Below are 100,930 nucleotides of genomic sequence, written 5' to 3'. Positions count from 1 at the left end.
GATTGTGGGCGAGCACAACGCACAAATGTTTCCAACCACCGCATACATAAATTTTGTAAAAAATAATGTGCGATACCAAAGCTTTCGTTTTTTTTTTTTAAATAAAATAAGCAATGCCCAATTTTTTATTACAGCCAACAAAGTTTGTATAATATTCTTCATATAAGTATTTCTCACAGGACCATCTTCGTCACGTTGTTAGTTTGAAGATACTCGTATATAAATATACACTTTCCCTGTTTGTCGCAACCAGTGAGAGAAACAATTAGTGTTGCCATATTTTCTTAGCGCACAAGTCACTGAAAATATAGTATTTTGTAAACTTGAGTGTTTCCTGTAAAAAAAAATATAAAAATAAATTAACGTAAGTTAGAATCTAGATTATCTGTTTATAATGTTATTGTGTAATAAATATTTTATGAATGTATTTATAATAAAATTTGTTAATTTTAAATTTTCCTTTACTTTAAGTTACATAGTTTTTTAATGCTTAATAGTAATCACAAGTTATTTTAGCAAACTAATAATAGATTCTCGAAACGCGTTACGTACTTATATACTTAGTTGCTATGTATAATAATATGTTAAATGTTGCAATAAGTTAACAAATGAGTACCTATAATATTATTTTTTCTAATGTAAAATAATGAGCCAGTTGCATTTTATGACAAACTTGTGCCTTAATATGCCTGAATGTATAATAAAATATGCTTTGAAAATATTTCATTTTGTTTCTTTTAAAAAAGTTTTCTGTCAAATCCACCCTCAAATTCCCTCCACCACCATCCACGTCTCCTGATGCTTTCAGGAATATACCTTTCCATAAGACCATGGATATGAATGGTGCCCAGTTTGATTCTTAATTGGATTTATATTGTTACTACTTGGGTTGAGTATAAATAAGAAAGGACTTCCTCTAAAATTAAAGTGTTTGTATTAAATTTGTCTGTCCGTTTGGTGGATTATAGATTTTCAACATAAAATTGTCTTAAGTAATGCACTTGCACTAATAATAAGAGTAGAAAGCGCGGATAAAATAAGTGCTCGTTAATGTAAGAGAATTTCAAAAATTACGAATAGAGGAACGTGACATGAAAGGGTGGATGTTGGGCATAACGTCTAAAGATCACGAAATAAAACAATGAATAGGGAAGCAGGCAAGAGAGTCGCGATGTTATAGGGGTCGCTAAATAGATTAAATGGATACGGGTTGGACATATTGTCGCTCGGCGAGTGGACAATCGGTGGGCAAATCCCGTCATACAGTGGTACCCTAAAACCCACTAGATAGACAAACTCATAAAGTTCGGTCGATGTACCTACGTGGCAGTAAAACGCTAGGGACCGTGAAGAGTGGAGCCAGCAGTAGATGGACCCCGGATGATCGTGATGATATTTTAATACTTCTGTTCAATTGATTCGGTTCAAATCCAATTTATTGAGAATATATTTTAATGGATTTCTGTTCATAAAATTGTATCATATTTTAGCATTCCGTTTTACTCATGAAAATGCATTCTCAGTTATAACAAAGCTCTTTTCGATATTTTTAAAACACTATTGATATACCATCTTGAATCAGGCCTTCGCAAAACTGCATAATTCGAATTATTTACGCATTTCCAAGGTTACCACATGAAAAACATATTCGTTCGAAACGAATTGAAAATTGAACAAACATTCTCATATCCGGCATGGATTAATTATTTTACAATTCATTTCACGAACATCTAACCTCTAGCGTGTTGTTTTTAAACTACATTATCTTCATTTTATAAAACATGGATCACGAAAATAATGTTTTTTTCTACTTACTACGATTACGTACATACTTAATCGTAAATATTATTGAGATTCATGCTTTCTAACGCAAACACATAATTACCTAATGAAATTTACAGAAAACTGTCTAAATCTTTTGACCCTCTTTGGAAAACACTTTAGTACCTACAGCGGCGTCGACTAAAATATGACATACTACGTTTGGTCCACGCAGAAACTCTTCTGGCACGTGAAAGAATAATAATTCTAGAACCTCAACCGGAATTACGAACAACATCCAAGAATATTAAAGGCATAGAGGTATTAGATAAGAAGAGGGGCAAGGAATCGGCTTTCTCATACAACTGAATAAAGCAGGCCAACAATAACTGACAACTTACGAGAAATAGCGACGCGATAAAAAAAAATGCAGAGCATCACGGAGGATTTACTTTGGTCATTATAACGTACCCGTATAATATAGTTAACGTGGAAATTTCGCCGCAAATTGATTACCAGCCTGCCTTAGCATTCTTGCCTACTTCACCATACTGTCATATAACCTGCCGCCCCTAGATTAAAGGGAACTGACGATACATAACACCTGACAAATGTGGAAAATCCACGTCGACTCATGGATGTATGGTATTGTAAATAGGTAAAGTATAATAGGTACCTAATTGATTTTAACATTTTTTCCCCAATAAGTACTTTCACAATTAATCAAACTCTTAATTAATTTGATGATAACACTACTTGGTATATTGTTAACAACTATTTAGCCTTATACCAATAAACTGCCTGGAATCATGCATACTATTTTTAAAACCAATGATCGTCTCCATTTTTATTTGTCACAAGCCACGAAGGAAAGATAACAATATGGAAAAAATCAAGAGTGCCACGGGATTCAACTATCTACTACCTATCTACCACTAAAACATACAAAATTAAATTTATATATATTTTTTCGCTAAGAGTGGGAATTTTTTTGACGTTGGTAATTTAATGGTTCCTTACATGTCATTTTTGCGATACATTAATTTGCTGTGTCTTGAGGAATTACGACGCACGTGTTAATAAGTCAGACTGTAATTATTCTCAAATCTGCACGTGTTATTGGTGGTTACCGAGGACGTCGAAGGAAGTATACTAGACATCGCGAACTCGACAAAAAACTACAGTCCTGTTATACATCTTATGTTAATTAATACTTTTTGTTTTCGTTATTACTAGTTTAGGTAGGTATTTATATATATGTTACGCCGAATGTGCGAAATTGACTATTACATGAAATGGGCTAAATTTTGCCTAAATCATGAAAAATGCAAGCCCGTTGCCTTATTCATGAATTAGACAAAATATCTGGTGAGTGCATGAATTCCGCAGTAATTTTTCTGCCTTGTTCATGCATTGGACAAATTAGATAGTAGCGCTACGGTGGTATTTTTTGCAACTAAACTGTAGTGACAACTGTGTGAAATGCTCGTGGATTGGTCAAAATATACGTATATTATCTATCAAAGTCTATCTGTCAAAATAGGTGGTCGCGCTCCAGTGGTATTTTTTGCAACTAATCAAACTAACCAAATGAAATGTGTCAGATGTCATTGATTATAATATACAAATATACCAATCAATAACTAAAATGACGTTCATATCCATTTACTATGCGCAAAAAAACTAGAACTATAATATGATAACGGATGAATTTTATTAAAAGGTATTTTCGCGATTTGATTCGTGCTTGGGTATCGTACATGCAATGGTCGATTGTACGTTTTTGATAGTTTGTTGACACTTGTTAGCTAACCTCAAAATGGACATTCAGTTGAATAATTCAGAATTTCAAAACCTAACCTAACCTAACCTAACCCAACCCAACCTAACCTAATAATATTATATTATGTCCAATTATAACTAATAAAATCATCCGTATTAAATTTACTTTTTCTGCTGTCATGTTGACAGTTTAAGAATTCCATGCCCTGGCGACTTCATGTACTCGGCAGAAAATTTACCTTATTCATGAATAAGGCAACAGGCTTGACTATTACATGAATTAGCCAAAATTTAGCCCATTTCATGTAATAGTCAATTTCGCACATTTGGCGTAACATATATACCAAATGATTCTCCTAGATTTGCCACCCTTCGAGTAACTGCCGCCCACAAGCGACGCTTAATCTGCCCACCCCCACGGGACGTCACTGGCTCTTGGTGTCGCTGGATACCAAGAAGGGTAGTAGAGGCGGCTGCTGCTCGACGGCTTAATCATCCGGGTCATGATTCTCAGGCATAAGGTCCCGACGAAGAAGAACAATGACGCTAAGAAATAATAAATGTATTCTTAATATCATACATAATTTTGAAAAACGCTTTCTGAGAGAGTAATATTATAACCAATAGATAAAATCTTTTTTGAAAAAAGTAAGCCACCCCAATGGGGAATCGAACCTTGTATCTCCCGGGTTTACGCCCCATCCGTCGCATTTACCAATATGCTACGCAGTGACATACTAATTGCGACAAACTTTAACTATTGGTCAATTTTTAATACCTACTCATCAGCGCTCTTCCAAATCAAGCTACTTCTCTACTATTCTTAATATACATCAGAACTCTACTCTAAGTACGAGTACGTAGCACATAACATTATATATACAAAATTAAAGTATGCACGCTGTGCCGTTTGAATACCAAGTTATAGACTTGTGGATTTATTCTATACACAATGCTTATCAATGGCTAAAGTGATACATATTATTACATTATCATATTTATGTATTGAGGCGTTAATTGCTACAATAAGTTAACAATCTAAACTGTCTATCGTGCTCTAATAGTTAATACAGCCAAGAGAAGGGCTGTTAAAACAAGACACTTATTGACAATTTAGACGGTTAACTTATTGTAACAATCAACCGCTTCGTTACACAAATATGATAAACTACCGTCGATAGCCACCTTGCGTATAGTGTATAGAATAGATCGATGGTATCATTATCATAAAATAAACTATGTCTATGATATTATGCAAACAAATCCGAACCACACGCGCCGTATCCATAACATACCACGTTATCGAGGTGACAATTGGATGCCGATGCCATGACCACTTCCGACCCTGGTACCATGACTTTGTATATACTATCGTCTAAGGAAGACGAATCAAACGAATCACATACTACGTCTCTCATATTATGTAGTACTCTTTCTATATGGCTATATGTGTACAGGAAAAGATGGCCCGATCTAGCAGAAATACGCGATCGCCATTTTCTTAACCTACAGATAGATAATAATATTATAATTGTCACCATGCAATATGATGCGTATGACTGACAAAGTTTCGTGTGCACTATTTAAGGCGGATCCTAACAGCCTACCTCCACCCTTCCCAATGAAAGGCATATATACAATATTGTAATATAATGAAATAGTTGTCGCAATATTATAATACCTACAGCATCGCTGTTTCATATATTTAGCACATGATAATATATATATATATATAATATATTATACTAATGCGTTCGGAGGCTGTAACAACCAGTACCTACGTAAAGTTATAATATTGAGGTATAGATTATCGTGACATCCACCAGAAAATTATCAAAACAGATCGGCAAAATTCACTAGAGTTGAAGGCTTTTCATTATCAGCGTTCAAGGCAGATAATTAAAAATGAGATAATTTCATAAAAAGTTTTTCTACACGGTTAAATCACACATCAGATTTTAGCGACAAAAAATAACCTGCGAAAAAATACATACTAATCTTATATTATGTTTTCATACGGCTACTAACTCGGCATTAAAATAATCATTAACACAAAACTGTCAAACTATTTTTTATGAATAAATAATTCGTGTTTGCAGAAGCAAGTAAAATTTGAATGATAATGTAAAACATTTCCTTTGAAATAGTTTTATTCACAAGAAGTGAGTTACGATAATAATTCAAAATATAACTGTAACTCATCTACTTATTTAGATCTATCCGCTATCCTCTCCCAATCTGGCATGTATATAATATATGTCTTGCCCATTCTGGGTTACACCATCCAACCATAGTAATTTGGGTCTCTGTATCTGAACACGTTTTTGACCAAACCGTTTCGCATCGATTTTTTTTTTGGGCAAGACCAACCTATCTTGGTCGAAAATTATTGATACTTTGGACTATGCAGAGTTTACCAAATTCTTTGTAGACTTCGTAGTTATGTGCTATATGCATGTCCCCCACATCTTGTAGCGGGCCCCAAGGCTATAATCTTCGGCGGGTCCCCTTACCTATCGCTAAGGTTAAAGTCAGTGTGACGACCTACAGTTGTGTAATATTAACAAATAGTGTTCAGGTAAAATTAAGGATATTTTATAGCGATTGTTTGTATTATTAATACACCCACTTCAATTGTGGTGTTGTCGAATATCGACAAACAATAATTGAAAATTGCATCACACAAGTACATATTTTGAAATGTTAGTAAGGTTGAAATGAAATAGCGCCGCAGGCGACATTTTTTATTATTAGTGCAATTTTGTGATGTGTATTTATCTCATTTGGCTGGTTAATCCGCTACGCCGGGCCCCCCTTAAGCCCGGGCCCCCAGGCTAGAGCCCTGTCAGTACCCGCCATGTGGGGGCTATGGTTATATGCAATAGTTTATTTCCATTTTCAGTTGAAAGCACTTTAGAACCATTGTTTGATAATTTCCTTTCTGATCAATTTCTAAGGAATGGCGTCAGTAGTATTTTTTATAGCTGGATTTTCGATTTTCATGATAAATTTTTTAACTTCAAATGCTTATGTATTCCTAAAAAAAATACTTGTTGGCTATAAATATTACATATATGTCTTTTGGTGTATCTGTTACGCCGAATGTGCGAAATTGACTATTACATTAAATGGGAAAATTTTGCCTAATTCATGTAATAGTCAAGCCCGTTGCCTTATTCATGAATTGGGTAATTACAAGGGTGGGTCAATAAGTCCTTAGAAAAGCCGACAGGTGGCGCGACTAGTACTGTAAGCGGTTTGTTTTCATGCAGCGGCACTACCGATTCAGTATGCTGCGAAGTTTCAATCAGATTGGTCGGGTTGTTGTTTTTTATTTTCGTACATTTAAAAAAAAATTTGCTTGTTTACAAAAATGGAGAAAATTGAGTTTAGAGCTGTTATTAAACATTTTAATATAAAAGGGTTAACAGCAAAGGAAATAAAAAATGAGTTGGATTTAGTTCACGGCATATCTGCTCCTTCACTTGCAACTATTTATAACTGGTTAAATGAATTTAAACGTGGTCGTACATCAACAAAGGATGAACCACGCTCAGGACGTCCTGTAGAGGTGACTACACCAGAAATGATCAATAAAATCCACGATATGGTGTTAAGTGACCGAAGATTAAAGTTGAGTGAGATAATTGAGGTTACAGGGATCTCAAAAAGTAGCGTCATTTCTATTTTACATGACAAATTGGGCATGAAAAATATTTCTGCAAGATGGGTGCCGCGTTTGCTCACAGTCGACAATAAACGCAATAGGGTGGTGGCCTCTAAAGCCCTGTTGTCGCTCATGCAACGCAATCCGGATGAATTTTTTCGTCGCTTTGTGACTGTAGATGAAACATGGATACACCACTATACTCCCGAGACGAAAGAACAGTCAAAGCAGTGGATTGCGAAGACAAACCATGTCCAAAGAAGGCGAAAACCGTAAAATCAGCTGGTAAGGTTATGGCTACTGTATTTTGGGATGCACGTGAAATTATTTTCGTTGACTATTTGGAAAAAGGAAAAACAATAACAGGGGATTATTATGCATCTTTATTGGACCAGCTAAAAAACGAAATTGAAGAAAAACGGCCTCATTTAAACAGGAAAAAAATCCTCTTTCATCAGGACAATGCCCGTGTTCACACATGTTTACGATCAATGGCTAAAATTGAAGAATTGAAGTTCGAATTGGTCGACCACCCACCGTATTCGCCAGATTTAGCCCCCAGTGACTTTTTCCTTTTCCCAAACTTAAAAAAATGGCTAAGTGGACAACGTTTTTTTTCAAATGAAGAAGTCATCGATCGGACAAATGCTTATTTTGAGGGCCTTCCGAAAACTTATTTTTCTGACGGTTTAAAAAAAATTGAGAAACGTCTAACCAAGTGTATTGAGCTCCAAGGAGATTATGTTGAGAAATAAAAAAAAAATACAAAAATAAAAACTGTTTTAATGCTTTTTTCTAAGGAATTATTGACCCACCCTCGTAATTATCTGCCGAGTGCGTGAATTAGCCAGGCTATGGAATTCTTAAACTGTCAACATGACAGTAGACAAAGTAAATTTAATACGGATATTTTATTAGTTATAATTGGACATAATATAATATTATTATTACTATTAGGTTAGGTTAGGTTAGGTTTTGTAATTCTGAATTCAATTGAATGTCCATTTTGAGGTTAGCTAACAAGTGTCAACAAACTATCAAATCATACTATCACAAACAAACAATCGACCATTGCACGATTGATACCCAAGCACGAATCAAATCGCGAAAATACCTTTTAATAAAATTCTTCCGTTATCATATTATTATAGTTCTAGATTTTTTGGGCATAATAAATGGATATTAACGTCATTGTAGTTATTGATTGGTATCTTTTATATAATCAATGACATTTGACACAGTTGGTTAGTTTGATTAGTTGCAAAAAACACCACCGGAGCACGACCATCTTTTTTGACCAATTCATGAGCATTTGACACATTTGGTTTAGTTGCAAAAAACACCACCGTAGCGCTATTATCTAATTTGTCCAATGCATGAACTAGGTAGAAAAATTGCTGCCGAATTCACGCATTTGGCAGATATTTTGCCTAATTTATGAATAAGGCAACGGGCTTGCATTTTTCATGATTTAGACAAAATTTTGCCCATTTCATGTAATAGTCAATTTCGCATATCCGGCGTAACATATCCATTCATTACAGAAAATTAAGCATTTCAAATGCGCTAGAATATATGACGGCAATACGGATAAACTCATGTTATTTTTGTTAAACCGAGAACTTACCTAAATCCTGGTTGTGAATGGCGCACGACGATGAATATTCTAATGCTATTTCGATTAAATCTTAATGATAAGAGACATTCTCTTTTGCCGTTTGATGTTGAAAATGTAATGTAATTGATCGTCATGAAAACTACGTTACAATAGCCGATCAGCAAACTTTGCTGAAGGTCAGGGAGACTTGAGGTACTCTTTCCTTCCAACCAACAAATGGAGACATCCTAGATGATGTGATTGACATCCTGCGATTCTTCAGATATGCTTGTGTGCGGGGGAGCACAATGAAGTCTTAATAGTTAGAATATTTTGATGAAAAATTACATACAATTATTATAAATGTCACACTGTAAGCAATACCCTGTTTACACATGCATCTATTTACTGCTAACAGTACGTATTATTGTGGCCATAACAAGAAAATGCACATGTAAACACGTATTATCGTGCAAGTTGCAAGATTATAATATACCAGTCAGCGCTCGAAATGGAAATTTTTACGAACCGGAGCGCTCGATAATTTTAAGACAATATTAACATTGTCTACATATCTAGCTCAGACTGTCAAATTAATATTTCCACAAGACGGAGCGATAATTTTGGAGATTTTATGAAACGGAACGGCGCTCCGGTGCGTTTCGGTCCATTTCGAACCCTGATATACCTAGATCGTGATATAGTAAATAGTAAATGAGTGAGATGATGCAAACATGACGGAAAAAAATATGAACTAGGTACAACTCAAAGCACATTTTCAGTTTCATTTACCATTTTTCAGAACTTATCAAATAGCACCATACAATGACAACAACGCGTTTCGTTTACACTTGAAGAATACACTTAGAAGTTTACACACTATTGGAACCAGTAAATCCACGCACGTGTACAGGCCAACGCAATAAGCAGTAACAAATAATGCTGCCGCAACACAGATAATATTGTGTTGTAAAGTTAGGTACTTAACAATGTAATCAGTAATCACACTATAAACATTCTGGTGTCACAAGATATAAACTTATTAGTTATAAAATCAAAACTTTCATAATATAATGCTCTCGATTATAATAAATAGTTCAACCCTTCTGGTTTAATAAATATCGCAAAATGTCTTCTGCAGTGAAGTGCACTACGACAATGGATTGCATGCGCGCCTTGGTAATTTTTATTTACCAGTTCTGCAGCGATTTTGAAGCACTGCTCGCCTGTCAGTTGAGAGTCGATGGGCAAATGAAATATTACCTCTGCAAAGCGTGGACCGAACCTGCCGGCATTATAATAATATATTATTTTCAATTTATTGCGTACAAATCGGTCGACAAAGTCAGACGTATTTGCTCACAACTAACGCGCTTTGCTAAATTAAAATCATATTAACTATAAACCGATTAAAACACAAAACTACAATACAATTAATAGTCATTGCCCATTATTTAATAACATTTCAAATTGTTAATTATAACTGTTTAAAAATATCATCTATAAAAATAAAGCTTTATTTTTAAGTATGTGTAAAATTACTAATAACCTAAGTATATAATATTATACGTTTGTGCAAGTGTAAAAAGTAAAGTGAGAAATAAAATATCTTTAATAATTGAAGACCTGTTTTGGGTTACTGTATGTGTTAATAGTAAGATTTTTTGTTTGTATATTGTATTATTACATCAAGAAATTTAAGATATACCAATTACCTACTAATAAATAGGCATATGAGGTAAAGTTAGTCTTTTTTACACAATAATATTGATTGTCATACATGCAAATAAGACTATTGGGAATATTAAAATACACGAGTATGGCTTCTTTATTATATATTACAATTACAAGGTAGAATTGCTAATTGCTATACATATATAATATTATGTAGTGATATTAGGTTGAAACCTGAAACCAATCAGAATTATATACTAGTTTGTTGATATTTATTTAATTTTTTATAGTAACAATCAAATCTCAATTAAGTACATCAATATGGCATTGTGTCAGTAATAAAATTACTCCAAAATTAAATAACATTTTAAATTATTACCGTATATAACAAAATTAATTAACCTAAAACGCTAATTGATCCAAAAAAAACTCCACAATGAACTATTTTGAAAAAATCAATACAAATGTCCTTTTTCAGTTGTTACGTTTTGTCCTAAATGACAATTTACTAAGTAAGTATGTAATTATTACATAATAAAACGATTAGTAGATATTTTTGGCATGTTATAAACAGTTTTATTAGTTTCCCAAAGTACCTGATAAACGAGCTTGATCATTAATTCAATATTTCAGTTGCTGAGGATTAAATGATTACAATTGATAAATTAGTATATAAAAAAAAGAAGTAAGGATCAGTTAGGTATCATATTACTATAGACCAGAGGTTGCGATCGAGAAAATCGTCTCTAGAATTCTCGAGATGTAATCAGAAAAGGCCGATCAATTAATTTTTTGAAATTTTGAGAATCCTCATTTCTCGAGAAATCATATGTGAGATTCTCGTGAAATGCTAAGCTGCTTATAAAAATTTGATTTCTCGGTTAAAAAAAAGTTCTCGATTGAATTTCTTAAATTTCCCGATGAAAAAAGAAATGATCGGAAGAGCTTTAAAAAATTCTCGACTTTCAATCCGAATGGAATTTCTTAAAAAAATGGCCGAATAATCTAAAAACTATCAAAAAATCGTAATAATGATGATTTCTGAAGAAATTAAATATTTTAGATTATTACTGTTTTTTAATTATAAAGATTATGATTTATTTTTGCGTGGAAGAGGATTCAAACATATAATTTAACTTTGTATGAATAAATAAACATTTTATTCCTAAAATTGACACATGAGTATGAAATGTTGTTATTATTTTTATCGAAATGTATTTAATTGAAAAGTTAATGCCTTATGTGTACACTTTTAAACACTAAAAAGTCTAATAATTATAATAATATTACAACTTTTCATGGTATTGTTATAACTAATAATAAATCATTTAAAAACAAAGCCTCATTAAATCAGCTATTATTTAACTTTGAAAACGATTTTTACACAATTTAGTTGACTAAACATAGATCAATTTAATCCTCAATAATTCTTCAATTATTGTTTTAAATAGATAATTAAGTTTCTGTTTTTTTAAATTATATTATTATTGAGAATGTGTATAATGTAACGACTTCATTATAATCATTAATAACTATTTAATAAAATTGTTTGAATACTTATTGATTTTTTTAATCTGCATGCAGTTATTGATGTGCTCGTAAATGATTGATTTAGTTAAATTATTGCTGCATGATTGGTCGAAAACAATAACCATAAAAATAACATATGTTTCTTAATAATGAAAATAATAACATAATTAATATTATCATATTCGATAAAAAAAATGGCGCATTAAACCAACAACGGTCGTGATAAGTAAATTCTTATCGGAGACAATATAATAATATAATTATTATGAATTCAGAACTTTTATTTTACGATTAAGAGACACTTACCATATGAACAAGTATTTGTGACAATAATAACAGTGTTTATCTCGCTTTTTTACGTTCCGAATTGAGCATTTTTTGACATATAATTTATAACAATTTCAATGTTTTCGCAAGTTAACTTTTATTATAGTGTATTTTTTTGGCATTTCATAAATCAAAGTGAAAGGCGCGAGTAAAGGGTAGTAATGTCATTGCTTGTATTAAATAACAACACTGTGGTTTTTTTATTATTATAATTTAGGTATGTAACTTGTAGGATCATAACACCTAAACATCGGAATTCCAGTAATAATTAGGAATATCAAACCCTACAAATTCAATTCAATTCAATTCAATTCATTTATTTTTTAACATATTGTGGACATTACAAATTATAAGTTTAAGACGTTCACAACATGACATTTAGAAACAAAGATATATAAATATAACAGTATTACATAAAAAAAGAGATATATCAGTAGATGAATTAGATAGGTACAAGGAAGTACACCGGATGAGCTAAGCAGACCCTATTTTAAGATTTTATAAAACAACATCCACCTAAACTCATTCTCACGTAGGTGGAATATATCAACACCCGAAGCAATTTCGTTGAACATAGTTATCACTCTCCCAATTGGCATTACCAGTGGCAGGTTGGTTCTGCACCTTGGGAGAATAAACAACTGGTGGTCTCTATTTCTAAGATAGTTATCAGGGACACACAGGTCAATACTGCCCAGAATGGCAGAGTTCTCATTTATACCTTGTATAAGTCGAAAAAAATACGTAGCTAAATAAAGATTTCTTCTAAATTGCAGACTGCAGTATGTAAGCATGCCTAAGAGAAAGTCAGTTGGATAAAGCCACGGATAGTATCCATACAACCTCAAGTAAAGGAGTCTCAAGAATTTCTTCTGTACCCTCTCCACCATAAGGCCATACTTCAACTGGTGCGGTGCCCAAACAATAGACCCACTCTCAAGTCTGCTTCGAACTAAAGAATTAAATAAAAGTTTTAATACCGTAACATCTGAAAAGACCCGGGAAGTACGCATGACGAAGCCCAACATTTTAAGCGCTTTGTTACAAATGGTAACTATATGGCTAATAAATGTCAGTTTACTCTCAAACGTAATGCCAAGATCCCTTACAGATGATATTCGTGATAGAACTCTGCCATGCATCGAGTATTGGAAAAACAACACTTTTGAGGCTCTGGTAAACGATAAATGAAATGAAATGAACGCCTTTACGCTACGTTTCTTTGTACGAAAGAAATTTGGTCGAAGGCATCAGACCGAATTGAATTTTCACGATCATCTCTTTGCCGAAGTCTTTGATTTATCGAAAATAATATTTCCATTTGATTTTAAGAAATTAGAAATAACTATTTAATCTTACGTATATGTATTTTGTCAGTGTAGTTAATTATGTATTCACAGCTAAGTATCCTAAAGAGACAATTGCAAGACAAGTTTTTAAACTTCTAAAATGCATTGACGGTTAGGGTAGGGTTACTTCATCAGCGCTGCGGGCGAAAATATTATTCCAAAAATCATTCTTTCAAGGGTTGTACCTCTTTGCTTACTTTATTTTCCGTCCTTTATAATCTGTCTACACCGTTTAGCTTTAGATCTAGAGTTTATGAACGAATCTCGTAAGCATTCGACGGCTGGGCCACTCCCGGAAGAGATGGGTTGATAACGTCATGATGGACGCAGAGAGGCTGAGTGTGATGAACTAGAGAGAGAGAGAGAGAGAGAGATAGACTTGGTGATAAACCTGAATGCCATATAATTCCAGCGTAACATACTGTTTAACTTTGCAAATTACAAAATAGTTTCTACTAATAAAAGTCAAGGTTTTTTATTTTAGAGAAAAAAAATTATTTACCCTAGCCCTCTAATTTAAATAGTTTCAATCCATAGGTCTCAATTTTATTTTATATTGGTTTACATGTTTTGAAAATTTCAAATCGGCAATTTCAAAGTCGATAATTGTTTTAATATTTTAGCATTTTCTATTACATCTAAGGCATGTATGTAATTTAAAATAATGCAAGCATAGTGCACGACCTTGCTGGTGCCCGGCATGGTGCCATAAAAAATCATATAGTTTTAACAATATAATTACTTAATAAATTTGAAAATATTTTACTGGAAATCTTTTATTTATATTCTAAATTGATAATAAAAAATAAATGAATACACTTGACTACCTTTGGGATGGTATGAAATTTAAAATATCATTAAATTTCTTGTTTTACACCGCACCTTTATTACAAATACAAACTGTTTTACTACTGTATTTTTCTTTGATAATAAGTATATTATTAAATATTATTACATTGACATTATTAAATAGTTATTAATTAAAATAAATAAATTTATTATAAGATGACATAGTATTTACTTGTGATTAATTATTTTTATATTATTTTACAATTATTTAATGTGCCGCTAATATGACAGACTGGCTAGACAAGCTGCATACAAAGTCTAGACTCTAGAATCTAGATCCTCGATAATATGTAATGTCAGAGTCAACTTATCCACCAACCATTCCGTGTTATAAATTTTTAATAAACCATTTCTTTTATTCAACTAATAATTCACAAGATTTTAAAATGTAATATGTCATATAATATTGAACATACATTACTTGAAAACACCTCAGCTATATACCCACTAGAAAAAATCACATTTGCAAAAAGTTGGTTAAAGCATATTGGCGCGATACAAGTGAATATACAGGTTCGAATCCCGTCGAGCATCGTATTTTTTTCAAATGTGATTTTTTTCTAGTATCTGAGGTGTTTTCAAGTTATGTATGTTTATTATAAATTTGATGAAAATAATATCCACATAAAATATTTTTACGTATTTAAAAAAAACTACAAAGTGAAGTATGTACCCATGTCCTATAATTGAGGCTATTAATTTCAAAGTCGTTAACCACCACATTTGGGACATCAAATAGAATATTTTCTTTCTGCAAACAATTATTAACAATTGGGAAAAAATAATAACTATATAAAATGTCCTTAACGTCGTTAAAATTAATAAAGATGTACCTATGTTTAAAGTGAGTCGTAAAATATAAAAGATGGCGGATGATGAATGATGAACCTGAACGACTTTGCAATCAACCTCCGGTTTAATAATTCTATTTAACATAATATATAATTTGAAAACATATCAGTATATACCCACTAGAAAAAATCTTCAATGAATAATTACAATCTTAGCGAGACTCAAACTCACATCTACTGGATTCACGTCAATGTGCTTTACCAATTGGGCTATGTGCACCCCATCTAATTGCAAGGAAATTAACTAGTAGTATTTACACATTGAAGCGCTTAACAAATTACATTCATTTTTAGCCATCAGCGTTTGTGAATTCAACCAAAGTATCAATTAATTACATTACATTACCGATGTTTGGATTTATCCAAATGTTAGTTATAAAGTACATACACTTGCTAATAATTTAATAATTTTTTGTAACGAATTTAACATACTTGAAAAACCCCCAGTAGGACTCAAACCCGCAACCGCTGTATTCGCACAAATGTGATTTACCAAATTGAGCCGCATCGTATTTTTTCAGAGATTTTTCTAGTTGTTAGATGTAGGTAAGTACATATAACATTCTCTAATTTTATTAATTATTTATTGAATAAAAAATAGTTTATTTATTTTTGATTAAAATTTAAATAAACGGAGATGCATTTGATATTTTATTACAAAACTTTTGAAATTACAACAGTTCATAAATTGAATTACCGCGTGGAAATAGTTATACAGTTAAACCTGAAAATTGTCAACTGTATAATGCAAATACGTATTGAGGGTCGTGGTCATTTGTTTTTTCTATGACGATGGAAAAGTATTTACAAAAACATAATAAAGATAAATATGGCTCGTCAATACCACGCGGACAAATCCGCCTCGACAAAACCGCCCGCAAAAAATACAAAAATATATAAAACAAGTGCTTTTTTGGTTTTTCAAATTCTGAATCGATAAAAATTTACACACTTGCGATAATCAGCGTAATTTGAAATTTAATCCGTTGCAGCTGTTAGTATAGTAATAACTTAAAATCATCAGCTTTTAACACAGTTCTTAATGCCTTTGTATGGTAGTATTTTTAATTTAGAATATTTAAGAAGGTTAGCACATAATATTTAAATTTAATGTTAAATAGTTTAGGTATATTTTTTTTATTTGTGTATCTAAACTATAATATTATGTAAAAATAAAAATTGTCTTAGTTCTAAATTGTTTTAGCGGCAATGTCTGTCCGGGTGGTTTTGGTTCGGGTGGTTTTGTCGGGACTCCATTAAAAACGTGTAAATGGAGTTTGAGACTAATAGCTTCAATTTTCTACAATTTCATCACAATTCCTTAAAATACTGTATTTTAATATATTATTTAGGATAATATTAAATGTGTGGTGAAGTATCAAAACGATTATTAACGATAATAATTAATAGTGCTATGATGCTTTGTGCCTAATATAGTTCACAGTGATAAACAGTGATATCGCCAAATTGAAGTGATAGCGACGAAATGTAACAGAAAAGCATCTCTAGTCTCTATATAGGCAAATATGCAAACAATGTCTGATATGGGAAGATGCTGAAGCGGTGGGGATGTTATATAACGCTTACCCGAGTGGTGATAAGTGATAATACATCGCGGAGTGTTGTGTGAAACGGTGCCAAGATGCGAAGCCTCAGGACCTGGTGGTCTATTCTGCTCCTGCTGGCGACTTCCTTGTGTGCTGCTCAGAATACTCTCCCCAATACCAAGTAAGTGGTGACTGCACAGTTTACAAGATAATATGCAGGACATTTTTTAATAATGTCCTGAAAACTAGTTTTATTCTCACTTTGTTCATTAAGCTCCAAATTAACATTATAGTATATATTATATTTATATAGAAAAGCTTCAAATTATCAGATCACTACAACTTTTCATACTTATGTCCAATAAACATTACCAAGATCTTGTCGATATGGAATTTAATTCTATATCTATATTTGCTGGGAGAATGTTTAATTATTATGCTTCACAATAATAATATTCAGTGGCGTAACAAGTGTTTTCACGATATCCAACTGCTTTAAAGTAGACTCCAAAGACCCATTTTTTTTTAAAAATAATTTGTACAGTTATATACTTATTTCGTTGCCAACAAATTTTCGATTATTCTTGTTAAATTAATTATTAATTATTTTTGATGTTTTATGAATCGCGTGTGTTGACGAACGTAGGTCCTTTTAAACGATCGTAGTTACATCTCTCGATCGATCGTTGCATTACATTTCGCCATCCACATAGCTGAAGGTATTGCGAGATGAAAGTAGGGTAACCCAATGAAGGCCGTTACTAGTGTCTCAATAATTATTATAATATGTATATACGAGGGTGGGTCAATAATTCCTTAGAAAAAAGCATTAAAACAGTTTTTATTTTTGTATTTTTTTTTTATTTCTCAACATAATCTCCTTGGAGCTCAATACACTTGGTTAGACGTTTCTCAATTTTTTTTAAACCGTCAGAAAAATAAGTTTTCGGAAGGCCCTCAAAATAAGCATTTGTCCGATCGATGACTTCTTCATTTGAAAAAAAACGTTGTCCACTTAGCCATTTTTTTAAGTTTGGGAAAAGGAAAAAGTCACTGGGGGCTAAATCTGGCGAATACGGTGGGTGGTCGACCAATTCGAACTTCAATTCTTCAATTTTAGCCATTGATCGTAAACATGTGTGAACACGGGCATTGTCCTGATGAAAGAGGATTTTTTTCCTGTTTAAATGAGGCCGTTTTTCTTCAATTTTGTTTTTTAGCTGGTCCAATAAAGATGCATAATAATCCCCTGTTATTGTTTTTCCTTTTTCCAAATAGTCAACGAAAATAATTCCAGGTGCATCCCAAAATACAGTAGCCATAACCTTACCAGCTGATTTTACGGTTTTCGCCTTCTTTGGACATGGTTCGCCTTTCGCAATCCACTGCTTTGACTGTTCTTTCGTCTCGGGAGTATAGTGGTGTATCCATGTTTCATCTACAGTCACAAAGTGACGAAAAAATTCATCCGGATTGCGTTGCATGAGCGACAACAGGGCTTTAGAGGCCACCACCCTATTGCGTTTATTGTCGACTGTGAGCAAACGCGGCACCCATCTTGCAGAAATTTTTTTCATGCCCAATTTGTCATGTAAAATAGAAATGACGCTACCTTTTGAGATCCCTGTAACCTCAATTATCTCACTCAACTTTAATCTTCGGTCACTTAACACCATATTGTGGATTTTATTGATCATTTCTGGTGTAGTCACCTCTACAGGACGTCCTGAGCGTGGTTCATCCTTTTTTGATGTACGACCACGTTTAAATTCATTTAACCAGTTATAAATAGTTGCAAGTGAAGGAGCAGATATGCCGTGAACTAAATCCAACTCATTTTTTATTTCCTTTGCTGTTAACCCTTTTATATTAAAATGTTTAATAACAGCTCTAAACTCAATTTTCTCCATTTTCCATTTTTCCATTTTCCACAAGCAAAATTTTTTTTTAAATGTACGAGAAACACACAACAACCCGACCAATCTGATTGAAACTTCGCAGCATACTGAATCGGTAGTGCCGCTGCATGAAAACAAACCGCTTACATTACTAGTCGCGCCACCTGTCGGCTTTTCTAAGGACTTATTGACCCACCCTCGTATTATATAATTATATGCTATACATCAACTTTGGATCATGAAAAATTACCGGTAAGAGGATAGGTAACGATAAACCACCACAATTCTGGTCTAGCTCAGTTTCGGTTTTTTTTTTTTAAGGTGGGTATCATTAATTGTTCTGTTGTAATTAGCAGCTGTCACTTTTATTTTATTTTCCGGTTTTTCGTCTGGGCTTTTGGAACTGGAGGTGAACAAATAATACACCGGAATTGTTTTGGAAGCGGCAAGGTATATTTAAGTTAATATTATATAATAGTTACATTTTTAATAATTTATTTTACGGAGGAGAGAAATTCGCGCGTTTACTGTTTGGCTGTTTCAACATTCTGCCCGCCATCTTGTGTTTTGCTTTCAACGAAAGCCGTTGTCGAAAAAAAAAGCGACGTTGCAATATCTTCAACGGCCATAATTTACGGCATTGCCGGCTCGGCTCTATTATCATTATTTTTATTTCGGAATCAGCGCTTTAAATTGTATACATTTATTTAGTTCTATGATATTTACTTTGTACGGCGCACTTACGCGTTATTACAACGTAGTGTCCATACTGCGGAATTTTTTTATACATCTTAATTTTACATATTTTACGATCTAGTTATGAAGTAACACTCTTTTTCTTCTCCTAGCACTATCTAACATTCCTCTCTCTCATTCACAATGCAAGTTATTACAATTTATTGGCGTTTTGTCTACACATTCTACTGACATGTTTTACTCATTTGTTTGTGTATGTTTAAGTGGCAAAAGCCCAATACCATTCGTCGTCTCGCATACCTTCTGATGTGTTTACCCTGGTCTTCCACGGACCATGTCCTCAGCCTCAAGGATATGGTTCGTGGGACTTATTCCTGAAAGGGAAGCGTCCCTCTGGGTGATCAAGGTTGCGGCTAGGTGCTGTTTTATTTGACTACAGGGCCAAGGGTGTGCTCAGGCCACTCTACACTCCCAAAAGGTACTCCAGGTATATGACCTGAAGTCCGAAGACGTAACAGTAAATACCGGTTTACGACAATTACCGGTAAATTATATATTTACGAATTTAGGGTCACTATTATTGCATTGAGGTTATAAGTTGACTTCACGAAATCAGCGTACACTAATGAAAGATTCAATGCAAATTGTAATACCTATTGATAAAATGGGCAATTATGGAAAATCTGTTAGTCATTACTCATTACTCATAGGGAAAAGAGCAGTTGAGAACAAGGTTGACTATTAACTTATGATAGTATAGCATGTAATCTTACCTATCCCTTAACATCAAAATAGGTTATAAGAAATCTTTTTATAAAATTTTAGTTGCATAATAAAAGTAAATAATTACATTAAACAGTAAAAATTACGTTTTTTATTAATTTTGTGAAATACCAATAATACAAAATTGACCGGTAGTTCGGTAATAAAATTTATCGATATTGACCGATAAACTGGTTTTCTGAAAACTGGTAATGCATACTTACTCCAATCGTCTTGTATTTACTATTTCCGTCAACAAAATAATTATGAATCAGTTACATTATACAATTCCCGGTAAATGAATGAAAATACTCCAGGTAATTCAGTTGCCAATTTTACAATAAGGAAAGGTGAGATAATGAGGATTATGTCTTTTTTTATCACTTTGATTAAATTTAATTTTGCGGTTTTAGAGAGGCCACGGAATTACTCAATTTTATGCCTCACTTTTACCTCATGGTTTTTAATTTTTTTAACATACCTACTAAATTATCATGTATTGTCCTTTCCGTTTAACTATCTCTCAAATTATTAACTATGAATTGAATTTATTCACTTCGTTCGTATATTGAAACATATGGCTACATAAGGTGAAGAGGATGGAATCCGAAACTTAAAATAAATTAACTAAACACACGCACTGATGTTAAAATACTTTGAAATATACTACGCATGTGCATATTCAACTTTTCTGTACATATTATCTACTATATCACAATATAATCACTGAAGAGATAAGAAATTTTGACAATCACTCTTATCTTTCTTAACTGTCAATTCATGGCATTGTATTAATTGAAATAAATCAGAATCCTTTGTATTTAGTATACGTAATACAACTTAATATGTTCATGACTAGGGAATCCAATCCCGGGATCCCGAGCTATTTTCGATACCTATGAATCCCGGGATTGATAAACATAATCCCGGGATTTCGGGATTGATTTTTTTATCACTTTTTATGGGAAATATAACAGAAAAAATACTTTTAATACAAAATAACTACATTAGAAATAAACTGAGTTTGAATGAAGTTTGATGTGTAGGTTGCCGATTCATTTTATTTTTTCACATAGATTATTAAAAATGAGAAAGATTGGTAAAAAAACAATGCTTCGCACTTTTAACAAAGTAATTCCACCATGATATCATACGTTTTACGGCAGTTTCATATTTGGCTGACTAATTAGATTTATGAAGCGGAAAGGCCATAAGTACGCCATGATTATTTGCTTTACTATTTTAAATCTCGCTGATCTATTCATTATGTTTTTACTATCAGAAATAGCAATCTCATATTAAATTCACATTATTATTTATATTACAATATTATTTACTCCATTAAACTTGTGTATTTCCAAGATTTAACGTACACAATATTAACAATAAATGTCTTAAATAGTATAAATTATACTAGATTTATTTTTGACCGATTTCATCAATGTTATTTGTAAATATAAAAATTTTATATTAACAATGGAAAAAAAATCCCAATCCCGGGATTGTCAAATTGTAATCCCGAAATCCCGGGATCAGAATTTTGGCTCGGGATTGGATTCCCTATTCATGACCGGTTTCAATACAACGCGGTATGGATATATACTATGTTGGGATTATACAGAGTTAGGGGTAGCTACACTCTTGGATGATTTTTTCTTTTTAAATTTACATTACATTACATTACATTACATTACATTACATAACTATTTTCAATCCTATAAAGATCATATAGACCTCTACAGCGTAGAGGACGTATTAACAGATTTTTGTTTTTCCTGGAAATGAATTTCAGCCTCTTGATCAACCCATTCGGTCCATACTCTGGATCCAAAGATACATTGTAAAACAACATGCGAATTAGCTAGACCTGTGATTCAAACCTGGGATACACGACATTATATGCTTACTCGTTACCGCTCGGTCATCGTCAGCGTGGCACTAATCTCAGCTAGAACCAATGACATTAACGTCATTGGCTAGAACATTATCATCCCAACATAATAATGTAAATAAAGTGTGAGAATTTTCCATTTTCGTTCAAAACAATGAATTACCGTGCTAAACAAGAAGAAGTATCGCATCATAATTAACTCAGTGATTCTCGACCCACTGCTGAATGAAGGCGGGTGCCGGACGAAATCCCGAAGGCCGAAATCCCGATTTCGGCATTCGGGATTTCGGCATTCGGGATTTCGGCCTTCGGGATTTCGACCCAAACCCAATGAAGGCTACTCCTTACTCTTTACACTATTTTAAGTCAATAGTCTATCTCATCTATATAGACTTGCTCTTTTCTATTTTTGGCACCACTGTATAGTGCTATTTATTCAATGATGGTATATCATTCGAGCAATGTAGCCTATCCCTTTCCACTAGGAGTTTGGCGTTATTATTATATCCGACATAACCTGCGAAGTTAATGAAGTGCCCTTGAAGATATCACATTCCACTGAATACTTCGGTTGCACTCTGGATAATAACTGGGACCATACTATTGAGCAAGAGTGCTTTTACTCGACTGAGGAAAATAATATGTAGCCACGACCTGATGTATCTATAGTCTAAGCACGACCCAAACCTGAGACTCAGAATGAGAACGACTAGATGCTGTGTCTTTTCAGTCACATTATTTTATTTATTTATTTTTAAAAAAGACACACTGAGCACATAACAAATTATTAATTCAAGACGTTCACAACGTGATATTTAGATTAAAAAGTACAGGTAAATTAAACAACAAAATATAATTTTAAAAACAAAATACATAATGTGCATTGTGCATTGACCAACCGCACAGCCCTCGCTATTGGTGCCTGGTGAGCCTGACATGAGGAAACAGCTTTCACCCAGTCATGGCTGCGACCACACATGTAATTGACGGGTGTATAAAAATTAAAATTTTCCAAAAAACGGTATTGGAAACTATACCACGTGAGAGCAGGGAAAAATGCTTTAAGAGCATGGAATATCGACATAGACACGCACAGAAACACCACTTAAAGCTTTTTAAATATGGGTGTACAGATGCATGTTCCATCTAAGCTGGAGAGACAAAATAAATGCCGAGGATAAAAAGGCCAAAGAACGATGTAAAATTATGCATCTTATCATTGAAATGAAAAAGAATACCCTGGCTCAAGAATCTTAACTAGTTTCAGCTCAACACTCCACCCCTATTTAGAGCAGGGATGGATATGGAGAAAATGACCGAACTCATCGCCGATGTTCGATTAGCATCAAATAAACACTTTAAACTTCAAATTAATTGGGTATTTATTATAAAAATAAAATAATCTTTCTTTCCAATACCTAAGATATCCACTTTTTTGACTCGTCGAAAAATAAGAAGCCATATATGATAAATTTGAAGCGACATTATCGCTGAAGTTAGCAACTGAATATTTTTAATATACCTTCATGCGAGACACAGGCTAAAATTTTGTAGAGCACTTTATATATTTATCACAAAAAAATAATTCACGGGCTGTTGAACTCTCCTTTGTCTGTAGGCAGTCATTATTTCATGATGACTGATATGTGAAGTAAAGTAAACAACCTGACACAGCGACAAGAAACAAACGTGTTATACGAACATAATATTACTTCACTAATTTTCATATATACATAATTTGAAAACACCACTGGAAAAAATCTTTTTTGAAAAAAAATACGACGCCCAGCAAAACTCGAACCCACATCCACTAGATTCCCGCCAATGTGCTGTACCTATTGAGCCATGTGTGTCATATATAATTAGTGTCCGGAAATTTGTGCGTAAACAATTGATTATTATCAAATCAAATCAAATTTATTTATTTTACATATAATGAACATAACAAATTTTAAATTCAAAGCGTTCACGTCATGACATAAAATAAGTGTTAATAATTTTTAAAAATAAAAATACAGAGAATAAGTAATAAAATAATAAAATAAATAAAATAAGTAACACAATAAAACTGGATGGAAGCACACAGAGTGAACTTTGATAGACCCTATCTTAAAAACCTATAAAACAACATCCACATAAATTCACCCTCACGTAAGTGGAATATGTCAATATCCGAAGCGATTTCATTAAACATGTTTACTGCCCTCCCAGTTGTAATTACTAATGGCAGGTTAGTTCTGCACCGTGGTAGAACAAACAACGGATGCCCCCGATTCCTAAGGTAATTATCAGAGACACACAAGCCAACACCACCAAGAATGGCAGAGTTCACATTTACGCCGCGTATAATATCATCATCATCAGCCGGGGTCGATCCACTGCTGTATGAAGGACTCCCCTAGCTTCCTCCACTCTTCTAGGTCCCTAGTTCTGTTGCTACCACATACATCCACCGAACATTATGAGTTCGGTTATCCAGGTGATTTTAGGGTATCCATGTAGACGTTTTGGCTGTATAATAATTATGCATGAAATGTTGTACTTATCAGAAATAGAAGACCGTATAGCATTGACATCAAACTATCTAAATATATATATCTAAATAAAACTTACATAATACGTAATAAAACCCACCGGAATACAATCATCTTGTATAAATTATATAAAATTCTAGAAGTTGCTTGTAATTATGAAGTCGTGCGTTAAAATATGTAATAATAGCGTTATTATCAGTTATTTTTGATATCAAGCAATAGAAAATTAATATTATTATCGAGTCTAATAACATTGAATATTAAATAGGTACCTACTGACTGCATAACTCCACGAATAATGCGTTTTTTATATCAATGCTATACGGCTATCTCTTTCTGCTCACGTTGGATAATGTAGCACGTACAATTCTGCACGTATTTTCTGGCAATCATACAGCAGTTGAATAAAAATATTGTTTTCTAAAACAGCAATAATAATTTGACTTGTTTGTTTATTTCCGATAATTAACAGTGGCTGGCAGATTACTTCTGATTTCAATGTTTTGATGATATAGATAAATACATAACATTTCAAAGTTGAACGATGTATTTAAGATAATATGTATGGTAATTATAAGACAGAGAGAGGATAGTGTCAGGATATATTAAGTGGCCATTTTCTCAGTAGAACATCAAGCATTCGAAATAAATTCAAATATAGAATTTCAGACATTGATTCGAAATAATAATAACAAAAAACCCATTTCGGTTGATTATAAGGATAAGCTAAGAGAATAATTATTAGCATACGTTTTAATGTAATAAATAAACCGACTGAGTGTTTCTATATAATAGAAAAAAAAATTACCATGGAAATATTTTGTATTCTGCATGGGTACCGACTTTCTCACATGTGGTTTTCCCAGAATATTGTGACTACGCATAAAAAAATTACATTACACTAAAAAGTATTGTTATTACTTGTATCGTAAACCGGTATTCAATCAAAACTTTTAAGTACTGCACGGAATCAAATTAAATTTATTTTATTACTACACTCTCACATAATATTAATTTGTTTACTATATTATGCATTCAAAGGCAGTTAAAATTTATAAACTTTATCCGAAAAGGACGAAAGATAAACAGGTACGATTTTCTTCGGAAAAGTCATTAACTTAAGTTGCTTATTTTAGATTGTACACTCGTCGTCCGCACGAAGCACGGAAAAAAAGTAATCAGATGGTATTACAACAAGAAAAGGCGCTCCAAGTGTTTGAAAACAGAATCCTTCGGAGAATACTTGGACCCATCAATGAGAACCACCGGTGGCGCATCCGCACAAATGCTGAGCTCTTCGACGCTTAACTTAAAGTCATGTAAATTCAGTTAAAACACATTAGAGTGCATTGCGACCTCTGTCTTAGGTAACTTCTCCTGGGAATTTAACAGTCATAAAAATATGGTGCTTCACATCTAACTGTAGTGTTCCGTGATACCCATGATTAAGACCGGGTCTGGTGCGTGGCGGATTTGTGGTGGACCATTAACTTTAATAATAAGAAATAGATACCTTAAATTATCTACATAATATATACCTATGTAGGTATTTACTTATTTTAATATTAACGGTTCCTATTGAGTTATGGGATATCTGCTATATATAAAAAAAAACAATCTATCAGATTCATTAAAAATTAATAATAAAAAACATTGTAATTCAAGTTATCTAGTTGTAGTATTTACGTATTGAGGTGATGACTGTGATCTGATGAGTTACCCATTCTATTGTTATAAGAATAATAAAAACATCAGATCACTGAAGTTCTTGCTATGTGTTGCCAGTTGTAAGTTGTTTTTTTTACAACCGAAATTGATTCACTCGACAACGTCTACTATTTATTGGACCATGCAATCAATTTAATGGTGTTTTTTCTCGTCTTCCACTAGTCAACTTGTACCGATCATATTGTTGTTCTCACCCAAGCTGGTTTCTGAAAAATAAGACTTTACTGCTGTCAATAATAATTGTAAGTGTGTTTTTTATACTCTCTGTAGATAAATTTCACGTCGCCCATTAATAATTTATGATATTTGTATATATCAAAATATTATATTAAATTATTTAAATTTTTATGTACTTATGTATTTCGTTTACATAGTAAAAATTATCATCAGCATTGTTTTAAAATCCCAAGGCAGGTATTTTCTTCATCTCTCCCTATCATAGGCTAGTGTCCTTCAGGTATCTGCATCGACTGGTATAACATCCTTGTTGAAAACATCCAATCATCAATGTTTTAATCTACCATTCTATCTCTGATCATCTGATCTACTATCCAAGATGCCTCTCAGCTGCCCTACCCAACGGTATCTTACTAATCCATAATTCGTCGCCATGTCGCCTTAAAAGGTATCCAATGTCTGTACTATTTACCCAGTGCCGATTTTCTATGACGCAGATGATAAATCAATTCATCAAAAAAATTAAAAGAAGCCCTCAAAATAGTTCAAATCAGTGAAACAATTATTAAATTACAGCAACATCTTTAAAAAGATGCGGGTTTATCACAAATTGAGTATAAAATATTATTTATTTATTTAGAAAAAGAGTATTACGGCATTACAGCGATTGGCCAATGCGCCATAATACATAATAAATATAAAAATATCTTAATAACAAATAACAACTAATATAAAAAGAACGTAGATAAGACAGCATGTGTTTATGTACATATTAAAGAAACATGATAATATATACAATTATAAATTTAACATATTTAACAGGTCCACAAACATTATATAGTCAATAAAATATAAATCAACCTTTATGGTGCCATCAAATAAGTTAATCGCACGATACACAGCATCATGAAATATAACATCTGTCCTGCGACGAGGTATCTTGAAGACCGTAGAGTTACGAGTGATATTGGTGGGAACATGAAAATTAATATTTGCCAGTATATACGGATTGTAAATGAACCCACGAAGAAGTAAAAAGAAATGCTTTAAAAGAGCAATCACTATTCGGGTGGCAAGGGATTGCATTGATAGCATACCCAGAAGAAAACGAGTCGGGAAATTCATTTTATTATCATTGTCATAAGGAAAGAACCCGTATGTTCTTAAGTAGAGAAATCTAAGAAATCTATTGTGGACTCGATCCAACTTAATTGTGTGGATGGACCTATTAGGACTTCAAATAATGCTAGCATATTCAAGAATACTCAACACAAATGATACGTATAATGTACGTAGCACTCGGACGTTTTCGAATGATTTTGAAACCCTCATAACAAAACCAAGCATTTTGCTAGATCTAGTACGGATGTTAAGAATATGCTGATTGAAAGTGAACTTTGCATCATACAATACACCTAAATCTTTTATCTTCGTTACCCTACTCAATATTATACCAGACAATGTGTATGTGAACAATAAAGTGTGCCTTGAACGACTGAATGAAATAATATTACATTTGGAGGTAGCGAATTCAAGTTTATTCAAGATAGACCATTGCGAGATAGCATCTAGATCAGACTGCATTATGGCACAACATAATATAAATAAATAAATTATCCAAAGCTTAACTAACATCGATGAGGCCTATAACATAATCACTCATAGATTCAGATACGTACTTGTCCACAAAAAATAAACCACAAATATTATTATGTCTCATCAGTGTGATCTTCAATAGTAATTATTTATAGTCATAGAATATCATTCCAGGAAAATAATACATTGATATTTTTACTAGGTACGCTGGCAGTCAGAATCTATGGTTTTTAGTATATTTTTCATCGTGGGAGGCTCAATATCAGTCACTGACTCCGAGACCCTAAACCCTCCAATAGATTAACCTTACTAGAAAAGTACTAAATCTTCAGTATATTATCTAACCACCCTGGAATATTCCTGAATCGCTGATGGTCTATTTTCTCATTTTTGACATATCTAGTTTGGAAGACCCTTCTGGTAGTAAGACTACCGCCAGCATAGTTCTTGAGGCACTGTAATGTACAAGCCTCATCACAGTGACAACTACGGGAGATCAAGACAACTCTGGGTAACATAATATATTATAGTTGATTTTATATTGATATAAAATTTATGATGATTTTATATTGATATTTATATTTATCTAAAACCAAGCCATGTTATAGTATGTTGACTAAACCAGTTTCCTTTCGAATACCGAAGTTAGCTAACATTGCTTATTGGTAGGGATTGTATGAATGAAAATTCACGATATACTGCGTAGGTTCTGACGACTCTGTATGAATGAAAGAATTTTTAATAGGTACTATAAGATATTTCTAGACTGGATTGTAACAATGGTCGTAACAACGACAAAGTCCACGGAAGTAAAAAAAACTACCAAAATCAGCGAATGTATATGAATCGTAGATACTATCTCTGAATGCCTTTTATGTGAAAATATTAAGGCCTGTACACGTGCATGGACTTACTTTCGGCAATAGTGCTTATTTTAAAATATCGTGACAATAAATGTTTACACGTAAAAGTGCTGCCTGTCTCTCTAATCTCATTCTTCAAGAGTAAGCTAGGCGCGATGCTGTCATTTTTGGTATTTGACAGGACGTAGTGAAAATCGGTTAATGCGCAAGTAAGATCTGCGCCTGCGCAATAGAACGATAATGGCAAACCTGCCGGTAAAAAAAGAACTACTAATTTTGAGCTTAACCGATTTTCAAAACATCCTGTCAAATATTAGTATAAAACAGTATATAGTATATTAGTCTATGGCATAAAATGACAACATCGACTTGACTCGACGACTTCAGCACTTTTACGTGTAAACAGTTGTTGTCATGATAGTTTAAAATAAGCACTATTACCGACAGTAATTCCATGCACGTGTACAGGCGCTATTAAGCTTTTTCACTGTCGCAAAGGTCTCATTTCAACAAGAACGCATAACGCAATCACAATAAGTGTTTTTTTTTTTGGTATTTAGTTATTAGTTAAATTATTTCTCATATTATTTCATTCAAATTATACATATAAAACTTTAAAATAAACGTTCTAATGCTCAATGTATTTATATGTGATTGTATATAATAGTAATTGCAGTAATTCATTTCATTCGCATGTTCGTTGCGATCGGACTTGTATAATATTATGGTTGTTGATTTTGGTTGCTATGGTTTTCTACTCTTTATATTTTCCGCCTGTCGCCGGTGTTGCCGTCATGCTGCCAAAAAACTATAACTAATCTAATTTTTTTTTTCTTTTATTCAACGAATAATTCACATGATTAAAAATGTAAAATTATTTTATTGAATATACGTAATTTTAAAACACTTCTGAGAAATATGATATAACCAATAATATAATTTATTTTAAATCAATACTTTGATTTAAAATAGAAAAGCGCTTCAGAGAGAACACATTAGTTAATTTTATCACAATTAGATAGGATACGTATAGAATAGTGGTCAATGCACATGGTCGCGAATCCCGAGGGGCGCGGGTTCGAATCCTGCTGGGTGAAGATTTTTTCTAGTGGTTATATATTTCTCAGAAGTGTTAAAACTAATCTGTTGCGTAAAAGAATTTTAGTCCAATACAAAAACAGTTGTAACTGTTTTTGTGTACATGGAAAAGTTATATAAGATAATTTAATTTTTAAAAAGATATACATAAAAGACTGCGATTTAGTAGGTATTTACAAATAAGTTGACTAATACCCATGATTTTTTTTAAATCAGTTTGGAAAGTATGTGTTATCTACAAGACAACAAAAAACCACTTAGATCGCTTTAAATTACACGAGTAAAGAATATGAAATGCACTAAGCGGTATTAAACGCAGATACGAACTTGAGTCATAACGTCGACAGTATTTATTATTTTGTCGCAAAAAATGAATTCGTCCTTAAAATGTTGGCCTTATAAATGTCACTGGTATCAGCAATACTGGTCAATTTTATTGCTCTTCCGATTGTAATAATATGAGCAGTAAAATTGACGTCAAATTACTACCAGAAATGCTTAAGATGACCTCCGCAGTCATATTTAATATAGTATTTCTCTATTTATATAGATTTGATATTATAGTTGATTTGTACCTACCTGGTGAAAAAATCTAAATCTCCAACTTCCGTTGATACAGTAATCGTATTCACTTAAATGTTATTTACTCATTTTCAATTAATCGTAAATCGTTTAAAAATGGCCGTAATCATAGCAATGCGGATATGTGGTGTCATATTCCTCAAACTGCATGGGTAGGTACCCATTACAATATATTTTAATTTTCTTCATCTTTGTATCAGGTTTTCTCACTGTGCTCGAAATAGAACATATTACGATTATATTGAAATGTGTTCGATTTATTTGTTATACAATATATACCTACCTTCAATGATCAAATTCAATATCGGTCTGTAACCCTTAAATGCATGGTGTTGCCTTTCAGCATCAAACTGTATTATTCTTTATATTTTTTGTATGATTAAAATTTTATTTAAGAATTTGGAGTTTTCTGCAGTGGAGAAAGTGTGCTAACAAAATAATTATAGTTTTTATTAACAGGTGCAACTGTTATATTAATTATAATAACATTAAACATGAAGTGTATCGATTAGAAAAAAAAAAATTAAAGGGTTGCCTTCACACATTAAATTTAAGGGTTAAACTTCTGACATGTACAATTTATATCTACTGAAGATTATAGTAGGTAAATTATGACAGCACCGCAATTGAAAAAATCTAATTTAAATTAAATATACTGTCAATATATATATTCCTCTTACTTAATGTACCTACCCCCAAGGGATGTCACTGCTTTGTACATATAAATAATGTATTATTTACGTTCATTCAATTGGTCAATTTAGTGATAACATAAAATATATCCACAGACCACTAAGCGAAACCCGGGACATTAAACCGAAATCCTATGAAATAATACTAAATTATCAATAATTAGAAGCTCCTTCATTTTTTTTAAATTATTGTTCTTCAGTGCTAAAGACGCGCTAGGCGCGTAACGATTAGGTGGCCATTCGATATAATTAGCATATTATTTAAATATGGTAATTAATTAGTAATTATCTAGCCAGCAGTCAATGTGTTAACACTTACCATGTCCTTGATTTTTCGTATAAGATGGTTGTTAGTAATTTTGAACAATCACAAACACCCAAGCCTTGAGAAAATAACATAAATATATTGTGTCCTCACCGGAATCGAGCCTGGAGCTCCCGGATGGAAGGTCAAGTTCATTCTATTATTATTTATAACAAATAATTTGAATTTGTATTCATCAATTATTAATGACTATTACTGAGGTAGATAACGCTTTCGTTAGTAAACCTCAGGATTTCATATATTCTAAATTAAATAACTATCACGGTGTATTACTGAAACCCAAATATCCCAAAATTATATTTAATTTTTGCCCCATTTCAGACGGGATACCGGTGTCGCGCTCGTATATAACATAGGAGGCCTTTGTATTCGAATAAAGGAGCCTTCGTATTATGTTTATGAACTAATGAGTCAACGCATAATTTCGCGTTATAAATTAAACATAAAACTGGCTGCGGTATTAAAAACAAGTGTATCGGCGGCTTGAGAATGTAGCGGCCGACGGAAAAGTGTACTGGACACGCGTTGACTCATTATCTCTGGGGCGTTCATAAACATAATACAAAAGCCCCTTTATTCGAATACAAAAGCCTCCTTATTATATACGAGCGCGACACCGGTGTCCCGTCTGAAACGGCCCTTAATCAACTCATTATTTTTTTCATCGCATTTGTCGGGGTAAGAATTTTTCTTATTCCTTATATTGTTTAAGACAGTACCTACTGCAGTGAAACGGCAAATAATTTTCAACTATAGGTGCGACGAAATTTTGGACTGGCTGGCAATCGGAAAGCGAAATTAGAGCTGTGAACACGTCAATTTGTTTTGTGATGGTGACGGGAGAATTAATTCTTAAATCGTGTAAAGGTGACTAAAAAACTTTCCCATTTACTTGAAAAAGAAAACATGTCAATAAACATATTATTATTATTAGTAATAGAACAATAAACATAACATTAAATGGACGCATGTTGACTTTTATGACAAATTATGTTTTGTTCTGCACGCGTCATTTGCACAATCTTCGCGTCGCATAGTGACGATCGTTTTAGATCGTGCCCCAGCTGAAGTATAGCCTTAAACATAAAATTGGCTGCTGTAATAAAAACAAGTGTATCGGCGGCTTGATAATGTAGCGGCTGACGGTAAAGTGTACTGGACACGCGTTGACTCATTATCTCTGGGGCGTTCATAAACATAATACAAAAGCCCCTTTATTCGAATACAGAGGCCTCCTTATTATATACGAGTGCGACACCGGTATCCCGTCTGAAACGGCCCTTAATCAACTCATTATTTTTTTCATCGCTTTTGTCGGGGTAAAAAAATTTCTTATTCTTTAAATTGTTTAAAGCTTGCTACTACTAGCTACTAGTACTACAACTGCTAATAGTAATGTTGAATTGTCAAATGAAAATAATACATTACCTACCAAAAAGTATTTCGCCAAAAAATTGATCGAAGTATTTTAAGACGCAATACTTAATCTCATTTTGATTTATTTGGTTTCTGCTGTACATAAATGGCTTCTTTCGAAGTTCAGTTTAATCTGATAAGTAACCTTTGGTGTCGCTTAATACCTTAAACGACAAATGATCTACTACGTATGAATATAATATTATATGAATTATAATTATAATTATCGACTTTACAATTATAACTAGCGATATAATTCGATATACCTATTCTAAGTCAATTTCTGAGGGAGTTGTATCATTCAAATCATCACTATGTATGTAAATAATTGCTTATCTCATGTATTTCTTTCTATATCTAGTTATAATAATACCCCGTTTACACGTGCATGGATTTACTGATGATAGTACGTATTATTGCGGCCATAACAAGAAAATGCACGTGAAAACACATATTATCATGCAAGTTGCAAGATTGCATGCATGAATCTAATTAAAACCATGGATTCAGGGAAATTGAACATTAAATACATTTTCATTTTCACCCATATTTATTGATGGAAGTAACAAAAAACTTATGTGAAAGTTTATATATATAATAAATTATTATATATAATAATTATCAATATTTTAAGAGCAATTTGTCATTATTACATGGAATTATAAATTATTACGGTGTTTTAGGATCACGGGGCCTAACTCCAAAAATTGGTTTTTTTTAGTTAAGCTTTCGTATATTTTCAGTATTTTATTTATAGATGAATTTGATCTCAATACTATACGGCCGTCTATTTTCGATAAAATAGCTCACGCTGAACTGTCATACGGCCAACTGCATATGTACAAATGTATTTATGGACACTTTATAAAGTAAGTGAATGTACGCAAGTATAGTTGTAAAAAATATCGCACACAAATGTTACCAACACCCGCACACAGGATTTTTTAGATGACATAAAGAGATTAAACATTGAAGTACTTACTTTTTATTACACCACAAAAACAATTGCACGTACTTCACAGATTCATTTCTCATAGGAGGAATGTCATCAGACTATTTTATTTTAGTCTTTACAATAATCACTTGTTACGAAAGATACTTTTTTTCTTTGCAAAATACGGGATAAACTTAAACACGTATCAAAAATACGCCATAGGTCGAATACTGACAACTGTTTTCGCTATATGCAATGACGATCATTTAATATTGGTGTATTTATGGTTGCAACACACAATATTGCACGTCTATAATGCGTGGTTCATTTTCGTAGGACACTCACACATTCAAAATCCTGCGTCAAATTGTACTGTATTGGGATATAGCCTATCGAAATTAGATGTATTAATCTGTTCTATGGGTACATGGTACACATATTTTGTTTTATACAATTTACTGCTCAGATTAGTCATTTGATCAAAAAACACTAACACACATTTACACACTATGTAATGGTATAATTATATAAAACCCGCCAATAAGAAAACTTAGCAAATTAAATAAACCGATCATGTGTAATTATATAAATAAAATAGGAAACAAAAGAGAAAAACGTTAAGGCGTGACGTGCGCCGCGTAGGTCAAAATGGAGCTTTTATGCTATTTTCAAAGCATCATCCTGGACATTCCTTAAACGTTGTAGGTAATCTATTTACATATTTTTGAAGCCTCATTATCCTTTATATTTATTTTAAACATTTGATGACTGCATAAAGTATTTTTATTATATAAAATAGTATTCTTTTAAACCTCTCGCTCCAATATTTTAGAATATAGTCATATTTCAGTACGTCCATGTGTTAAGATTTTTTATATTTAATATTTTTAAAAGCATTCATAAAACCATTCGTAAAATTTATGTCAACATTATTATAGTGAAATATTTACAATAAAAAATTATATTGATAATCTCTGTGATCCCAAATTTGACAAGAATTAGGCATTTTAATATTCAAAAAATGGGCAAGATTTACACATTTATAGATAATTTTAAAGATACTCATTAAAAGCTATGTTTTTGACTATTAAAATGTGATAAACATTCTACGAATAATGTTTGCTTTATAATAATTATTGGCCAAAGAATAAGGAAGTATTTTTTTGAAATACGCCATTTCTATTGGCATTTCACAGTGGCTAAGCTACAACAACATACGGCCGTAGCCATAAATTAACAAACGATAAATGAAGTGGGGAGTAAGATCATGTTAACGCGCGGGTTTGAACATGAAATGTTTAAAATAATATAAAGGATAATAAGGCTTCAAAATTGTGTAAATAGATTATCTACAACGTTTAAGGAATGTCCAGGATCATGCTTTGAAAATAGCATAAACGCTCCATTTTGACATACGCTGAGCATGTGGGCCATTAATTAGGCTTGACACACAAAAACTTCGTATTATTATATATTCTTATTTGTGGAACTGGATTTATGATTTCTGAGAGTAAGCGTATCAAATAAGATACAGAGATTCTATCACAAAGATTAGTCTAGTAATTCTAGAATTAAAATTGCCAATCTCAAAAGCAAAAAATTCATTACAAATACAACATATCATTTAACGATCTCTGAGACATTGCAAAATATTTCTAGTCCAATTTTCCGTAATGATCATTCTAAATTAGTTTGATTAATATTCTACATGTAAGGTTACTCGTTGAAATATACTGTAAGTAATGATTATATGATGGCAATTAACCCACATAAGACATATTAAAAACATAGAAGGTGTCACTCTATGACAACCTATGCATTAATAATTAGATATAATATGTAAATAATATATTTTTACATATTTTTACTTTACTGTGGTCTGCTATCAACCTGAATCAAATAAATTGGTTCGGTATTAGCAATACTTAATTGCAGGTTTGGTGTTTCATGTTGACAGCCACGTTTTAAATTGTGACTGAGTGGAACATTATTGCAAATATTGGTTTACATCAAAAATCAATATTGATTTATAAAAACAATTATTGAGATATTAGTCTCAAATAACACCATTTTTAACATTCAATGACGTTTTAATGTGCGTCATTATTAAATATTTGTCATTGAATAATAAATAATAATATTATTAGCAGTCTGTTATTTAAAAATCTTTACAACACATTTGATTTAACCTACTAGCATTGAATTATGGGTACAGCTCTATTTACTGGAAACCAGGCGGGAACAGCGGCAATTTTCATTGCCGATTTCGGCAAAGTTCATGAATTCAAGAATGATAACCTAATCCAGTGGTCGGCAAACTCGTTAGTCAACAGAGCCAAATATCAACAGTACAACTATTGAGATTCCTTTTGAGAGCTAAATGTCTTAAACTAAACTTAAATATTATGTAGGTACATACACTGTTTATTAACTTAATAAACTTTAGTTAAAGTTTTATGTCTTCATTAAACTATAGGTACACTGAATATAACTTGATATCATACGTAATAATGATCTTATTTATTGATAAAAATTTAATTTAAATCATGACAATGACTGACAAACACTCAATGTGAATAATGGCTTTGCATCTCCTTGGAAAGTTTGTGGAAGTGAGGTTTGTATGTTGTTGATTTTAATTTTAAGCACGATTCCAGGTTTTCTTCAATAAGACGACGTCTCAATTTACCCTTGATATCCTCTCTTATAAATCTCTTTACTAACCACAAAACTTTCAATATTAACATTGTTGGAAGGTCGTATTCAGTAATTAAATACAGAACTTGATTTTTCTTGACTATTCTAAAGTTCCTTAACTGCTTTCTTCTTACATCACCGACAGGATGTTTAGTGCTAAATGACGCGATAGGGCATGTTAAGTTGTAAAGTATCTCTCCAAATTTGACTTCTTGTTATACGCCAATTTTTCCCGACAAATAATACAGGTCGGTAGGCCATTCAAGTTTTGAAAAAATGCGAAAGTCTCGGTCCATTCAACTTTAAATTCACGGTTTTCGTCTTCCGTTTTTCTTTACTTCTTCTTTGTAGCCATGTCAAATAGAGCAGAGGGCATTTGTGGCAGAGCCGCACACAAGGGGCCAAAGAGCCACACGTGGCTCGCGAGCCGCTGTTTGCCGACCACTGACCTAATCTAACCTAATTATGTTTCATTATCTTCTTTCTACATTATATATATACATGATTAAGACGCAATACTATCTACTAGAAGCTAATTTATTAAACTATTTTTTTTATTCAATGAAAAATTCACAAGATTTCAGAATGTAACTTCTTTTATTTATTTAAGAAAACAACATAACAAACATAACAAATCTAAATTCAAGACGTGCACAACATGAGATTTAAATTATAACAAACATTACCCTCACAAGAGAGATGAAGAGAATATATAAAATATAATAAATTAAAAAAAAACAAACCTACTCAACTACAATTTTATACAGAAAAATAAAATTTCGAATACAAAGAAACATAGAACGTCACCGAAAATGTCTACGTCTTTGAGGAGCTCATTGACTTGTCGTGCACCCCTCGCTAATGGTGCCTGATAGGCTTGACACGAGGAAACGGTTCCGGTCCAGAATAAATCATGGCTGCGATCACGTAGGGGGTTTTGTTTATTGTATTATACATATTACGAAAGCGAAGTTCAGATTAACTAAGATGAATGATTAATTGAACTGAACATAATTTAGTGTTATATAGTATTATTTGTACCTAATTTTAGATATTAGGTACTTTGAGATTTATTTTCCTGGGCTGCATTGAGATAAAAATATATTACATCGGTATTGCGTCACGCCTAAAAAAGTTTTATGTAAATTTTATTCATCACAATCAGTAATTACCAGTTTTTTTTTTAAATTTAGTACCTATTATTTTATATTTTATTATGATAATAATTAACCAAATATTGTAGGTTGAATTCCTGCCTGTTAAAAACGTTAAAGTTATCGACAGGAACTCAAATATAACATATTTTAAATAGATCCATTATTGCATGTCTACAAACAATATATTATATTCAATGAAAAAAAATGTTATTGAATTTTAATTATTTATCTGCGATATTGTAGATTTCTTTGAATTTATCAACCGTGTGCTAGATCTAAACTCAATATGACATTCAAACAGGGGTCGGACAACGATGTTTATACAATGCCATAATCAACGCTAGGCTGGGTTGACTATGGATTAAATTTATCTCAGGGTTGAACCCGTAAAATATGTTTATAAATATATAATTAAAATTTTGAATCACATCGTTAGATATACTAGATGATTTGTAATTTCCACATTCGGCACCAAAAGTTGTCTGTTATGCAGACGCCAAAACGTCATTTGAATTTGGGTTCAGGCTCTCACGATTCTATGTCTGTTGAACTGTTTTTGTTAATTACTAAAAATCGAATCGTTAAAGCCTACCTTCACAAAAGTTATATATTAAATACATGTATTGATATTGATACTGCAAAAACAGATTAATGAAAAGGAAAGAATGTAATACCTATTCTGCTGTCTGCGATGTATTGTGCAGTTTCTTGGACACACTGTTTATCAAGAACCAGAAATTTTTGAATGCGTTATGTTGTGGAGCAGTGGCGAAGACTCCATACTAGGCGATTATTTAAAGCCTACCTACTTAAGAAAAAATATAAGTATTTATAATTGTCGTGTTAACGAATTTAAATAAAAACTTAAATTATTTTATATTTTATAAAAATAATATAATTTTCCAACGACATCTGTCTGTAAGTAGGTATGTATTATAAATTGTAGGTATATGCCACTAATACGTAACCAGCTATGGCCTAATAGATTTCTCGTATACAAGATATACATACGATTACACACATATTATAAAAAATACACACACAATGTCATAACTAGTGTCACACTTTTACGTGACCTGAGGATGTATATATGTAAGCCTTACGGAACATTCGGTACTTACAGTGACGTATTTTTTTATAAATATATACATTTATGCATGCTGGACTCAATGCCAAATAGTCTTTTAGTCAAAACGGCAAACTATCCAACTAAAATATGATATTTGTTGTTTAGTAAAGTACTGAAAATGGACAGAATTCAAATTCAAGTACTGTAGATATGGCTGCCCTAGGATTTTCCTCTGGTTATCTACCACAGCTTACCTACTTTCCACATGCACCCATCGCCACTGTTAGGGGAGTATTTTATTGAGAGAGGTAGAACACAATATATTCTGTCAAAGATAATGATCAAATATCTAGGTTTTAAAAAAATACTGAATATGTACAGTAGGTATTCAGACCGCGGATTCGGTAAAAGATAGACCAAAATGTAGACATATGTTCAAAAGATTCTCAGAATTCCAGAAGCAGTAAAAAGACGATGTAGAAGTAAAAATGGGTTGATAATAGTTGGTATATAGATAGAGTTATCTAAATATACCCAGATTTTTCAAACACCAACCAACTAAATCAACAAACTATTTGACGTCATGTATTTCCGTTTACTTAATATATCATTATCTGCCTTCATTGTTTTATTAAGATTTAGAAATTAATAGTAATGAATTACTTACTAACTTCCATTACTCATCTAGATCATGAAGCTATTTATAACACCATCGTTTCTTTATGTAAATACATGTAATAATAATATAATGTTTTTAAGTTTGAATTATCTATTTATATATGTAATAATCCCTGAATAAATATTATGCGCTTTCAGTGTTTCTTCGCATATTTATTTTATCTAAATTCTATGTAAACTAAATGAAGTGTACGGAAACATAATATTTTATAATTATTTATAATAATATACTCATTGTCTACTAAGTATTTTTAATCTATAATCTACATTCTTATGAAAATCGAAATTATTAAAATGATCAATACTTTTCTGTTCTCATGTTAGCATTACCACAGTTGTCAACATTGCGCTATTTGCTAGATATAATATATGACGTTTTAAGGGGTGCATAATGCTGCATACTACCATGGTCTAGCGACAGAATTCAAAGCGTGCAATCTGTTACAATGCTGAGATAATTTAAATTATAAAGTCTTTCAATTAATCAAAACATATCGACAAAACAAAAAAAAATGTTTTAAAAAACTAAAATCATAATGTATCGTTATTTTTTTCATTAAAATGTGGTGTAATAGGTTATTTAATAATTAACATTAAAATTTCTGAATAATTTATAGCTGTAATGTTGTTCTATAATTATAATATTCACAATGTATCAATCCTTTACTAAACATACATAATTTGAAAATACCTCAGGAGATGTTTTCTAGTAACTATATCTGTGCATCTGTTCTATACACAAGACTGCTATTCTCCGCTATCGGCGGCTATCGAGGGTAGTTTATCATATTTTTATTTATTATATTATATTAGTTTATCAACTTTCTATTTCGCTCTAAAAGTTAGCACAGCCAAAAGAGGTGCTGTTAAAACATAGCACTTATTGTAACAATTACAACTAACTTATTGTAAAAATTATAATACGAGGGTGGGTCAATAAGTCCTTAGAAAAGCCGACAGGTGGCGCGACTAGTACTGTAAGCGGTTTGTTTTCATGCAGCGGCACTACCGATTCAGTATGCTGCGAAGTTTCAATCAGATTGGTCGGGTTGTTGTGTGTTTCTCGTACATTTAAAAAAAAATTTTGCTTGTGGAAAATGGAAAAATGGAAAATGGAGAAAATTGAGTTTAGAGCTGTTATTAAACATTTTAATATAAAAGGGTTAACAGCAAAGGAAATAAAAAATGAGTTGGATTTAGTTCACGGCATATCTGCTCCTTCACTTGCAACTATTTATAACTGGTTAAATGAATTTAAACGTGGTCGTACATCAACAAAGGATGAACCACGCTCAGGACGTCCTGTAGAGGTGACTACACCAGAAATGATCAATAAAATCCACGATATGGTGTTAAGTGACCGAAGATTAAAGTTGAGTGAGATAATTGAGGTTACAGGGATCTCAAAAGGTAGCGTCATTTCTATTTTACATGACAAATTGGGCATGAAAAATATTTCCGCAAGATGGGTGCCGCGTTTGCTCACAGTCGACAATAAACGCAATAGGGTGGTGGCCTCTAAAGCCCTGTTGTCGCTCATGCAACGCAATCCGGATAAATTTTTTCGTCGCTTTGTGACTGTAGTTGAAACATGGATACACCACTATACTCCCGAGACGAAAGAACAGTCAAAGCAGTGGATTGCGAAGGCAAACCATGTCCAAAGAAGGCGAAAACCGTAAAATCAGCTGGTAAGGTTATGGTTACTGTATTTTGGGATGCACGTGAAATTATTTTCGTTGACTATTTGGAAAAAGGAAAAACAATAACAGGGGATTATTATGCATCTTTATTGGACCAGCTAAAAAACAAAATTGAAGAAAAACGGCCTCATTTAAACAGGAAAAAAATCCTCTTTCATCAGGACAATGCCCGTGTTCACACATGTTAACGATCAATGGCTAAAATTGAAGAATTGAAGTTCGAATTGGTCGACCACCCACCGTATTCGCCAGATTTAGCCCTCAGTGACTTTTTCCTTTTCCCAAACTTAAAAAAATGGCTAAGTGGACAACGTTTTTTTCAAATGAAGAAGTCATCGATCGGACAAATGCTTATTTTGAGGACCTTCCGAAAACTTATTTTTCTGACGGTTTAAAAAAAATTGAGAAACGTCTAACCAAGTGTATTGAGCTCCAAGGAGATTATGTTGAGAAATAAAAAAAAAATACAAAAATAAAAACTGTTTTAATGCTTTTTTCTAAGGAATTATTGACCCACCCTCGTACCTCAATACAAAAATATGAAAAACTAGCCTAGATAGCCGCCGATAGCAGTCTTGTGTATAGAATAGATGAGCTGATATGTTTTTAAATCACGTATATTATCGTTGCATTATTAAATCTTGTGAATTATTCGTTGAATAAAAAAATAGATTATTAAATAATCATAACAAGTTCATTATAACCAAAATTTGGAGTGATTTTGACACCGGTTAGTAATTTATTAATGTAGTAAAATTGAAACCTTGATTTAAGTCACAAAAACCAATTATGAAAGATTAATTGAATTTGTTGAGCATTACAAGAAGTAAAAAATACTAGTAAATTCCGTTATAATTGGATAAGACGTACATGGCTAAATTGGTAAAGTAATATTTTTTAAAAGATGTTTAATATTATGTATAGCTGAGGTGTTTTCAAATTATGTATATTATTATGCTTTATATTTCATTTGAAAACGAGATTTTTGATTAATGTGCATAACTTGAAATCTTTTTTTATTTTTATCGATTCGATCATCAGTATTATGAACAGTTGTCTCTTTCTTACACTGTTTGACTCTTTTTATTCCGTCTTATCATGAAAAATATTACTTAAACTCGGCCATACATTTCTGGTACATGTATACTCATACTTGGTAAAGTTTACAATGTAAACATTGTAAATGATTACAATGAAGAAATATCATTTTGATCGCAGCCAATTTTCCACGCATAAAAATATTCGTTAATTATAAAAAACGTCATTTCCTACGTTCATCCGACCTTGAAAATGATTCTGTAGTAAACTGCTGAATCTGTCAACGAAACGCTCGCAAAAATTATATCACAATTCATATACAAAATACAAGTACAGGTGCGTACATAGCAAGGCCCACTACTGTCAGGCCGTGACAAGAAATTATAAATTTATTAACATGCTATCACATATCCCAATACAGTACATTTTGACGAAGGGTTTTGAATGTGTGAGTGTTCTACGAAAATGAATCGCGAATTATAGACGTGCAATGGTGTGTGTTGCAACCTTCAATACACCAATATTAAATGAGCGTGCATAAACCGAGAGCAATTATCGGTATTCGACGTATGACGTTTCTTGACACGTGTTTATCCTGTATTATTCCACACTCGAGTTCGGTTTCCTGCTTTTCCACACCCGTTAAGTATTTCAGTTCCCATTATTCCTGAGTTCCCTGCTTACTACATAAGCGTGAAGTTCGATATTTTTTACAGAAAATATGACGTAGTTAGAGCGACGCTGAGCGAGATAAAACGATACAATAGGCTTCACGTAAGGGTTGTCAGAAATAATAAGGGTAGTAATAATTAAAGTTACCCTATGTAATTTGTACACAGTAAAAGAGATCGCAATTTCAAGGTTTAGCTGTTCCACTGTTACTACTTACTTCCTATACTTCAAGTGTAATATGGTAAACTGTTTGTATAAAATGAGTATTATTGCATATTGAAATAAATGGTAATTATTTGAACGAATCTTCATTTATTATATTCAGGATACCGCACTGCATTCGAAGATAATCAATAACTAGCACTACTATCGTTATTCGCCATTCAGTGCCACAACCTGAATATGATATTCGGCCTTTGTACATAGGTTAAATAATTAAAGATAAAAAGAACTTTTTATGTAGAGCATTTTTAAATTTTCTGTTGAATTATTATGCTCAATATGCTCAAACTTGTACTTGATAATATTATGAAGTAAATAAAAAACAAACAAAATAATATAGAATACTGAAATGTCATTTTGACATTTCATTTTGATTTCCATAGTAACGCATATTAATAATTTAGTTGCTAGGACCACCCCCTTAGCAACCAATAATAGTCTTTTACTTTTTACTGATTTTTCTTAAATAACTTTCCATACAAAACAGAAATAACTGAAAATGAATGAATTCTGCTTAAAGATGGCTAAAAGTATTAAAAGAATGCATTGGCATTGTGTTCTGATACATTCTAAAAGTTTCAAATGTCTAGCTAGTCGGGAAGTTAGTTAAAAATCGATTGAAAGATTTTTACTGGAGAAACAACCACCGGACAAACAATAATACGAGCTAATAAAAACTTTGTAAAAATCGGGTGTGAGATAAAGCCTCCAGATCAAAAATATTGACATTTCGTGGAAATAGTTTCAAAGTTAAAAACACATAATTTTCAAAAAACCCAAAAACATAGATATTAGTGCTCACGGTACCTCTATAATTCGTGTAAATTAATCCTTACAAAATATACGTTAACCGATTTTCAAATTCGGCTAGCTTTGTAATTAATTAAAATGATTATGTTAGCAAGATGATTACAGGTGGCGTCAATTAATGACCTAACATTTAAGAATTACTATAATTAAATTATAATTATTTTATTCAATATTGACTACTTATACAAAAAAATTAAAGAATATTTGATTATTATTAACGAAAACACTCACCACAGCTACCAATTAAGTAGAATTATTGTATATAACAAAAATTTCAGAAATTACTTAGAAATTAACATAAAATTTTTCGATAGTGGGTAACGAGCATTCAACAATTCACGAAGTGTAGGTAAATTGATATATATGAAGGTGCCCCTCGAAAAGGGGTCTATATGCAAAAACTAAATTTTACAGGAGAAAGGAAAAGAAAATAAACAATAATTTCAGTGATTTATAGTACCTACCATGATTTTTTAAGGCAATGAATGTCAATGATTAAAAATATAACCATACATCACCGAAATTCTTGTTGTTTATTTATTTAAGTGTATTTCCTCTCTCCTATACCTACAATTTTGGTTATTTCATTTGGACCCCTTTTCGAGGAGCACCTTCATATATTAAAAATATATTTAATACTACAACATGCCATGTGGCCCAATGACAGTAATGCAGTAGTAGAAGCGGAACGATCACATACATACGTATGTATGTATGTGTGTGCAAGCTTTGAGAAAACCACATACCCGGAGCCCTCTGGTGAGAGCCCGGTGCCTTACAAGGTGTGGTGAGATACGGATAGAGAGACATGCGCTTACATCCAACCATTGTCAACCTCGCTGGTTCACTTGGACAGGATATTCATGAAAAAATAGGATATTATATTCAGGTGAATAAATTACATTCAAATTTAATCATAATAATATGCTGAATAGGTGTTTTTTCGGTATTTTTCACGAATGAAGTCGTGGATGATCACTAATCTTCAAAGTATTTCCCAATCAGTACGTTTGAACCCGATTGAGTCATAATACACACAATTTTTATATGACCCTCGATACTTATGTATGAAAGTATTTTTTCACATTTAATTGATTAATTACCTGATCATTTAAGTATCAACAGGTGTAATAATGATTGATCAATGATTGATGTGGTATTTAAAATACTACTGCTGACTTTTATAAAAAAAAATCAGTCTTGTGACTATCATGACGCTGCTCTATACTTTTTTAGAGTATGAGTAATCAACATAATATTTCGACGGAACCAAATCATTAACACAAAATATAACTACTTCCGATTATCTCAATTTGTAAAAGGAGATGAATAAATTAAATAATATATACATTTATCTTTATCTTTATATTGTATATATTATGCAGAATCGATTTGCCCTTGTAAAATTAAGAAACAACTAGATCCATCATACTAGATAAATAGAAAGAAAATATTTTAGTATTTTTTTTTTAAGAATAAGTTCTTTCGCTATTCTACCACTTATAAGATCACAGGGGCCTATCTACATTAACACAGTTTTGAGATAAACGCAAATAAAGATTTTTCTACCATGAAATTTAATAAATATAGCACACTTTAGTCAACTATATCTTGTAAACGGATATATGTACGACATAGAGCTTTGTGTCACCAATAAACAGTGGCGGCTCGACGACTTTATACGTGGTGGGGTTTAGCCATTAATTAATAAATATACATACCTACCTACATTATTAATTGTAAAAAGCTACTTATAATAATATGAAATTATTGATGAGGAAATGAGTAATTTTTCAGAATAAATAATATTATTATCTGAGTCGTTACTTAATCACATCTAAAAAGCGTGCTTAAAAATATTAACAATTAATAATACCTACTTATTATTATAGACGTACCATTATCAGTTTTGAACAACGACATACAGCGAGCGTTTTTACTGGCCATTGGGTTATTTGATTCACTCCCCAGTATGCGTATACTAACGCTAATGCATTCACATACTTTGTAGAACGAGATTTGTACCGAGGCGATGGGATGGGACTTGAGTGTCTCCGTTATGTTATTTATGTTTTTACATAATTTACAATCATTGCTTTATTTATTTGTATAAGTAATAATAATAAATATCTCTATAAAATTGCGACGGGTTTATTTGGATACAACAAATTAAATACATAGTTCATTCAATCATATCATTGAGTAGTATTGACGTATATTTTTGACATGATAACGATGTGGGGATGGTCCCTACGAACCTCTAAGGTAGAGCCGCCACTGCCAATAAATATGATTACGGCGTTATCGAAACTGGGGTTAACTCAAAACATGCATTTTTGTAATTAGACCCTTGTGATCCTAAAATACCGCTAGTTGTAATAATTATTATTGTTACGATACAAACCTTGTAAACCGATTCATTATTATAAATAGAATAACTTGACATAAATATCTCATTTGATTTTTGTAAAATTTAAAATACACGCCATTCTCATTACAGATTGAAAATTATGCAATGTAGATAAAGATAATATACCTACCTATATGGCGGGCAGTATTCAGTCAAAACACGTTTATATTACCTATTGCAATCCATTAATTGTGTATCAAAAATGAACAATGTATTAACTACATTTCATGACACAATTTCGATCAATAACCGTCAGTAATTTAGATGTATTAATAAAAACATTATATATTATATTTTATTTTATAATATATTAAAATTAGATTTCAATGTGAGTTATCGATCACATTTCTCGGCTAAGATAATATACGCGAACGTCTGTTCAACAGCACCTATTTTTACGATACCTAATATACTTAAATAATCTATTCATATTCATTCACCTGTACTAGTTTTTTTTAATAGAATTGCATCAGCTGACTTCCATATTATCCAATGGCGTACCAAATAAACTTTTTTCTATTATCTTAATGTTTGATTTTTAATTTTAATTAGGTATAATAAATTTATCCAAATTGTAGATTATGTATTTATTATATTTAACTCAGAAAGCTAGTCTTAATTATAAACAGAAACCTACTTTAATTAAATGTATACTTTATTGTAAGTCTGTCTTATAATAGAATCTATCATTACTTGAAGTCAATAAATTGTATTAAAAAATATAGAAATAACAAACATTAATGAAAGTAGTTAATTGCATACATCGTATGCTTTGCTACATCTTTCCACTATATTTTTTTTTACTAGATTTTCATCATTACGACATCGTTAAGAGCATACTTCAGTGAAACGGCAAATAATTTTCAACTATAGGTGTGACGAAATTTTGGACTCGCTGGCAATCGGAGAGCGAAAGTGGAGCTGTGAACACGTCAATTTATTTCGTGATGGCGACGGGGGTATTAATTCCTAAATCGTGTAAGGATGAATATATTATTATTGTTACTTATAGAACAATAAACAAAATATTAAACGGACGCATGTTTAATTTTTATGACAAATAATACTTCGTTTGGCACGCGTCAATTACACAATCCGCGCATCGCCTAGTCACGATCTTTTTGGCCATGCCCCAGCTGAGGTATAGCCTTAAACGGACAACATTACAAGATGCAACGAAATGTTTGTACAATTTAGTTTGCCTTTACAGATCTATATAATAATTCTGTAAATTTGTAAGTAAGTCGTCGAGTCGCATAATCCGCCCTGGAAATTTTTGTAAAACCTGATCTGAATATTTTTAAAACATTTTTTTATATATGACATGTCACTTCCTTACGAATTAGAGTATTTTAAAATTATATCTTTTGATTTATTAAGTATGAAGTAAAAACTATTTTCTCAAAACAAATTCTTCAGAGTGGGTTTTGTGAGTTGACTAAATTAAAATAATCATTATCCTTCTTTGCTAAATCCTTATTTAGTAAATATCACCAACCATCGTTACGATATCTATCTTAGAGCATGTTACCAACATTCACTTCGGGTTAAGTACCTATAGTGTTTGAGGCATGAGACCCTCAATAACATATACTTATCGTTTCATGTGATATATTCAAATTAATAAAGTATTTTTACGTGATCATTTCGATTCCATTAGATATAATATAGAAACACGTTATTTCAAATAATGTTTCCACGAACCACCACTGGTTCACGTAAGTATCTTTTTACTCTGAATAGAGAGGTAATATATCTATATCTACATAGGCGCCAATTGCCTTTAGCCACAGGTGATCATGAAATAATTACACCATGAAGTCCATATAATAGAATATGCTGGTATTAAAGGAGTCTGTTACGTCACTTTTCTCAGAGAGTTCTTTCGAGGTCCAAAATCACGAGACGATGACTTCATGTGTTCATTGTCGTTCATATTATAAATTTGCTGTTCTTAATGATTGCTCTATGGACACCTGGTTTTTAGTTACATTTCCGGAGTGAATTTAGATAATTATTTTATAGCTTTGATACAGGTACATAATAATAATACTGACGTACATATTTTATTTGTACATAAAGAAAAGGAAGGAGAAATCATATTATTCCCGCGGAGGTAGGCAGATCATAGAAGATATGTCATAAGAGCGGCTAATTGTGGGGGAAAATGTTGAGAATCATCTTTTTTTAGATCAAGTTTTGGGGGAAATAAAAATGGTTTTTCGCCTACTGTTCTCAAAAATATCTTAAATAATTACAAGATAAAAAGAACGAATGTACAACGTTTTTAAATTGTCTGTTCAATTATTATGCTCAATATGCTCATACTTATACTTGTATATGAAGTAAATAAAAAACAAACAAAAACTATAGAATACTGAAATGTAATTTTTATTTCCATAGTAACGCACGTATATATTAATAATTTAATTGCTAGGACCCCAGACCCCTAGCAACCAATAAAAGTGGATTGGATTACGGATTCCTTCAGAAATAACTTTTCATACAAAACAGAATTAACTGAAAATGAATTCAATTCTACTTAAAGATGGCTAAAAGAATGCATTGGCATCGTGTTCTGATATATTCTAAAAGTTTCAAATGTCTATCTAGTCGGCAAGTTAGTTAAAAATCGATTGCAAGATTTGTTTCGGACGGAAGAATACGAGCTAATAAAAACGTTATAAAATATAAGGACAGTGGGTGTATTAATAATTTTTTAATGCACACTATTGTTTTACTCGTTAATAAATAATAAAAAATTTCACGATATCTTTGGAATCTAAGGAATTTGCATAACATAGTATATAAGATTAATATCAGCAAGGAGCGGTACTCTGCTTAGGGATGTTGCTGTGTGTGCAAGACACGCAAATAAAGAAATTGTTTATTTTAATCGGGTCGTGAAAGAAAATAAATGATAGTTTAATACTAATAATATTTTGACAGTTGCTTACTGTGCATTACTAGCATATCGAGCATATTATATAAAGTATTATACGACATTTTAATTATTTTGTTACAGATTGACGGATATGTATAAAAAATGTATTGCGTCGGATAGATAACACAGTTTTTAAAATGATATATATTTCAGAAAATGTCAATTTCGATAAGAATAATATGTTCGATTAAAATTGAAGTGGATAGAAAATCTCGGTAGTGAATAAATAGAAATGATGTTAAAAATCAACAAAACGACGTTTAAATAATAAATTATTAGTATGTTATCCAATACCTATACGATCAACCAAAAACTAGAAACACTACTTCGCCACTTGTCAAATTAAGTGCAGCAAGTTCAGCAATGGAGTGCTCAGCAAAGCTTTTAATCAAAATTATTTATGTTGCAGAACTAAGCCACATCCAATGACTTGTTAATTTCTTCTTATTGTCAAATAATATTCAAAAATAAGAAACAGAAGATTTAATACAGGAGATATGATAAAATAAACAAAACAATAACGGTTGCAGTTCACAAAATGTACAAAATGTTAATACGCTGGTGTAACAATGTATGGTAATTTAATAGATTCAGTATACGGTAAAATGATTAGGAAACAATAAAGCTTTTACGAAAGTTAAACCATTAAAGTTTATTCAACGAAAATGCAAGTAGGTACATATACAGTGGACAAGATAATAGGTATACGCGTTGCAAAGAATTAAAATGAGGCCGCGAGAAGCGTGGCCCTTTTTATTATATATTTTGGTGATATCATATTAATTGGTTTATTGACTTCTTGCATATGATTTCTCTATATATATTCTCTGAAAAACTATCGTGTATTTGTATGTAAATTCTCCGTCTGTTTATTTAACAATTTAACTGAATCTGTGATAGCACTGAAAGAAGAAGAAAATTTCGATATAAATTAATTTTTAATATTCAAAATAACGATAAATATACTGATACATATTGAGGAATAAACATTTTTTTTTTATATTTCACACACTTATTTTGTATAAAACTATTGTTCTTAAATCAGTAGGATACACTGCCGTTGCTTATATAAAATATTTATTATGGTCAAATTATACTTTATAACGGTTATAAACCATGAAATTTAATTTCAAAATAAAAAACAACATTTTATTACAGAGCAGAACTAGGTTTTACACCGATTAGCAAATAAGTAAATACTTTCAATAAAATAAAATAAATAAATTAACCAAGCCTTAAAATATTAAAAATATTCTTACTTATTACTCTAAGCGTCACTCAAACTGTCCATTTTACAGTTTTAAAACACAGCGAAAATTTTAGAGGTGCCCCGACCAATTGATTAACAGTGACTAGTTTGTTATACTATGAATAAATGATATATTTATTTTATTTTTATCGTCTGACCCGATCGCCACAAATGACTACTTTGACGCTTTATAAAAAAACTTATATATCTTAAAGTATGTAAATTAATTAGAAATATTTATTTTTGTTAATAATTCTCCATACTCCGCACTCTCGTGGGCACTTTTATTAAAAAGTCTTTGTAAACTCAGTCAAAGCACACTTGACTCTGTGGCGACCTCAGTCTTGGACATCTGCTCCTGAGACATTCCCAGGCGTAAACAATTGCTGATGCTTCACAACCAAACGTAGGGCCTCGTAGTACGCTCAATTAAGACCGAGTGTGGTGCGGGGCAGATTGGTTTGGAGGGAACTATTAGGTAGTTTTTATAAAACGTTCATTTTTGTTGACGTACATAAATGTATCTTGATCTGGACTAGCTACTAGCGGCCTTCGTAGTCCAGTGCTTAAGGCACTTACCTTTCTTCTGGGGGCTCCGGGTTTGATCCCGGTGAGGTCACAATATATTTACGTGATTTTAGCACGAAGGGTGTTTGTGACTGTTTCACTTATGTTACTGATTACCTACACTACTGTTTTACTAAACTACTGTTACTAAGCCTCATGGCCTGTTATAGTGCTAAAAAGAATCTATTTATATACCTTTATATATTATTTACTTATACAAGTACGAGATTAATTAATATATGTTAATGATTTTTTATATAATAATTAATTAATTAATTAATATAGTTTAGTCAAGTCTGGTTTTAAAAATATTTTTAGAGGTTAGTTTTAAATAATTATTTTGTATTGAATATTCATCACCGTATTAATCATATAACTATGTTGAAGTTACTTAAGGGGGGACATGCTCAGCGTAGGTCAAAATGGAGCTTTTATTGCATTTTCAAAGAATGATCCTGGACATTCCTTAAACGTTGTAGATAATCTATTTATATAATTTTGAAGCCTTATTATCATTTATATTTATTTTAAACATTTGATGACTGCATAAAGTATTTTTATTACATAAAATAGTATTATTTTAAACCTCTCGCTCTAGTGTTTTAGAATATAGTCATATTTCAGTACATGCATGTGCAGTAGTGTTAAGATTTTTTACATTTATTATTTTTTAAACGCATTTATAAAACCATTAGTATAATTTATGTCGACATTATTATAGTGAAATATTTACGATAAAAAATTATATTGATAATCTCTGTGATTCCAAATTTGACAAGAATTAAGCATTTTATTATTCAAAAAATGGGCAAGATTAACACATTTGAAGACAATTCTAAAGATACTAATTATAAGCTATGTAAATATAAAAGATAATAAGGCTTCAAATAAGATTATCTACAACGTTTAAGGAATGTCCAGGATCATGCTTTGAAAATACAATAAAAGCTCCATTTTGACCTACGCTGAGCATGTCCGCCCTTGATAATATATGCAACTTCGCACACAACTACACGACTTCACTTAATAATCACCAGATTATTATGTCGGTCGTAGTTACAGTGTTCTTGCACTTAAAGCAGTTTAATGAATAAAAAGTTTGAGAGCCGCTGCTATAGTTTATTGTTTTATCGTGAGCTGCTCACCCTGTTGATTCAAATCCGAGCAACGATCATGATGCTAAGCAAAATAAGTAGCCGATTACTATTTGCTATTCGCTGACATTGACCGACATTTTGTTTTTTTGCGCCCGTTTATTTTATTTATCCACATCGTGTTTGTTGATGGAGTGTAGAGCAAAAACAGAGCCGCATTTTGCACAAATTATAGCTAACTATACAATTAACTATAATTGCATGGCAACACACAAAATACTAACAATGCACAATAGTAGGTACTTAAAACAAAAACAATTAAGACTAGATACACACATACGAGTAATCATAATTGGATGAATTTATGCATTTCAATTCAAAAGACATATTAATAATATATAAAAAGGAGTTATAAATAACAATGCTGAAGAAAACCTTATTCAATATAGGTAGATTGAGTCAAAGTATATATTATATGAAAATGATGATTTTGCATTGCAGTTTCATTTATCCCAAACATCACATTTCTGTAATCTAAAATATATGTTCCAGGACTCCACTGAGATAAAAATACATTGTTATAATCGTTAACAAGTTTTTGTGCCGTAAACTATCATTATGTACTTACACTATTTATATGAATAACCACAAATTGCACACATGCGTGGATTTATTTGCAGCAATAGTGAGTATTTTAAGCTATCGTGACAATAACTGTTCACATGTAAAAGTGCCGACTGTCTCTCCAAACTCATTCTTCAAGAGTAAGCGAGACGCGATGTTGTCATTTTATGGTACTATTTGAAAGGTTGTAAAAATCGATTAAACCTCAAAATGAGTCTCTACGCAGTGTAGCTCGTTTTTTTTTGCGGGTGCGGCCGATCGCAACCGCGACGAGGTATATCGACGCGCCGGACGAAGGGTCGATCGTAGGTAGAAAAAATCTCAACTGTCGCATGAAAATTCATAAGCTTCCGAACTTTTTTGATTCATGCATGCAATCTTGCAACTTGCATGACAATAAGTGTCTACACGCGCATTTTCTTGTTTTGGCCGCGATAATACGTACTGTCAGCAGTAAATCCGTGCACGTGTAAACGCGGTATTATAAATAGGTATATATGTAAAACAAGCCACATTTATAAAATGTATTACGTGGTCTAATTCTTAAGCAATTAATATATCAACTTATATATCTGTACCTCAGAGGCAGACGGATGCAAATCCAAATACCCAATTGTTCAGGAGGGCCAAAAAAACAATTTTTATTTTAAACGAATACTCATAACTTCTAAGAAAATATACATAGAATGATCATTATTTTTTTTATTCTAATTCAATTAAAGTACTTCTGGAATATGTAAGAAAGGAATAAATATAATACAATTTTATATCTAAAAAAAAAAAATGAAAAACGTAGTGTGGATTTGCATCCTTCTGCCTCTAAAGATATTTTTATCTGTATGATATTTGTATCTTATTTACCTAGCCAAAATAAAACAATTTGTAAGTTAAAAAAATTTATAGGTATAAATGTAACAAAGCAAAACACATTTTTTTTTTAATTTTATTATGTCATCATCATCATCACCAGTCTGAATCTATTCACTGCTGGATGAAGGCCTCGCTAATCTCCAAGCTGATTCTACTTCTCTCGTTCCTGTGCGTTGCGTTGCCAAGTTTTTCCGCAGAACTTTATCATTTCATCGATCCAGCGGCCTCTTGGTCTACCTTGCGGATGTTTTTTACCTCTTGGATACCACTGGATGTCTAAATTTGTCCAACGATTGTCCTTTCACTCATTCCTTTTTTTGTCCTTTTGCGTTATGCCCAGCATGCACCTTTCCATACCACGTAGTGCTACTCTAAGTTTCTGGATCTCTCTTTTACTTAAGCTTAATATTTCACACGCATGTGGTTACGGGAACTACACACTGGTTGAATACTTTGCACTTTAGGCATTTTTGAAGAAATTATTCAGGCGGGCAAAAGCACTCCAGCCAAACTTTACCCTGCGAACAATTTCATCAAATATACATCCATCTATAGACACTTATTGTGCCAGATAGATGTAGTTTTTCACCTGTTCGAGCTGAATGCCATTGATGAGGATCTCTTTTTGGCCCCCAAAGCAGTTGAACATGACTTTATTCTTTGATACATTTATATTTAAGCCTACTTTGTTGCTTACTCCAGCGAGTTACTGCATTCTGCTTTGGAGGCTTTCTCAGTCTTGCAAACTACTATTTATTGTTATCGGAAAAGTGTAGATGACTCACGTATTCTCCATTTATGGGGACCCGTGTCATTCCAGTCAAGTTCTCTGAATAAGTCTTCAAATGTAGTTGTAAATAGTTTAGGTGAGATTGTATCACCTTGTCGGACTCCTTTGCTGATAGGAAATGCGCGATGATTTATGGAGATGTTGTTGCGCTACTGTATATATTATTGAAAATATTTATATACCTAGCGCCCGGGGATTCCTTGATTTCTGAGTGCATCGAGTATTAAAAATTTCTTTATGGAATCGAACGCTTTCTCATAGTCTATAAAACCCATGGATAGCGGCAGCTTGTATTTCTGTTACCGCTCTGATTTCTCTGATGACTTGGATAATATGGTCCATAGTGCTGTATCTTCCTTTAAAGCTCGTTTTCCTGGCTGGTTCTCGTCTAGTACGTATTGCAGATGGTTTGAGAGAATTTTATCTTAGTGGATTATTGGATTTGCATCCTTCTGCTTCTAAGGTAGGTATGGCATTTGCATCTTTATGCTATGCATATCTTGGACTAGGACTTTCATCTCTCTGCCACTAATAGATAAAGCCTTTAGCATGACGATTATTAAAAAAACTCATTTTCCCCAAAAACGGACTTGCATCCGTCTGCCTCTGAGGTACAGATATTATTATCTACATCAGTAATAAACTACCTTTCATGTTATGACTGCCAAACCGCGTGGTGTCCATATGTTCCAACTGGGGTGGATATGGCCGAAGAAGAATTAAATACCAATAACTCTTCGGAGACTGTATTTACATACACAATAGTATATTTTCGAATTCTCGAGACCAGAATCTTTCAATATTTCAAAAAAATCTATCACGTCTTTGAACAAGCCTTACTGTCAACACGACTATCGACACGGACTACAATTTGATGACAGTTTGACTATCCGACTATGTCAAGCAACAAATAAAATGTAGTCAAATCTTCTCGGCACATTTTGGTTTTTTACACAATAAATTACTTAATCGCTCCTGCCCAAACATATTATATTAATCGTAATATTTCATTCAACCTGCACAACCTGCACAAACGCCTAATCTTTCCGAAACATATTAAATTCAAATGTCATTTTTTTTAATACTTAGTTTAAATATTGAATAAATTATAAGTTATACAACATTATTCATGGTCTATGAATGAATCAACAACCTTATAGAATTTATTCAATTAGTAATTACCGTAAAACAGTAACTCACCTCATTCATATCTTATTGTCGGCACAGTCATTCTCGATTAAATACTGGATATAGACCTCTTCTTGGTGTATTCACTCTTCCCGGTCTTAAATTTTCCGTTGCCCCTTATTTGACTCATCCCTGGATATCAAGATTTTCCCAGCGATGATCGGTTTTTTGAGTAATGCAACCTGTCCATCTCCACTTCAAAGTATTTGACATAATCGTAGTTACATAATAATAACGTCACCAAAAATAGTGCTTGGGGACTTTCTCTACCAGATACCATAAGAGCTTTTAGAATATCTGCCGCCCTCTTATGAATATAACATGCACTGTGTATTTTTTATACTAGTGATGAAATTATTTAAAACATTCTCACTTTATTAATTGTGTTCTAATTATAATATATAAATAATTATTGTGTATAATATTTTTCGTAAAACGTATTCAGAATATTTTGTATAGATTATACAAGTGCCTAATGGAAAAAATCGTTTCTTTTTATCGTCTTGAAAGTCGAAATTGACTCAAAAACAATTATGTGCTAGTAGAATGAGCATAGTTCATTATAATTATTAAATTATCATAATATTTACGTTTACCCCACCTCTAATTGTTTCTTAAACTAATCAACACTGACTTGTAAAATAATATATACTTTCAATTTCAATAAAATACAATATATAAATGCATGTATAAGATGAATTAGTCACTAAACCACGAAGTCAATTCCTTATGAATACCAATTGAAATACAGTGATAATTATTGTTAAACTGAGAGATTTCATGGATAATTATGCGAATTAACATAAATTCAATTCGCTTCGTGTAAATGTGTTGGATAATGGAATTAATATTAACACGACTTTGTCAGAGATAAATATATAAACAGGCGCACTGCAAAAATAAGATAAATTCAATTTTTACTCTGTTCATGCAGTGTTGTTAACTTCGTGGTTTTCTTACCAGTTCCAGTGTTTTTTAATAACTTAGTGCATATAACGTAAAATCTACCCTTCTTAGACACTTTCAATAACTTACATATTCTCATTAAAAGCTAGAATATTTACACCAGAATTTTCTTTATATCTTGAATTCTCTGAAGCAATATTATTGGTATCTAAACAATAAATACCTAAAATCCTCTTCAATGTTCATAATAATGACTTATTTTTTGGGAATAATAATTTCAAGACATTTTTTTTCAATTTTAAGAAAACTTTTCTTACAACTTTACTATAATCTCATTTTGTTTTTAATCTATTTGACATGCTTTTGTCAAACGCAGTTACTAGCACAGAAGAGAACGCAAGACGATTGGTAACTTTTAATTAACAATATGCTGCTAATGCCGATTTCCTCAGGTTCTTTGTATTCTTCTACAAATCATAGATCGAAAAAATCAATCATCCATATAACTCTAAATAAAGGAACGGTCAGGGAACTCAGAAATAATAGGAACTGAAATACACAACGGGTAAGACGATAGCAGGTAACCGACTCGAGTAAGGAAGAATCCGGCTTAAACTTTCACACGTGGTAAGAATACGTTTTACGTTGAATATTAAAAATTGCTCTCGGTTTATGCATTTACGCTCATTTAATGTTGGCGTATTACACACACTATTGCACGTGCATAATGCGTGCTTCATTTTCGTAGGACACTCACACATTCAAAAGCCTGCTTCACCATGCGGCGTATTGAATATTGCCTATCGGTATTCTATTTATTATCTGTTCTGTGGGAACGGTTATCCACAATAGGTGTGTTTCAACACATTTTGTGAGACTAATGGTTTTGGGAGACCTTCAGGGAGGGCAAAGGATCAGCACACTAGAGCAACCAAGTGAAAGTGCTCCTAACTGGTAGCAACCTTCACTATGTCTTGAGTGAGACAGAGGATTGAAAGAGGTCTTTTTCGCTCAGAAGATGACTGTATTCCAAAACATTACCAATCCTAAATATTATCAATAAAGTTTACTAAATGGATTTAGACAGTTTTTATCAGCACTCTTACAATTATCGTAAATATTCTTTCGTGCAATCTTCAAACTAATTGGCGTATCTGAGATTTATAAAAACTGTATCTATTGTATTGTATATATTGTCTATTGTTTGCCACGTGACTCAGGGCACGTGTTTTCTAAAAAAATGCTAATTGTATTATCGTACAGGTAGATATTTTATATGTAATGAGCCTCTTCACAATACTTTTATATTACCTTACCTACTTATTACGTATAATTGTGGGCAACACAATAAAATAAAACAACTTTTAACATCACCGATGATTGGCTTCATATTATACTTGGGTGAAACTTGAGTGAAACACAAAAACTCAGGATTTCGAGAGAACAAAAATAACATTTTGATAAAATAAATTACTAATTATGTTTCTTTTGAAACATATAGGTACATGAATAGTGAATATGTTTTTTTTTTCGAATATTTCTTATTTATCAAATCTTTAGAGGTTTTTGTATAAATAAGCCAACAAAAAATTAAAAGTTTGTGTAGAAATATATAAATAATCATCCGTTTTTTTAAATTCTTACTAGGTACATCGTTATAATATTTAACTCTTGATACAGCTATTTTACCACGCTTTTCTTAGCTCGTATTCTTGTTTGTCCGGTGGTTGTTTATCCAGTACAAATCTTGCAATCGATTTTTAACTAACTTCCCGACTGGCTAGACATTTGAAACTTTTAGAATATATCAGAACGCGATGCCAATGCATTTTTTAATACTTTTAGCCATCTTTAAAAAGAATTGAATTAATTTTCAGTTAATTCAGTTTTTATGGAAAATTATTTCGATAGTTATTCGATTATTTCGAATTATTAATATATACGTGCGTTACTATGGAAATCAAAATGACATTTCAGTATTCTATATTTGTTTGTTTGTTGCAAAATAGGAAAAAAATGATTTGTTGACAATAATTGCCTTATTTGTCCAAAATGATTAATACATAGAATTGTCAAGTTTATGTGATTCAACAGAAAATTTAAAAACGTGGTATATAAAAAGTTCTTTTTATCTTGTAATTATTGTTTTTTGGTTCACATCAAAATTCGACACAAAAATTGTTAATAATTCACTTTGATCCAAATAACCAAATACAAATATACTCCACGGTGAAATGTTCAACGAAGAACTCGTCATTTGATTAAATGTTACACGAACTCATGTTTCACGTAGTGTCCTGCGGTGAACTGTCTACGTACAAATTTCCGAATACGAATGCCTCTGTGAGTGAATTCAGAAACTTCAATTTAATACGATTTATCGACCAATCTTATTTTAATAATAAATACGTATTACAGACTTTTTTTTTTTTTAAATAAAATCTTTAAAAATCATATAATAATGTGCTTTTCCCATCGTCTTTTTTTTCAATTTCTTTAAAAATTGAAAAACTATTTTTGAAAAGTTCACAGTTTTAACGTACATATCTCATGTTTTTAATTTAAAAACGTATTTTTTTTCTAAAAAATATCTATACATTATTATGACTTGAAATCCTTTATACTTTTAACAGTTCGAGCTTTTATATTGTAACCGCACTAAAGCTCGATTAAATAAAATAAATTATACACATTTTTATTTTTTATAAACATTATTTTTTTTAATTTAAAAAAATACGCTTAAACTGTGAAATGTTCAAAAATATTTTTTTGTCACATTTTAAAAAACTACATTTTGTAAGTGTTTTATAAAATACGATTTTAATAATCGAATATCCAAAAAACACACACTTTAAATAGTTTTTTTTAACTTATATATTGATAATTTAAAATGAAAGTCATCAGTAAAATGTATTAAATTGAAAGTTTTGCTAAAACCGTTAAAATGTTACAGAATTTATTGTATTCGCGTTGGGCCTAACAATTCGTAATTTTCTCCGTGATCATTGTATTTATTTATCTGCTGCATATCGTGGACGTTGTGTATTTTTTATTACCACGTTTTTCTTAGCTCGTATTCTGTTTGTCCGGTGGTTGTTTGTCCAGTACAAATCTTGCAATCGATTTTTAACTAACATTCCGACTAGCTAGACATTTGAAAGTTTTAGAATATATCTGAACACGATGCCAATGCATTCTTTTAATACTTTTAACCATCTGCAGAATTGAATTCATTTTCAGTTATTTCTATTTTGTATGAAAAGTTATTTTGGAAGAAATCCGTAATCCAATCCAACATTATTGGTTGCTAAGGGGGTGGTCCTAGCAACTAAATTATTAATATATACGTGCGTTACTATGGAAATCAAAATGACATTTCAGTATTCTATATTTGTTTGTTTGTTTCAAAATAGCAAAAAAATGATTTGTTAACAATTGCCTTATTTGTCCTAAATTATTAAGACAAGTTTATATGATTCAACAGAAAATTTAAAAACGTGGTATATAAAAAGTTCTTTTTATCTTGCAATTATTTTATTATTATGACAATGTGTCATGATTTTATTATATAAATAGTAAATACCCTCTACATATAAAATATATTCTATTAAACAGTGATACAATATATAATATCGAAAAAATAGAACTTTATTTAAAAAAAACTATCCACACGACTGGAAAGCTAAAAATACATACATTATAATAATATATCATACAACAAATGTATTGATGTAAATATCTCGAGAAAATCACAATCCGTTAAAGGTTTTCATTAATAATATAATAATGTTAGTATTGAAACACTACGCATGGAGGTTATCCATTATAGAATAATGCACAATGTCAAACTTTGTTTATAATAGTCGTTAACATTATTATGAAGAATGTCCTTATTCAATAGGGTGTTTTAACAAACTAGTGTCAATACAAACAATATGTACTTATATAATAAGCCCATGTATGTTAGTGACACATTGTTAACTCAAATATATTATAATATATAATTAACATGATATCAAAATAGACTTTAGAAAATGACCTTTGCTTCAATTTATATAATGAACTAATATAGTATTATACCCCGTTTACACGTGAATGAATTTACTGCTGACCGTACGTATTACCGCGGCCATAATAATATCATGCAAATTGCAAGATTGCATGTATGAATCAAAAAGTTCAGAAATTTCTGATTTTTCACGCGACAGTTCGAATTTGTTCGACATCTGTGCCTGCGCAGTAGAACGATAATGGTGAACCTGCCGTTAAAAAAAAACGAACTACACCGACTCATTTTGAGGTTAACCGATATTCACTACCTGTCAAATATTACTATAAAATGACAACATTGCGTCTCGCTTACTCTTGAAGAATTTGATTGGCGAGACAATGAGCATTTTTACGTGTAAAAACTTACGCGATATTCGGCCTTATTAGATATTACAAACTATTTTTACACGAAACCAATAATTATACTGCTATCCTGGACATTAATATGTTTACTTCAATTAATATCAATATATACATGTGATACCTCCACGTTTCTACGTGTATGGATGACCCCTTTAAAGTAAAGTACGAGCGAAGCTATGGATGCTACATTCATGTTTCTTATAGTCCGCTAAGCCAAATATCCGTCTATCGCCGCTCGATCAAATAAAATGCTCTGTTTTTATTAACTAAAAATGTACAAATTACCAGATGGGCGGGATAAAGGTTGGTCACGCGAGATTAGTATGATCGAGACTCGAAGGAAATAATTTTAGTTTTTAAATCATATTTATATTAAGATACCTAATGTTGTTTCTTTTGGGCTCGATTCCCTCGAAATCGCTGTAGCTCTCGCCTTCCTGGCTAAAAGGTGACCTGGACGACCATTAAGGTAAAACTCAAGTAAAGGCCAAGCATTCTTCCGCGGGCGAGAATGACAGAGAGGGGTGAGCGTTCAGGGGTAGATCGAGAGGGACAGCGATAAAGCCAAAAAAAGGGGACATAACCGATGGTGCGATCTGGCAGACAGTAAGCCGAGATCAGATGTAGACACCACGTCTCGCCGTGTGAATTATAATTTGTTGCTGTTTACCTACTTTTTTAAAAACGATTTCTGTATCGATAGGACAATTAACTTAGATAACTCCTTTATAAATAATAGTGTAGCCGTGCAATCACTGCGTAAAAAAAATATAAGTGAATCGACTCGTGAAAATTTAATTAATATTCAGCAAACTTTTGACCGACCTTTAATCTCGAATGTGCCTGTAACTTTATAAACTGTGAAAAACTTAATAATTGTGTACCTGTGTGTTGTGTTGTGTATGTAACTTTTTGTGAACCATAATTAATAATAAAAACCGTTGACCTTTGCGTCGATTAATTGGTGCGTTCATCACTTTTATCATCCCGGCATCCTATATTTACCCAACTGTCAAGACTACCTTACACTGAACGTGCTCTACCATCACCAAACCCAGCTTCGATTGACCGACCTTAACAATTAACATCGTCGAAGGGTGGAAGCTGGTCGTGTAACTTACACGTATCGACCGACGGCGCGCTACCAAGGGCGTGATTAACGTCTGGTCGATCGGAGAGTTGAGTGCGGAGGTCGGATCGGGCTGTGCGGCCCCGACTCCCCTCCCTACCCGGACTTCCGGGGTGTCACATGCACCATTCGAACGGCTATTTTAAAATTTGAGTGTAAAGACGTTTGCTTAAAATATCGTGTAAAGACAAGGCACGGCAGAGAAAGAAAAAATATCTATAACAACACCATAAAGGGCAAAAATGGACGTGTGTTGCATAATGAAAAACACCATCTCATAGGTATAACTTATAAAGCCTAGTCCGAACCGAAAACGAATAATGATTATAAAATATAATATATGGAAAATTCATTGATTTACCACATATGATAGAGCTATTATAAACTAAGTAATTGAGCCAATTATGGCGGCCCTAATAAAATAAAAATGTCTTACCCACCTAATACCATTGTCCTTGCACGTCAGGAATACTATTATGATCAATTTTTATTCAACTGTGTTAGTGTAAACACCTGTAACCTGTAAAATATTAGGATGTCATCACCTGCACTGATTTTGCCGTCAATATCTGCGCACAGGGTGACACAAAAATAGTTATCGCGCAAGAGTGGTGTAGTGCTAGTGAATGAGAACCAGACCACGGAGCCAGCCCAGTGCACCCACCTCGTCATCATTAAAGGTCGGTGCCTGGCATTCTTGGTATAATCCCCCCACCAGCATCTAAACCATCCTGTCCTCTTACAGTCCACTAGAAAACGCAACCACTAAGTTCACATAGATTTGATGCATACACATTTTCTGATAGTTTGTAAAGCATTCGGAGCCATTCATTAGTCGGCGTATTATAATTAAATAGCATGCAGACAATGGAGTATCGACGGATTAATAACAAATAGGTTTCAGCCAATGATATTTTATATTGGGTTTGCCCAAACTGATGGTGGGCAATGTACGATTTTCATTTGTAAGAACCTATGGGCGTGGCAAAAAATCAAACCTCATCGGGAAAACTACTATCTAAATATTTGGAAATGTAGGTATAGGTTCGTAAATAATTTTGATTCAATTTTTAAGCAGTTTATCTACAATATTCAATCCTGATCGAACCTGTGTGTCTTGGTCTGAGCTAAGTATAATACATGAGAGAGCTCTAAGAAAAGGATATCCAGGCAGAATACTAATATCGTGGCTGGCGACGCACATGCGATCACAACCTCATTATTTCGGTCAGTGGTCTCAAATTTGGAAATTGCGTTGATGGCTGCCAATCCTTAAAGCGAGATGAGGATATTTAATTAAAAATAATATATTCTTTTCATTAATGGTAATGAATAGATTCTTCATCTTTTCTCCCATCATCTCGATGAACCTATTAAGATCCATGAATGCTCGCAGCAACATAAAACTAGGAACCGATAAGAGTAGAAGGAGCTAGGAAAGGCCTTCATCCAGCATTAGAGATGTTTGTAGATTTTAAAAAGTTTAATAAGTACATTTTTTATTATATTAGCCAAAAATTGAATTCCACCGAATAAATTCTATATCAACTAAATAATTAAATACCCTATTTATTATATTTTAAACATTAATAAATCAATCCAACAAATAATTGGACAGGTGATTGTCATAATGAAATCAAAATCAAAAAAAAATGACAGACTTTTTTGTCGGGTCTGCCTAATGGCATAATCTGTTCTAACGCCATTACAATAAAAGTGATATTGCTATAAATTCCCGATGCTTTTTGTCGGGTCTGCCGAATGGTTCGGTTCGAACGGGTTCGCTCAAATTAAAATTGACACTAGAAACATTGTTCTAACGCCATTACAATAAAGGTGATATTGCTATAAATTCCCGATGCGTGATATCGCATAATGGAAATTGCGTCTACGACGTCTACCTATACATGTGCAATGTCGATATGAATTTACTTTCTAGCTACTGTACTGAGTGCGTTGTCCATTAATAATTTCATTGGAATTATCATATTTAAAATCGGCTATTTTTAATTTACATATAGGTAATATGTCTTAAAAAAATAGGTTAAAAATACGTTGTTTTAAAAAAGCGATAGGTGTTATTCTATGATATAATAAATTCTAACAAGTTATTGATTAATGAAAATATTTTTATTTTGTAAGTAAGATAATTAATTTGTATCCTAATTCAATTAATACAAAAGTCGAAATAGAGTTCAAAAACCTTTAAATATTACTGACCTTAGACAGTTATTTATCAAACCTACCTATGCGAAATCGGGTTTCTCCAAATTGATATGCTTGTTGTTTAAATTTCCACAATAATATCAACTTATAAAGACCATACTATCGTTGCGAGATTATTAGCCATATGTTTAATAAAGATAATAAAAAAAATCCATAAAATTTCATCATCACCCTTCTAGGCTTTGTTGTCTCCACTCTGTTTCGCCCTTCGTTGCCATGTACTTCCACGAAACTTGATTATCTTATAGACCCAGCACCCAGCAGGTTCTCAGCCATCGTTTTTGTACTTTAATATGTCTTGGGTAACAATTTGATCTGATTTATCCAGTGATGATCTGCTTTTTAACTATGTGGCCTATCCATATCCACTCCGAGGTCTTACCCGATTTTATTATGTCTTTCACTTTTTTACTACCTTATCCCGATAGCTTATCCCACTGGTCGGCAAACCGCGGCTCGCGAGCCACATGTGGCTCTTTGGCCCCTTGAGTGCGGCTCTTCCAAAATGCCCTCTGCCCTATTTGGCTATATGGCCATACATAGCTACAAAGAAGAAACAAAGAAAAACAGATGACGAAAACCGTGAATTTAAAGTTGAATGGACCGAGACTTTCGCGTTTATTCAAAACTTAAATGGCATATCGACCTGTATTATTTGTCGAGATAAATTGGAGCATAAGACGGAGTCAAATTTAGAGGGACACTTTACAACTAAACACGCGTCATTTAGCACTAAATATCCTGTCGGTGATGCAAGGCAGAAAGCAGTTGAGAAACTTTAGAAGAGTCAAGAAAAATCAAGTTCTGTACTTATTTAATTACTGAATACAATCTTCCAACAATGTTAATATTGCATGTTTTGTGGTTAGTAAAGAGATTTATAAGAGAGGAAATTAAGAGTAAATTGAGACGTCGTCTTATTGATAAGAACCTGGAATCGTGATTAAAATTAAAAACATCAACATACAAATCTGACTTACCCAAACTTACCAAAAAAATTAAGTTTATTGAGGTAATAAATAGTGTACATATTATATAATTTCAGTTTAAGAAAATTGGCTCTCAGAAGAAATCTCAATCGTTGCACTGTTAATATTTGGCTCTGTTGACTAATGAGTTTGCCGACCACTGCCTTATCCCGAAACATTGAGCCCACGTGCCTTGCCTAAATTATAGATCGGGCTAACCTTCTACCCGTAGCAATTGCACTCCGAATTCTAGAAACTGTGGACGAGTTTGTATATCTGGGATCGACCATTAGTGGAAAAGGTGGATGTGAAGTAGAAAAATGGGACGCACACAGATTGTTAAAATAGAGTGACACATCTTACTAATATTTTATAAAAAGATCTAGACATTTTAATTGCCACGAAACGTGTTGTTTGTAACCGTAACCTCAGTAAGGAATTTGAAATGCCATTTTTATCTTTTCACAAAAAAACGGTGATTAAAAAATTTTAATTACAAAGTCTAAGTAATTACAGCAATATGTGTTTTAAAGACCATTTTTAAATCACTTATAGTAATTATCACATCATTTAAATTTTAATGACAGCTATCTTTTAACATAAAAAAGTTTATCATTTTTAATGGAGAATGTGTAAAATAAGCTTTCTTGGAAATATCAAATTTAGTTTTAGAAGATTTGAAAAACAAAAATGAAAGTATAACGCTACAACCTGGTCTAAAACTAATATATTGAAAAATATTTTTGGAAATATGTTAGCCAGGAAAAGTATTGAAACATAAAAAATATGATTATAATATACACCCTTTTTTGTATCCAGATTATGCGAATCGAATGTTCCTTATTTAAAATTAATAACGACAAGGCATTGTTATATAGCTATGCTCACTGATACAGACTTCTCATTAATAAACTTTTAGTTACCTTTTTAGATATATGTTTAAATATTCTCAATGTGTGTATGTTTCTATAACATGTGTGTATATTTTACAACGTTTTTACAACATTTTTACAACGTTTTTATAACAACGTTTTTCTTAGCTCGTATTCTTATTTGTCCGGTGCAAATCTTGCAATCGATTTTTAACTAACTTTCCGACTAGCTAGATATTTGAGACTTTTAGAATATATCAGAACACGATGCCAATGCGTTTTTTAATACTTTTAGCCATCTTTAACTAGAATTGAATTCATTTTCAGTTAATTCTGTTTTGTATGAAAAATTATTTCGATACCATTATTGGTTGCTAGGGGTCCTAGCAACTAAATTATTAATATATACGTGCGTTACTATGGAAATCAATATGAAATGATATTTCATTATTCAGTATTTCTATCAAGTACAAATTTTTTGATCGTTTAAGCTAGTCAAGTCAAGTTTATATGATTCAACAGAAAATTTAAAAACGTTGTATATAAAAAGTTCTTTTTAACTTGTAATTATTTTTTTTTACTTATTAGTTATCTTTTTAACTATGTGTGTTAATGTGTAAATTTCGTGATTTCGATAGATCGATCGCGACTAATTTCTTACATAAAAAGTCGATCGTAATTCATGTTTACAACCCACCAAATTTCCAATTTCGTCAAATTGGTTTCATGATTTTCTTGAAGTCGTATTAACGCTATTGCAAAAAATAATTATTTCCTTTACAAGATATTTATAATCCTATAATTATCGACGTCGAATTGTTTGTATTAATCTAATAACATCATTACAGTTTGTCCATTCAACAGTGTTGAATACCAAAGCAAGGCTACAATAATCAAATGTCAATGTCTTTTGACGTTTTGATGCAATTAATGATATTTTTTAGGTCATTTTTTTCTCCGCCGAGTAACCTCCATTTTATCGATCTGTGTACGCATAGAAATTTTTTTAAATTCAAATAACGAACGAGTTTGCTAGAATTTCATTTAAATACAACTTTGGATGGGTACGCCTTAAATTCTTTTTAGCCGTTGCGAAACTTTAATTGTTTAAAACATATTGTCACTCTGGTAGAGTAATTTATATTATTCATAATTCAAGGTGTTTACTAATTGCGTGTATTTAAAACATTTTAGTGTTGACATACCATTACTTGTTAAGTATTATATTATATTACTGCAGAATATTAATAATGTTCGACATAAAAAATTATCGGTACTAATAACAATGTTTAGCCAAAAAAATACATTCTTTTCAGTTTAACTGCTACAAGCGCATTTACGCACCCTAATTGTTAGTTAATTTTATTACACCAATTAACTAATTGCAGCACATAAAATAAAGCATTTTGTAATCTATTTGTCCATTACTTCCTTATAAATGGAATTATCTTAAAAAGTAAACTAATTATTTTTAACACAGTACTAGCATGTACTTAATACTGTTCAGTGTTACATTTTTTTTACCATGGATAATTAATGATCATAAATGGGCTCCAACAGAGTGTCGGTTAAATTGACAGATTTTTCATTTTACGAGAAATAATTGTTAGCCACTTGCTCAACTTATTTCATCCATACTATGGTCTAAACACGCATTGAAAAATAACCTGCGATTTTTTTCCAGACCCAGTATTCGAACCCTGGACTCACGACATTATAAGCCTGATGCGGAACAACTAAAATTAAATTTAAAATAAGAATTTAATTATTAAATGTATCATAAAACACAAAACAGTCACATACTTATCGGAGAGTAGTATAAGGGAATCTTAAGACACCATATTAATTTTAATCGTGGATATTATTTTTTTAGTAGCTATAATATAAATGAATTTTTTCCATTCATCTACACCCAGGTAGCTTCATATTTACAAATAATAAGTAAGCAAATAAAATATTAAATATGTAGGTAATAATAAAACATATTTTGATTTCCCATTTTTTTCAACAAGCTTTAATGAGCTTAATATAGTGATCATTATAATATTTGAAGGTAGTATTTTTAAAAGTTCAGTACAGCCCTGTCACTCATTTTTATAGATTAATCTAGACATCAAACAGATTGACTCGTTAGGCTTCCAATACAAGTAACAATTTATGATGATAGATGTAAATAGATTCGAATCCGGTTCATTGATTTTAATAAGAAAATATCTAAAGATCCTTCTTTAAATTAATTAAAGTACATTTCAAAATTAAATATTTAGGCATTTAATAAAGATACATGTTTACACGGTCAGTAGATATTATCTCTGTTCCAACTGCTCGGTCTCCAATATAATTAGACACGCTTTACAAACTCAAAGAAGAGCGTATGTATTATTCAAAATGGCGGCAATTAATCAAACAGCTGTCAAGTGTAGTGTTCAATATTCGCAGCATCTGTCAACACATTAGCATAGAAAATCTTTTTATCTCCTAGACATGCACATTTATAATCCTTTATTTATGTTGATGTTGGCTGCCAAGAATGTCAATGTTTACTTCATGTTTTGCCACTTGATTAAACGTTTCAGTAATAATTGTTTTATTTGTATGTATCTTGTTAAAAACAGAAAAATACTTACTTCCTTCTTCAATATTTATGTAAAATAATACGTAAGTAAGACTTGTGTCTTCGTCTGTAAAGATTTAAACTTATTCAGGCAAATAGATAACAAAGCATGCTCGAATTGGTAGACAATCATTGAGAAAAATTACTGAAACTAGAGATAGATATCTTATTGTGTTTTCTGACAAATCATTTATCTATTTAACGTTAATTTTGTTCCCAAACTACCACTGTCACATCACTCGTGCATCTGACTTAACTAGTTCACTTTTTTGGTTGCATCTGTCATTCAAACAAACAAATTGACTCACATAACAATGCCTTCGTCTATGCAGGATTTAGAGCAATAAACACACTCAAGTACGTGAAGATTTATCGGTTGATTATTCTTAGAATTAATCCCATTTCCTAGATTGTAAATTGGCAACAAACAAAAACACCAATTACTTCAACCCGGATATCCGGGTTCAGACTGAAAGTAATTACGCACCTTCATCGAAATCTCAATTCCGTGAAACTGTGTTTTTATGCAGTTCAATAATCTATTTTTTTATTAGTATTATTTAGCAATGCCATCATTTCACAAAACAAGAGCCTGAACTTCATGGCAACCGGAAAAGGTGTATTGAAATACCCGCGAAACTTAACAAAATGAAACATAATATTTAATTATAAATACTACATCAACACACGTTTTTTGATAAGGTCGGTGAGTGCTAGGGAACAATGGCTTCCTAATAGTTTTATGGAAATTAACAACTCAAGCCGTGTCAGCATATTGATTGGCGATATTAAATAAATAGCTGAACGCAATTACGAATTCCTTAATATTCATTTCCCGTAGTGTTCAATTATTGCAAACTCAGTAAATAGCTGACTGCAATAAATAATTTCCGCAACATCTATTTTTTCCATATAGTCAGCCAAATTCAATTATCGCAAACTCGATATAAAATAGCTAATTATTCAACGAATAATTCACAAGATTTAAGAATGTATCATCCTAATCATTGAACATACATAATTTTAAAAACTCCTCTGAGAAAATATAATAGGTATAACTAATAGAAAACATCTTTTTTGAAAAGATCGCCAATAGTAACTCAATTTGGAAAGCGCTTCAGAGAGTATTTAGAGCCATTAGTTAAAATTTGTCGCGATTAAGTATGAAACCTATAGCATCGTGGTCTACGTGCATGGGCGTGAAACTCGAGTTCTGCAGGTTCGATTCCTGATGGGTGTCATATTTTTTTCAAAAAAGATTTTTTCTATAGTTTACATATTTTCTCAGAAGTGTTTTCAAAATTATGTATGTTCAATATAATAGTTATTTCCTAAATATTCTTTTCAAGATATTATTATTTTGGTTGTGAGTACGTCGATAAATAGCGGGTCACAATTGATTGGGAATGCCACTCGATTATAATTTCTCGGCAAAAACACATCGCACCGTATTGTCATTGTAGTACACATTAGATAGTATCGATTGTACTTTTGTACTTACTTAAATAGTAAAAAAACTCTCGCTTCTCCATCATCACAGACAACTATTACCGTCTTTCATCTGCAACACCTCTCCACCGCCGAAGTGGACTGCCACAGTTCAATGTTATACTATTATTTGCATATAATCTTTGCGGTAGCTATGACGTCAAATATCTATCTGGCGTCACTTTGTAGTATAGCAAGAGATAGAATAATTGTTTGCCCGACTTTATGGCAGGCCAATTTTCCGCCAAGCAAATATTTAAATCTCCAGTCCATTGTTTTCATCGTAACCAAGATAAACGCAATACTACACCATACTTACATACGTAAGAATTTTCGCAATTATTATTGTAGTTTTTTTTGTAATAATCAACAATTAAGATAAAGAAGAATTTTATATGTTTTAAATGTTAAAATATAAATATTTTTCATTGTCTTAATTTAGCAGAATTTTTCATTAAATTAATATTTCTAGCTTTGAATCAAACTCGTTTACTATCACACTACGTGTAGGTATATAGAGTTGGGTTTCAGGAATTTCTCGACGTGTTTTCATAGACAGATTTTCCATCCCGAATCTCGAGAATTGAAATTTTTAACATTTCGGGAAATCCCGGATCTCGAGAATCTTTTCTCGGGATTCGGGATTTCTTTATTATCAAATATTAATTGAAAAAACGATTTTCTATACGAAAAAAGTGGATAGAAAACACAAAACGTTCAAAGACTGATCGGGGCATTTAACACAATTAAGCCAACGTCGACTCAAAATGAGCGCAATTTTTGCAACATCAGGGAATTTTGTGTCTCAAAAGCGTACGTCGTGTGTGCGTGTTTTTTGAAATTCCATTTTAATAATGTTATGAATTATTTTTGTTTTCTTACTTCTATTTTGTTTCTCTTCTTACATAAATAAAAAAATCATATTTTTTTGAAATCGTCTGTTTTTACACTGATTTTACGATTTTTATAAGTTTTTTTCAAATTTCCCGATATTTCGAGAATTTTCGAGAATTCTTTTATGGAAATCCCGAATCTCGAGATTGAGATTTTCTCGGGAAATACCCAACTCTACGTGTATATAATAATATAGGTAGAATTTTTTTTTACACCTTACTATACTACCCATGGTATTTTTTATACTACTCTTCTTTTGGTGCAATCCTATATCAAAAGCTGGCGACCAAATTGCAGCACACAATCTTCATATCTGTCAGCAGTGGCGCACCCAGGGGGGGGGGGCAAGGGGCCCTGGCACCTCCCAAAATTATCAGATGATTTTAAACATTGAAATTGAAAACCGATAAACCATACCTTTGGGCTTAGACAAATAAAAACACGGCAAAAAAATGATTTGTAATAATTCTCCAGCACCTTTTTTAGAAAAAATTCTTAGATTTTAATTTCTAACACAAAAATTTCGAAACACAAATGTCAGGTTTTTTTTAGAAACCCAATCCCTAATGGAACTGTCAAAAAATTCTCGGTGTCCACCCGAATTCCGGAGTGGTGTAGGTCATGGCTGGGGAGGGCTGACAGGGCTCTAGCCTGGGGGCCTGGGCTGTGGGGGGCCCGGCGTGTGGGTTGACCATATAAGTGGGATAAACACACATCATAAATTAGCTTTAATAGTAAAAAAAAGTCGCGGCGCTATTATACTTCATAGCCATGAACATTTTCAATTATATAATTATGCAATATATTTTTTTATTATTATGTATCGATACTCGACAGCTCCATTATCAAAGTAGATGTATTAAAAATCGCCAATAATTCACTGTATGAGTACCCTTAATTTGAACTAAAACACAATTTGAAAAAAGTTTAATGTAGTGTTTCACACTGCCTTTAATCTTGGAGGTAGGTAGGGGGCCTCAAGAGGACAAAGATCCTTTGGGTCTAATTAACATTCTCCTCCTTGCCCCCCCCCCCAATATTAAATCCTGGGTGCGCCACTGTCTGTCAGTCGTCGTAAACCACCAACACCTTGATTATTACGACACTTTAAAAGATCTCCTTCTATCTACGGTTCTGCTGCCCTCTTCTTTTCCAAGAGTTATGAGCTAGAGTACATCATACTTCTCACCGCGGTATATATGGCCGAAGTATGCAGCCTTTCGTTAGATCACTAATCAGGGGCAGATTTAGCGGTACTCCAGTGAGAGCAGGAGTAGTGCCCCACGCTGATAGCCCCTACATTTAAAAAAAATAGCCAAAAAATGGAAAAACTTATTTCTTCGAATAAATGCAGTGAGTAAGAGCCAGAGCTACTACGTCGATACGTTACCGCGTTCCCTTAATACACCAGTGGGTCTATTCTATACCTATCGACCGCCAAAGTGATAAAGTGATAAATATTATCAAACTTAGGGTAGGTTTGTATCAAAATATTAGCACTTATTGTAACAATTACACGAAGTTGGTTTTTATTGTTGCAATGAGTGCTATATTTTAACAGCACCTATCTTACTGCTAAACATAGGTACCTACCTACTATTCAATAGATACAGTAGGTACAACAAAACATTAAAAAAAATCAATGGTACTGAAATACGTCTGAATCTTTTACAAAAGGAAACACAAAAATACTGTGGAAACAATAATAATAAAATTGATATGTTCATCTACATTTGACACGTGTGCTTATATCCTGATCGACCGCTGTGAGTTGCACGATGTTTAAAGACCGTCATGTACAAATATCGATATTTGGTGTAACATTGCAATTTGCTTCAGGGTTATGTGTATCGCCATAATAAAAAGATTGAAAACACTTCCTTAGAGCAGTGGTCCCCAACCTTTTTGTCGCCGCGTACCGGTCAACGTTTGATAATTTTACGGCGGCCCGCTGACGGGGGGACGTTGATTGTTTATATTTTAGATTGTTTTGATTTAATAATTTTAATTTATTTGTATTTAAACATGCCTTCAAAATACAATACAGTTACACCAAAAAAATAATATAAAGTGATTTAACATTATTTTAACTCACTAGAACGCTAAATCAATCAGAATCCTGAGCTTGTTTCTTTGCAACGAGACGGTTCTGTCTAGGGGTAATAGGAGACAATGACACCCGAAGTGTGTTGCTTATGTCCAGATTATTCCGTTGTTTTGTTTTGGTTGCTATCCTAGCAGAAAACCCCGCTTCACAAAGATCGGATTCGGAAATGGCAATATGGATTTTAGTGCTGTGGTGGCAATCTTCGGTTAACCTCTCGTCCATGGAAAGTCACACAAACCCGAGAGAAATACACCACAGTAAATAAAATAGAAATGATTTAATGTTCCTTGGGCGGCCCGGTACCATTTGATCCACGGACCGGGGGTTAGGGACCACTGCCTTAGAGTACCTACACTACGTATAAGTGGCGTATTGATTTAACCAGATTAGCTACAGACCATTTGAATTCCAAATTCTTAAGCAGACACGGTGGTTTTGCTTCCAAGCTCTATCAGCTTGGATTATAAAATCTTCAACTTGCTTGTGTGGTGAAATCCCCAGAGGGTGCCCCCATATGTTGGTTAATATAAAAGAATGTTTCATGTCAATTCGACTCTCAGATGGATCGATCAGCCATTGTGAAAATTTCTCAGCTTTCAAAAATGTTACGACATTTACAGCGAGTAATATGAACTTCGCTCATCGAAAATTAACCACCATAAAATATTATTTTATCATAATATAAATCACTTATACCAGTAGAACTTTAGATAATCATAGACGTAAAGGAGCTACGCTGGTTTTAACTGAAACCCAACCCGTTTTACATATGTGAAACGTTGTAGGTACTAAAAATACATACTATTTAGAGATTATATAGCGTATGCCATAAAGATCTGACTTTTTGTAAACGTAATATTATTTTTTGAAAACATATTTTAAAATACATCTGTAATACAGAGATTTTAATGAAGTATTTATGTGTAAAAAATTCTAACCCATCGATGCCTATTTTCACTCCGCACACATTTCCAATGTTTCCATTACACGCTGAAACATTAGTTCTGAACCAATTTCGTCCCGTGTAGGTCGTTACATGTCGTCAATTTTCTACGGTCTTGTGACTGTTGAACATAGGTAGCCGTTTATATTTCGGGAATTGGCAACACTGGAGTTGCTAGGTGCAATTTGACTTCTGTATTTTTAAGTTTGACGTTTTTAACGGCAAAATTACTCAGAACGTTTTAATAAACGGACGCTTTTTGTTTTTTTAAATTCATTTGAAAAATTTATCTCGGTCAAAAAATGGAAATAACTCGTGAAAATTTTCATGCGATTATTTTTTACAACTTTCGACGTGGATTATCGTGGAAACAGTGCATCGCTGAACTTAGTACTTTATAGCGATAAAGCACTATCAAAAACTACGGTATATTGCTGGTTTAGCGAATTTTATCGTGGCCGTCATTTGCTCATAGACAAACCGCGTGAAGGTCGTCCAAAATCGGTTGTTTCTCCAGAAAACATCGATGCTGTGCATGAACTGATAATGCAAGATCATCATGTAACATACCGTAAGATTTAAGCATCCCTGGGCATTAGTAACACCAGCGTGTATACGATCTTGCATGAACATTTAGACGTGAAGAAGCTTCGGATCCCGCATAATCTGACAATCGCACAAGAAGGCGCGTGTCGATTGGTGCAAGGAAATGCTCAAAAATACGATCGAGGTGCTTCAAGAAAACGTTTATAAGATTGTTACAGGTGACGAATCTTGGATTTATACGTATGAGCCCGAAGGTAAACAGCAGTCGACCGTGTGGGTCTTCCAAAATGAGCTTAAAACAACAAAAGTTGCTCGCGCTCGAAGCACTTCGAAACAAATGGTCGCCTGTTTTTTTTTTTTTGGAAAAATGGGCCATGTCGCAACTGTGCCTTTGAAGAATCGTAGAGCAGTCAATTTTAAGTGGTACACAACCATTTGTTTGCTAGAAATTTTTGGTGAAATAAGAAAAAGCAACCGTCGGCGTCAAATTATCCCTCATCAAGACAATGCGAGCTCTCACACATCGGCTGAAACAAGCGACTATTTGAGCACTCAAAACATCAAATTGATAGTTCATCTGCCGTACAGCCACGATTTGGCACCAAATGATTTCTTTTTATTCCCGACAGTCAAAGATAAATTGCGTGGTCAACAATTTTCTACACCCGAAGAGGCGGTTGATGCATTCAAAAACCATGTTTTGGAGTTATCTTCTGCAAAGTGGCAAAAATGCTTTTCAGGTTGGTTCAAACGCATGGAAAATTATCGGGGAGAATATTTTTAAAAACAATAAAACTGTTTTCATTGATAAAAAAATCGTTTTTGTTTGTTGTTCCTGAAATATAAACGGCTACCCTCGTATGACTGTGTATGTTGTAGCTTAACCACTGGAAAATGCCAATATAAATGGCGTATTTAAAAAAAATGCTACCTTATTCTTAAGTAAATAATTATTTTAAAACAATAATTATTCGTAGGATCTTTTATCACATTTGAATGGTCAAAGACATAGCTTATAACCAGTATCTTTAGAATTATCTTCAAATTTGTTAATCGTGCCCATTTTTTCAATAATAAAATGCATAATTATTGTCAAATTTGGGATCACAGAGATTATAAATATAATTTTTTATCGTAAATATTTCACTATATAATGTTGACATTAATTTTACAAATGGTTTTATAAATGCGTTTAAAAAATAATAAATCTAAAAAAAATTAACACCACTGCACATGGATGTACTGAAATATGACTATATTCTAAAACATTAGATCGAGAGGTTTAAAATAATACTATTTTATGTAATAAAAATACTTTATGCAGTCATCAAATGTTTAAAATAAATATAAAGGTAAATAAGGTTTCAAAATTATATAAATAGATTATCTACAACGTTTAAGGAATGTCCAGGCTTATGCTCTTAAAATACCATAAATCTCCGTTTTGACCTACGTGGCGCACGTGGGCCGTTAATTAAAAAAAAAAAAAAAAAAAACAACACATTCATTCAACCGACCGGTACGTTTTGTAAACACTTATCTTTAAATAGCTGAATCTGAGAGTATTCGTTATAATAAATTGATATAAACCTCTAATTATGTTATAAAGTTTCTTTATCAGATAAAAGACCGTGTTATCTTTCGATTTGAAAGAGCGGCCATGTTTATTTAGCTACTGTTTATAAAACGCAAATAATTTTGTCAACACAAGAGCAAGGCTTTCTGATTATAATTATTAAATTCAATATGCTTGGTTGTTGTAATTGAAATGTTTTACGATATGAAAATATTTATCATATCATTTCCCGCTTCCAGATGAAGCATATAGCTTCTTAAATGTATGAAGTGGTGATACCAATATTAATTGATAAGCATGGTTTTAAATTACCTCATGAATTGCTATCAAAACTGTCAAAGAGTCATTATAAGAATCTATTTCATAATTTAACTATATACGTACAGCGGCTCTCGTGGTGCAGTGGATAAGGCACTGTCCCGGTGAGGACACAATATTTATGTGTTTTTCTCAAAGCCTGGGTGTTTGTGATTGTCCAAAATTACTAACAACCACCTTGTACGAAAAACCAAGGACATGGTTATTAATAATAATGTAAAAAACCTACAATAAATAATATATAAGTATTCACTTTATAAAATGATAGTACATGAATTTAATTAATCGTAAATAAACACACCCTTTCCGGACAGAAGATGAATATTATCATTGGGGAATCTTAGGACATGATTTATTGAAAGAACAACTTTGTTCGTTCGTTCAGCGGTTTCAACGATGGAGATAACTTTGATTATTGCCAATTTCGCAGAGAAGAAAGCAGTTAAAGAAGACGAAAATAAATTGTGTAATAATAAACGCATTTTTAATTCGTTTAAATCAATTGTTACAGTTTCGTTACCATAGCGTTGGGGCTTTCGAGATGTAGCTATATAGACCCATCCTCAAAATCCCTTGGACTGACCGGGTGACAAATGTCAAAGTACCGATAAGTACTACGTAGTATCAAAATCATAAAACTGTAGTAGGTACCTCGGCCACATTATGAGAGGACAAAAGTACGGCATTCTCCGATTGTCACCCAAGGAAATATCAATGGAAAACGCCGCAATTCGTGGATTAAGAACCTCGGTGATTGGTACAAATGCAGCTTCACCAAACTGTTATGGTTATCAGATAATAAAACAAAGATATCCCTAGTGATAACCAACTTTAACGAACAAATTTCACGATAATAAAAAGATAGCCGCATTTATATTTTTTTTATTTTCAAATTAGTTTGTATTCAAACATTAATTTTCGTTATGAATCATCAGTCCATGTTACTGGTTTTATTCACTAGGATTATTCATTCTATATTCCGATTATTATTCTTTCACTCAAAGGTGAAAATGAATGTAACCATACCGCGCGCGTCAGTTTTCGAAGTTTAGCAAAAAGTCATAACGTGATATAACTCACTACCATAAAGCTGCACTATCATAATACAAGCAATTAACTGGTAGTTTTAGCATCCAGTAACTGGGAATCTCAGACATTCCATAGATTATTGAATAAGGCAATTAAAACTCGGTATTAAACTCCGACTCTATCAGTATACCACTATCAAATTCGTAACCTTGTATTTTTTCAAGATTTTATTTTTCTCTTATTATTCGCCATCTTTGCCTAATGAATTGTTTTATGTGTTTAAAGATTTTCTGATAAACACAATCCATTAACAAATACAATTATTCTTCGTTTACGTGAATCTTTCTGTCGATTTCAGTATCATCCTCTTATCTAAATTAACTCTATATACAGGGGTGGATTTATGCTTGAAGGGGCCCTCAAAAATCATAATATAAAATTGTATTTTTTAAATAATACTCTTTTTTTGTTACAAAATCACTATTATTATTTCATCAAACATCAACATTTTAGGTTATATTGACATTAGGTCAAATAAATTTATTTGATTTTGGCCAATGGTGTTTCGCAAATATTTTTTATTTCAAGACAATGTGGACAATGAATGATCTTTCGTTTTAGCTATCCAATTGTGGGTATACCTACATAACATTTTTTTACCATGTCCGATCCTAATAAGAACATATGGGACTCCACAGAGTGAAGGTTTGTATTAACAGATTTTTGTTTTTACGAGAAATCGATGTTAGCCACTTGCTCAACCTATTAGGTCCATGCTCTGACTGATACACAAATTGAAAAATAATATGTATCCTTCCAGACCCAGGATTCGAACCTGGAACCCACGACACTATGTGTATATTTTCTAGACCCAGAATTGAGACCTGGAACCCACAACTTAATAAGCGATCGCGTAAGCCGCTCGGCCATCGTGGGCTAATAACATACTGAGAAATATTCTTAAAGCGATTAGAATGTTTAAAAAAATACTTAGAATTGGGCATCCTCTGGAATTTAGGAATTTGCACACTCTTATGCTGCAAGATTTTGCAAACTATTTCAAATTATTTTCCTCTACTAACTTGGTGGCCCTCGGCATGCCCCCATAAGAGGGGGCTGACAAATCTCTAGCCTGGAGGCCCGGGCTTAGGAGGAGGCCGGCGTAGCGGGTCCTCCAGTTAAATGAGAACAACACACACCACAAATTTTCTCTGCATTTGCTCCTTAAATAATATTAACATTTTAAAATATTTGGCTGTGCGATTCAATTTGATGCGATATGACGATCAATAGAATTCAAGTGTAGAATTTTATTTTATAATTATTTTAAGTGTGTTTCTTGACTTAAAAAATGGCTATTTATCTAATATGGCGAAGGGTAGCGTGATATTTGGCTACCATAAAAGGAGGTCACGATCACTGCTTCATAATACGACGATACGTGCCGACAACTCAATAAATCAACTGGATTTACTTAAAAATCGCTAAAAATACAGGAAATAACCTTAACTTTTGGGTTCCTCGGCTACCGTTTGAGGAACACTACTGTCGAAAATCACAATGTCTTTATCTTAGCAATATGTGGGGGGCGCTATATATCCTGGACTAGGGGGGCTGCTTCAGGATGTTGGGGCCATCAGTGGCGAAGACTCCATACTAGGCAATTATTTTAAGCCTACCCTCTTAAGAAAAATAAGTTTTAATTGCATATTGACTTATTTATATAATCATTTGATTATATATTCAAAAAAATAATTTATTTTTCCAACAAGAGATGCCATTATGTGTATGAATTTATTACACAGATAATAACAAAATAATCTGCAAAGGTTTTTAAAAATATACCATAGCGCGCCATCTGTCTTGACGTAAATAAAGGTTGGGTTATGTTTCAAATAAGTCCTAATTTTTTTTCATATGGACTTTACGTCTCGTAGCCCCGCCCAGTCTATCGAATTGTATGAACTAAGGTATGCTCCGACCGCAGAGCTTAAAACTTAATAATTAATAATTAGATAATAACTATTTTTTAAAATAAAAAGAAATTTTATCTAATGAATTTTGATGTGTATAAATGTTTTGAAAAAATACGTGATTTAAACTGATCGGTTAATTTTATGTCGTCAGTGAGTTGTCATTAGTGTGTACCTATTTATTAGTAGTAATATCGTATTATCTTCTTATTTCTCGTAAGTATACCTGAATAGTGTGTTCTTTTTATCATATCTCCACAGCCTACCTCTTTCCAAATGTCACCCTTCGCCACTGGGGCCATGGCCCTGGGCTATAGTATCTTTAGCCCTATAGTAAATTCAGGCCTGCCTATACTATATAGATACTTTTGTTCTATATAGATATTTTTTTATATCATAGAATACTTACAGTAAAAATTACTGTCCATGATCATCAGTTTTCTAGACTTATTGTAATAAGTAACCTACAAAGTTATGTTATCGCCTTTTTGCCTTGTTTATAGAGACAATGTTTATTTTCTTATCTAGTGTGCGATCTTGAAAGTATATTTTCGTGATTGTTCTCTCTCTCCCCAGCTAAATACAACAATGTATATTGAATATGTATTCAAGATAGAAAAAAACTTATATGATTAATATAGACCCCAGAATGGAATGTTACTAGAGCCTTTTTACATCGAATTTAAATAATATCTTAAATTGTCCTCTGATATACGGTAAACATAGCAGAGAACGACGCCCCATTTTATTGACTTAAGACACATCATAATATAAGATACATCAGTGAAACGGCAAATAATTTTCAACTATACGCGCGACGAAATTTTGGACTCGCTGGCATTCATTCATGTAAAGTCAGTCAATACAGTAATATAAAGATGACTAAAAACGTTACCCATTTACTTGAAAAAGAAAACATGTCAATGAATATATTATTATTGTTACTAATAGAACAATAAACAGAACATTAAATGGACGCATGTTGGATTTATATGACAAATTATATTCCAATCGGCATGCGTCATTTGCACCCGCTACCGGCAATCCGCGCATCGCCTAGCCACGATCTTTTTAGACCATGCCTCAACTGAGGTAGAGCCTTAATAACATCTATCGAACTATTCCGGATACTATCCGGCGAAAATGAAGTGGTGAAGGGCGAAGGTAGGCTTTTAAGATCTGACATAAATAATGCACATTAAACTTTGTCAGTAATATTTATTTGTTTTCATTGAACTAAGAATAAAAATTACAAATGGTGCTGGTTAGTTTTTAAAAATAAATTAAGCCCTGCTCAACCAAAACCATAATAGTTAAGGTATGCTATGTGCGATCCGACAAAAATAGTGCACACTTTTGCAGTCATACAGACTTCTTTATTTGTGTTGAATTAAGTTTACGTATTACAGATAGTGTTGGTTAGTTTTTTTTAAATTTTATTAAACCATATCTAAACCAAACAATAATATATAAAAATATGGTATATTATGTATAGTTTAATGGTATAATTTTAGATATTTTATAGATACACGAATATTTTTGACTATTATCTATTATATTACATCTACTCGATGCGTGTGGGTCTTCATCTGAATGCCGCTAAGACCAAATCCATGTGCAGTGCTGCATGCATCGACGCCGACACTCCTCTGCGGGTTTCTGGTCTGCCCGTCGAGCTGGTGTCCAGATTCAAATACTTGGGTGCCACGGTTGCCGATGATGGTGGTATTTCTAGTGAGCTTGGAATCCGCATGGGTGTGGCGGGCTCTGCGTTCAACCAACTTGGAGTCGCATGGAGGTCAAGGCTGTATTCTGTGAGGACCAAATGTCGTTTGTTTAACGCGTGCGTGCTACCTGTGCTCCTGTATGGTTGTGAGACATGGCATCTTACTAAGCTTCAAGAGTCTCGGCTTTTGAGCTTTGAGAATCGATGTCTCCGCCGAATCTTAGGGGTACATTGGTACGACCGCTTTACAAACACCCGAGTTCGTGAGCAAACACAACAGCCTTCGGTGATTGAATTTATCACGAAGAGACGATTTACGTGGCTGGGACATGTATTCCGGATGCCGCCAAAGAGTGCGGCACTTCGTACCCTTGTGGCACAGCCTCAAGGGTTCCGTCGCCGTGGCCGGCCCTCCCTCACCCTGCAGCGATGCTAGAAAAGCGACCTACGTGCTACAGGTCTGACATGGCAGAAGGCGCAGGAGTTGGCGATGGACCGAGGGAAGTGGCGCCAACTTGTGCTTGCCCTATGCCCCAATGTTGGGACGTGACAGGGTGAAGGAAGAAGAAGAAGAAGAAGAATTATCTATTATGGCTTGGTTTATGCAGGGTTTAATTAAATTTTAAAAATTAACCAAAATCATCTGCAAATTGTAGTCTTAGTTCAAGGAAAACAAGTACTACCTATGACTGACAAAGTTTAGTGTGCACTATTTATGTCGGATCTTAACAGCCTATCTCCACCCTTCGCCAATGCTGGATAGCAGATGATAAAGCAAAATATTGCCGTGATGGAGGACGACCTTCATTAGGGGATGGCACGTTAAGCTTAAGAACTAAATAGAAAAATATGCACAGGTGGCACTACTGCCTGGTAATTTTTTGTAGTGTTAAAATTAATATGATATAATATTGTGGAAATTTTATTATATTATTTTCACTACCAAATTAACTTTTAACTTGTTTACGTATTAATGTTCATTTGGTGGAAAACTTTTTTGTATGTATAAAGATACCTTTATCATTAATTACAATTCATTTAATTGCATTCGTCTCTTTGTTTCAGCGGAACGGGAGAAAAAGAGTGTGGCTCCATAGAGAATGGAGACAAGCAGACTCAGTCAGAGTTCATGGCTCGGCTGGTGCACAGCTGCCGGTATGACAAACTCCTCAGACCTCAGACTGATGGACCTGTGTCCGTTCTGGCCAGGGCCTACGTTTACTTCATGCAGGCCACCGACGCCCACGATATGGTAAATATATTTTGTATCATTAAAGCCTATTTCAGACGAAATCACTTGTCGTTGAGCATAAGAACCACATATTTGACTAGCCACGATTAGAGTTGGGTTTCGGGAATTCTCGATAAATTTTCGAGATTTCCCATCCTGAATCTCGAGAATTGAAATTTTTAACATTTCTGGAAATCCCGAATCTCGAGAATTCAAAATTTCATCATTTCGGGAAATCCAGAATCTCGAGATTAAGATTTTCTCGGGAAATACCCAACTCTAGCCACTATGGATTCGCTGCCAAGCACCTTGAGCATTGACTTGTCATGTAACAGTCAACATGTCAACAGACCCACTAGCCAAATAAATTTAATTCCTTGACTTAACATACACCAAATTAAATATTTTTACAGCATTTCAAGCTCCACTTCCTTCTCCAGCTGCGCTACTTTGATCCCCGGCTAGCCTACAAAACCTATTCTCCAACAAGAAAAGTAATCGTCGGTGAAGACCAACTGAGGGGTGCCATATGGACGCCCCACGTCTTCATAGCTAATGAGCAAAAGTCTTCAATAATGGGAACTGACGCTAAGGATGTGCTAGTTTCAATATCCCCTGAAGGAGTAGCTCTGTTTAGTAGAAGAATACAGGCGGTTGTTTACTGCTGGATGAACCTTCAGAAGTTCCCGTTTGATGAGCAGGTCTGCTCCATGCAGTTTGAGAGCTGTGAGTATTGAAGCATTTGTTTATTACTTTGAAATGTTACTATAGTATTTAGCTTATTTGGAATAAGCGTTCTAAAGACATAGAATTTGTTTTTCTATTCCGTGATTCATTTGTTTAACTTTTTCTTCTGTCAGTAGTAGTATATAGTATATTAGTCTATGGTCAGTAGTATTGAAGTGCTGAAAATGAAATAATGTGTCACATAAAAATATTTTTTGAAGTTACGAGCTGACTTCACAATCACGTCGTCACAATAAATATCCATGACAGAGGATTCAAACATGTGTGAAAAGATATAAACATGGTATTTCAGCTACACTGGGGTGTCCGGGTTTGATCCCGATGAGGTCACAATAATATTATATTTATGTAGTTTTCTCATAGGTTGGGATGGTCATGTGATCGTTTTGTTTCTACTGTACTACTATTTCACTACAGCACTGTCATTGGGCTTCAAGGCCTGTTATAGTGTTAAAAAGAATTTGTATGTATATTACATATTATATATTTTATAATTATAAAAATCAATTTAGATCAAAATTAACATTTGAATATTATATCCTATGGGCGTGGTGTAAAAATTTTGTTATTATTTTCGTAGCAACCGAATATTATAATTTAAATATTCTGGCCAGACTTGTCCTCCTTCAAACACTAAAAATATTAATGAACATAAAGGAATATTAATATTTTTCCATAGAATTTTAATCATTTGACTACGAGACCTCATTTAAATGAGGTCTCTATTATATGTCAACATAATATTATAATATATCCAACCAGTCAAATTTAAATATCATTAGATTAGATTTGATAAAATATGTCTTGTGTTTATCTTTTCAATTTACATAGATTTAGATCCAATACAAAGTGTTTTTTCTTCGACTTCTCGTAAAAAAATATATTTTTTCATCTTTCTCATTAGTGGTAAAATATTCTCGTACCAAATACAAAAGTCACTATTTCTGACAGAACGGAGTATATCTCATTAAATTTACTAGTCGTAATGGAACAGGTATCATTGAAGTAGGTTTTTCTTTCAGGGATGTACAACGCGAACGAAGTGGTACTCCACTGGGAAGATCAGACGCCTGTCACTCTTGCACCAGAGTTACACCTCTCCGAGTTCGCAATTCTTGGAAACTGGATTAATGAATCGTCGGTGATTGCTGACTGGTCCAATCCAAGACACGGAGGATTTAGTAAGAAACTTTTAATTAAATTACTTAGTTGTATAATCGTATTCATAAATTTACGGAAACGTATTTATGGATGATGATGTGGATGAGATAGAAGGTTGTTGGAGAAGAGTTTATTGATCGATACAAGAATACAATAAAAACAATAATATTTTAATAAAGATGACAGCGTGGGATTATAATCGCGAGTAATGATGTACTAGTGAGATCGATGTGATCATGAGATTGATTATATTAATGAACTGAGAGACTTAATTCGAATGTAGTGATTGTTAACTATGTCGAGTGACAATTTTAGTGAGTTTCGTGACGGATTTGATGAGTTGAGTGAGGATTCATGCATTGTCCTTCCAAAAATGCAGTACTTACATATATTATAAGAGATACTTGTAATTTCATCAATGTTCATTACTGATCTAGTTATGATTGAAGAAATACTGACGATTATTATCACTATATTGTTTTGTTTTGGCAACAAAACATACATATTAAATTGTGTCACTCATTTAATGCTGAGTGTTATGATTGCTACACGCTACACGTATAAACTGATGCTACATTCGTAGAAAGAATTTAACGTATTTTTTTGCTATTACATGATTCCAACCAAGCAATATATTATGCTACTATTAAATCTACATTCAAATGCTATTTAATTGATATTAATGTACCCATATTTTGATTACAGTTGGGAACTATAGTTCACTTACGTTCACCTTCAAGTTGGCAAGAGAAATGGGTTACTACATGATTGACTACTTTGTTCCATCAATGATGATAGTTGCTATTTCTTGGGTGTCATTTTGGCTGCAAGCTGATCAATCCGCTCCTAGGATTACGTTAGGTAGGTACCTACGGAATGTTTTTGTTAACTTTTACTTAGTAGATTCCTCCTTACTACTTTCTGACATACCTTTGCTAATTATTATATTAGCAAAGAATATTAAATATCTAAATTCTCATCGCATGCTTTACACGCTCACAATGGCCGCGCGGCTTATGCATCGGTCTTATAACGTCATGGGTCCCAGGTCTGGCAAGTACACACATTGTTTTTAAATTTGTGTATGAGTCAGACTATGGACCTAATAGGTTGAGCAAGTGGCTAACATCCATTTCTCGTAAAAACAAAAAAATCTGATAATACAAAACCTCCACTCTGTGGAGGCCTATATTATGATCTTATGAGAATCGGAAATGGTAAAAAAAATGCTCATTGCCAGTTAGTTTATTTTGTGAATGGTGGCGCCATCTTATAGACAATTAACAAACTGCTTTATATTATTTTCGGGTATAGCCTATAATTTCTTTTTTTTTTGTGGAAATGATGTAATCTAACTAACATAATATATCTGGAGAACGTCCAGGAGCTCAAACGTGCCCTGGCATTGGTGATGATGAAAGAACTTGATTACATAATCAACTATTTTTAAGAGAATTGGAGAGAGGGCCTATAACTGACTGAGTTATCCACTCCTCCAGTTCCTCACTCATAAGAGAAAAGGGTGATATGATAGTCGTGAACCGTTCCAAAGATGGGTTTGCATCCCAAAATAGCTGTCAATAACAATAACTTAAATATCGTAGAATTAACAAAAAAAACTGTTTTTCAAAACCATCTATCTATCGTTCATGAAAATTCAATAATTTAAAAAAAATAGATGAACCTTTATGCTACTATCAAATGAGCTAACCGCACGATATACAGCATCACAATAAACTGCATACCTATATTATGCGATGGAATATCATGACGAAAGCGAATGATATTGGTGACAGCTTAAAAATTAATATTTGCTTAAAAATTATTGCTGATAGGCAAAAATTGCATAGCTAGAACTTGTCCCTGTCATCATAATAATTATAGTATGTAAGATGTAACCTGTCAGTTTAGAAACTGATCGATTTCCTCTCTTCTTTGTTCCCTGGAAATAATTGAATTATTTACAATGCATTGTTTTTCTTTTTATGATTACAGGCTGTACAACCATGTTGTCATTCATAACATTAGCTTCATCTCAGGGGAAGACATTGCCGAAAGTGTCTTACATAAAGGCGAGTGAAGTCTGGTTTTTGGGCTGCACCGGATTTATATTTGGCTCCCTGGTCGAGTTTGCCTTCGTCAACATAATTTGGCGCCGCAAGTAAGTAATACCGTATAAAGTATTCATCTTCTTGTCCATGCCTGCTCCTTAGGTGGATCATATGAACACCCTACGATGCTTCCAAGAATCCGATTCAATCAAATTACATAATTTTTACTCTTTAGTTTCTATTCTAATGGATTTAAATTTTCTACTATTCCATTTAGGTCTTTTTTTGCGACCCGGGTTTCGCCTTTCGGCATCTTCAGGCTCCGTGTGCACCCAGCAAAGGTAAACACACACTGACAGCGAACACTCTTTAACTCTTAACACTCTTTAAGTTAAAGAGTGTTCGTTGTCAGTGTGTGTTTACCTTTGGTGAGTGTACACGGCCCCAGAAGATCCCGAAAGGCGAAACCCGAGTCGCAAAAAACGACTTAAATGGAACAGTACAAAACTTAAAACCATTAGAATTTAAATTCAAATTCCATCAAGTACCTTCGGTCGATAGTATTAATATCTTTAGTTTCTTAACAAAGAGAAAAGAGATAATATAATAAATATTTGACAGCGCCGCAAAATTTAACAAAAATTGGGCAAAATATTAACGCAAGAAATACCCGGTAGGATTTCGAAACAATTGGTGGATTATTTGCCAATGTCTACTTAGATCTTGAAGTCATCAACGATAATGGGTCTTCCATCGTTGATGAGACTCCAGAGTTCCAGATAGATGCCATCAAGATATTCAGCGGAAGAAAAAGGATTAAAATTGTATATTGCTTAAAACAGTCATATTTATTATAGTATTCACCATATATTCCTCTTCCTTCTTTTCTCAGTGTTTCGGACTCATTACAGAGGCCGTTCTAGATAATATGTGCTCCCAATAGCTGGTTGGACTGGACCGATTTACTGATCATTTTCTGTAGCCATTTTACTTTATTCTCAGAGGATACGATATGCTTCCTGTAATTCCCAGCCACATGAACATATAGGCTGAGCAATAATAGACCAGATCAAAAACAGAAAAAAATATACTGCAATTAGGTCGTCAAACTTTGGTAGCAGATAGCACCAAAAAAAGAAATGGAGCATATTGTCAATGCGGCAGCTCCAATATGTTATTATATTCACTATTATCAGTGTTACCATCTTTATCTATGCTGATTATAGGACAAAGGCATAAAAATTAAAATATTAAAAACTACGTGCCTATCTTCGTAAAATTTTTATAAATTTCAAATCGGAAGACTTTCAATGGTCTTATTGATTTTAGTTATTTTTTTGGCACAGTTTTATGTACGTGAGCCATGAATTCATTATTGATGCAAATGTCTATCAACTGAGGAAATATACATATGAAATATTTTGTTTTAAATTGTGTTTTTATATAATATAGATATTAACATATCAGCGAGGTCTACTACCCCCCCCCCCCCCCCCCGTATGTTTATTATATTCTTTGACTATCTGAGGGCAGTCAACTTCACTTTTTGCTTCACTTATTTGGAAAGCCTGTTTATTTTTTGTAGACGTTCAGCCCTAATGAAGGTTTGATAGGTTTATTGTCATACCAACGTACAACCGCGAGTTTGTTCTCACCACAGACAACTTGTGCGTAACTACCTCTATCCATCTTTTCTTCATTACCTTTTCTGCATGGAGAATATTTTCAGCACCCCTTATCCGGTGGTTTGAATGGTACCGAGACTAAACATTCCATAATTTTCCCTTACTAGGTGAAACAAACAAAAAAAATGTAAGCAAACAGAAACTAAATACCACAATGTACCCGATTTAGCAATGTAGACCACAGTGAACATATCGAGTAGGAGGTGATTTTATAAGGATTTGGCAATGTTCACTGTGATGAACAAACAACTTTGAACAGACTCAAAAACCACATAAAGATAATATGTCCAATTATTTTACACGTTATACACGGAAACGTTATTTTACAAATTAAAAGGAACACTTGAAACAAAAATTAATTTTAAAGACAACAAAAAATAATAATATATACCTCGCAAAGAACAGATGACCTGCGGGGCGACCGACATTTTGCTTTCGGAATGAGTGAAATGACAATTAAAAGTGTAGCGACTAACAAAATTCTTTTTACCAATATGTAATAGTTTGGTTAAATTAACATTATTACAAAAAAACCTGATAAAATTATAGTATTTCTGAAAAAATATATAGTACAGGAACATTTTTCGTCTTGAATCGTATTTTGGTATATTTGGCGTAAAATTGTAGTATTATTTGCGGAATTAAAATTATAGTATTGTACCACAATAATTATAGTACAGTTGGCACCACTAACTATTATATTCTATATAATTATTCACTTTTCTGCATCTTCTCAAGTTCATAGCTCCACAGAATACACTCTGGTTAGTAGGGAAACTAATAATTAAATAATGACATCACATTATATATTTTCAGGAAAGCTATGGCACTCAAGAAGGTGAACAGTAAATACATCCTGAAGAATACGCTGACACCACGACTAGCACGAAAAGAACTTAGTCTCAGCCAAGGAGGGCTAACCAAATCACATTCCTGTTCAAGTCTCGACGGCGCATCCGACCCACCGAAACCTGCTTACAATAATAACTTGACTGTCCACGTAAGTTTCTTGCACCACGTGAATTTTTAAAAGGACAATCCATATCTATGCACGGTGTTTTTTTAGATGTATTTTATATCTATTGAAAACCCACTTTCGTCCCTTAGTTTTAAAACCGTACTTTATTTTTACCGATCCCGAGAAGTTGAGCCTAAATTAATAAGCTTGGCTCAAATTTGGACGGAAAAAATTAGGGGGACAGCCGCATGTTTGGAATTGAGATATAAAAATTCCCTCTACTTTACAATCTGAATCAAAAATAATTACAAGATAAAAAAAACTTCTTATATGCCACGTTTTTAAATTTTCTGTTGAATCATATAAACTTGACAATTCTATGTATTAATAAAATCTTTTTTATTGTACTTGATAGAAATACTGAATAAATAGAGAATACTGAAATGTCATTTTGATATTTCATATTGATTTCCATAGTAACGCACGTATATATTAATAATTTAGTTGCTAGGACCCCCTTAGCAACCAACAATAATAATTACTTTCCATACAAAACAGAATTAACTGAAAATGAATTCAATTCTGCTTAAAAATGGCTAAAAGTATTAAAAGAATGCATTGTCATCGTGTTCTGATATATTCTAAAAGTTTCAAATGTCTAGCTAGTCGGGAAGTTAATTAAAAATCTTCAATCGTCCAATACAAATCTTGGACAAACAAGAAAAATATGTACTGGACACACAAAAAAAAATTAGTACTGAACAAACAAGAATACGTGCTAATAAAAACGTGGTAATAAACACAAACAAACTTCGATGTTTCGGAGTGAGTAACATAATTTTCTTCGACATCTTTACTACATTATAGTATTGTTACGTTTTCCAGAGCCTGTCATCGCACATCAATCTACCAATAATCACGACGCAGAGTTACGACGATCTCGTATCACCGAACCATGGATCAAGAGACAATGCTGTCACCATCCAAGTGGACGGAGCCCCACCGCCCAAGCCGGTGACGTGGACCACAATGACTCCTCAACAAATCTCGATGTGGATCGACACTCGCTCCAGGTTCCTCTTCCCTTTGGCATTCCTCGTCTTCAACATTGTCTACTTCACAACAGTATATTGTCTATAAACAACTGATGACCTCCTAAACATGTGAATAGACTTTTCCTAAAACCACAGAAGACATAATACAACATTGATATTATGTTAAGGGTACCACGCGAGCTTCTGATGTGGTTTGAGGTTTAATACAACAATGGAAATCTACTTAAAAAATATATCATCAAACATCCTTATGTATACATTGATCTATTACAAGTACAATGTTACCTAGATGACACATTCACGAATGAAAACTTTTGCTCTTACTTTAACATGATAGTTACTGAGCGAATGTCCATACTCTTATCATTTCATAATCAATTATATGGACGTATTATTCTAGCAAGTTTTAATAATGCAGAAACTTATCTAACATTCATCAGATCGTAAATAAATGTATATACATACACTTTAATTGTAAATTAACGTTATGTTAATAAACTTCATATTAATTAACGTTAATTTACAATTAAAATGTGTATATATTATTGAGACACCAGATTGCCACCAGTAGGCCAACGATTCGCATTGTTTTTTTTTTCAATAGTATCATTTCCGTGATAGTATCTACATAACAGAAAATATACGAAATTGTTTCTAGCGTCTTGTCAGTATTGTATTTATAACATTTTAATCGCCTTCTGAGTCGTTCAATATTTGACAATTTAATTTATTTATTTTCAAAAAAATAGTTCAATATTTTATTTGGGGTTTATTAACTAGAACAAATCCTGGGCCGGTCTCGGGGCGCAAATCTACCCCTGATAATACAAAGCTTAAAAGTACAAGAGGTGACAAGTGGGTGAATTATGTTAGTGTAGTCGCGATGTAGTATGGGCACATCTTCTTTTGAGTCGTGTCATCTGTACGTAATATATAAATGTTGCACCAGAAAATGTTTTTTTTTATATATATGATATAGAGGTAACGCATGAACCAGTGTGGACTCATATGAGTGTTAGTGCACTGGTTATCCTATGAGAAAAAAATACTAACACAGTCTACCAGATATGTTACACGATCGAATATACCCAACATAGTTACAAATTATAAAGACAACAGAACTATGAACTTATGTGTGGTGAAGAGTAGATAAAATTAACAAAATGTCTTATCGCCACTTCAATATTACAAGGTTTTATGTTACTGTTTTAGCAATTTTGAGAAAGCCACCACTTTTATCAATCACTAGCTGAAGTACCCGGCTAGTAGTGAAATACCCCGGTCGCACGAGGTCACTCCATTGATCGATATACTTCATTGATCAATATACCATCTTACTCAACATATCAATAATAATTACTTTCTTCAATATTAACATAGCTGTATCTACGCATATAACTTGTCAAAATAAAAATAATTCTGATAACCAACTCAAACAAAATAAATTAAAATCAAATTTTAAATATGCAAACCTTTCCTTGACCTGTCGTGAAAATTCTAAATTGTAATTGCCATGAGAGGTAATTTTAACGTAAAACTTTGCTTTTGTTTAAATAATGATATATGATATGCCAATTGAGATTATAAAATATGCCAATTGAGCCTAAGTAGGAAAAGGAAATCAAACAAACATATTTTGACTTTTATATAACATATAGATTAGGAAAATACATATCTCTACGTGAAAGCAACAGTGAAATAAAGTGGAAAATATGGATTTTGAGATAAGTATGCCAATCGATTGATAGCTACACCTACCTAAATCACTGAATTTCTTTAAAAGAAAATGTTCATTCAAAAGAAAAATAACAATGTTGCATTTATTAAAAAATATTCTGTATCTTCAAAGTAACAGTGGGATTACTTAAACTCCTTACTGTTAATAATGTTATATAAAAAATCTTACCATTATCAGATCTTGATTATAAACCGCAGAAAAAAAACAATATAAATAGGGTTAACGATTTAATTTGTATGAAACAAACATTAAAGTTCAATTATCGCGAAACCAGTATTTTTTTTACTTATCTCACTGTTGCTTTCAGGTAGTGATATACATAAGTCGGCATTTTTAACGTTTTATTATGTATGTAAGGTACCTAATAGTAATATAGTATTTTTATAATAATAATAATATAGTATTGATATTGTGGTGTGGTGTGGTATACAGTATTATTTAAAAATCATTATTAATTGTATTGTAACATACAACCTTGTAACAGTGAAATAGCGATATATCTCAAATTAATATTCCTTAATAGTGTAAATATAAGTTATTCGTCTTAACACTAATATGCCATAATACATACTATTGAAAACGTTTACATAATGCATAAATATTGAATTGGATGGTGCTTTAAAGGAATTTGGTGTAGAAACCTAAATACTTAATAAATATCTACATAAGATCTATACTTAATGGGTTATGAATTTAGATATTTTAGATGTAAACGTGATGAACAGCGTGCATTGAAATTACATAAAACGGATTAAATATCTTGTAAATCATTATTTATAATCGTGAATCATCAACGATATAGTTGTAATTATTAAAAAATACCTAGATGTTAATACTAATGCCATTTTCTGAATACAAGTTAAGCTATAATAAAGTTATTTAATGTTTTTACCGTATTGAAATTAACAATTAAATTGAAAACAAAATATTTTCTACATAAAAGATTACAATAAAATATTATAATACATAGTTAGAATAGTATCGATTTACACATTTCAGTAGCATTTCAGTTAACATTGATCATACATAGATAAATCTAGTATCTGTAGTAAACACATTTACACTTGTTTTTTTAAAAATGTGCCATTTCCCCGATTGAATGTTAGAATAATAAAAATCTTTGGTTTCCATTGAATTTTTTCGTAATCAAAGTTGGACACCAGAACAATAAACTAAAATAATACATGTTATGTTGATTCACTGTAAGTAATGAATTTAGGAAATAATACATCCTAGATAATAAATAATAAGACTTCCGTATAGTATAGAGAATTACTAGATTATTATTTCGACAGATATTTGCTGTCATGTTGGCTAGTGACTTTCTGTTTACCAACGAAACCTCTAATAAAGTCGAATTGTTCTATTAATTTTAACTAAACTACTCCTTTTATACTTTCAGTGCTTATTTATCAAATTCACTGTCATGTTTTTATTATTTCCCAATTATACTGAATGACAGTAATAAAACATACTTAATATATTAAATAATTGTATTAAAATATCTGGAGCTACTAATTAAATTTTAAGTTGATTTTATCTTTTTATTATATTTAGTATCCTGTTTGTATTTATAATATCATTTTTATTTTAAGATTTAATAATTATAATATCTATCCACCCCAAAGCCAGAGTATCTCAAGTCAGATTTTTGACAAGAAAATTGGGTTATGTACATTCTGTGCCAATTCACCTTTTGACTCAATTGATAACGCAATCTTGAAATAATAAGGAATGAAATCTTTCTGGACTAAAGGTACACTGGTTTTCGGGTATAGATAATAATATATTGTGTAGGATTCAGTTATTAATAATTCATCTGTAACCACTTTACAATTATTTAGTTTTATTTATTGACTATGACGATTTTCATAACGTTGCATTTCTGTAAAAAAAATATATTAAAAGAAATTCTGTACCTGAGAGCCGATTTATCGTATGTCCAAATAATACAATAAAAATAATTTAGGATTTTTTAGCCAATTAATATCTATCTGTAGACTTTCAGTTTTCTGGTTTTATAAATTCTAGGTTACTGTTATATAATAGAAAGTTATGATGCTTTATGTACAAAATCTTTACTTACGTAATTGTATGCAAAATCATACCTGCACATTGGATCTGAGGTACAGAATTAAATAAAGTTAGAATATTGATCATATGTGTATTATTGTTAATTACTTTATGGATTAATTTATAAGTTATATTAAATTGTACTCCTCTAAACATAAAAATGTTAAGCTTAATTTACTTTTAATTACCTACCTACTTAGATTTTTTATGCTTAATAGTAATCACAAGTTATTCTATCAAACTACTAATAAATTATTAAAACTAAGTTAGTTGTTATGTGTAAAAAAATATTTTACTGTAAGTTAACAAATGAGTAATTGTGTGTAGCAATATATTTTCTCTAACGTTTAACAATGTGCCAGTTGCATTTTATGACAAACATGTGCCTTAGTATGTCTGAATGTATAATAAAATATTTTGTGCAAAAACTTAGTATTATTTCCGTAAAATAACTGACTTATCCTTCGACATCCGTCCGTCAAGTCTACAGATGATTTTAGGTGTATATCGTTGAAAAACGTACTGTTATGTCCCTCAGGGAATAAGGCAAAGGAATCAGGTGACGAAAGGAACCTGAAGTGGTATGATGGTGTTCTCCTTCCTTTGTCTCCTTGCCAAAGACTGGACTTCTCTTCAACTACTGAGTAGTATTCTGCCCTTAGGAAGAATTCGCAAAATTTGTGAAATTGAGTTATGAATGCCATCCATTAGGTAATTTTGAAAGTTATATGTTCTGTTCACTTTAAAATCAGTATTATTACTAAAATACCGTTAAAATCCTTAGTGAAAAAATAGACATCTTCTAAAATAATACATTTTTTTTAGCAAAAAGGCAGTAATTGCACATATTCATTGCAGTTACTGCTTGTTTATTATTTATTTGTTTGTATTCCAACTTCCTAATAATAAAAATTACAACAGTTTTTTATTAATTCACAGTACTAAAGTTTGAGAAAAAACACATTATGTCATTTATCTCGAAAGTGTGTGAGAGTCAGTTACTGCCTTCTTCATAAGAAGGGCAGTATTCATAGCTGTCACATTTAAAGATCGTCGTCTTGAAGGTCATTTTCAGGTAATTTACCTTCAAGGATAAGACGTAGTTTGGACTGGATGGCGAGAAAATGATCGGGAAACAATAAAGCTTTCACGAAAGTTAAAGTATTAAAGTTTATTCAACGGAAATGCGAAAACATATACAGCGGACAGGATATAGGTACATACGCGTGACAAAGAAATAAAAAATATGGACAAAGGCGCGAGGTGCGAGGCCCTTTTTATACATGTTGGTGATATCATACTAAATAGTTTGTTGACTTATTGTGTATGAGATCCGGGCGTAGGTACATAGTACTATGACCGTCTGCTGGCCCACACTTATGTTTATCAAGTTAAAATAATTGTTTTATGTATATCATCATATTACATGGCAATTGTTTATTAACCCTTATTAACTTGCAAATTTTGGTAGCTTCGAGTTGTGCTAGGCAGCTAAGCCATCTTTGGCAATCCATGGCATACGTCCCAATTATGGTTCGTGAAAGAATTGTAAATTAAATTAATTTTATAACAAAATATATTTTTAGAACGAGAATGTTGGTTAGTTTCAGTTGGTTAGGTTAGTGAGGATGAAATAAGGTTTAATTCGCGGGTGCGGAGAAAATATGGGATAAAATTAAACACGTATTTTAAATAGTCACGTCTTTCTCATAATATTCATTAAAGTTTGTGATGTAAACGCATTCAAAATTGGTAATATTTGAGAATATTTCGAAGGCTTCGTATTCATTAGATTTTATAGCCTAACCGTTATTAAGTCATAAAGCAAATCTCGTTTCAAATGTTTGGTATAATATGGCGACTGGTTTAATTTTATATTTATTAATCTTTTATGTTATTAGTCTTCACCCGTGCTATTATACTACGTTTGTTTAGAAATCTGGTTTAAGCCGCGTTGACACGGTCCAAGTACGATCCAAGTACACTTGGATCGAGTGCCATCCAAGTGACAGCTTCATACTAATTATTCCTATCCAAGTTAACTTGGATGAGTAGGACGTGGTCCAAGTAGCTTGGATAGGAATAATTAGTATGAAGATGTCACATACGAGTGCACTTGGATGGCACTCGGTCCAAGTGTACTTGGATCGTACTTGGACCGTGTCAACGCGGCTTTAATAATCGTCATTATAATGTTTTTACCAGTATATGTCTTTTGGTGACCATGAATAGTCTACTTGTAAAGGCACAAATATCACATTTGTGTAGTTTTCAAGGTATGTAGTTATAATGTCAAACTTGCTGCTTGTATATAAATAAACAAATATCGCATTTAACAGTAAGTAACATAAATTTATAATATTACATTAATACTACTTACCAACATCTACATAAAAATTATATGTATTTTAACCCCGAGTATGGACCTAATTGATTGAGCAAGTGGCTGACATCCATTTCTCGTACAACAAAATTCTGTTACGAAACCTCTTCGCGATGCGACCAAAATGCTAGTCTTAATTTACGCTTTCCCAATTTTCGTCGTTGGCACACCACCCACTTTCATTTTTTAAAGTTTTTTTGGCACTTTCGCATTTAAAGATTTCTTCGAAATTAATATAAAAGAAGGTGGATAATTTACAATTAATTAAATCTACGTCCACTTTCAGGACGGTGAGTAGGATCAATTAAATTATTGGCGAAACCAGAATTTTCAGAAACATTATTGATTGGAGTGGTGAAGATTTCTTGAGAAAGCCTTAGGTCTCATGTCAGGATATATAAATTTAAAAAAAAACTTGTTATAAGAGGAGTATTCTTTATTAGTGTATAACTTTACATTCTTTTCAAAAGAAATCACACGTTTTATATACAATTAAATAATACTACGCTACCTATTTAATTATCATAGTGGAAAACACATTTCGGGTAGTCAAAAACCATCAAAAACAGAATCTGTTTAATAAACATGTTCCATGTCATTAATTGAAATTTGAAGCATCTGCATATTTTCTTTTAATCAAAAATACACTCTTTATCATTGTTTGTTTTATTTTATAGAAAACTTTTTATACAGAATATAATTTATTAATATGTACTCATATCAAGTCATTTAAAATGTTAAAATTACTAAGTGCCGTATATACATTCAGAAACAGAATTTAAAGATGATTTTTTCATCCTGAAAATAAATCTTCAAATATAAATAGTGCGTTTTTCTTACATTGGTTATTCAAAGTCACTTAGTGCGTCTTACCTTTGAAATAGCGCTATGTTCTCCCAAACCACACACTAAAACAATAGTGGCATAACTCAAAAAATACCATTTTTCGTTCCAGCCGTAGTTCAATTAGTACTTTTATAATATTGTTCAAACAGATCTTTTCTAAGTAGACTTGTATACATTTGCAAGTCAGCAACTAGAAAGAAAGATACAATGCTGGGTTCTGTAGTATATAAAAACATTCTAGCATAATTCAATCAACAAATAATTGATATTTTCACTCACTAGATCATGCATTCGTTAAAAGATCAGATTATAAAAAAGAAAATAAATATTTTCTGTCATATTGCAGTAGTAAAACCAACCCCTGATACGTCAATAAAATGCTTGGTTGGGAAACAATAAATTGTTATAATTAATCACTGCAAAGCTGATCACTACAATTTTACAGCATCCCTAGTTCGCTTAGATAAAATAAATGATCCTTAATGTCAATGCGAAAGCGATAAATCGCGTCGTTTGGCAATGTCTGTTTGATAATGGTTAAAGATGGAAGCATCTTGAAAATTAAAAAGTCAAAATTAAAACATGAAACCAAACATGAAAGTGTTTTTATGTATCCAAATATTTCTGAGAAAATGTCATTTTCAAGTATACATGGTTGAAGCTAAAATGTAATATATGTACCAACCCATTATAAATAAAATATATTTCTATAAATAGAATAAAATCATTAATCTTGTATAAATAGAAAGTAACAACAGATTATAAAATATGTACAGCTAAATAAGTCTCAGATAAGACTACGTAGCTTAATAAAAAAGGGTCATGCCTTTGGACGACAATGAATTGACAAAATATGGAGTAATGTTGAGCAATCTAAATAGGTCGCAGAAGATGCAGACCAAAAACTTGCTGACTACATACATCTAACAATAACTGTATTATGCTTTGGATATCAAATTGGAGAAATGCCACTTTGGATAGGGTTGTAGACAAAGTTGTTGGGGATGTCAGTACCCAGTCCGGGTTATGAATTATATCACAAAATTGCGTTATTGCAATTCAAATCAAAATAAATAGGTATGAGTTAAAGATGTATTAAATGATAATGTAATCAATTCGGTTTATTTCAATAATTACTATAGTTTAATAGACCCACATAGACAAAAGTTTCTACACAATCTCAAACAGTGTAATCATTGATATATTGTGTGTATGCATACACAAATATCATTATTATAATATTATATTTTAAAGCTGTTTTATTATGTACATATAGTAAATAGATTATTGAAAATATCCTAAACCCATAATTATGAGTATTGTCTATTACTACACAAAAATATTTCACTTCAAAGTTTCTACCACTCTTGGAAAACATAGTTGCAATCAACGGTTATAATAGGTAAGTATTTATCTTACAAAGGGTTAATTAACTCCACTTTGAAAAGTAAAATGCGTAGTATCAAATTTCAACCGAATAATTTTACTGGTCTGCGGACGCTATCGGTAGAGCGGGGATGACCCTTCATAAAATAATAATACACTATACATTTTATTATAGTCGACATTTTTAAAATGATATTTTAATTTTATATCTTTATGATTAAGATCTTTAAAAAAAAATCTACTTGATATCACTCAAATTCGTAATAATATTATTACCTGCTAACTAAACAAAACCTTATCTTAACAATGGACATTATTATTTATGGACGGAGTTTGTTTGACCATGCATATTGATTCATAATATGATTCCTTAAGAGGTCACTAAGTATAAAAAATCTTGACATATTACTTAATTCAAATACAAGAGTACAGTGAAATAAATATTTTCAATAATTAATCCAACACAATTTTCCAACACACACTATTTTTTTTAAAGGAAGATAGTTATTTTAAAAGGAATATTATGTCAATTCTTGAATAAATTTATAAGAAAATAATAATACCTATCAGTTTTTTTACATTTTAATCCGAAATCAAAACTATCGCACCCAAAGTACTAGACTGTCGCTTTTTCAAGTCATACTGAGATAACTCAAATTTATTGTTAAAAATCAAACTATCTAAAAATCAAAAGTAACGACATTATTTCAAAGTAATTTTATAAATAATTTTATAAAAAATGGAGGGACGATGACTGCTGTCCATGTGTCGGCAACACATTACAAATAATATGATACAAGATAAAAAGAAAGTTTTATATACCACGTTTTTAAATTATCTGTTGAATCAGATAAACTTGACAATTCTTTGTATTAATGATTTAGAACAAATATGGCAATAATTGTCAACAAATCATTTTTTTCTATTTTACAACAAACAAACAAATATATAATACTTAAATGATTTTGATTTTCATAGTAACGCACGTATATATTAATAATTTAGTTGCTAGGACCACCTCCTTAGCAACCAATAATAGTAGATTGGATTACGGATTTCTTCCGAAATAACTTTTCATACAACACAGAATTAACTGAAAATGAATTCAATTCTACTTAAAGGTGGCTAAAAGTATTAAAAGAATGCATTGGCATCATGTTCTGATATATTCTAAAAGTTTCAAATGTCTAGCTAGTCGGGAAGATAGTTAAAAATCGATTGCAAGACTTGTATTGGATAAACAACCACCGGACAAACAATAATACGAGCAAAGAAATCATGGTAATATTTTATGCTAATGAAAATTATTTTTTTCCATGCAAAGGTAACACATTTTAAAAAGTATCGTCTTGCTCTTTTTTATTGTTAAAAAATAACGAATAATTATACAAATCTACTTTTTTTCGTGTGGCTAGTACTGACAAAATGCATTTATATTGTATCTATAAAATTATAAATATTATTCACCTCAATCATAACTCAATAACAATATTTTTTAAAAGTGACTGTCTTGCACTTAGCGTACGCATTTGTAAGGTTAGCGACACATCCTGTGTAAATGAGATGATATTAAATACATTTTTTAAATTACGATTGGTATAACATATAAAATAGTACTATTTTTATATTTTTTTACCTTCAATTCAATTATATTATTTTTATATTTAGTTTGCCAAAGATTACAGAAAATATTTGTTGACCAAATACTTTGAAATCATTTGCGAAAACTTCACGATTGAGTATATACGTATTCGGTTACTGATCTATTGAATATTTTCAATAATAATAATTTTAAAAATAAATTTATGAATCAGCGTCATCTTTAATTTTGATTGAATTGAAATAAAAATTCGATTCATTTTAAATTTGTGCAAGCGCACGATTTTCAGTAGGTATGATGTTGCGTCGATTTACCAACGAATGTACATACTTGCTATGACGTCACGTTTGACATGGTCTACAGTTTTTTGACAGTTTGTA

The 100,930-nt window shown here is 32.3% G+C and overlaps 1 protein-coding gene across 1 annotated transcript; it reads left to right on the top strand.

Moving 5' to 3' along the window:
• Positions 1-16,824: 16,824 nt before the first annotated feature.
• Positions 16,825-92,459, top strand: LOC147070090 (pH-sensitive chloride channel 2-like). The gene is made up of 8 exons (XM_085949799.1): positions 16,825-17,115; positions 82,702-82,888; positions 83,281-83,593; positions 84,637-84,795; positions 85,481-85,636; positions 86,771-86,936; positions 89,328-89,511; positions 90,355-92,459. The coding sequence occupies exons 1-8, from the start codon at positions 17,030-17,032 to the stop codon at positions 90,607-90,609; spliced, it is 1,506 nt and encodes a 501-aa protein (XP_085805925.1). The 5' UTR covers positions 16,825-17,029; the 3' UTR covers positions 90,610-92,459.
• The last annotated feature ends 8,471 nt before the right edge of the window (positions 92,460-100,930 follow it).

The sequence above is a fragment of the Rhyacophila brunnea genome, unplaced genomic scaffold, assembly GCF_057557595.1.
Source record: "Rhyacophila brunnea isolate RB1 unplaced genomic scaffold, BYU_Rbru_1.0 scaffold_22, whole genome shotgun sequence".
NCBI lineage: Eukaryota > Metazoa > Arthropoda > Insecta > Trichoptera > Rhyacophilidae > Rhyacophila > Rhyacophila brunnea.
This window is presented reverse-complemented; position numbering and strand designations above follow the sequence as displayed.

Coding starts and splice junctions, on each gene's coding strand:
- LOC147070090 (XM_085949799.1), top strand. CDS start 17,030: ATGCGAAGCCTCAGGACCTGGTGGTCTATTCTGCTCCTGCTGGCGACT. Junction 82,889..83,280: donor CCACCGACGCCCACGATATG/GTAAATATATTT, acceptor ATATTTTTACAG/CATTTCAAGCTCCACTTCCT. Junction 86,937..89,327: donor AACATAATTTGGCGCCGCAA/GTAAGTAATACC, acceptor ATATATTTTCAG/GAAAGCTATGGCACTCAAGA.